This window comes from Schistocerca serialis, chromosome 3 (assembly GCF_023864345.2).
Source record: "Schistocerca serialis cubense isolate TAMUIC-IGC-003099 chromosome 3, iqSchSeri2.2, whole genome shotgun sequence".
NCBI lineage: Eukaryota > Metazoa > Arthropoda > Insecta > Orthoptera > Acrididae > Schistocerca > Schistocerca serialis.
The window spans coordinates 767,951,429-768,095,607 of record NC_064640.1 but is presented as its reverse complement, the minus strand read 5'-3'; the positions used below and the strand labels follow the sequence as shown (position 1 = coordinate 768,095,607).

Genomic DNA, 144,179 nt, shown 5'->3' with positions numbered 1-144,179 from the left:
CAGGTCAGTCAATAACCTTAAATTGGTACTCACTCAGTCTTAATGCCCATCTTGTTAATCTGGAACTTGGATCCTTTAAGCTCAATAACCATTTAAGTGTGGTAGGATCTGTAATAACTGTAAATTCTCTTCCTGTTAAGAAAAATCTGTTATGTGTTATACCAAAAACCAAAGCAAAAAGCTCCTTCTCAGTAACAGTATAATTACATTCTGCTTTGTTTAATTGTCTGGAAGCAAATGAGACTGGATGTTAATGACCATCAACTTCTTGAGACAAGATTGCTCCTATGGCAAAATTGGATGCACCTGTTGAAAGAATAAAAGATTTACTGAAATCTGGATAGGCTAACACTGGGGCTGTGGTTAGAGCAGTTTTAAGTTCTTCCATTGCCTTTTTGCACTCTGTTGACCAATTAAATGTGGCTCCTTTCTTCAGTACCTGTCATTGGATGTGCTGTATTCGCATAACCAGCTATAAATTTGACAAACCCAAGAATGAATGTAGTTCTTTCACATTCTGTGGTTCAGGAAAATTCTTTACATCTTCAATTAATTTTGGATCAGGTCAAACACCTTCATTGGTTATAACATGACCAAGATAGTTAACTTTACTTTGTGCAAAATGACATTTATCTATTGATAAAGACAGGTTTGCGCTTCTCATACACTCAAAAACAGCTTTTAGTCTCTCTGTATGCTGCTTCATGTTTTCACCAAAAAATACTGCATCATCAAGGTAAACAAGTGCTTGTCTTGGGGTGAGCCATCGTAAAACTGAATCCATCAGGCGCTGAAATGTAGTAGGAGCATTACGAAGTCCAAATGGCATACGAAGATACTTGTATACTCCTGCTGCTGTTACAAATGAAGTTTTTGCTTGATCATCTGGGTGCACTGTTAACTGGTGATAACCACTTGTTAAATCACATACTGAAAAAATTTGACATCTGCCCAAGTAATCCCAGGTTTCCACTAAATTTGGTAAGAGGTAAATGTCGGGTGTGGTCACAGCATTCAGAGATCGGTAATCAACACAAAAACAGAACTGTGGTTCCCCAGAAATTGATTTCTTCTTTACAATTACAACAGGTGAACACCACAGTGGGTCTGAAGGATCTCTTGGTTTTATAATTCTGGCTTCTACGAGGTGTATTCAAGTTCTAAGGCCTCCGATTTTTTTTCTAATTAACTACTCAACCAAAATCGATAAAACTGGCGTTACTTCTTGATGTAATCGCCCTGCAGACGTACACACTTTTCACAACGCTGACGCCATGATTCCGTGGCAGCGGCGAAGGCTTCTTTAGGAGTCTGTTTTGACCACTGGAAAATTGCTGAGGCAATAGCAGCACGGCTGGTGAATGTGCGGCCACGGAGAGTGTCTTTCATTCTTGGAAAAAGCCAAAAGTCACTAGGAGCCAGGTCAGGTGAGTAGGGAGCATGAGGAATCACTTCAAAGTCGTTATCACGAAGAAACAGTTGCGTAACGTTAGCTCGATGTGTGGGTGCGTTGTTTTGGTGAAACAGCACACGCGCAGCCCTTCCCGGACGTTTTTGTTGCAGTGCAGGAAGGAATTTGTTCTTCAAAACATTTTCGTAGGATGCACCTGTTACCGTAGTGCCCTTTGGAACACAATGGGTAAGGATTACGCCCTCGCTGTCCCAGAACATGGACACCATCATTTTTTCAGCACTGGCGGTTACCCGAAATTTTTTTGGTGGCGGTGAATCTGTGTACTTCCATTGAGCTGACTGGCGCTTTGTTTCTGGATTGAAAAATGGCATCCACATCTCACCCATTGTCACAACCAATGAAAAGAAAGTCCCATTCATTATGTCATTGCGCGTCAACATGGCTTGGCAACATGCCACACGGGCAGCCATGTGGTCGTCCGTCAGCATTCATGGCACCCACCTGGATGACACTTTTCGCATTTTCAGGTCGTCATGCAGGACTGTGTGCACAGAACCCACAGAAATGCCAACTCTGGAGGCGATCTGTTCAACAGTCATTCGGCGATCCCCCAAAACAATTCTCTCCACTTTCTCGATCATGTCGTCAGACCGGCTTTTGCGAGCCCGAGGTTGTTTCAGTTTGTTGTCACAGGATGTTCTGCCTTCATTAAACTGTCGCACCCATGAACGCACTTTCGACACATCCATAACTCCGTCATCACATGTCTCCTTCAACTGTCGATGAATTTCAATTGGTTTCACACCATGCAAATTCAGAAAATGAATGATTGCACGCTGTTCAAGTAAGGAAAACGTCGCCATTTTAAGTATTTAAAACAGTTCTCATTCTCGCTGCTGGCGGTAAAATTCCATCTGCTGTACGGTGCTGCCACCTCTGGGACGTATTGACAACGAACGCGGCCTCATTTTAAAACAATGCGCATGTTTCTATCTCTTTCCAGTCCGGAGAAAAAAAATCGGAGGCCTTAGAACTTGAATGCACCTCATAATTGTTCTTTAACCACGTCTTCTACCAATTCTCTTTGACTGTATGGTATTCGGTAAGGTTTCTGTGTGATTGCGGCCACATTGCCTGTATGAATACGATGCTGAACTAAATGAGTGACAAGTAAATTTGTACATTCTCGGAACAAATCTGCATACTCCAACAAAACAGGTGCTAAAATCTTCTGTTCATCAACTGTCAAATGTTCTATCTTCTTCCAAATCTTGCACTTCAATTCATTATTTACTTTGTCTCCTTGATGCAATTTTGCAGTACTGTTACAAAAATCTGTGTTTATAACTGCAGCATTTGTTACCTCATCTTGAATCTGTATTACGTCACTTTTAGTTATGCTCAACACTTCAGCAACTTTTGTTACTTGTGGCAAAACAACATCCTCATTGCTCATATTCATTATTGTAACTGGGACTTTGGCGACATTCCGTCTGACCATTGTAGTGACACCTACACTTCTGGCAACATAACAATACATTGTATCCAGTAACTCACTTTTCTCGGATTGCTCAATTAATAACAAAGTTCCTTCCGACTTAACTTCAACATAGATTGTCTTTCCTGCTCCCTTGGGAATTAGCTGAGGCTGATCAATTTGGACATCGACTCAGACGGTTTGAACTGATGCATCGTTTGAGTGGTCATTTCCCACAACATCAGTATTGCTGCTCCTTTGAGTACGATCTGAAGAATGATTTCCTAGGCTGATCTTTCTTTCTGCGACAAATATCTCTGCCTCGTTAGCAGACAAGAAATCAAATCCAAGTACACCGTCATAATGCATTTCGTTATTTGAAACTTCTTGCACCCTTGCTGTGTATTTATCTTTATCTTTATTTTCACCTTCATCTTGGCCTTGGCCAAGAATCAATTCTACATCAATTTCTCCATAGTTACGTAGCTTCCCTCCGTTTAACCCTCACACTTTTACATTGTGCCAATCAAACAGCTTCGCATGCTTCCTCTCCGTGCAGCCCATGAATGAATGTGTCCAAGGCTCTCTGGTTGGGTTCGAACAACTGAATGCGATTTTCATTTTCATCTTCTACTAACTCGTACGTTTGTGCTTTGATGTTTCGAATTCTGTTGGCAAACTGTTCGATAGATTCGTCTCATCGCATTCACAAACTGTGAAGCTGCTGTCTGTAAAATCTGATCACGTTTTTACATTTAAATCTCTGAACAACAATTGTTCTAAACTCATTGTAATCTTCTGTTCTCACGGAAGTAGGCTGATGAAATCTTGTGCTGCTTGCTGAATTCTTAATTTGGCAACCAATAGCTTATCGAAATCTGTCCAGGATCCTAACAGGGTGGCACCTTCAAGTTTACGAAAAAACACTTTCACATCATCTTCGGGTTTCCCGCTAAACACTGGTACTGCTGGCAAAATTCTTTGTTGTAGTTATACCTGTACTGCATGAACTATCATTTGACAAGTCTTTCAGAATGTTATGCTCACTTCTTTCTGCTTTTAACTGCCTAAACTCTTCTTGCAGTTCATTAATAACAGTTTGTAGATCGATAAGGTTACTCTGGCTTGATTGTGATATTTTGTCTAATTTAATGCCAATGAGTCATTCAAATGTAAAATAAAAGTCCATCACTGCCTTTTGTATTCTAGCCAAACTGGAGTAGACCAACCTGATGTCCCCATGTAGTCAGAAGATGTTTATGCTGCTGCTGCTTGAAGTTCACCTAGTGATGCACCTCTCCAGGACTGTAGATTTTCCATAATTATCCCCATGCTGACACCACTTCTATAAGGGGGTTGTTTGAGTTGTTGCCCTAGATGATAATTACATGAATATTTTGTCAGGATTTGTAAGTGGTGGGTGCTTGAGGTACAGCAATATGTGAACACTGAGAAGTAAGTTTAAACAGTTTTATTAACAAAGGCAGATTGTAAAACACGCATGCTACATGTACCCATCATCACTGTGTCTGGCATCCTAACACCGGCTAATTATGGTCATATCAAAAGGCTCCACAGAGAAATAAGAAAAGAGACATATTCACGCCCGGGGCTGTGCTAGTTAATACAGCACACTGCAGACAGCGGCCAGTGGCATACCCTCTGCCTCACACTGCGCCTGGATACACATGTACTGACCAAGCAAATTGTCAGCATTCCAGACAGGTCGGCTGGCGAGCACATGTTACATACCGTACAGCTGCATGCAATCTGTAGACCCTTTCACTATATAATACTCTCCAACATTGTCACTCAAAACTTATACAATGAATGGCAAATAAATCATATGAAAATTAGAATTAATTATGGCAGACAAGGTGAAGAATAGGGAGGAAGTGGTAGCATTTGAGGACGTGACTGGCTTATCGCAAGGTGACAGCTGTGATGGTCCGCGTGTTTGCCCCATGCTCTGCTTATAGTAAGTGTTCACTGGTAGCATAACATGCAATTTAAACGACTCCCAAAATTTGTATCAACTGGAAACTCACTGCATGGTAAAGTGAATCATGTCTAATGGTTTTGATCTGACCTCGGGGTGACAGCATAAAACAGACCATTTAACATCACCTACAACAACACACACACAGGAACTCTTGCCTGTACACAAATCAACTTACAGGGTTAAAATAAATCAATTCTACTAGTTACAGGGTATGGAGATATAGGATCAGATACACGCGTCTACTGCGTGATTAGACACTTGCTTGGATAACTAACCGAAACACAGATTTTTCTCAATGGTAGTACCTCAGAAAGTAGTTGATAGGCCACTGCAATCAAGGGAGGAGCAATACCTTAAAAAATGGCTGGAAAAGCATGTGTAATATACAGGATTATATTAGTTCTTGTGGTCCTGCCGGAAGGCATAGCTAAGCTACCCTTCCCTGACAGAAGAAAGACAGAATAGAAACGTTGACCTGGCAGTAGGGTAAGAGAAAAAGGGAAGGGCAAAAATAGTATCTGCATTGAATAATACGACAGTAGGGTGTACCATCCACAGGGACATCCACAGCAAAATCAGTCACCTACCGCCGGCCTAGCAGGAGAGTAAGGAACTGAGTCAACGAAGTTTGGCCTCTACTAAACTGGGTTTACTGTGGGTCAGAACAGGTCTGGTCTTAGTTAATTGGCAGTGAATTGACTATGTAGCATCTTGGGGAAGGTATATGATGTCCTTAAAAACAAAAAGTCAGTTGTGACATAATGATAGTGTAGCAAATTGCTCATGGGTGCAGGTAATTACTAATACTATATGAAGATGAGTGGTGGACTTTCGAGAAAACTTCTCGGGCAGTTCGTAAGCCATACAGTAAAATCTGTCACAAACCACATGCTAGCTGGTTTGGGAGTGGGGCATCTCATTGCCCGGGACTATGAAAGTCACGTAACCTCGACAGTAGGAAGTGTTAGTGTGGGAGGACAGTGTCAAATATGTGTGAATGTATGTTTGTGTTGTTGGTTGGGAAACAGCTCTGCTTAACTCCTATGCCGTGCCGGGATGCCGGGGAAAAGTAGAGGGATAAGTGAATATCCTAAGAGTAGGCAGAGTGCAGGACAAATGCTGCTAGAGGAGCAGGAGGCTGCACGCGGTGACAACAGAAAAATTCCAACTTTAGTAGTTGTATTGGAATATAAAAGGCTTCCTTCCCCTTTCCTCTGGGGAGAGGCAATGACGCACAGATGAAATAGATAGGTATGCAATTGGTTTACGAAACCGAAAATTGAAAGAATAAACCTATCAGCTGGGCTCTCTGCAGGCACTAACCACAACATGTAAGGCACACAGCCCTGGAGGAGGGAGGCAGAAAGTAATGGTTGAGGTGAGAGCGAGCAACTCAAAGCAAAGGTAGGAACCCGGTGCAGTGCATGGGCAAGGAAGACATAGGGAGATTACATCTCAGGAGGGTAATTACTAAAAAATGTCTAAGATCCCTGAAGTAACAGGGTGAGTTATAAAAAGGGGGGCACTAACTACTGCAATAATAGTCAATAATCTACTGTAGTGTACAACATATTTTCAACAAGATACCATGGTACCGCACTTGGGCAGTGACGTCACATCATGGGCACTAATCATTAACAAACAACTGCTTATTTCAGTGGGAGCTTCCATCATGGAACATAACGGGTGTGTTTGTTTGAATACAAAAACAGGTGTCTCTCACTTCCTAAATGCACAGTGGGGCACTGTACCCAAATGGTAGGAGTGTCGATTGTCGTGCTCACTCGTAACAACTTCACTTCCTCAATCAATTACTTTCTAAGAAGTAGGGTGAATGATAACAAAACCTAAATTTGTCTGGGTGAACTCTTAAATGTGCAACATGCATATGGGATCCTAACTGCTATTCTTTATTTACTTGAGTGAAACTTAATCGCATCTCTCCTACCAAATAATCTATCTCACTTACCGCTCTACAGTGAGAGGGTAGCGTACTTCTTCTCAACTTCAGGGGTGCATTCAACTCATCTCTACTGTGTATTTTATATAACTTCGCTCACTTCTAAACATACCAGTCTGGCTCTGGGCACGAACCCGGCACATTATAGGATTCCAGAATCTGTAACTCAGAAAGTCGTGTATCACGACTGCAGGGGGAGTCTTATATAATAGGAATATTGGTGTAGTGCAGTATATCTAAAATCCAGGGCTGTGGTGGGCCTTTACAGACTGGGGTAGGCAATATAAGGTACAAGTAAATATTATACAAGACAAATGGCATAAACTATTAAAATACACGCAAGCAAAAACAGATGGGATACAGCAAGGCCATTTCTGTGCAGCAAAATGATGATGAAATGTTTAAACCTAACATAAAACCATAAGGGAAGAAAAAAAAAAGAAAAATACAAGTTATTGGTACCAATTATTAACCAGCTATCAACTGACAACGCATAATGGGTTGGACATATCTCAGCACAGTTAAGCATACAAAAGGCATATAATACAGAGTGGTTAAACAATTTATCAGACTCTGTACTGGGGAAAACAAGTAGTGTTATGAAGCTGGCTGGAGGCAGAAACAGACAGAGGTGACAGAAGCAGGTTTCAAGTTAGTGCTGAGATTGCTGCAGTGCACGTGTGTGGTGCTTAGATAGCGGAACAGCTGTGAGGCACGTGTAACGCTGAGCTAGCGAGGAGCAGCACATTCTGAGTGAGCGATGCCTTGGGGCATTGTAACTAACCAGTTGCAAAACATAGTCAATAAAAATTAGTAAGGTTATAGTGGATTTAGTGATTGTTTCGAATAGTATTGACCAATGAAACAATAAAGATGGGTTGAATAAGCTGTGATGAGCACATAATGGTGAAGCCATCTATGAATTGGAAGAAGAGTAGGTAGTTGGTTGTGAAGGTACTCGAGACTAGATGGAGGGTGGGAGGGTGGTACTATTATTTGGGGGAGGTTCAGAACTGCAAAGCACCATCAAACTAAATGTCAATGCACTGGAAGACACCTCTTTAACGGTGTGCTTTGTTATTGTGGTGTGTTTCCGCTTCGCAATCCATCAGCTGGAGGTTGCTCGCTTCTATACTTCCCTCGGAGGTATAGCTTGATTAGCGGACATGTTACGGGCTTAGGAATGCAAATAAATTTACGGGTTGAAGTTTCTCAGTCAGTCAGGCAGAAGGATGGAAGAAATTACATTTAAAATAGGTATTGTGTAAAAAAAGGTGGTGCCTTTCTATGTTAAGGTGCTATGCATTGATAGTGAAGATGGCTCTAGTGTGCGTATAGTAATTTAATGGTGGAAGACAGGTGTGCAGACAGCACGCAGAGAGAGGGGGGCAGGAGGGGAAGGGGGGGACTTGGGCGGCGACAGCTGGGCATGGCTAGTGGGACGGCACAGGTTGGTGGAGGGGCGGGGAGTTACCGCAGTGTCAGATGAGTGTCTCCGCCCTTGTACAAGATGGCCACCATGCATGCGGCTCCCTGGTTGACAGCACCAGCTGATTTTGACAGGCGGAGGGCACATGTTCACAATTTTGCAGTAGCAAAATTCAAACTGGAGAGTTACTCAATAAAGTAGTACTCTTATTTGGAATTAACTGTACTAGTACTGAGAACAGAGCTGCTGTCCAACCAATAGGCATGTCATAACACATAAATAACATAATCTGAATAAAATCAATAAAACACTGGTTAGAACAAGAATTAATTAAGCGAGGCCAGCATTGCAGAACAGGCTGGGCAGGTAAAATTCTGACAATCTCTTTCAGAGGGGGATGCTACGGGACATTTTGGTTATTATAGAAGGGGTAAAATGTTCGCTTGCAAAGAGAAAGAAAAAACAATAATAAGGTGGTTGCCTGAATCTTGTTACCTTTTCTTTTGATTGATCTAACTATGAATCTCTTAAGCACAAAATAGCACCTTAGTTTGTAGTCTCTGTGCCTAAGAACATATGGGTGTTTGGATCTGAGGGTACATGTAGGGCAAACTGGGGGCGGGGGAACTTTTCGTTTTCTTCGCTTCACAGGAGGAGCAGGATCTGCTGAAAGTCCAGCGTTTGTCTCACAAGGTGGTGGGAGGGGCATAGTTCCTGAATAGGGTTTTAACCTGTCAAGATGGGCAATCACCTTGCGGTCAGGTAGTTGCACAAATACATATACATCTACATCTACGTTTATACTCCGCAAGCCACCCAACGGTGTGTGGCGGAGGGCACTTTACGTGCCACTGTCATTACCTCCCTTTTCTGTTCCACTCGCGTATGGTTCGCGGGAAGAACGACTGCCGGAAAGCCTCCGTGCGCGCTCGAATCTCTCTAATTTTACATTCGTGATCTCCTCGGGAGGTATAAGTAGGGGGAAGCAATATATTCGATACCTCATCCAGAAACGCACCCTCTCGAAACCTGGACAGCAAGCTACACCGCGATGCCGAGCGCCTCTCTTGCAGAGTCTGCCACTTGAGTTTGCTAAACATCTCCGTAACGCTACCACGCTTACCAAATAACCCTGTGAACAGGGGAAGTAAGCCGAATAATTGAATATTGTCTGTCATACAGAGGGAGGGGAAGTAAGTTTCTTTACTCTTCCTTTCTTTACACTAGGTTTTTTTCAGTAAAACCAAATCACCAGGTTTATAGGAGGGGGAGGGGGGGGGGGAGGATGGCATTTTTATTGCTTCTTTCTATCTGCCTCCTGGTCGCCTTGTGGTTGTTCCCTTGTACCTTCTTCCAAATGGCCTCAAGGTAGTGGGCTAGCCCCTTAACAGCTGTGTGATCGATTCCTGGAGGTAATTTATCAATCTCAAAGGGAGATTCCATAGGGCGGCCAAACACTATCTTGTAAGGGTATGTTCAGTGGCTTTGTGGAAATGGCTACTGTACACACTTGCCACGTACGGAATGTATCTTTGCCAGTCGCTGTGGGTTGAGTTAACGTAATAGGGAAGCATTCGTTTCACAGTGCGATGAACATGTTCAATGCAGTCATTTACCTGTGTGTGAAAATGGGTGGTTCTCCATTTTTTAATTCTCAGCAATTTGCAAACTTGGATAAATAAGGTGGACATAAAGTTGGTTCCTTCGTTGGTTATAATGGCTTCAGGACTTCCGAAAGGAAGGACAAGATGATCTACAAAAGTACATGCTACAGTTTCATCTGACATGTCAGCGATGGATGCCAAAATATGCTACCAGGAAAAGTGATCAATAATAGATAGAATATATATACTTCCTTGTGTACTTACAGGAAGTGACCCGACCATGTCTAAAGTGATGAATGCCTCGGGAAGAGACTGTAAGGGAATTTTGATTCATGGGGGTGGTGCTCTTTGGGCACATGGTAGGCAATTTTTTATATACATGGCAACATCTTGCCATCTGTTGCCCCACCAATACTTCACGGAAATGCGGGTGTTTGTGGCTCTTCGTACACTATGGCAAGCTTGGATGCTGTTGTGGCACTGGGCAAGAATTCTTGATTGCAAGTCTTTTGGTATTACTATACATTTACCCAGGGGGGTCTTACGATATAGAATTCCATCCTCTGTAACAAAATCCAGATGGGAGCGATACTGGCAGCATTTTGCATCATTTTCCTGAGAGTCTTTTAGTTCATCAATTAGTACTTCGCTTGTTTGATCTACTCTCACCTTTCTGCTAAGGGTGTCAGCATTCTGATGCAATCTTCCAGCTTTGTGTTGCACTTGGTAATCATACTCACTCAATTTCAGGGCCCAGCATGTAAGATGGCTGCTAGGGTATTTTAAATTTAATAGCCACTGTAGTGTTGCATGATCTGTTACTATTGTAAATTTTCTCCCATAAAGGTAGCATCTAAAGTAGTTAGCTCCGAACATTAGTGCCAGTAATTCTTTCTCTGTTGTATTGTAGTTAATTTCCGCCTGGTTCAACTGACGGGATGCGTAACCAATTGGTCTTTCCTCACCATCAATAATTTGACTCAGAACAGCTCCTATCGCAAAGTCAGATGCATCACATGAGAGAATGAATGGTTTTTCAAAATCTGGACAGATCAACAAGGGGGAACTAGTTAGAACATCTCTGAGATGCTGCACAGCAGCTTCGCATTTGGTGGCCCATTGATAGGGTACATTTTTTTCAACAGGTGTGTAAGGGGTTTAGCTATTGTGGCATAGACCTTTAGAAAACTCCTATAATAATTGCTGAGTCCCAGAAAACTTGGCAATTCTTTTACATTCTTAGGGGAAGAGAAGGTTCTAACTGCTTCAATTAGACGGGGATCAGATTTTACTCCATCAGCATTAATAATGTGCCCAAGATACTGTACTTGACTCTCAGCAAAGGAACATTTTCCTATTTTTAAGCTTAAATTAGCAGTTCTTAGTCTACACAAAACATTTCTTAACCGGGTAACATGCTCATCTATGGTCCTGGAAAAAACAATGATATCATCTAGATAGACTAGGCACATTGTAGGTTTCAATCACCTAAGTAATAGGTTGGCAAATCTTTGGAAAGTGGCTGGCATGTTGCGCAACCCAAATGGCATTCTCAGAAATTAATATAGACTGGAGGGAGCTATAAACACTGTTTTTGGCCTTTCCTGTGGTGGAATCAGTATTTGGAGGGTAGTGAAGTATTTACAATTTCCTAACCTGTCCAGTGTTTCGTCGATACGGGGGAGAGGGTAAGTATCAGGAGTGGTTACCTTATTTACTGCCCTCATATCAACACAAAGATGGTAGGTCTTCTCTCCACTGATTGACTTCTTGGCGAGCACAACAATTGGGGACAACCAGGGTCTAGCAGAGGGCTGTATTATCCCTGCCTCTAGCTGTTGTTGGATAGTTTCCTCCACAATGGGCTGGAGGTGGTATAGTATTCTATACGGTTTCTGTGCAATGGGCCTTGCATCTCTGGTGGGAATTTCATAGTAAACAAGGTCAGTAGCCGGCAAATAACACCTTTCCTCGAATAACCAGGAGTGTTCTTCCAAGACAGAGTACAATTTGTTTTGGTCAGCCACAGGCAAATGAGCTAACTTATCTTTGAATTTGTCCCTGAGCATGGGAGCAATATGGCATATGTTATGTTCCGGGAGCTGGTGATTTTGGTTGGATTTTGGCTTCTCTTGTACAGGGTGATTTTCTTCAATCTCGTGGCCACTAGCTATACAGTTGCCAGTAGAAATCTCTACGTCCTTCGTTCCAAAATTGTCCAAACAGATGGGAACATAAAATTTCTTCCCCTGCACTTCTGCTGTTGTTAAACCACATTTAACATGGACCTGTAATCTGTCGAGGACATTGGTTTGATGGAGAGGATCCACCAGTATGGCTGTTCTTGGCAGTTCATGGGATTTGAGCCCAAGCCAGCATATGCATCCTGTGCCACTGCTGATTCTAACAGAGGTAGTTGGACGTAATGCCCACGTTTGAGTGGAAGGAACCTGTGGAAGTGGCCACATTTCACAAATTCCTTGTGATGGAATGACGTGGGAGTCACCTAAATGGTGGGTTTCCTCACCAAGATGGTCAGTTTGTGTTCTGTAGTCGACTCCACTCTGGTAGTGGTGCAGGAAATCACTCCCCAGGATAACATCAAAATCTTGACCTAATTTCCGAATTATGTCCATGTCAAAAGGGTAGTAGCTGGCTCCAATTTTCAACTTAACTTGACGCAGCAGGTACGATTATCTCGTCACTCAGACCATTAATGTGGTGACGGGGTGGTTTTAATACTTGTCTATCCCCATGCCCTATGAATAAAATGCTAGTTTGTGCTCCCATTTCAATAAGTATTCTTACCTTCTTTCCTCTAATTTTAACCTTGAAGAGGATACTCGCCGCCTCATTTATGACACCGTGGTGAACTGGATGCATAAATATTACAGGGGGCAGGGTCTGGCGGCATGACTTGCCACTCGACTGTTTCCCAGCTGTCTTTGGGGTTGGGGTGGATTGTTGCATGTACGAGGGGCCTCCGTTTCATGACTTCTGCGTACAGTTTTTACTCATGTGCCCTATGATTCCACACTGACAGCAATAAGGTGCGCGGTACTGCACAGCCGCATGGCCTGCCTTTCGGCAGTGTTGGCATGCCTGTTCGTATTTGAAAATTGGATGCAGCTGTTCATCCGGGAATGCTGAACTGGCAACAAAATGTGCTACCTCCTCCCACATCATTGCAAGTCGTGTGGCATCATGCAACGAGGCAGGTGATGCTATTTTAACCTCTCCTCCCACGTACGCGTCGATTCCACATATAAATACGTCAATTGAGCGGGCTTCCACTTGCTCGATTAATACCTCATCACGTGTGGAATCTGAACCCAGCGTATAAGTACGGCAAGCCACAGCACGGATTCAGTCAGCAAATGCTTCTACGTCCACCCCTTACTTCTGGTGGAGGGTGGATAACTTGTCCCTGTAATAGCGGGTGTCACGTCGGTCCAAATACCTTTCTTTCAACCCAGCTTCTAACGTGGTGAAAGAGGTGGTGACCCTAAGGGCATGCACTGATTCCATATAGGTATGGGTGTCACCTGACAAGTTAAGGCAGAGTACATTTAACAAGAAATCGTCTGGCCAAGTGCAAGCGTGGCCTACATCTCGGCACTTTGCAAAAAGAAGTTTATCTGTTCATTGGGTTTCCCGGAAAATGTTGGGATAAAGTTGACTGCAGGGAAACTGTTAGCCAAGGTTGCAATGTACAGTTGGGGAACTATGCTACTGGAGGTGCTTACAGCCGTCATTTGCGGTGTGGCAGGGTGTGTTTCTGGCGTACTTAAATTAGCAGGCCAGGCTTGAGCCAATGTGGCATTCCTCCATTAATTCTATCTTCTGTAATAGTAATTTGTCAATTTCTGCTTGGAGGGTAGCTACTAGGTCTGGTTTTCCCATAGGTGGGGAGTTGTCTTTGCCAGTGGTGGTACTACAGGTTTGAGGCATAGTTACAATGTTAGGGCACCTAGCGCTTGCTGGAAACTTTACAATCGGAGCACAGAAAGAAAGAAAGGGCCTATATTGGATGGGACAATGGCGTAGCTGACAGCATGGAGGCGGTGGTATAGAAAAATGAAGCGACAAAGTTGCGGTGTTGGTGTGTTGGGCGATGGCAGCTGGAAATGGCACCAAAGGTGAGGGTGGCAGTGTCAACGGCCGGGCGCCATGTCTCAGCTAGCCAGCCGGAATATGTGTCCATATCATTGCGTGGTGGGACGCTTCCTGCTGCGTAGCGTGGCCCTGGACTGCCTGGGGTGGCAGCAACGTGGCGACTGGGAGTGACGTGTGGTGAGGTGTCTGGCCACGCAGCCTGGCATTCACTGTGGCAGCTGCTTGAAAAAAAAAAAAAAAGGCCAAATGGCAGAACACTGCATGGCGATGCCACGAATGCGTGTGCTTCTTATCGCGCAGCGCATCTGGCACGTCAAGCGTGAAGTACTGCCGGCAGCTTCAGTAGTTATGGCTGGTTAAACTTCAAATGAGAAGGGCCTAATTGTGAGCCATCCCACTTCTGGCAGCAGTTGTTAATGCATCAGGATTGGCCAGGAGGGGAAAGCTGCAGGCACCCATAAAGAAAACGTATTTTTATATGCATGAAAGTTTAATGCCGTAAACGGGCAGGCCTAGAGAAACCACTGGGACTGCATGGGCTACCGCCAAAGAGGGAAGCAGAGGAGGGTGGCTGGTCAGTTTGGTAGCTGCCTGCAGAAGAGAGCAAATGGTGTGTCCACTCCCGGCAGCTGGCCACAGTTCCACCCCCCACTTGACTACCTCCAAGCCTCCCTATTGGTCGGTCAGATTGTAAGACGCGCAGTTCGGTAGCGTTACCTTGTCAGCAACATGTGAGTTTAGCTGCTGATGGTTCAACACGTGAGTTTCAGGGTGGTTTATCTGGTTTTGCGCAACGTGACTGAGATGCTGCAACCTACCACCAGGCAGAAGACACTGATGAACATCAAGTGAAAAATAAAAATCAAAATTTTATACTAGTAAACCCATTCACTAACGGCCCCCACTGTACATTAATTTACAGTAACTCAGTAGTGACTCAGTCACATACTTCAATATCAAAGTGTCTCAGATCATAAATTATGTTAATATTTACTGTCATTTCTGCAGAATATGCCATGATGTCTTTAAATTATAGTAATTCAACTACACCCCAGTCACACACTGTAATGTCAAAGAGTCTTACCTCAAAAATTATAGTAATATTTACCACCATTTTTTAAGTAAGATTACTCTGCTGCAGATGATCCTGTAATTACAGCATGCACATCTAGAATTATGATCCATCTGTAATGACTGAGCTGCTGACATGCCTTAACATTACAAAACACATGTAATTGAAATAATAATACAAAGGAGATGGGACAACTTGATTCTTCTGGATTGACAATCCCTCTCTAATGACTGAGCTGCTGACATTCCTTAAAATTACAAAACACATGTAATTGAAATAATAATACAAGGGAGACTGGGCAACTTGATTCTTATTGGTCTAGAGAGAAAGATAGACCTGGATGGGTTGAAAATTATTGTTAATAACCCAGAAATTAACTTTTTATATCAGTGTTGTTATTATTTATAAAAAACACACCCTGTTCCCAATCAAACCTGATCATCTGGCTATTATGGACACACCTTGAATGATAAGGCTCATATAATTGCTCCAGTAATAAAAGTGGTAGGGGGGAAAGCTTAATGCCTATTGGCTTAGAGATGAATAGGGTCAGAGGGGATCATTTTGAATCATTAAGTGGGTGAGAAGCAGCACAGTGGATATAGGTGACCTTCATTTCGCCACCATTTTTTACTTGCACAAATGCCCAAGAGCCATGGGCAGGGTATCAGGTTACATCCTGACCTTGAATGTACCACATGCAGTTACCCAAATCACAGGGATTCCCTACGGAAAAGAAGAGGAGGGGGGGGGGGGGGTAGGTTCCCTGCGACTTTGAAGATAACAAGGACAACTGCCTGAGAGACATTGGTGGGGTACGAGATTACGCTGTGACCTTGAATTTGGTGGCTGAAGCCACCCTACTACTGCAGATCACCTACATTCGTTCATGCCTCGTGTCTTCTCTGATGGAAGATGGCATAAATGCCATCACCAGCAGGGCAACTGTCCATGTCGCAAAGTCAGAACCATGCTGCAGTTTGGTTGAGAAGCATGATGGTGAACTCATAGTGATGTCTTAGCCATGAAATTCGCTTGAGCTGAACCCAATGGTACACATCTAGTGGAATATTGGGCACCTGCTCCATACCCACAAACCACCAGTCAATAATTTACAGGAATTTCTTGACTTGTGCACAGTGATTTGGTGCCACATACCTCAAAAAACCTACTTATGACTTATCAAATACATGCCACCAGAATCACTGCCATATTGCATTCCAAAGGTAGACCAACATGCTAATAACCAGGTAGCCATAATATTTTGCCTCATTACAGTGTATGACATTCTATAGTGACTTGTTATGCCTTAACAACTGCTTCTTCATCCACAGCCTGCAGAATGTATTGTCCACAGTCAGGTATACATGCTAATCAAGATGTACTTTGATCCACAGATTGTTTGCTATGACTTGCACCGCATCAATGAGACCATATATGGCAGGCAGGAAGGTTGGCTTGTCCTGCATCCAAAAATATGAATTGATATACTGGTTCAGTTTCTTAGACATTACCATTCATATAGCTGTACATAAAAGTGAGATTTGTATCCTCATGAAATGAATATCTAGTTATGGTTAAAATGAACAATTATCAAATAACTTGCAATTGTTGCAAATAGGAAACATTAAATTCTAACCAATTTCATATTTACTCAAATACCAAATGTAAATATATCTCCAGAGAGACAAATTGCCATTGAGTTTGCTACAAATGCAACAACAGATAGACCTGTATCAATAATATCACTCAGCTACCTAACTGAATTAATTTCAGTTATTGTTTCGAAACTTCATTTATTGGATTTTACCTTGAAATGCATCAAACACAAATCTTCATCAATAATCATAACTCAAAACAAATGAATTTTGTACATATGTTATTATGGATTTCTTTGTTCATTTTATGTGATCTGTTCATTCCCAAAAACTATAAAAGTATTTACGATACATTTCTTTTTATTTTTTACCCTTAGCACAGCTTCTCTGTGAGCAAAAATTGAAGTTTACATGACAGCACCTGAAGAAGAATGTTATTGTGAATAATTTGGTTGTCTATACCAATAGCTAGGGAAATGAAAAATAATACTCTGAGTAGATACTTACCTGTACTCAATGCAGTCACTCTTGCAAGACTTCACCCAGTACTGGTCAGTCGCAATTGCACAGCGTGGCAAAACAGATGTCAGCTGTTCTACGATATACATAAAATTTTATCTTATTCTATTCAATATGATACAGAAGTACAAACTGCTGTGGAAACAGTGGCTACAGACTTAAAATTTGCATACTAATTGTAATGTTGTCAAACCATTGCCCTGAAAGCCATTTGAATATATATATATATATATATATATATATATATATATATATATATATATATATATATATATATATATATATTTTGCAAGTTTATTAAGGAAAATATAATTTTTGGCAGTCAAACTAAAAAACTTGATTAGCTGTCATTCACATTAACCTAGATCTTAAAAATTTTGACATCATATTCGACCACTAAATTAAGGAAGCTGTTCCAGTTTTTAACTATAATATTCTGAGGTACAATGCATTTCCAATTGGCTAGTTTGGAGTCTGAAAACTACAACCAGCTCCATTAAAAAATTATTGTATCTGCATTGCCTAACAGAAAAAGTGAAGCATCCAGGAGACATGGTCGGTTGTCAGTGTAACTAAGGAGACACACACACACACACACACACACACACACACACACACACACACACACACCAATGTAACTTACTACAGTTGCAAGAGTCTGCGACAGGTAGAATGGCTATCATAGTGCATTAATATTGTTCGTGTTTAATGTTGTTACCAAGCCTAGTGAAGTATGTGAAGAGTATGAACAGTACCAGATGTTGAGAGATCACTGTGAAGAATAGAGAGATGCCACATACTCATGTGAGAAAGTGTTGTCGGCACCTGACAGTTTGAAGAGGTCCCAATATGCGTCTCCATTTGGTCAGCTGGTTGAATCATGCAATATCCAGATTTCTGGGGAATTCAGAGTGGCACTGGGCCAATTTTAGACTGCATGGTAATGTCAAGAACCTAGGCAACCATGTCTGACCACTACAAGGGAAGATAGCCCTACTGTGCACCAAGTACATCATAAACACTTCACATCTATGCCTGACATCTGCAAACAAGTAATGGATGCCCTGAAAAAGTCTATGTTATCCAGCACCATTGGTTGGAGACATGCATCAGCCAGACTAACCAATTAATGTCCCATGCATAGGCCACTGTTGACTCTACAACATAAACAGCAGTGTTTGGAGTGGCACTGGGAATCATGAAATACTGATGAATGGTGTCACATTGTGTTTAGCTATGAATCACAGTTCTGAACTATATTGGATGACCTTTGTCAATGAGTATGGCAATGAACTGGAAAGAGGTGCCATTCCTCCATTGTTTTTCAGAGGCACAGCGGTGTTATTCCTGGCATCATGGTATGGGGAACCATTGGGTGGGCCTTCATGTCATGGCTGGTAGTGACTGAGGGAACTCTGATGACACAATGGTACATCACTGCCAAGCTGCATTTACATGTGTTATCTCTGATATGATACTATTGTAGTACCATTTTTCAATAAGACAATACTTGCCCACACATGGCACGTGTGTCTGTGTGATCTTGAGATGGCAACATCCTCACGTGATCCCGACAGAACATGCTTGGGATGAGCTCAGATGTGAACTATGTCCCAATGCCAGCATCCAGGAGTAGTTACATCAGTTGTGTACCAGTTCGCCTCGGGATCAGTGCATCCATGCAGGCCAGGGGGGATGCGATGTTGTGCTGGTAAGTGGGCTCATACTGCCACGTTGTTTGTAAATTTGACTCAATTTTTTAATTGCTGAAATAACATCACATGCCCTCTCAATTCATGAAGTTTATTTTGTTTACTCGTCTCCTTCTGGGTGCTTCTTTTTTTGTCAGTTATGGTATATTTCCTTTATTGGTATTGGTCCTGTGTGTGCCAACTGCAAGGATACAGCATGACGGTTGAATGCTACTATCTGCTTTTTGAGCAGAACAACATTGAACTAACAGGCCAATAGTTAAAGAAATTATTGGGGACAAACTGTGGAGCTGATGTAGACTTTCAAATCTGAAACGTGATAAGATTCTTTGGAAAAAAAAAAAAGAAAAAGTGAAGGCTCACTTTCAAGGTGGAAACATTATGTGAAAAGACAGAACAATTATAGCAGAAGAGACTTTAAATCATTTACTTACTGGATGTTAAGTTCTTTAACTCTGAAGGATACCTCACTGCCATAATTTATTACAATTGGAAAGTATTTAGCACAGTACTTTCAGCAGGTGGAGCTGAAATGTCAACAGGCACGCTGTCGATTACAGGTATTACTTTCACATTTTCAGGTTACCTATTTAAGTGATCCCCAAGCCGTTGTGTGGTTGGTTGATTAAGGGAGTGGACCAAACAGCGAGGTCATCAGTCCCATCAGATTAAGGAAGGATGGGGAAGGAAGTTGGTCTTGGCCTTTCAAAGGAACCATCCCAGCATTTGCCTGGAGCGATTTAGAGAAATCCCCAAAACCTAAATCAAGATGACCGAACACAGATTTGAACCGTCATCCTCCTGAATGCAGTGTTGTGAGGGAGGATGTTAGAACTGACTTGTTAGATCTCCAGCAAATGAACAGTGAATGTCCAGTTAGCAGCACTAAACAGAAATCAATGTTACGTAAAACTGTCCCACAGTCACCAATTCACATGGACTGTTGCTATGGAAATGAAGTGATCTTAACATATTTAATTACTTTTAAAACTAGTAAGTAAATTGTATATTTCTGAAATTAGGACTGACAATAGAGAAGTTCGAGCCTAAGGTGATCATTACCAACTCCACAAACGATTACGTCATACTTCGGTAAAATGACATAACGTATGAAAGATGTTAGAAAAACTGAATGTGTTAATTGTTTATCTTCCTGCATTTAAGGCACCGTGCTTTCCAGAGTATTCCTCCCACCTCATAAATCATCATCCCTAAAGTTTATTCAGTTATTCAAATGTTTTGGGAAGGTTCAAGTAACTACCTTCAGATTTTCTTGATTCTATTATTTGAAAATGGTGGCCTTTAAACACAATTTTTGAATTGTAGTATATAAAGAAGATTGCTGGGATTATGTCAACAGAATACAGTGAGCAACACACATCTAAGCCATGTGTTATCACGTATATGCACATCAGGTGAGATGCTTGAACTGGTATATTGTCACGATGCCACATCAAAGAACTGTTTTCCTGGATTTCAGGCCTCTTTCTATACCTAACATTTTGTAGATGGGCTACACTTACATTCAGTTGTTTGTTTACTGTGTGGACATTGTGTACGAATCTATGATGCATAAAATCTTTAGAATTAAAGAAAACAGTGATCAGCACTTAGGTCTACGATCAATTAATATGTGATAAAGCTTTTTCCCAAACCACTCGGACTGCTTCTTCATTGCCACTACAGTCACAGCCCCATGTCTCATTTACCTTCACATCAAGCTACAGGAAATTTTCAGTGCCCATTTCATTTTCAAGCATTTCCACATAGATGATGTTATGCTCTTTCTGTTCATCCATTAGAAGTCTAACTTGTTGGCAACTTCAAAACTTCCTGATGCCTACGGCAAATCCCAATAACAATACCTGCATAGTCAGCACACTCCTTGAAGCAATACTTATGATCCATACCAGTCACTGACAGCAGTTTGTATTGCACAGGAGGTTCCCCAAGAAACATACCATATGTTCCCTTCAATCAGCCTCTGCCTCAGTATAGCTGCCTTCCTGGTCACTGGTCCCTTCTATATTCCTGCATAGTGTACACATGTAAAAACATTTGATAGGTGAAACTGCCACCTAGACACCCTCAGATAACCATAATAGGCAACAAATTACTCACCCTGACAAGACGTCACACGAATACTGTGGGGCATCACCATTAGCCTCAATAATAGCCCCAATTTAGCCAGATCCAGCAGAATCCACTCACTGATTATTAGATCTTATGAAGCTACCAAATGGCATTTCACGTGCTGCTCTAAACAGTCCTAATCATTTTCTATGGGATTAAGATCAGGTGATTTAGTGGGCCAGTCAAGGTATGATAAGACTGCCTGAGTGTTTCTCAAATCAGAAATATATGCTTGCAGCCCTTTGCGCATGATTGTTGTGATCTGGGAAGAAGGGAACATCCAAAGCACATTCATCTTCAAGATGCAGAAAGAAGGGAAACACTTGGTCAGCGAGAGTGTTGAAGTAAACATCCTAGTTTGTGTTCACAGTAATCTAAATGACTTAGGCCAAAGTCGTGGTACAAAAAAGTCCCCAAAACATTACCTCTGGCCTGACTACATCCACCACATTGCAGATTAAGTACCTCACTAGGGGACTAATCACGCCACACTACATGCTTCCAGTTCACTAATCACTTTGATAGTTGTGGGAGCAGCACACTGAGATGTTACATTTGTCTACTTTTTAATTACATTTATGCAAAAGCTTTTCCACACATTGTAGGCCATAGAGTGTTTTTTCTTAGGCTTAAGACAAATTATCTGGTTCATTAATTTCAACAATGACTCCTCCCTGTGCAGTTAATGTATGCTTGGACAATCAGTGTGGCATACCACATGCATGCGAGGCTGAGACAATTCCCATAAGTAGCTTGCTGTCTGCTGGTCAGTATGGGGTGCACAACATTTCTGACAAAGCATATTTTTGGGATTAGAAGGAATAGCTACACCTGTAGTTAAATGGAAATAAAGTATTCTGGCAGAAATGTTGAGTTTAATATCAATATGTCTAATATAACATTGATACTCTTCATTGCATTTAGTACATCAGGGATTCCTCCATCTGCCCATAACTTCTGTAAATCCAGATATGAAATATGCACGGTCTATGTGAGTCACAACTCTAGAATATTCTGACCAATCTTTAATGACAGTGAAGATTTTCCGACAAAGGATGTGATCTGTTAGTATTTAAACAATCTGTTCAGAGAGTCTGTGATAGGTTGGTCATTATTGATGCTTCACAGTACACCAAAACAATTGAGAATTTTTATTATTAGGACTCAAGTGGTATTAATATAGATAGAACTGGTATATGCCCCAGAGATTGTCTGCTATCATCTATTTTGCATCAATGGGCAACATCACTTTAAGAGCATATCATTCATTACAAAAGTTTGTACCGGCCTCTTTATCTGGGCAGCAGTGTCAAAATTTCACGCTTTTCAGCATACAGTGTTCCACAATCAAGCTGTGGGGCATGTGCTGGCAGACACATATCACTCAATGTTGCTTCTGAATGGTTACCAGCCATCTTTCTTCATACTACCACTTTTATGTTGGCCAGCTATAAACCATTTTATTTCATCAATTGTTTGTTTCTTTGAAATTTAATTTGCACACAGTACTCTTTTATTCTTTTTTGTGTGCCTTCTTCCTTCCTTTCTTTCTTTCTTCGATTCACATCTTGCCCGTTTTAAACTTTAGCTTTTCTTGGAAATGTTTGCGTGTTCCAAGTTTCTACTTAATTAGATCAGAATCCTGGATGTCTTCATTTACGATATCCACCTCATGAAGATCCTGTGCAATCTCAGTTACCCCCCCCCCCCCTCCCTCTCCCACCCCCTTCGCGCGCGCGCGCGGTTGTTTTTAATTCGCTTAATATCATTATATTGTGCCCACTGAGGTTATTACGCTATTGAAAGTAACAAAATATAGAACAAATGTTTTTACATGATGTATGTGGCGGGGGGGGGAGGGGGCGGGGGGGGGGGGGGGGTGAAAACAGGAGTACCAATGGGGGAAGCAGATTTGTATCACCGTCTCATCCTCAGCAGATAGCCATAGCTAGATGCGGATATGGAGGGGCATGTGGTCAGCACACCATTCTACTGGCTGTTGTCAGCTTTTGTGGCCAGAGCTGCTACTTCTAAATCAAGCAGCTCCTCAATTGGCCTTACAAGGGCTGAGAGCACCTCACTTGCCAACAGCAACAACTGGCTGTAGGCAATTATAGCTAAAGAACATTATTATTAACCTACGAAACAGTAAACAACTTTGAAGTTGCTCAGCTAGCTGTAATTATTAGGAATCATGAGTGTACTAGGACAAACAGCATCCCAGAGCATCAAATTTCTTTATGCTACAGATGATTTGTTGAAATTTTATTTATTCACAATAAAAGGCATAAAAGAAAAGTGTAAGTGATCCAAAATAAATTTATATGAGATACATCTGCATGGACATTTATCAGTTATTATTTGGAATACTTACATATGGTCAGTAGCTTCAGAAGACAATAAATGAATGTGGCTGTGTTTTTTATTTTACTTTTACTATTTTTGTAGAGATCTTTTACAAAATTCATCACATAATGAAAAATGTACAAGTGAAATATTATATAATGTGACTGTGAAAATAATCTACTGACATTTACACATACAATTTCCACTAAATATAGAGAACTGTTAACATATACAAGAAATAAAACTAATGAACAATGGATATTTTCGGGAATCAGCTGGAAAACCAGTCGTAGATCGTCAGTACGGCACACACAGATTGCATCACTCAACAGTTTTATCAATGAAACGGATTTATTAGCAATCTGCATACTACATCCCAATCATTTACAATATCGATCCGACTTCATCTTTGCTCGGCGATCAAGCAGCACTCCATGAAGGGTTCCTTCTTTTCTGGCTTTTTTTACTTCCTTATAATCACCTGGATTCAGGCGCAGTTTTTTATCTTGAAACTTCTGGAATTTTTTCCTGTGTACCAAAAGAGAGAGAAATTCAAGCATAAGCATAGCTGAACTTCTATAAATGTATATAGTTCATTAGCACATATGTTGCTACTGAGAGTTATCTTTTAATGACAAACCTAAATGTATGACAGCTAAAATGTACTTTGCTGTTTTTAATATGATTATTTACTATAATGTAAAAGTAGAATGAATTTTTAAATTTCATTCCTGCATGCCCTGGTCACCTATCCCAACATCAGCTAGTTCCTTTTCTCCACCTCCCTCTTGACCCCTTCCTGTTCTCACTACATTTCACTACCTGCTCTGCAAAAGCCTCTTATTCCTCCTCCATTATTTTCATACTCTTCCCCAGATCAGCTTCTGTAACACTCTCTCTCTCTCTCTCTCTCTCTCTCTCTCTCTCTCTCTCAAGCCTCAATGTCAGTCCCTCGTCTGTACTATTTTCCCCAATGTTCCAGTGTTTTTCATGGTGGCCTTCTCCCCTGCCCCAGCCTAAATGAGTGTCACATCTCATGAAGCAAATACATGTTCCACACAGGCACATCCTTCCCAAACCATCTCCCCTCCTGTCCCCCATTCCCCCCTCCAACCCCCACCGTCAAAATAACTATTTGGCCTAAATGGACTGCAACATTAAGAGCATTTTTGTGTGGTTTTTATAAGTAGGTCTGCAGCTCACAAAGGAAGTGCATGGCCACAAATACTCAAAACCACACATGAAAACATGGCTAGAGTATAAATTTATCATCCCAAAAACAGCAGTATGAGTCAGTCACATGTAGAACTGTGCAGTTTAATATGAGAGACATTTGAATGATCACCTGTTCAAGGATTAAGAGAGGAATTTCGGTAATAGGAAAAACAAACTACTGATATAACAGGATCAATAAAAAAAATCAATGTTGTGGCTCACTGCTATATTTTCCTTAGCTTAAAAATAATTATGCTGTTTGAACAACCAACATTTTTTACTAACCTGATAGTGTTGCACAGCTGTTCAGTCTTCAAAGTGGAATTTCAATGAAGTAGTCAACACAAAATTGCAGAGAACAATATGCACACCTGACTAAAGCAATTTCTTTGTATTCAATACCCCACTTCTGCATTCAAGCAGTTCAATTGCAAACATTACACTAATTACATTTTCAAAAATGATGTCAGTGATACATCAATGTCATAATCTGTCTTTTGTCAAGCATACTGTAACAAAGAGTTGTACTTCAGTGCAGAGAGTTGATGTGTCTTACGGTTAAATGATGACTGTGTAGCTTTATTTGTAGCTTTTGTGCTGTAGTCTTAAATCAACACCTCATCTAGCGTTTTTATTGCCTACAGAAGTATATATCAAGATGTTGGTAATATTTTGTTGTCTATGTTGGCAATATTTTGCATGCAAAATCCTTGTTCAAAAAAATGTCATCCAATAGAATATCATGTTTGTGGCTTGACCGGGAATCACACATTAATAGGCTCTTCAGATGGCAGTAGCAGACAACACCCACATTTTGTATGCAAATGGCTCATACCACTGTTTCTTGGATGAGAGATTTACATTTTGAGCACATTTTTGTGCGGTGCTGAGGTCATGAACTTCCCCTTATCAGAACGACTTCCTATTTATTCTGAGATATGTGATGACAGTCTATCCTGAATTTTCTGACTATCTTTGACAGATATGATTAATATCATTATCATGGTGACCAAAAAAGAAAATACTGCACCAGTAATGAGTTCAAGTTCTTAATGAACCACTAGTGAAACAACAGCCTCAGGAAGTTTATCAGTGTGAAGAGAATCTCCAATATATGGATCATTTTCTAATATACTGATAAAGTTTATATTGGTGTCTCAAAGCAATGGAACTATCAGAAAATACAGTTCTTTGATACTTAGCATTCTTATTAATTCTGTATAGAAATACAGCAAAATAACTGTAAAGATTCACTGAGTTTCCCCAACAAGGTTAACTGACACATGCTGAGTACTTGAAAGCAAAATGAAAGTGTTTTTATACAACTGCACAGGAAAAAATAATCAAACTACACATGCACAAATCACCACTCTTTCACATGCTCACCTAGTAGTAAGCAACCTCACAAAACTAAAATTTAACATTATTGTATTGTTTAGTTCACAATTGCAGAGTTAATTTAAAGGGTAAACTTACAGACCAGAAAATTGTTGGTAACTGCCAATTTACAAACATGATATAAGCCACCCACACTGGAAACAAACTACAAATTTCTTGCATAACAATTTAGTAAATCAGACATTACAATGACTTTTAAAACTCTTGTGAACTTAAGACTCCTGCTTATCTAAAATAAAGGATCAATTACTCAGTATCTAGTTGCCTTATTGTCATATTATTTACTGCATCTACTTCAAATGTGGTGTATCAAACATTGTACACCACAAGCATGGAACAGGTGTAGGTACCCTCAGTGGAGGGTAGATCATAAGATATTAGTAATTGTATTTCAATAAAACTCATTATTAATGAACCCATTTATAAGGAATTCCCACATTTAACAAATATTTCAACTTATCTCACTGTAACTGTCATAAGAGTGATAATGAAACTCACTTTTACTTAACAATATTTTCAGAAAAAGTTCTCTTTTAATGAATAATTATGAAACACTATGCGAATTAAAACCCATTTGTGATTAAGTTCACAACAAATCCAGGACTTCCCTTTCCTTTTGCAACAGGTTGTGTTCTACTGCTAATATAGTAAATGGGAGTAATTCACAATGGATTTCTTCAGTTGGTAGGTAGGTCTTTCTTTTTGTGGATGAGGGTGCGGGGGGGGGGGGGGGGGGGCGGGGGGCAAAAATGTTGAACTAAGTTGTAGCAAATTCACAGATAAATTGTTGATCTTTAGTTCAGACATAACAGCTGCATTATCATCATCATCAGGATATAAAGGCAAGCTGACTCATGAGCTTGACTTTGAGCTCAAAATATGTCCCAATCTTAATGGACCAAAGGTGTCAAGATAACCTTCAAAAAATGCTAACTTCTTCTTCGTGTGCGAAAACTTCTAAATATAGGATGGCAGGTCAATGACAAAAATATAAAAATGTATGGAATCAGCAATATCTCACTGAACTTGCATGTCACTGTTTGATGTCACAAATGCCTTGAAACAGCTGTTTGAGTTTGTAATTGTACAAACAATGGTTTAATTTCTAACATCAAAAGATTTTCTGCTGGTAGCGAAAATTTTTACTTAATTTTTCTTCTGGGTTACACCTTTCACCAGCACCTATTTCAGCTTGTTCATTTATATGAACATCACACAGCTTAATTACATCCATCTGAGGTGTAAAAAAACACAAGGAAAAAGAAAATCCCAAACGGTTTCTTGAGCTACATCATCTGTGATGACTTTCTACTTTCCTCAAATGACATGGAACCAATGATAATGTTTGAAAAAAAAAATTAAACATAGGCATTCAGAGTATTATGAAACCTGTTGCATAGCCATAAAATGTTCATTTTTATTGCCATCATTCTCGCAAGGAACGACATTCACCTATCCACAACAGTAATTTCATATTTTGATTTCACAGAATTAATTATGTCTAAGCCCTGGGGTGGAGGAGATTTGTTCAGTTATCATGAAAAAGACAAAATTTGTGTTCCTAAGACATGAGGCTGCCTTGAGACATGAAAGGCATCTTTCAGTAATAAAAACAATATTTCTTCCTATGCATCAATCTTGACATTTAAACTGCTAAATAATCTCATCAAAAATTTCTTCAGTCATTGATGCCTTTGGCAGTGTTTCTAGGCTTTAAAATCTCCAATTATTAATGGTATCAACTTTTCATTACAGTCATATCAACACAGAGCAGCACTGTCCATTTTCCTTACTCTGTATTTGGTTCTTTCACATACTTTGGTTTCATGTGCACTTTCATCTAGCCAATACCAGGTTATGATTGGTATGGTACTTCCCCGATTTCATGGTGAACCAACCATACCCTTATATAGGCTATTATTATGATGAAGTTGCCACTCCCAAACACATTTTACCACGGGGGTATAGGCCAACAAGGAAAAAGAATGTTCCCGGATTATTCCCAGAATTCATTGTTAAAAATATAGTTTTTCACAGGTGAAAATACAATTTCTCTGCATTAAGTGACACCATACTTTCCTTCAGAACTGTAAAACTTATCAATCCCCTGAATCATAAATGTTTTATACACAGGCACTATACAAAATATAACCCAGCAACAAAATAAAGCATTTTGGAAAGATCTTTGATGCACCGCAACATGTAAGCTGTGTTTAACAGAAGGCAGGTATGTAAAATTCTCTAAAGCTTTTCAGTTCAATTTTCGGGGAGCCAACTTTTTTGGAGTACCATCACTGCATTATCTCATGTTTGCTTCTTTATTATGGCATTAATGCCTTAAGTGCCAGAAGATGAAAACGTGCACTTTAAACTCAGCGAACAGTTAACACTAGTAATAGTGTTGAATGAAACACTTTGTTTCAAATAAACTGAGCGTCTCCGCAGAAAAGATTAATAAACTCCAAATTTCTTTAGCAAACTGACAAAAATAACTTCATTGTTCTACTAAGTGATTAATGCTTGCTTGCCAGTAACATGGAAATAAAATAAAATCAGAAAACTGAAAGTAATTAGACATTTTAATCTTCCATGATTATGTGAATGTATTTTAGTTCATTTGATAGCTTACAGCCACAAAAATCTGTTTTGTTTTCATTTGACGTGAGAGCTGTAAACAAAAGAGAACAGCAAAATCACAAAATGTAAACACAGGTCACGTGAAGATTACTCCCCACTACAGCTCTGCACATGCGCGAATCTGGGAGCTTGGACATGCCAGAAAAACTTTTCCAGGTAGCATTTAGCTGCTTGCAGCTATTGCTTATACATCTAACAGCTACACTTCAAGTAGCCAGAGGCAGGACAAGGTGCTGGTCATACATGGTTTCAGCTGTGTGCATGCACTTGAGTCCACCGGCAACTGCTACAATTGAACCTAATTTAAAAAGATGTGATCCCACGCTCATCGAAAGCAGTTTGTTGTTACGAAGTACTGAACAGCCTTAGTCCTAAAGCCTTTGACACATTTCGCTGCTGGCATATGCTTATGTGCGCACTGTGTTTTGTTGTTGTAAATGACACATTTTCTTTACAACTTAAGTCTTAAATCGGTATTTCTCTCTAGTTCATGTTTTATTGTTGCACTATTATTCTGCAGTAGAGGGCTACAGTAAAAGTCTTTGTTATGATATCAGTTGTTACCAATCAAAATTACAAAAATTTAACTGAAAACAATGAAAAATTCCCAAATTTTTCCCAGTTTTCTACTGGATGAAAAAATTCCCAGTTTTTTCCCTGGAGTTCCTGGGGCATATGCATCCTGTTTAAAGCTACTGACGGCTCAACCCCCCCACCCACGGGATGAATCTGTATACCTGTTCCAGACGCATATAGTGCAATTGCATGTTCAAACATGACAGCATTTTTCAAAGTGTTTGCACACTGTATATCAGAGGCAAGAAGTGGGAACCAGCCTTGCATTTTCCTTGGTGGATGTGGAAAACTGCATCCAGGTCGGCCAGTGCAACAGCCCCCGTTTTTAATCTACGAAGCAGATTTGGTATGGGGCCTGTGCAACTCACAGAAATGTGTGCTTTACGTGGGCAGAGTATGTTACTGAGGAGAGAAAATTGAAAAAAAGATGCCAGTATCACCAAAGTTGAAAATGTTTGCCTTATATCCTCGAATCCGATGCATCAAAATATTGTTCTTCAGTATTCTTCAGCCTCAGTTCCCTCACCTGAATTTATCACTTCTTTTTTTAAAAGGCCAAACCAGGTGTTTGATGTCTATGTCGAATCACAATTTTCAGTGCCACTTCTCACGCTTTCTCTCGCAATACATTTTTGCATATAACAATGTCCTCACTTCTCATTCCATGAGGCCATATTACGAAGAAGGTTCTAAATCTTTGAATGACGACATACAAATTTTTGTTTCATTTTCAATACAGAATGAACTTTAGCTTCAACATTTGGAAAAGCCTAATTATTTTACAATGTAGCATACAAAGAGGATCCTTTGATGGCGAGTTTAACATTATGATTGTCTTTGACACTTGGATAATTTTGAGTTTCAGTTGAACAGGAAGTTTTCTGCATTTCTGCTCATAACTACACAAAACTGTCATGGATGCAAATTCTGTATTAAAAAAAACTAAGAAGTGATGAAGGTTCCTCCTTAATATCAAAATACTTGCTCCTAATATGATAATGGAAAGTCCTGGGTGGAAAATAAACAATGAAAGATGTAAAGCTAACAAATGCATGCATGCTCTTTTTTGCTGTGTGTGTGTGTGTGTGTGTGTTTTCTGTACTAGTTAGCTACAATGGAGTACACATTGTTCTAAACATTATTAACATTTTCAGTCTTGTTTAATCAACCACTCAACTCCACCTTCCATTGAAGATTTGCTGCTGTAACACATTTTTGGTCAACTATTTGAGTGGAGCAAAAACGAGACTCCCTACACACTACATGATGAATTTTTGTCTGACTTTTCACAATTAAATGAAGAGTTGGAAATTGACTAATGGAGTACGAAATTGTCTAGCATGAGGTCTTGACTAGAAGAAGAAACAATGGTTAATTGTTTGAAAGTAGTCATGATAATTAAGAAAAAGTTAGTGATTTAAGGGAAAGTTTAACTATTAGACAAACAACTGCTGCCTGCTAGCTATGTAAATGAAGGATCAAAAAGTTCATCTTTTCAAGGCCCACCAGCTTGGTACATAAAAATTTACATTGTTGTGATACTAAACTGTCAATAAAAATAATTGTGAAACAAAAAAATTGGAAAACAAGCCTGTCAAAAGTTTTGTGAAATGATTTGTCCAAAAGTAGAATATAAAAAAGATTAAAGAAACATTTGATGCGCCTTTGAATGATGCTCAGGATCATGTACAGCATATGAGGTGCCGATTGAGAATTCGAAGCTCAACATTGGACTCAGTATCTTAGAATTACGAATGGTACCAGAGGACATTTATCTAGTGAATTATGTAGACAATGTAATCTTATTTTTTGTACATGATCTCTCAAGCAGCATTCAAATACACATCAAATGTTTCTCCAGTCTATTTTATTTTATATTTTTAGTCAAATCATTAAACAAAACATTTGACCAGTTTTTTATTTTACATTTTTATTTAGTTTATTTACTTTCTTTATCTGGCATCTGATGCATTCCAGGAAAGAATTTACACTTCCAAGTGTGTTTTTTGTTACATTTTGATGAGTTAAATATGACCCTGAAGTGTGTAAATTGCTGCATTATACAGAAAACCTTATTGCAATGCAAACATACAGTAGGTTATCATTGGAAATGTGAAATAAATTTTCCTTCACAATATCTGCAGAAGGAGAAGTGTCAATAATGACAAATTTTCACTTGCTTGTGTAACAGTGAAAGTTCCAGAATGATTTACCAGTTCACACACATCAAGCCACTCATTTAATTCATCATAATGCAACAAAAGACGAGTGAAAATGGGAGTTATCATCAAAAATGCAACTCGTGAAAAATAAATTAAATAAGAACCATTGTTCGCAACAGAAAATTTTATGATATCAAAAAACAACACCTTTTTTTAAGTCCCAAGTTCCATCAATCATGTATAAAATGTCGATAAAATAATAATAATTTGATGTATTCACACAATATAAAACAAAGGCAATATCTCAGATGTCAGATCACATGACCTATGGCAATACAGCAGTATACAAATCTGAGCATAAACTGAGACAAAACTCCCTGTATTCTGATCGTCTGGCTATCTTGACTTGGACCTATACAGTGGAATCTCATTAGTACATCCCTCATTACCACATTTTCCCACATATTACGTCAATTTTTGGAAGTCCCAGCCGAAAGGGCTTAAATGTATGTTAAACTGACTCATTTGTGTGTTCTCCCTCTCTGCTTTGTGCATTCAAATTTGGCAGTATTCGTACTGTTTGGCCATTGCAACTTTTACTGCCAAGAGTCATGAGAGTGGTGGAAGTAGGAAATTTGCAGCTGTGTGGTGCAGAAATGTGCAGGGAGACAATGCTATTCAGTTCCGGCAACTTTGCACGCCATACTGATCGACTGCTACAGTAGAAATAACCACATAGGTTGGCAGTAGCTCTGACGACTTCCGACTTAGGTGGGAGCCAAACAAGAGACAGTTAACAAATGAAGGAAAGTGGAATATTAATCAGGAAATTGACAAAAACTCTTATATGAAGCGTGTTTATAATGCATAAAAACTGAACACTCCTCATCAACATTAATTACACCACTAAGTAAACAAAGAATAATTGAAACAGTATGTTTGGAAACAGGAAACTGCAAACAAAAATGAAAGCAATATATTTGACACAAGAGTTGGGCCTCAAAGATTTCAAAGTATCCAACTGTTGGAACGAAAGTTAAGAACACACATAACTTAGGTATACATTTGTTCAAAGTGAGGCTGAAGCGTGAACATTGACACTGTTCAGTCATGGAAAAACATTCTTCCATCAATCATAGGAAAGAACAGTGTCTATGATGTTTTTAATTCAAATGAAACAGGTTTATTTTTTCACCTTCTGCATGACAAAACTCTTAAGTTCAGAGGAGAAACGTACCACAGCGGAAAATTTAATAAGAGAGGCTAACTGATTTATTATGTTCTAATGAAAGTGGAACAGAATAGATCATGCCAGGACTAATTGGAAAGGTGAAGTGTCCAAGATGCTTCAAAAATGTGCAGACATTTCCATGTCAATATGCGTGTAATGTAAATGCATGGGTAATGACAAATATATTCAAACAATTACTGTGTGCCTAGGATGCAAGGTTAGGCATTTGAAATAGGAAAATCACCCTGCTTACTGACCAATGTGCAGTGCATCCCCAAGAAATGTCATATTTACATAGTAAAAATTCAGTGTTTTTTCCTCCCCACTGTACTAGTCACCTTCAGCCACTTGAAGAAGGCATTATAAAACGCTTACTCAAAAATAAAGGAACATTCTTGTACAGAAGAGGCCAGCTTGTCTTCATTCTATGATGAAATTTGCGAGAAGTGCCAGGGATTCCATGCAGAAAAGCACAATCTCAAACTGCTTCAAGAAGATTGGCTTTCATCAGATACCCACAGAAGACATAACAGTACAAAATGAAGTAATTGCTGCTGAACAATGGCAACAAATAATAGGGCAAGAAGAAAACTCTTACTGCCTTAGCTTCGATGAATATAGTGACTGTCAGGAAGGTGATGCTGTCTTTCAAACCATAACAACTGATGAAGTCTTACAGGAACAGATGACAAAAAAACAAGAAGAAAGTGAAGACAAGGATGAACCAGAACCTATATTGATTCCTACAATGTCAAAGACTGCTGAAGCAATGGACACAGTTAAGCATTATGTTTCTGAGTTTGGAAGTCAACAAAGAAGCGATGAACATGTTAACTTAGATGGGCAGTATAATATTAAAATCAGGACAAAAGAAACAGTCAACTATTGATATGTTTTTCAAAAGTTTGTGAAGGCAGGACTACACACTATATGTTATTTTTAGCATAATTTTATTTTTTCTATTTCACATACCAGGTTCGCATTTTGGATGCAAGAGGTTATTGCTCTCACATCACATGACTCTTGCATTACAGTTGGCTGATGGTAGAAGTGTACACATAAGATGTATTGGATTTAGCCAATGTAGCCAAGTTTAATACATTTTTGCTTTTTATGTACTAACACGCAATTTTGAGATTTTCTGGGTTTGACACTCCAAATTTGATCTCAAAAAGGGCACATTTTGAACATAATGTATTGACATAGCTTGTCAGGACTTGTGATGTTATACCATATTACGCCAAAGATGGCACCCTTAATTCCACTTTTTCACTGACAAAAAAGTCGAATAATTACCAAATTAGGTATTTTTCCATAGAACGTTTCCCACTTATCAGGTTCAAAATCTGTGGTCCTTTCAGAAACATGGCAATGAGATTCCACTGTATTCCCATAATAAGTTTTACATGAAAGACAAATATTGGCAATTCCGGATGGTTTTTGCAATACATCATCTACATCCCAGAAGAAGTAAGTATATTTCATGCCCAAACTGAAGTGTGAATCAGCTACAAATATGAACACTTTACATCCTAATGATTGCACCACTAAAACTGGTAATTGTAAACACAAAACCAGTGACTATTGGAAGATAAAACAAATAAAGAAAAAAAAATCAATTTTCAATCACAGCCATCTACAAATTGTCAATTATGTACTGTTTCACTAAGTATTACAAAGTTTAGGCCTCTGGATAGAACACATTATTGTGACATTCTCTGTAGACCATGCCACACAGTAAAACTTTGTGACACACCATTTGGTAAAGCCTGAGCGGAAGCTGGAAACTTCACAGTGTGACATCTGACAGAAGTGAGTGGCATAGCTGAACAGGTTAAAAATTAAAGCAGGCATGGAAACTTTACAGTATTCCATTCAGTCATGGTAGACAAACATACTGTACAGCATCACTGTAGCTGAACTCAAAATTATTGGCAGGAACTTAAAACAGTGTCACAATAACAGTACCAAGTCAGTTAAGTTACTGCTAACCCTAATTCAAAAGAATAACTGTCAGACTTTAGGAAAATCTGGTTGTCCAAAGGTTTTGTTCAATGGCCTATGTCATATGATGTGAGGGCATATAAAAAAACTACTTCTCCTGAAAATCCAAGCAATGTGGCTGCAGAACTCCAGACAGCACAGAGCCCATAACATGTGTTAGGTGACTAACCCGCCTTTGTATGAGACTACTATACAAAACATAAGAACGAGAATCATTCAGCAACCTTCGAAGGTAAAATAATGTATCTTTCTGTATTCCCACATAATATTAAATAATCTCCCCCCCCCCATGAATCATGGACCTTGCCGTTGGTGGGGAGGCTTGCGTGCCTCAGCGATACAGATAGCCGTACCATAGGTGGCGCAACCACAACGGAGGAGTATCTGTTGAGAGGCCAGACAAACATGTGGTTCCTGAAGAGGGGCAGCAGTCTTTTCAGTAGTTGTAGGGTCAACAGTCTGGATGACTGACTGATCTGGCCTTGTAACACTAACCAAAACGACCTTGCTGTGCTGGTACTGCGAACGGCTGAAAGCAAGGGGAAACTACTGCTGCAATTTTTCCCGAGGGCATGCAGCTTTACTGTATGGTTAAATGATGATTGCATCCTCTTGGGCAAAATATTCCGGAGGTAAAATAGTCCCCCATTCCGATCTCCAGGCAGGGACTACTCAAGAGGATGTTGTCATCATGAGAAAGAAAACTGGCGTTCTATGGATCGGAGCATAGTATGTCAGATCCCTTAATTGGGTAGGTAGGTTAGAAAATTTAAAAAGGGAAATGGATACGTTAAAGTTAGATATGGTGGGAATTAGTGAAGTTCGGTGGCAGGAGGAACAAGACTTTTGGTCAGGTGAATACAGGGCTATAAATACAAAATCAAATAGGGGCAATGCAGGAGCAGGTTTAATAATGAATAAAAAAATAGGAGTGCGGGTAAGCTACAACAAACAGCATAGTGAGCACATTATTGTGGCCTAGATACACATGAAGCCCACGCCTACTACAGCAGTACAAGTTTGTATGCCAACTAGCTCTGCAGATGACGAAGAAATTGATGAAATGTATGATGAGACAAAAGAAATTATTAAGATAGTGAAGAGAGACTAGAATTTACTAGTCAAGGGTGACTGGAATTCGATTGTAGGAAAAAGGAGAGAAGGAAACGTAGTAGGTGAATATGGATTGGGAGTAAGAAATGAAACAAGCCGCCTGGTAAAATTTTGCACAGAGCATAACTTAATCATAGCTAACACTTGGTTCAAGAATCATGAAAGAAGGTTGTATACATAGAAGAAGCCTGGAGATACTAAAAGGTATCAGATAGATTATATAATGGTAAGACAGAGATTTAGGAACCAGGTTTTAAATTGTAAGACATTTCCAGGGGCAAATGTGGACCCTGACCACAATCTATTGGTTATGAACTGTAGATTAAAACTGAAGAAACTGCAAAAAGGTGGGAATTTAAGGAGATGGGACCTGGATAAACTGACTAAACCAGAGGTTGTACAGAGTTTCAGGACGAGCATAAGGTAACAATTGACAGGAATGGGGGAAAGAAATACAGTAGAAGAAGAATGGGTAGCTTTGAGGGATGAAGTAGTGAAGGCAGCAGAGGATCAAATAGGTAAAAAGGCGACGGCTAGTAGAAATCCTTGGGTAACAGAAGAAATATTGAATTTAATTGCTCACAGGAGAAAATATAAAAATGCAGTAAATGAAGCAGGCAAAAAGGAATACAAATGTCTCAAAAATGAGATCGACAGGAAGTGCAAAATGGGTAAGCAGGGATGGCTAGAGGACAAATGCAAGGATGTAGAGGCTTATCTGACTAGGGGTAAGATAGATACTGCCTACAGGAAAATTAAAGAGACCTTTGGAGAAAAGAGAACCACTTGTATGAATATCAATAGCTCAGATGGAAACCCAGTTCTGAGCGAAGAAGGGAAAGCAGAAACGTGGAAGGAGTATATAGAGGGTCTATACAAGGGCAATGTACTTGAGGACAATATTATGGAAATGGAAGAGGATGTAGATGAAGATGAAATGGGAGATGTGATACTGCGTGAAGAGTTTGATGGAACACTGAAAGACCTGAGTCGAAACAAGGCCCTGAGAGTAGGCAACATTCCATTAGAACTACTGACAGCCTTGGAAGAGCTAGTCCTGACAAAACTCTACCATCTTGTGAGCAAGATGTATGAGACAGGCGAAATACCCTCAGATTTCAAGAAGAATATAATAATGCCAAACCCAAAGAAAGCAGGTGTTGACAGATGTGGAAATTAACAAACTATCAGTTTAATAAGTCACAGCTGCAAAATACTAACACGAATTATTTACAAACGAATGGAAAAACTGGTAGAAGCTGACCTCAGGGAAGATCAGTTTGGATTCCATAGAAATATTGGAACACGTGAGGCAATACTGACCGTACGACTTACCTTAGAAGATAGATTAAGGAAAGGCAAACCTACGTTTCTAGTATTTGTAGACTTAGAGAAAGCTTTTGACAATGTTGACTGGAATACTCTCTTTCAAATTCTGAAGGTGGCAGGGGTAAAATACAGGGAGTGAAAGGCTATTTACAATTTGTACAGAAACCAGATGGCAGTTACAAGAGTCGAGGGACATGAAAGTGAAGCAGTGGTTTGGAAAGGAGTGAGACAGGGTTGTAGCCTCTCCCCGATGTTATTCAATCTGTATATTGAACAAGCAGTAAAGGAAACAAAAGAAAAACTCAGAGTAGGTATTAAAATCTATGGAGAAGAAATAAAAACTTTGAAGTTCGCCAATGACATTGTAATTCTGTCACAGACAGCAAAGGACTTGGAAGAGCAGTTGAACGGAATGGACAGTGTCTTGAAAGAAGGTTATAAGATGAACATCAACAAAGCAAAATGAGGACAATGAAATGTAATCGAATTAAGTCAGGTGATGCTGAGGGAATTAGATTAGGAAATGAGACACTTAAAGTCGTAAAGGAGTTTTGCTATTTGAGGAGCAAAATAACTGATGATATAAAATGTAGACTGGCAATGGCAAGTAAAGTGTTTCTGAAGAAGAGAAATTTGTTAACAATGAGTATAGATTTAAGTGTAAGGAAGTCGTTTCTGAAAGTATTTGTATGGAGTGTAGCCGTGTATGGAAGTGAAACATGGACGATAAATAGTTTGGACAGAAGAGAATAGAAGCTTTCGAAATGTGGTGCTACAGAAGAATGCTGAAGATTAGATGGGTAGATCACATAACTAATGAGGAGGCATTGAACAGAATTGGGGAGAAGAGGAGTTTGTGGCACAACTTGACTAGAAGAAGGGATCAGTTGGTAGGACATGTTCTGAGGCATCAAGGGATTACCAATTTAGTATTGGAGGACAGCGTGGAGGGTAAAAATCGTAGAGGGAGACCAAGAGGTGAATACACTAAGCAAATTCTGAAGGATGTAGTTTGCAGTAGGTACTGGGAGATGAAGAAGCTTGCACAGGATACAGTAGCATGGAGAGCTGCATCAAACCAGTCTCAAGACTGAAGACCACAACAACAACAATCTTAAATAATTGATAAGTGTCTAATTTTTTCCGAGATAACCATGTTTATTATAATCTGAATAATAATGAGCTCCCCTGACTGGAAAAGTGGCATATGAGATATTTCTTATAAGTTCACTTACACAAAATTGATTTCTACTTGTTTAACATTTCCTTCCTCTTCTGCAGGCAAACTTGAAGTTTTTGGAGCTTCTTGGACTGCACAAGAACGAATTTGCAAAACCTCATTAGGCCCAACAACACGATTCACAGCCATGAGCATGTCATCCTCTGATACACTCATAAAGCAACCAGAATATCCAAGAAGTGCTGTCTTTCCATCCTACAAATATAAGAATTGTATGAGCATGATTAAGTTCATGGTGCATATTAGTATCTTACACATTCATATTAACTACAAAGACCGTAAACTTATTAACAAAGCATGCAATGGCTACAGACATTAATATTATAAAAGGGGGAAAATTATCTTTTCATCACTGCTGTGACACAGATACTAAGTTTACTTAATCCAATACCATGTTCATCATGAACATTATCTGCATTTTTTTATGAGCAATTTATTATTGCAATCACATTCAGAGCTAATTAAATTTTTAGTCTTTCTTCTGTAATGTTTGGTGTTCTAGTCTGACTTACTTAGGTCCCACAATCGCAAATAAATACAGAATGTTGGTTTCATTTTTTTCTTTCTTTCACAAGACACACCCTCTTAACTGTGCCATGGAAAACTAGTGAAATTTATCTTTACTTCAACTGTCATTGTTCATTCTGTTCTAAACTGATAGTAGAATTTTGTCTTTTGTGAAACATTAAAATCAACAGTTATTATAAAAAGCTACTTCCTTCAAAGAGAAGCATTTATGAATTATTCTAATGCTAGAGATTTCATCAAACAAATTATACATCTGTTTACATTAACACTTTGACATGTAAGTTCTGACCTTACTGAATTCTCTTTTGAAAAGAGAGAGAACATTACTTACTAACAGCCTTATAGAAAAAGAGGTGAAGAAACCTAAATTTAAAGGCAATTTTTGAATTTGTATGTGATGAAATATATATTTCTCTCAGTTCTTTCAGAGTATTTGTAGGAAGTCTTTTAACAAATTGATTCTTAATAAAACACTTAATAACACTGAAAATTTGCTTGGGACTTAACAAGCAGGAACTGTCCAAAAGTAAATTGTAAGAGATGGTGAAAGTGTTGTCCCAAATTATAAAGAAATTTTATATACCGATGAGCAAAAACATTATGACCATCTGCTTAATAGCTTGTTTGTCCATCTTAGGAACAAAATACATAAATGATTCTGCATATCAGGGATCCGACAGTTCATTGGTAGGTTTGTGGAAGTATGTGGCCTTAGATGTGTACACACAGGTCATGTAATTTGCATAAATAATGGGCCGCTGATTTGCATACGCAGTGATGGTGCCTGATAGCGACATGGATAGGTTCCCCAGGATTTACATCAGGTGAATATGGTTGCCGAGACATCAATGTGAGTTCACTATAATGCTCCACAAACTACTGTGGCATGATTCTGGCTCCAAGACACAGATAATTGTACCTGCTAAAAGATGGCATCGCTGTCTTGATTATTATCACAGGTCCCATGCAAAAGCAAGAAAATGTCTCCTGCAGCATATTACTGACTCCACCAGCCTGCGTACATGGCACTCTTCACATTTCGAGGCATTTGTGGAGATGACTAGTGACCTAGTGTAGCAAAAATGTGATTCACTTGAAGAGCTGACGTTTTCACTGATAGACTGTCGAATCCCAATGGTCCCACACCCACTGCAATCTTAACTGATGATGATGATGGTTCAACATGTGAACACAGTCTGTTCAACAATATACAATGAACAGTGTGCTCCAAAACAATTGCGTGTGCATCAGCATTATACTCTTTCGGTAGAGATACCACAGATCACCATCTCTCCTACTTCACAGAGCAGACAAGCCTCCGAACCCCACATTCAGTGAAGAGTTTTGGACATCCAACCATTTAGTGCCTAGTGGTAGTTTCACTTTTCTTCTACCTCTTTCCGTAAATGCTCACAACAGTAGTATGTGAACATTCGACCAGCTTCACCGATTTTGAGAGACTCAGTCACAGGCTCTGTGTAATAATAATATGCCCTTTGTCAAAGCTGCTTATCTCAATGGGTTTCCCCATTTGCAGCCCATATCTTCGCAATGGTCATCCCCATTCATGTCCGCTCTGTTTATGTACTTTTGTTACCACGTCATGTGCCCACATTGCTACCATGTGGCATCCAATGTCATGGTGGTCAGTGGTCATAATGTTTTGACTGTTCAGTGTAAATTTTTGTTTGCGTGTCAATGTATTCTTAATCATCATCATCATCTTGGACAGTTTCCGGCCACTGGCTGGGTCTGTCAGGAACACAAGCCTCTCCATCGTGTTCTGTCTTTCTACCATTCCCCCTCTTCCACCTTCGTCCAGTTCTCTCCTCTTCTCGTCACACATTCCTTCACTCCCTTCACCCATCTATCTCTTGGTCTTCCCCTGTTTGATCAATGTATTCTTAATAATTCAGCATATTTATGTAATGAGATTTGTCCATTACGTTACACAGCACCTGAAAAATTGGTTCCCACTGCTCCATAGGTCCGCATGCAGCTGATCGTCCAGTCACTTTTCCATCTTTACAGGCAGTTAGATATTTGCCATAGCCTGATTTTAAAGCAATTTTTGTGTCATCGATTATAAGAGCAGACAGAATTTCTTCTGGAGATGGACCTTCACCTACAAATAAATTTTCTTTTAACACTAAACAGGTTTTGAATTAAGCAGTAAAAATAAGTTAACTTCATCGTAAATGTCAATCAATCAAAATAACTGTTTCAATTACTGCCTTCGTAACACAGCTGATTCCTTAAAAAGCAATGGATATGATTAAACACATGAATACTTCACAACAGTAGATGCAATAACATCACTTTGGGGAGTCAGATTGAGTATATACTTTGGGGAATCAGATTGAACATACACTCACATTTGTGAAAAATTCCAAAATTATTATAGAACAATCAGAGAATAATAAAATTTATAAAAGAATTTGCTATGAGTGATGTGAATAAACAATTCTAGTTTCACTAATATAATTACATTAACAGCTCACAAAAATGTCGGCTTTTTAGCAGTGTAAAGTGTTGTGACACTGAAGGTATGCTTTTGTAGTACTCTCTACCAGAACACTTGAATCAGAATCCATACATCACTGATACTTTATTCTGGACAGCAATATCACAAACAAAGCAAGTATGTTTAAAGCTTAATACCCAGTTGGTAGCTAGATCATCAAAGGTATTCTAGATCAGTAAAGTAATTGGAAATAACCGGCAGTAGCTTCATGTGAGGAACTATCCAGGCACTCACCCTGAGTGATTTAGGGGAGCTAAGGAAACTTCCTAACAGATCATAATAGCATGCAAAAGCGGGACTCGAAGTGGGGGCTTTACCGGTTTCATATCAGTGCACTGTCCACTTCCAACACTTCAAGTCAGCCCCGTAGCATCAACCCTTCCACAATTTGCCACCTCTACATTCTCTGTCATTATTCATGGCCATTAGGCTAATGCTGGGATTTTATTTCACTACATCATTTATTTCATAACTACTGCCATTGATACAGTAGCATTCTCTATAGTATACTTACTATATCGACTGTGTTTCTTAGTATCCAAACAAAGAGACTAAACATATATTTAGTCCTTGTCGTATCCAATGACTTCATTTAACTCTTGACTTAGGCAACTCCTCTGTAGTCTTGAACTTCATACTAATTGAATAAAAATTGTATCTGAAGGTTGTTGTAGATAATAACATAATCCATTTAAATGTAACCTTGTCCATTGTTACTACTACTATTCAAGTATCTATTGTTGAAAATTTACAGTGGATCTCTTTCATTCTACTGTCCCATTAACAATAGTAACAAGGCACTAACAAACAAAAATTACAGTGGCTTGAGTGCTCGTTTGAAAAGGAACTGCAGTGGCACTCAAGTTGCTGACTACAGAACAACAGTTGGTAGTGTTGACAGCAGCAGCAGCAGCGATAGTAGCAGTACTGAGTTCGTATAAAGTATTTAGTTTAGTCATTTTATTACTTTTGTCTATGTGGATATGAGCAGTGCAACTGTTCATTTATCAGCATTGAGTTTTGTTTTTTAATTTTCCTAAGTATTTGCATATTTTACATACATCATTTTTGTCTGATACTAGCACTGCAGGCAAAATTGGTAACAGTAAGGATATGTGGTGACTTCCACTGAAAAGGTTCAAGATGCTGCTGAGGGCTGTGGCAGCAATGGGACCTCTGGGGTGATGGCCCCTGCACCTCTCATGCCATCACATTCACACAGAAAAACGGAAGGAATATTGAGGTTTCAACATCTAATCAACAACTAGGTCATCAGAGACAGTGCCCAAGTTCATATGGGGGAATGATTGGGAAGGTAATAGGCCATATCCTTTTCAAAGGAAACATCCCAGCACTTGTCTTAAACTATTTAGGGACACCCCGGATCCTAACTCTGGACAGGCAGATGAGGACATGAACCACTGTCCTCCTTAAAGTGAATCCAATGTCTTACAACTGTGTCATCTCATTTGGTCTGAATATAGGGAGGGACTGCTTGTTACTGGGAGCCCGAAGGCAGTTGATGGGGCCCCATAAGGAAATAGTTTCTGCCAGCACCAACTAAACACAGTGGGTGAAGCCGGCTACAAGTTGTAGTTTATGTTGGCACCAATGATGGACGCAGTCGCCTGGGTTCAGAAGCCATTCTCAGCACCTTTCAGCAGCTGGATCAAGTAGTAAAAGCCGCTAACCTCACTTTTGTGGTCCAGAGGTACTGTCACTCATCAAAGGGAACAATGTGCACATAATACTTGTAATAGGACACATGTAGAAAAAAAAAAGGGCTGAAATATCAAATCCAGAATGGGACATATACTGAAATGATAGGCTGAATAACAAAAGCATTTCAGGAAAGGACTCTGTAATGTCAAAAGACAAATACAGAGCCAGAACACTAGATAATCTTGGTGATTATCTAGAATATATAAAGAAAGAAATGTAAAATAATAATCAGATGATACTATCCATCCATAAATGTTTCAGAAAAAGCTTGGAAAATACACATGCAATAAAATGACTAATAAACTTAAATGGATACGGAAGGATATAAAAATTGCTAGTGCCAAGAAGAGGAAACTCTATAATGAAGCTAAATATAATAAAAACACACATTTTATTGAGTATGTGTGTCATTATAAATCTATATTTATAAAAGTGGCAAACAAGAAGTTCATTGTACAACATAAAAGTAAAACAAAAGCAGTGTGGTCTGTTAGGTGTTAAGAGTTAGTAGTAATGAAATATCTAATATTAAAGTGTGTTTAAATGAATTCTTCATAAGATGTTGATGTAGCAAAGTATCAAGCTAAAGTAAATCCCATTGGATTCCATCACAAAGCTGAACATCTTATAGATTGAAAAAAAGTCACAACAAAGGATGTGGAAAATGGGGGGTTGATTAAAACAGTGTGTGGCACAATAGCACCTCCCCTAACTAAAATATTCAACCAGTCTTTTCAACAGGGATGCTTACCCGATGGTTTGGAGTATGCCAAAGTCAGACCTCCCTTCAAGAAAGGGTCGAGGGAAGACATGGGATACTATTACCCTATTTCTGTTCTTCCAGTCCTGTCAGAAGGGCAAGATAAAGTATCTGCAAACCAGATCAAAAACTTATTATAAGCAACCAGTTAGGATTTCTACCAGGGAAAAACAGTCTGGGTGCAATGAATAGCTTTATCGAAAACATATGAAAATCACTGGATCAGAGGAGTTAAATTGCAGGTATCCTCTGTGATCTCACAAAAGCATTTGACTCCATGAACCATGACTTGCTTATCTACAAATTAGACAAATACGAGATTAAGGACAATGCTCTAAATTGGCAAACATTATACTTACACAATAGAAAACAAGCAGTAACTGTCACCTCAGATGCAGTGAATTATTATTCTAAATGACAATCAACTTATGAAAGAAGATGATATGGTCAAATTCCTGGGACTAAACGTGGACAAGAACTTAAGCTGGAATACATATATTGACCTCCTGTCAAATAGACTAAGCAGTTTAGCATTTTCAGTGAAAATACTACCAAATTCTACTGACCTGAGTACAGGAAAAATTACTTATCGTAGTTATTTTGATTCTGTCATTAGCTATGGGATAAATTTCTGGGAAAGTTCAAGTAATGTATCTCGAATACTGAAACTGCAAAAGGAAATTTCCCAATACATGTGTATTGCACAGCAAACAGAGTCTTGTCACCCATTATTTCGGAAACTACACATCCTAGCTGTTCCTCTGTGTGTGTGTGTGTGTGTGTGTGTGTGTGTGTGTGTGTGTGTGTGTGCGCGCGTGTGTGTGTTGGGTCTTACGGGCACTGCCCACTGAGATTATCAGCGCCCTGACACACATTAAAAGAAACAAATGTGGACAACATTTGTAAAAGGGAGCATACACGCAAAGAAAGCAGGAAAAATGAAAATTGCTGTACAAGAGAACAAAACGTAAGTGAAACAAAAAAGGAGTTTCAAGGGCGACACAGGAAATTGTCACTGGCTGGCCATTTACATAAAATGTGGGCTAGCCAGTCACCCTGTGAGCAAATTGAAACCCTCTCCCTAAAATCTTGGTAAAAACATTGGACAAGTCACAGAACTTTAAAATTCTAGTCATATTTGTCTGATTATTACCTAAAAGAGATAGCAGATCCGCTGGCAAGTCAACTGCAGCTCCCTGGTCAGAAAATAAAATGCAATCCAATAAAACGTGGCGCACAGTGACCTGGACGCCACAACCACTACACATTGGATAGTCCTTTCATCGGAGCAAGAAGCCATGTGTCGTAGGACTGTGGCCTATCCGAAGACAAGTGAGAAGAACCTCGTCCCGTGTATGTGGCTGGAAGGAAGATGAGCAAACACATATTGTGGGCTTGACTAAACAGAGCTTATTGTCAGTCACTTCCAGCCACTCATCTTCCCACTGACGCAAGACTCTAGAGGCCCCCACCAGCAAGGTGAGAGCATGCAGGGGGATGGCACACTGAAATACTTGTGGATTGAGACACACCTCCTTGGCTGCAAGATCTTCCCTTTCATTCCGAGCAATGCTGATGTGCCCTGGAATCCAGCAGAAAGTCACCTCCTTCCCCTGTCGTCATAGTTGGAGGAGGGCATCCTGGATGGTGAGGACTATTTTAACTGCTGGATGCAAACGTTGCAATGAGTGAAGGGCACTGAGTGAATCGGAACAGACAAGAAATTTAGGATGGGAAGAGTGTCTCATTTGCTTCTGTGCCCACAAGATCGCAGATAATTCTGCATCAAAGAGAGTAAACACTGGAGGTAATCAGACCTTGAGGACACGATCTGGAAAAACAACAGAGCAACCAACAAAATCCCCCGTTTTGACCCATCCATAAAAACTACTACATAGTCGTGGTGCTCAGATAAAATGGCAGAAAATGTTGCATTAAAAACAGACGCAGGAGTGCAATCTCTCTTGTACCGAACCAAATCTAAAATCATTCTGGGACCCTCCAGTAACCAGGGTGGCAGGCAGTTAAAACCCTGGATTTGGGGCTGTACGGGCTCCACACCGAGTGACTTCAGCACACATAACACGCGGACCCTGAATGGCAATGTGGATCAGGGACAGTGGGGGAAAAAAGACAGTCCATGGGGCAGATGAGCAAAAAATTGGGTAGTGGATGAAGTTGGAGCTGCAAGAAACTTACACACTTGGCGCACCAGGAGGAGCTGCCGCCGGATGGTAAGTGGCAGTTCCCGTGCCTCAGCACAGAGGCTGGGTGTGGGACTGGTCCGATAAGCACCCGTGGCCAGCCGAAGCCCCGTCATGGTGGACAGCATCAATGATCTTCAAATAGGAAGACCAGCGCTGATCCATACACTGTGACCTGTAGTCCAGCCGATAACACACGAAAGCCCTATAAAACTGGAGGAGACGCGTCCTGTCCGCTCCCCAAGACCTGTGACTAAGGCACTTTTGAGATATTCAGTGCCTGCAGGGTTCTGGCTTTCAGATCTCGCAGGTGCAGCAACCACGACAATTGGGAGTCAAAAATGAGGCCCAGAAACTGCACTGAATCTCTAAAACTTAGGATGGTGTCCCTCATACGCAAGGCAGGCAAATGAAAAATACGACCAGAATGATTAAAATGAACACACACACACACACACACACCTGCAGAAAACTGGAAACTCGTCTTTGCAGCCCACTCCTCTAACTGCCGCACAATAAGTTGCAACTGACGGCTTGCTGATGCAACACTGGAAGGGGGACGGAAAACAGTAAAATCGTCTACAAATAAGGAGCACTGTACTGGACTCCATACTGTAGACGTGATACTATTGATGGCTATGGCAAAGAGCGTACCACTTAAAACACTGCCATGAGGGACACCATTCTCCTGCTCGAAACAATCTGACAGCGAGTCACCAACTCAGGTCCTAAGATAGTGCTGAGACAGGAAGGACTGAATGAAGATGGGGAGATTGTCATGAAAGCCCCATTGATGCAGTTGAGTGAGAATACAGTGTAGCCAAGCAGTACTGTATGCGTTATTGATATCGAATAATATTCCAATGCAGTGATGTCTACATAGGAAAGACTGCTGAGTAGCCACCTCGAGCAGAGTCAGGTTGTCAACAGTGGTCTGAAATCTGCAGAATCCACACTGAGTGTGGCTAAGGAGTTGCCTGGTCTATAATAGCCAGACCAGACGCCAGTTAATCATTCGCTCCAGGGTCTTTCCTACACAGCTCGTTAAAGCAATACTCCAAAAACTACTGGGGGACATGCGGTCCTTTCCCGGTTTGAGAAGAGGTATCAAAACTGCCTCTCTCCAAAAGTTGGGGAAATGACCTGCCTGCCATACAAGATTAAAACATTTAAGGAGGAGTTTTTTCAAAGCTGCTGGCAAATGTCTAAGGATGCAGTACCGGATCTAGTCATGACCAGGTACCGTGTCACGAGCCTCAGACAGGGCTGATTCCAACTCCCACATGGAGAAGGGAGAGTTGTAACTTTTGGAATCGTTGGAACCAAAGTCCAATTTGCTCCTCTGTGCAGTCGCATAGTAGCAACGAAACGCCAGATCCTGGGTGGCATTTGCAGTAGTCTGTGCAAAGGTCTCTGCCAGCATCTGAGCAATGTCTCCAGGTGCTGTTCGGAGACATCTTCATGTCAGCACTGCAGCTATTGGTGAGCGACTGCGCTTACCAGAAATCCTACTGATGGCTTCCCATACTTTCGTAGAACAAGTGGAACGGTTGATGGAGACCAGAAATGCTTGCCATGATCGTTTCTTGCTCTCTTTAATCACAAGTCGGGCATTTGCTCTCGCAGCTCGAAAGGCTATAAAGGTTGTCTGCCGCAGGGCAGCTTTTAAATCGTCGAAGAGCCGCACGCCTCTTTAGAATGGTGGAGTGGCACTCATCCATCCACGAAGGCACAGGTTGCCTCCGGAGATGAACTGAGGACTTTGGGATGTATAAGTCAGCGATAGGATGGATCATTTGTATGATATGGTCCACCCATTCCTGGATGCTGGCGCATGTTCAAACACAGCCAGCTGGCTGAACAGTGTCCAGTTAGCCCTGCTGACCAACCATGTGAGTGGCTGCTCTTCACAAATGGCTCTGTCAAATAGGTGAATGTGGAGGGGGAAGTGGTCACTGGAACGGAGGTTGTCAATGACCGCCCACTGAACAGATTATGCTAGGGCTGGAGAACAGAAAGAGAGGCCGATGGCGGAGAAGGACACAGTAGCAGTACAAAAGTGAAAGTGAGTACTTGTGTTTAGGATGCACAACTCGTGAGACGTCATGAGGCTCTCCAAAACTTGACCCCCGAGGGCAAATAGAGTTCGAGCCCCACAAAACATTGTGAGCACTGAACTCTCCCAGGAGAAGAAAAGGTCAAGGAAGTTGTTCCATGAGAGCTATAAGGGCCCCAGAGTAGATCACATATTGTGGAGGGAGATGCTGTGCACAAACAGTGACCCTCCAATACCCATAAATTTCAACACCAACTGCTTGCAGGTTGGTAGCCAGGGGGAGAGCGGAGGAGTGATGCATGTCATTGACAAACACAGCAACACCCCCCTTGGCCCTGTCCTCGGTCAGGTCATCCTTCAGGTAAAGGATACAGCCACAGAGCACGAGGGAGTCAGTGGCTTTAAAATGTGTTTCTTGTAAACACGGGCACAGAGGACGTTCCTCTCCTAGGATTTTCAGTTCCTCCACAAGTGTTCTTAACCCATTAATGTTCCACTGTAATATGGAAGCCATCCATCGTGGGGGTTGTACTTTCACCATGTCATTGTGCTGGGGCAGTAAGCACGTAACGGGTGGGGGCTCACTCAGTCTATGGGCAAGATGATTGCCCCCGTCCGACATGAAGCTCCATTAGTTCTACCGAGAAGTCAAGAGAGACATAAGAGAGAAGGACATCCACATCATCGGACTGTTTACGTCCAGACTCTGGCAGTGGTGGATGCTTGGCCTTTGATTTTTTGCCAGGGGTAGGCTTTGGGGCCAAAATATCGCAGCAGGGGTAGTGGCAGCGCTGGATGGTGAACCAGACTGCGTCTTTAAGGGAGCAGGGAGCTCTGCAATGTCAACAACAACAGACTTGTCTGATGTTTTGGGGAGTGGACTTTGCGGGAATCGCAACAGCACAAGCGCACTGGCAAATGCAGGCGCTAGTGCTGACACTAGCAACCTCCGTTTGGACATCAGTATCGTCCTTCGGAACTGGTTGTTTAAGAGCAGATGCAAAGGAGGTAGCAAATGCTAGGGGCTGCATGGCCTTATAGATGTTTTTGGCCTCTCCATATGAAATACATATAGTCGTTTTGATTTCCTGTATCTTCCTTTCTTCAAGGAAGACACGGCAGTCCCTACTCCAGACAGGGTGATCACCAGAGCAGTTGACACACTTTGGAGGAGATGCACAACCAACACCATTATGGGTGGCCTTACCACATTTTCCACATGTGGCAGCCCCCTTACAACCCGAGATGGTGTGCCCAAAGCACTGGCAGGTAAGACAGTGCATCGGGTTAGGGAAATAAGGCCGCACACTGAGATCGAGGAAACAAGCCTTAATGTGCCCAGGAAGTTTTGTGCTGCTGAAAGTCAGTATAAATGAGTCTGACTTCATGAGGTGACCATCCACCCGTTTCATAATGTTCTGGACATCAACGATTCCTTCCTGGGACCACTTGGCCTATCAGTACTTCTTGGGGAATGTCAACCAGATCCTGCAATTCACAACACCTTTGCTATAGTTTAAGGTGCTGTGCAGTTCACATTCGATTGCATACTCCCTGAGGCACTGAGCTTTCTGGATGTTCTTGACCTGTTGAGAATTGGACATTTCTATTGACAGGGTCCCATTCCGCAAGGCTTGGCAGTTTTTGATGTTCCAGTGATTCCCTCTAACCCTTCGTGAATGTAAAAAGGTGAAACTTTCTCAAAGCTCCCCTCTTTCTGTTTAATTATAAGAAACACATTCTGGCCACCAGCATGATTCTGTTACTCATACCTGAAAGAGTCTGTGTAAACCCGAAGTCTGTTTCGAAGGATCCATCTCAGACCCATGAGCAGCTAGGGAACTAGAAGTCCACCTAGACAGAGTCCCGCATGCTTGGGTAAGCCTTATGCAACTAAGGTGTGGCAGGTTCCCAATATGAAACTTCACATTCCCAATAGGTTGCCCGCTAACGACTGTTCCACCTCAACAGCCATGCATTCCATCAGCGTGCAGTACACGATGAGACTGAGGGTTTTTTATGGAGGTTTATTCCGTCCTTGCAATCTGGGCAGCCAAGCCAAGATCCCCGCTCCCTGAGACACACAACGTTCCACCGCCACACCACATGGTGGTCGCTGAAGCATGCCCAGAGCTTACAGTGACAGAGGACTGGCGGCGCTTACCAGTCCCCAGGTCAATCTTGGGGTCGCCAAACCCATACCCAGCAAATCAATGCTGAGCCCCTGAGGGCTAAGTGTTCCTTCCATATACATTTATGAAATTATAATCTTCCTACACAGCAGATAAAAATTACTTGAGGAGGATCATTTTAACCACACATATAACACAAGAAATAATTTTATGCTACCACCAGTTGAAATTATATGCACAGACTCCACAGTATATGGGGATGACAAAATATAACAAGTTAATGGGAAAAAAAACATACTTAATATCAAGACAGAAATTTTAAAAATGAGGCTACAGCAGATTCTGTGGGAGAAATATTACTACTCAATAGAGGAATTCATAGAGGACGAAATTATAATTTGAGCAAGGGATAATTAAGTGTTCAATTTTATTGTACGTATATACAATAAAATTGTATTATTTTTATGATGCTGTTTGTTAACATCAGGTATTCTTTGTTTATGGTGAAATTTTACCACAATTTTGATATGTATCCTGTACCTGAATGAAATGATTTAGATTATGTATGTTATGAGGCAAATAAACCACACTTCACAAAATCATTTTATCGAAATTGCAGGAACAACACAGGGTGCCATGTAATTGGAAGTAGGTGTAGGTAGCATCAATTGCCGAGAAGGATCACACAACCAGTAAACAAAATTATAAATCTATTTGACTGACATCAATTTCTTGCACACATGTTGTACTTACGTACAATTAAATTTCTGATAATTCAACTATTTATATATAAGAGTCAACACGGTTTCTGCAAGCATCAATCATGTGAAAGATGCTTGCTCTGTTTGTTTATGATATGTAGAAGACAGTAGAGAGCACAGCTCAGGTTGATGCAATTTTTTTTTTTTTTTTTTTTTTTTTTAAATTCCAGAAAGATTTTCATACCATTCCACACTGTAGCCTAGAAAACAGAATACATCTCAAACAATATGTGAGACTGGAGGGAAGACAAGGCATTCTCGATGGGGACGCATTGTCAGAAACAAAACTAGTATCCATCAAATCTTAAAGTAGTGTGACAGAGCTCCTGCTGTTCACAATACACACAAACGACATGGTGAATAATGTCTGTGGCCGTATCAAGCTGCTCCTAGATGATACCATTGTGTGCAGCGACGTGATAACTTAAGAGTCTTGCTACAAAATACTGACAGATTTGCAGATGATTAGAATTTGGAGCAAAGACTTGTGGCTGAATAAACAGAAATAAATAGATTCAATATAAATTGACTACACCATCAGTGTTTGCTAACAACTTTTATCTAGGAATAACTGTTTGAGGTAATCACATGAATCCAGTTGTGGGGATGGCTTAAATTTATTGGCATAACCCTAAGCAAACATAACTCACAAACAAATGAGGTCACCAGTAAAATTCTCATCTGACCAACTCTTGAGTATTGTTTGTCAATCTGCAACCCTTACAAAGTTGAATAAATGGAAAAGATAGAACAGATTCAAAGAATAGATGCATGATTTATCGTGGACCATGGGGTTGTTTATACTGCATAAGAGTGTCAGAGAAGCTCAAGAAACTACACATGGAAACATTAGAAGAAAGCCACTGTACATGACAGACAACTTAGTAGCACAATTCTGAGAGGCCACATACCACAACGAGGCAATAAATATGCTACTCCCTCAAATACACATTTCATGTAATGACCACAAAGCTAAATTTAGAGGAATTTGGGCTCATGTAGAAGCATATCAACAGTCATTCTTCCCATGTATCATTTGCAAATGGAATAAGAAAAAAAAATATAGTAGGACACTACGTATTTCCACTGTATACCATACAGTGGCTTGCAGAGTACAGATATAGATCTAGGAAACTACATTACCTTCAGGATGTGGTGCTCCTAGCATAAAGAGGCCATCATCTAATGCCTTTGCATAAGTCTGATTTCCAAATTCAAGAGCAACTGGTCCATGTACATCATAAATTGATCCAGCTTTCCACCAACCACCTGAAATTAAAATGGAAGATCAACACGACAGCTGTTTTAAATCTCAGTCAAGAAGCAGCACAAATTTTAAAATATGAACACTCACGAGGGAACATTGCCAAAAATATTTTACTGGTGTTCAAGCCATATTCAAACAATAGAACACACATTACAATATACACTGAAGAGCCAAAGAAACTGGTATAGCCATGTGTATTTAAATACAGAGATATGAATATAATAGAGGGAAACATTCCATATGGGAAAAATATATCTAAAAACAAAGATGATGTAACTTACCAAACGAAAGCGTTGGCATGTTGATAGACACACACACACACACACACACACACACACACACACACACACACACACATATATATATAGACACAAGCAGACATTTGTAAAGGCCTCACACCAGAAGTTCCTCAGTTGGTGTCATGAAGCTGAGGGCACCCCAATCCAGTCCTCCCACAAAGGAAAAATCCCTGCAGTACTAGGAATTGAACCCAAGTCCCCACCAAAACAGAGATCTTACCACATGGCTACAGAGATGTACATGGTGTTTACTTTAGCAAAATTAAACTTAGTGAATCAAGTCACTTTTGTACACAAGTTTGTGGAAATCACTTTGAGTCAAGCCTGAGCAAATGTTCAAAAATTTCACAATTCAACTGATGCAATAATTCTTGTCTTTACCAGCAGTGTTTGGACAAGCTCTGCAACCCACTCCCCCCCCCCCCCCTCACCCCCACACACACACAAAAAAAAAAAAAAAAAAAAAAAAAAAAAAAAAAAAAAAAATTTCCGAGGCCTTCATAAACTACCTCCTGACAGAGTTTTATCATTTTGAACCAACATCATTGGAGAAAATCCACATGTAATTAGTAGGCACCTTTCTGTTCAGTATACTTTAGTCTCCTGTATCATAAATGAAGTAAGGAGTAGTTGTTTCATGCTGAGTTTTACGGTTCTCACAAGAGATGTACCAAAGCTCAAACAAATAAAACTGAATAAAAATGGCTTTAAAGTATGGAAATGTGTCCATTCTACCACCCATCAGTAATTTCTTATTAAAACTCTGCATTTATGCACAAACTATGTTTGAAGGATAAAAAATCTAATGAACAGCGAAGCGCAAGCTGCTGAAAAAATAATACTGTGTAAAAGACAACTGTGGCCGACAGATTTAAAAGGGAGTAAGTGAGGCATTATTTGGCAAAAAGCTAAGCATTTGCTTGAGAGTCATATTTTCCAAAACGGAAGTTACTGTGTTGTCATACACTCTTACCTTACTCATCATCAAATTGCAAATGTGGAGTTTCAACAAACTGATTAAAACACAGTAAAATGGAAGAGGATGCACACTTGATGGGGGCAACATGTGGAGACATTACATAATCATTTACTCATTCAGGTCAGAAGGAGATATAATAAATGGTAATTACCATTAAAAACTAAAGAGAGAAAGAATAATTAAGATACACTATCGTTGCCTAAACTCTTGTAACATTAATTGTGCTTGGAGTCACAAGCAGAAGATCTTCTGTGCAATATGGAGAGCATAGTTGACAGACCAGTAAATGCTCCACAGTCACAGTTGGGGATATTTACAGAAAAGTGCCATTTGTGGAGGTTACTGCTGGATCTTCCAACTCCAGACCGAAGGCAGTCAACTGACCTCCACACGATCCACTTCTGTTAGTGCCCAGGCAGAAGGGTTTCCAACGGGGATAGCCAGGTCAAGTTGTTCTCAAGTCGTGAAATCCACAGCTGTTTCTTTGCTGTAGCTACTGTTGCTTGCAACGGTGAAGTGGGCTTGGTGAAACTACTTTTGGATCATGAGCTAGGTGCTGTTGGATATGCCCAAATAATGGATATTTTTTTCCAGATAATGGATGGTTTTTTTTCTGATAAGCCTGATTTCTTCTTCAGTATTAACTTCTCTTTGGTCTTTCAAAGCAGTGGTTGAAACATGTCCAGCGTAATAAAAAAACAAGCAATTGTTACCTTGACTGTGCTTCAAGAACTATTTTTTTTAAAATTTCCTTTTGTCTTGGAACACCCAAACAGTTGACTGCTGCTTAGTTTCTGATTCCTATAAATATATCCAAGTTCTTTCTCCTGTTAAAATGTTGTGTACAGATTTTTCATTTCCTCACTGAAGTTCCCGAATATTTTGAGCTTCACTCAAATTGCGTGTAATCCATTGAGAAAAGATTTTTTCATGGTTAAACCTTTATGCAGAATGAAATGTGCTGCAGTCTTCGATAAACGGCATGGAAAAGCTCGTGGCAATGATCTAGATAATGCAATCATTGTGGCTTTTGTACTGGACTACTGCAGCGCAGAATCACCGGAAATGGTGTCAAAATCGAATTGAACTGAATGTCACATCATTTCTGGTGAACATGCACTGCAGTAGTATAATATCGAAAGCCACAGTGCTCACATTATCCAAATCTTTGCCATGAGCTGTTCCATTCAATTTATCAAAGATTGCAGTACATTTGATTCTGCACAAACATTTAACTGGGAAAAAGGCATTTTCTCAATGGATTCCACTCAATTTGAGTGAAGCTCAAAATGCTTAGAAAACATGACATAGTAATAGCAGAAACAACTTAAACTAAACTTCATCCAAACATGCCTCGAAGGCCTGATGGTATTGACTGCTGTGTCATCCTCGGCCCACAGGTGACACTGGATGGGGACATGGAAGGGCATGTGGTCAGCACACCACTCTCCCGGCCATTGTCAGTTTTTGTGAACAGAGCTGCTACTTCTCAGTTAAGTATCTCCTTAATTGGTCTCACAAGGGTTGAGTGCACCTTGCTTGTCAACAGTGCTCAGCAGACTGAATGGTCACCCATCCATATGCTAGCGAAGCCCAGCAGCAACTTTGGTGATCTGATGGGAACCGGTATTACCACTGGGACAAGGCCGCTGGCCTAGGAGAAACAACTTGGATATATTTATGTGACTCAGAAACTAAGCAGAAATCAACTGTTCAGGTGTTTCAAGACAAAATGAAACAAAAATGTTGGTTGCTCCTGAAACATTGTCATAGAAATTACTGCTTGTTTTTGCGGTTACAGTGGGCACATTGGAACCGCTGCTTTAAAAGATCAAAGAGAAATTAATACTCAATTGTATCCAATAATCTGTTTGTCACAAGTCATACATATGCTACTTCATTCTTCTTCGTAACAGTAGCAGCTGCCACACAGAAAGTCAAACAAACAACAGATTACTTCATGAGGAACAACATTAATTTAATGTCTCATTGCCTATATTCAACTAATTTATTATCTTATGACTTCTCTTTATTCCCTTGTGTCAAACAAAATATGCATGACACAGAATTTCATTTCATCACCTCACGAAACAGTTTAATTCTTCCAAAAGCATCAGAGTGGAAAAAATGTTTCCAGAACTGCTCTGAATACATGTACAAATGCATAAACTTTAAAGACAAATATTTTTGGGAGCAATAAAATGATTTATGCAAAAAATGTTGCTTTTTCAATGTTTTTGTGAAAACTTACAAGGCAGCCCTCATATTAAAATGTCTGTGCATAACTTTGGAACATAGTGTTGGATCCTACACTATACAAAGGAAAACTTTTGTGTTTCAAATGTATAAGACACATTTGTATCCTGAGTGCATTGTAAAATATTCAACCATTAATCTCTTTTGAGCTCAGTGAATTTGCCATGCAAACATCCTACAATTCACTCGAGAGATTTAACTAAAACACACTAGAGCAATGAAAAATGACGAGGATTGGTGTTGAATGCTCCAATGACACTGAGGTCATTAGAGACAGAACACAAGCTTGGATTGTTTCAAGGACAAGGAAAGAAATCAGCCCCGCCCTTTGAAAGGAGCCATCCTAACATTTGCCTGGAAGTCACAGAAATCTAAATCTGGGTGATCAGATGCAGATTTGACCTGTCACCCTCCTGGATGTGAGTCCACTGTGCTAACCACTGTGCCACCTTGCTTGGTAAGAAAGAAACAAGTATGACGGCGGAATATATGAACCATTATCCTCTCAATTTTTAGTCCAGTATTTTGTCACTATGTTTCATCCTCAGTCATTAATGATCTCTTTAGTAATGGCCTTTTATGTATTGCACATTAAAATTCTGAAAAATGTCTGGCACTATAATTCCAGTTATGACACTGAATTGGACTTGGAATTACAGTAATGACTGATGTCCACTGTGCATAATCATATTTGGGAAAATTTTGACACTTTTAATATAAATTTCCTCCAATTGATAGACCTGAAACACACAAAAATATTAATATATACTCTTGTTGAACAACTATTAAAATTCATTTACATACCGTGCTTAACCGTGTCTTCATCATTTAGTTTCTTTGTTTCTTCATTCACTTCTGGAGTGGGCTCATGTGTCTTTTTCTTCTTGTGTGACCTTTAAGAAAATTGAATACCATTATAAATTTCAAACAAACAGTAAGCCTTCCAGTAAATAACTAAATTATGTCAATCTGTTTGTTTAACAGAAAAAACTCAAGGTTACTCCACACTATAACATTAACGTCAGTTTGATCTTAATAGTTTCAATCTGAATGGATAAAAAGTGTGCAAAGTTTGAAACTCTCAATCCCTGAGCTGTGACTCAGTTACAAAGCAACAAACATGTCTGCCTCAAGTGTTAGGCCTACATAACTTGCTAAATCTTAAGAAACATGTTTTCCCTACTGGCTGAGATGTGACTAATGGTTCAGAATTGTGACACAGACAGTTATTCAGCTTTAAGATGCCATCGTAGTCACAGAAGACATCAAGCATGAAGGGATGCAGGTGGTCCAGAATAATAATGTTCACATAATCCACAGCTCTCACAGATTTCATGAAAGATAAGATAAATGCACCCCCATAGCACTGACCTGATGTAACAAGAAATGTGATTCACCAGACCAGGAGACATGTTTCCACTTATACACATTCCAGTCTCAATGATCTAGTGTTGATAGTATTGGATCAACATGCTGTGGGACTTTATATTCAACAATGACCACAGAATGGTCTGTTCCACAACACTTTTGCCTGCACCAGCACTGTACTATTCTTGTCAAATCTGCCACAGATTGCTACCTGTCCTACTTTACATTGTTGGTAAGCCCCCAACCACCACTTCCTGTTATGAGGTGTGAAGTCCAACACCTTGCCACCTACTTGTGGTTTCACCATCCTTCAACCACTTTCCATGGATGCTCATGACAGCAGCATGTGAACAGTCAACCAGCTTTGCCACATCTGAGATATTCACAGGCACCAGGCTATAAAAATCTGCCTTTATCAAAGTAACATCTGTTAGTGGACTTCCCCATTTCCAGGGTACATTGTCACTAGCATGAGTATCCATTCCCCTCTCGTTCGCTTATATACTTGCCTTGCCACATTACATGCTCACAGTGTCACCAGGAAGCACTCAGTCTCAAAGTGGGTAGCACCCATGATCACACAATGAACGCTTTTACAACCAGTTGCCTTAGTTGCTGGTGAATCTTCCAGGTAGTATTGTTGTGGTCCATGGAACTTTATAGTTCTTGACATTTCGCCCTGAGCTGCATTGGACATCTTCAGTGATGCTCTTAGTTGAGTTTTATCTTTGCTGACCATGTGAAAACTTCTGATGTGCCCCCTTTCATGGTATTTATGTTGTTCTCCAACATCCGACTCATCATTCAGCAAGACTCAGTGGTACCAGGAGCACCTCTGAAGTTTTCCAATGCAGCTCCGGACAAAACATCAAGAAGAAGAAGAAGAAGAAGAAGAAGAAGAAGATTTCCTGGGCCATGACCATACAACCCAGAAAATTCACTAGAAATTAGTTGGTCATGATCTTTTGGCTCATCACTGTGTATCATAATGAATACATGAAATTTAAGAAATATCATGTCATATTAACATTGTGTTAAGCAATTTCTTCATTACATTCTTGTTGAATGTGAGTAATGACATCTAAAAGAAATGTGTGTCATCTGTATAGAAGATATCAATGTGGAGAAGAAGGTGACTGGTCAAAGGAAGAGTGAGAAATAGGATAAGATAAACAGATGATATGGAAGGAAGAAGACAGAAATAGAAAGGGATGAGAAATGTATGGATAGTTTACAATGGGACACGTTCCCTGTTCACGAAAAAGAGAACAATCAGGGCATGCTGACATGAAAGCTATGCTGACAATAAACATATTAAGCTTTCATCTCCTCTTGAATGCAGAATGGTTTTGGATAAAATGAAAATTACACAGTAGTTTCCTCCACAATTGTACCGCTGAAATGGAGGAGGGGACGGGGAATGATTTAATGTTTCGCAAAGGTACCGCCAAGTTGCTGGACATATACTGCAGTTACGGAACAATACGTATCTGATGTGCAAGGATAGATACTGAGGACACCGGTGACCAAGATACCAATGAAGCAAGTAGAATGTATGAAAATCACATCAGCCATCCATTCACATCCATTACTGAACATAGGAAGGACTGACACGAACAAACAGCCAAATGTTACACCCGTATCTGACACAGGCAATTATAACTAGCTAGTTGCTGGTACCATATTGGATATGTCCAGCAACTTGGAGTTTTCACTATTTGTGCTGTGCTGAACTAGGTTACAGTAATAAAGATAAGGCAGGGATAGAGTCTGGTTTCATTTCTACTTAATTTGAGATAATATTTTTTTCTAAATCCTTGGATTGTGTGTATGCAAGAGAGAGGTTTCCTTCATGTCAACAGTTAATTCTTCACAATTTACATGCTCATCCAAGATTATGCCAATATATTTTTGGTTCTTTGGTATGCCATTAAGAAGCATTGCAACAACTGTTCACAAAAATGTCTGCTGACCAATTTTGGGCATGATTTGAAGATTACCCATCACTTTTCAGGGTTTAGTATATGACCCAGGTTACAAGCCCATCACCATACTGACAAAAGCCACCATTTGTACCTGATACAGCAGCAGCAGTGTTCTTGCGGTTGGTGCTTAGATACAACTACGTGTTGTCAGATCATACAACTGATGGTCACAAGAAAGAAGCAGATTTCAATGATATACAATGAGAAAAGCAATGGACCAAGGACTGAATTCTGGGGGACTCCAGAGAGCACATTTCTATGACGACTTCAAAATAAACAGCCTTCATGAAATTCATTAGTGTTAAAATTTTCACTTCATGTCTGTCCAGGGCATGTGTGATGTCATCAGCCACTTTGAGTAATGTTGCTGCTTTGCTATCATGCTTTTGAATAATATGCTGATTGTCTAATTTAATTGAGAGGTAACAAAACTCAAATACTACAAAGTAAATTCAAGTGGAGTATGAACTTACAAGTTGTGTGGGTACTGTCTCTGTGGATTGTGCTCACTTACATATTATTAGAAGATTTTCAAATAAGCAATCCAAAACATTTTGTAATGGCACTGATTCTGCTAGGCATGATGCACCTTGGAAAGGATTTGGGGGGAGGGGGAGGGGGGTACAATGTCATAAATTCCTTTGGTTACCTGCAACAAGCAAAGCAGCCTGCCAAAACTGATCACAGATTTTGGTCTGACGTGACAATGGGAATTATTCTGTGGTGTGGAATAAATTTATTTCATATTACCTCCAGTTCTTAATCAATACTGTGCATCACGCCACTGATGGATTGTTCAGATAAAGGCAACCAAACTACAATGTTCACTGTCATTCAATCCTATGGGTATGAAAGCTGGGTCTTGAAACATTTCTAGTACACTTTCATGAGAGAGTTGATGTCATCTTCAAGTGTCTGCCAGTTGATGTTTTTCAGCATCTCCATAGTACTCTCCCGTGGGTTACACAAATATATGATTATTCATGCTGTCCTTCTCTGAAGACATTCAGTATCTTATGATAGTCTTATCTGGTATGGGTCTCATACACTTGAGCAATATTCTAGTATGTGCCACATGATATTTTGCATAAATCCTTTGTAAACTGACTGCATTTTCCCAGTATTCTACCAATGTACTGCAGTCTGACACCTGTTTTACTACGACTTTTTCTTCATACCCCACAAACTGTTACACCAACATATTTGTATAAGCTGATTATTTCAACTGCAATTCATTGATATTGCAGTCATAGGATAATATAACGTGGAATAAATTTGTTTCATGTTTCCTTCAGTTCTTATACAATGCTGTACATCATGCTACTGAGGGATGGGTAGACTGATTGTTGGGAAGAAGGTAACCAAACTACAGTGTCGACTGTCATTCAATCCTTTTGGTTATGAAAGCTGGTTTTTGAAACATTTCCTGGATTGTCTTCAGTGAGAAGGGCTTTTACGCACACAATTTTATGTTTCTGAACACAACTTTGAAATCTTATTAAGATCTGACTATGAAAGAGTGCTTAGTTACAGATAAATGTATTATCTATAAAGAGTCTGAGGTTACTGTTAATACTGTTTGCCAGGTCTAGTAAGGGTTCCAACACACTTCCCTGGGGCACCCCTGAAATCATTTCTACAATTATTGATGACAATCCATCCAAAATAACATGCTACATCCCCCTTACCAAAAAATCCTAAACCTAGTCACAAATTTCACTTTATATCCCATATGATCTAACTTTCATAAATAAGCGTTGATGGAGTCAAGTCAAATGCTTTTTTGAACTCAAGAAATACTGCATCTAGTCGACTGCTTTGATACATGGCTTTCAGGGTCTCATGTTTTCGGAATCCAAGTTGGTTAGCATGATGAGGTCATTTAGGTTGAAATACCTCATTACATTTAAGCTCAGAATACATTTTTAAGATTCTGTAACAGATGGATATCAAAGCTACTGGACAGTAGTTTTAGATAGGTGTGATCTTTACTTTCCAACTGGTGGGTGCAATAAAGCAAATGAACAGAACTGCAGTTCACATGAAGGCTGCTTTCGGAATCTATACAAATTCTTACACAGAAATGACCCAATTTTCAAAACAGTCATACATGAATAAATGTTCAGTAACTGAAAAAACTGGAATAACCTGAAGCTATAACTAATCATTGTGATGAGTGGTCCAAAGACATGGAATAAACTGTTAGTTAAGAGAGTAGTTTCAATTTTTTTTCTTCGTGACGTATAGAATATAGTATGTAACAGGCATCACATGACAACCCATGAATTTTTCTCTATAAACACATAATTAGTTGATTGTTAACTCAGCAATGCTTTACCCTTACAATTCCCCAGTTTTCATTTTGTATAATGTTTATTAGGAAGAATCGTGCAGTCTTCTTAATTAAGTCAGTTCTGGGAGAGAGAATCTATAATTTTAGGCTTCACAAAATAATCTTCAGTTTTGCTACCCACATGATCAATCAGTGACTGGATACTGTTAACACAGTGAATGACGTCTGCAAACTAAAGTGCACATTCATGGGCACGACGAAAAGCTTTGCTCCTGGTATGACATTGGCATTAATAAAATTTTGATTACTTTATCTTGATATGTTATCTTGATGCATGCTACACAATAACTAGTGTCAACATGACTTGCGGAGTAGCTCTGTCCACACAACATTTTAAATCAGTTGCACTCAGCGCATTTTCCTCCTAACTGACAGACCAGAAACTGTACCGCTGCAAAATTATTCATTTTATAATGTTTACTACCAACATAAATAGCAGATATCATAGCAAAAGAAGGATGTTTCACATGAACAATTAAGTATGAGAAATTTTTGTGAGATAGGTGCAATGCTTGTTTATTGGTGACCAAAAGAAAGTGCGAAGACAAATGACTTGTATATTTCAAAGGAAATACAAGTTGGTTTTTACTGGAGGTGAGACATATGCCCATTTGTCTCGGAAATGCAGTGAGTGGTGGCCTATGGCCACACATTAAAAAAGTTAAAATCCAATGTTTCCTGGAAAGCAAAAGTGATTTTACTGTTTTCATTGTAACAACATGTGGATACAACACACAACTTCTGAATTAACTGGGTAAACAATGTAGAACAGGCATGGAATGCAAAAGAAAGAAATCCTCTTTCACTACGGCAACACAGATCCCCACAATTCTGCTTCTGGATCTCAAGTATGAACAGCCACCTTATTCCTCAGATTTGGCTCTAACTTCCATCTATTACCAAGTCCAGGAAATTTGAAAATGTTTTGAGTCCAATTAAGAGGTTACATTGCACCTGCTTGTAGATGGATCAACAATACCGGTAACACTCTTCGGGTGGAATCCATTCACTGGGAAAATGTACTGATCTAACGAAGTATTATCTCACGAAAAAGTGCATTGTAACGTCTCTAACTTTTCACCTTGCCCTAACTGCTCCATCAAGTAACATCTCTCTAAACTAGAGGCTAGCATGTTCATATTTACTTTTTGCGTACCTTGGACAATATAGTATTTAACGACGGTATCGTCAGTAACTACAGAATATAGAATCATCAAAGATGCAGAAGATATTCAGGCACCTCACTATACACGTACTGGGCACCATTCTAATGTGAAAATCTAAAAATGCTGACAATGGAACTTAATTATATGATACACGATGCAACATTGAACTGAATTACGTTATACCGTCAAGAGTAATTAGCCCGTTGCATACTGCATGTTTATATGATTTATTCCTTTACACTTACTTCTTTCGTTTCTCCCCTTTTAACACAAGCTTGCCAGTTCTACACATTTCATAATCCGACATAGCGAATCAGAAGACGAATACCACTCGCGAACAAACTATTTTCGTTGACATGAAAATATACAGTATACACTTCAGCGCGTACGCCACAGATGTCCATTTAACCATTCAAAACAAACCAGTGATCTTACATTAAACAAATGACACAAGGAAAATTAGTCTCAAAGATTATACCAAAACATCAACAGTTTGATGCTTTTGTTGCTTCCTGAGATTTGTTTACACGAGAACACGAGTGAAGATGCGGGCAACCAGTTCTCTATTTCGACAGCATTTAGGATGGCACTTCAAAAGAAAATGGAAAATTCATGGAGCTAAAGTGATCAATAATACGCCAGCGGAAGAAGTATTAATATCTCTTGGAAAAACGGTTCACAATCCAGACGATATTCTCTACGAAAGGCGGCCGTTTCAGAAGTAAGTTATAAACTCGTTTGTTATTACACAACTTGTGGCTGAAAATTAAGACAAACCAATGTGGGGATATGCCATTTTAGAAAATAATTTCGCCCCTTGAATGGGTTCCAAAATTTTTGCAAATTGTTACTGAACCATTCTGTTAGGAATTGCAGATTTTGTAGTATCATACCGGCAACAGCATTGAGCTCGAATGAAACAAGTAGTGCCCCGCACCTATATGTGAATATTGGCTGCGGTGACATTCAGAAATGTATCATAGCCTAAAGTCTAGGGTAGGAATTGGAGATGACAGTTTGGTTGCACGTTGTCGAATCTAATAAATGTGAAGTCGAAATAACGGGCTTGGCAATAGAATGACCTGTAGCATAATGTGAGGACCATATCTGACGCACTTTCCTTTGCAAATAAATAAATGTATTAGATAAATTTGGAACAAGACTATTACATAATAGACAATTCTCAAACGAATATTTTGATTGATATTTTGTACATATATTTTACAAGCGCGCTTTTCAGGGAGTGGTCTCCTTTAATCCGAAAGTATTTACAATTTAAAGGAACTTTCCTACAACGTTTAAGCATAAATTATATTTGCTGCCCTTAAGTGTTGAGCTATGAACAATTAGTACATAGTTCCAGGTTATATCATTATCTTTGTTTATGATGATATCACACCTTGTCTTTAAAGTTTATGCCTTGTCATTAGTTCGAATACAAAACTTTGGTGTATGTTGTCATTAGCTTCTGAAGGACATTTTAGTGAAATATTGAGATTGGATCCCGCTATTTTCCTCAGTAAAGTGTGAATCATTTGTTTATGAGTTACTGTAATTATTTCCAGTGTTTTATTAATATTGTTATGGCTGATTATTGAAAATGACTGGAAGGTGAGATTAAAAATCCTATATCTGCTCTTTGACTACTACTGTCAGATAGCACAGAGGCGGCTGCTGACTTTCAGATCTCCATTTATGTACAGGTCACCTCCAAAAGTGTAACTTGCCCTCAGTTCTTGAGATGTTTCGAAGAGTTTTCCAATTTAATGCAAGGAACTAGTGTACACGCAATCTCCCCCACCCTCTTCCTCTCAATCCTCTTTTGTTGCAGTTGATCACATATGGATGATAAATATTTCATTTACTATGAGAATTAAGACTGGATTTAACCTGAGCACAACAGCTTTCCTTTAATACACAGGCTAGTGGGGATTTTTCATTTTTTCCCCCTCCTTCTGAGGCATATACTTTATATGTATTTGTTATTTTAATACACATTTTCTTTTGTATTGCTGTATGTTTGTTCATTCAGTGATCTCTGAAAACAAATAATAATTTGCAAAGCATTTGTACTGTGTATGTGCAACTGTGAAATCATTTTACGTAGTTGCACTGCCAAAACATTTGCCTTATCTTATTTGTAGTTTTGTCAAGTGAGTTAGTACAGTGGTCAGACACTAGACTCCATTTCAGAAGTACAGCAGTTTCTCTTTGCAGACTGAATAGGGCTCAAAAGCATGTTTCTTTCAATATTACCACTATGTAACAAGATTTAAAATTTAACATAGTTACCAAAAAGAAAGAAACATTGTTATAAGAATTTTTAATCCCCCATCCTTCTCTACCCCACCACCAGTGCACACATAGCAGGAAGTAAAGTATATTAATGACATAGTTACACATGCTGTAGATGGAAAACATTAATTTATACAGGATTTTCATTGTTGCTTATCTCTATTACAAATGTAATTCTTGCATTTAAGACATATATATACTTGAACTAAAACATAAAAAATATGCAGAGCAATGCTCAACTAAGGAGTAGATCCCAATTAAACAATGCTTTCTGTTTTTTCCCTGCAGGTAGAATATTTGAATTTCATTCTTATCTCCAGTTCAGAGAGTGTTTCGGTGCAACTGTTCATGGTATTCTATCCCGTGTAAGACTCTTTCATCTGTATAACTACTGCAACCCTCATCCATTTGAATATGCTTATAATAGTCAAACTTTTGTCTTCCTAGTGCTACATACTAAAAGAAGAAGTAATTCATTTCCATTTAAGGTACTTCCTTGGATCATTAAAAGATTTTATTCTTACTTTGAGGTTTGGAAGAAAAGCATTTAGTCCTACCAGTTGGTTGCTAGCCTAACAGTCACTAATACACCAGATAAAACCCACTATAAAGAGTTAGAATTAGTACTGAAATCCAGTCAAAAATGCTGATCTCCTGACGAGAATGGTATTAATATGCAAGTTTTTAAATTCAGTGACAGGACATTTAAGGAACAGTTGGTGAACTTTATGAACAGCATTTGAAGGGAAGAAACTCCACCACGGAGATGACATAAGGAACTTATCCCATTCCATGAAAAAGATAATGTCAGAGACTGCAGTAACTACAGAGGAATAAGCTAACTCAACGCTGGTTATAAAATTTATGCCAGCTTCATAAAATCAAAATTACAAACATTTTATGAACCACTGCTGGGAAAAGAACAGAATGGTTTCTGGAAAGGCATGCACAGTCAAGATGTGAACCATAAAAAGGAAAGCGTTCAATCTGGAAGTGCATCTGGAATTTATTGACTTTAAGAAAGCTTGTGATGCAGTTGATTGAAGAAAACTGGAAAAAACTTGACAGAATGCTACACCGTATCACACATCATAAAAGCAGTTCAGAACTTATACAACCAAAATGTGATGGCAATCAGAACCGGCAACAGCTATTAGAATGGAAGCCAAGGGGTCAGACAAGGATGTTGCCCTTCACCACTTAAACAGCAGTGAAGCTTGGACACATTGTAGAAACAATGAATGGAGACTAATGAGTATTTAGATGCAGTTTATGAAAACAGCTGGCTGTACACTGTGGGACAGGAAAATATCTGATGACACCATTAAAGATCTCAAAGTAAAATGAATTCTCAACACAGTACAGACCTTCTCGCAAAAACCATTTACTATAGGTGAAGGCAGACTGAATCCCTAGAAATATCCTCAAATACCAACTCAGAGGCAAGGAGATGGACTGATGTGGTAAAAGCCCATAAAAGCAGAAACGACCAGACCTGTTGTATTATTTTAGGTTTAATAAAAATGTGCTGTCCATTAAGCTATGTGAAAGAAAGAAATATATATAAAGTTCTGTTATTTTTAGCATAGTAATGTGCAGTTTCTGTCCCACATGCATCCCAAAAAAGGACCCACAAGGTTGACCTGCATCCTGTCGCAAAGCTTTCCGTGGAAGTGGCCAAGGGAAAAACTGACATAGTGGTGAAGCCTGATTCTGTGCACAGGCTGCACAAGCCTGCAGAAATGTTCAATCTCACTATTAGTTGAGGGCCTGTAGATGTGATGCCATGTCAAAGCCTTCTTATGAGACACACTCTAGAGTGATACATGCAGCAACTGAAGTAGGTGAGAATGCAACACTGGAAGGACGACCACTCAACATCTTTGCTCCTCCATGGCAAACCTCAGGACCCTCTGTGTATCATTGCATTCATCTTGCAGCAGAAGGAGCTCCCAGAGGAATGGGTTCAGCCCATCCCATTTGGACTACTGGCATGATTTCCCACAAAAAGCAGGTAGGCAGACACAACCTCCTGCACTGTCAAAGAAAAAACTCCAGCAATGTCTGCTGCAAGGTTTCATCCAGTGTGAAAGTGAGGACCTCTATTCTATAATGGATTCTGCCCACAACTGCAAATGTACATCTGCATTAGCACGCTGGGCAGTGGACCAGTAACAAATATCATTGCAATAATTACTGAGGGAGAGGGCCCGACTCTGCAGCCAGTGGGCTGTCTTATCAGGTATCTTAGAGCAAGGGCCAAATAAAGAAATCAGGGGCATGTGGCCAGTAATGAGTAGGAACTTTGCTCCATACAAAAAATGTGAAATTTTCGAATTCCAGAAATGATGGCCACTGTCTCCTTTTTCGGCTGTGAGTCATTACATTGCACTGCAGTAAGTCTTTTCAATGCATAAGCTGCTCAGTGCCATATGGGTTCCGATGAGACATATCAGCACCAGTGACTTATTGGGATGTATCAGCAACTAGGGTTAATGGTTTACCCAATGTAAATGATGCAAAATGGTGTGAAGCACAAACACTGCACCAAGCGAGGTGGCACAGTGGCTAGCACACTGGACTTGCATTCAGGAGGACTATGGTTTAATCCCGCGTCCGACCATCCTGATTTAGGTTTTCCGTGATTTCCCTAAATTGCTCCAGGCAAATTCCGGGGTGGTTCCTTTGAAAGGGCACGGCCGACTTCCTTCCCAGTCCTTCCCTAATCCGATGAGACTGATGACCTCACTGTCTGGTCTCCTGCCTCAAAACAACCCAACCCCCACAAACACTGCTTGAGGGAATGAAAAGCGCATTGACAACCCGCAGACTGCACGAATGTGGTGTCCTTTTGGCGAAGCTGGTTAAGAGGGTGGCAGATGTGTGTGGCCTGGGGAATGCACTTAACATAATGAGAAATCTTGCTCAAAAGGGACTGGAGCACCATCAGTTTCTTGGGTGCCCACACGTTGACAATGGCTTTGATGTGCTCTTCTGTAGAGATGAGGCCATCTTTGCTAAACACATTTCCCCAAAAAAGCAGCTTTGGGGAAAAAACTACACTTTTTCAGTTTGCGGTGAAGAGCATTCTCCTGAAGGTATTGGCAAACCACCTTCAGATTTCATAAATGCTCCTCTTGCATGGAGTCTGTCAACCAGATGTCATCGAAGTACCTGACACAACAGAGAATGTCCTGAATCGACTGCTCCAAACATCATTAACAACTTCCTGGCACAGACATCATTCCAAAGAACAAGTCAGTAAACTGGTGAAGCCTAAAGAGGGTATTGAACACTAACTGCCAAAGCCCAAAGTGAAGCGGTGTCCAATGGCAACTGCAGGTATGCATCTCTAAGTTGATGCATGAAAAATACTGGCCTCCAACAACTTCACCAACCACTTCGCCAACAACTCCTCTGGCTGTGAAATTGGACACGAATCCCGAAGACATTGCATGTTGACTGTTTGTTTAAAATCGCCACAAATGTGCACAGCACCATCTGGCTTCTGAATTAACCCCAAAGGGATGGCCCAGTGGCTCAACAGAATAGGTGAAATGAGGCTGAAGTCCAGCCAACACTGCAACTTGGGCTTGACTTTGTCGCACATGGGAAAGGGAATTGGGTGGGCATGACAAAATTCAGGTATTGCTGATGGAAATTTCCTGCCCAACCCAAGGCATTCTCAAACAGCTGCTCATATGACCGTAGTAAAGAGTCCAAATCGTGAAAGGGGATCAATTTAGACAGTAAATGTATTTTATCACCTATCTAGAAGCCAAAAACAGAAAAGGCATCTAACCCAAAAATATTTTGCATGAATGGTGAATTAACACTAACAATGTAAGTTGCTGTTCCACATACTTATATCATGCAGAGGCAGAAATTTGCCCCCTCAGAGTAATACATTATTTACTGTAAGACACATCTTGACATAGTGGTCATTGCAGTGCAGGGCAGTCCAAGAACTTGGACGTATCTAATTTAATGAGGGTGACAGGTCTTCCTGTAACTGCCTGAAACTCTAGTAATTGCCCATCCACTACCAGCATTAGTGGAATACTGTGGGGCATTTAGCAGAATACTCTTGGGCAATTCTTGAGGGGCATCAAAGACAGCTTCTGAATCCAAGGAAAACACCGGTGCCTCCTAGGACCATCTCACAGTTTGCCAACGGTCACAAACAGTTGCCAAATGGTCTATTTTGTAGCATATTCCACAAGTAGCATCCATATGCAGGCAATCCTGGCAAATAGGCACCAAATGACAATTGTGGCAGGACTGCCAGTTTGTCCACTAAGCAGAAACATGTGAGGAAATGGAACAACACCAGAAATTCGAAAAATGTCATGAGTGGGTGATTACGACATTTCAGCTGACTTACACCCACCGAGCACAATGTGTGCAAAGATGAGCAGTGCCATGGCATCACTCCACTCGAATTATCAGTAGTGTCAACACATGGAAGCTCAGTGGAAGGCAAGGCTGCCTGGCTCACTCCATGGAGCTCCAGTGGCTGTTTATCGTACCCATCTAACTTGTTACCAGCCAGTTATTGGACAGTGCATCTTTTGCTGCGGGCTTAAGTTCATGTGATTTCCCAATCTTAGGAACTTCAGCTGAGGGTGCTAACTAAACAGTCATGTTCCTAATCAGTGAGTCAACATAAGAGAAAGCTCATTGGAGGCACTTGAACCAACACTTGCACGAGGGACCTTGCAGGTTGGCAATCCATTACGCATATGACTGCTAGGTGCACTTGTTGTGTCATTTAAACTGTAGCCCTGCCACCAGCACATGGGTTTGGTGACCAAAATACTGTGCGAGGAACTGACAAAGTTCCTCAAAGCTAAGTTTCTCAGTCTGAGTAGAGAGCTTCAGATTCTGTACACTTTGCTGGGCAATAACAAAGTCTTAGCAACTGTATCGATGATGTGCCTTACTGACAATGCAGCAGGAACCCACACAGATAATTCTCCCACCTTTCCATGAGCTTGTTGAATCTGGCAAATAGTGTCGGGGAAGAAAGCTCCTCTGTGGTCGCCTGGGCTACCACCAACACAGTGTGAGTATGGAATAATTCTGCATTCTGTTTGAGCAGTTCCCCCATCTACTCCTGCTGCAGCTTTTGTTGCTGTTCCTGGAGGCCCAGCTGCTCCTCCCAGCATTGCAAAAAATCTAGATCCATGGTGGCCACAGTGTAACACTGAAAAAAAAAAAAAAAGAAAAAAGAACTTCCTATGTCACCACTTTTGTATCTGTATATGGCATGTCAGTGCCATAAACCACCACTGTTGGCACAAATGTAACTCTACTTGATTGTGGTGGCTCAACTCTAAAGCCGCCGAGCAGAAATCCTGGAAGAGGGAACAAAACTCAATGTGCAAGTCAGAGATGAGCACAGAGCAAAATGTAATGTGACCAATGCAAAAAAAAAATATACAGCTTAGCACACGGAACCCAGAGAGCAGTGATGAGCAAGAGCCAGGTCCAAATGTGTTGATGTCGGCTTAAAAAGTGACTGGCTAGATCTGTTGCCACCAGTAAGAAGATACATGGATCATTGGCTCTGCTCTTATCATGCTTCAAATGCGCCCACCGTGACAGGGCTTTGCATTATTCCGCTGTGATAACTGCACCAACTCATCTGCACCTAGCTTGGTGTCCACAGGCATTGATACTAAAACAGGGATCTTTGTTAAATTACTGTGATGGTGCAAACCTCCATTTGAATTATAATAGGCTTCCTCAGTTATATGGGGCTCATCCTGACCTAATTTGTATTTCCCTTACTGTTTGTGGGAGCAAAACTGTATGGGTGTAACATATGGCAGCAATACATACCCAACAAAAGAAGAGGACTTGATGTGGCTCACTGAAAGTAAAGTATCTGTTCAAAATAGACTGTCAAACAGTTACAATCTTTCTCTGATTGCCATTTTCATCAGAACAGAATCGATCTGTCAGACTAGCTTGAAGCTGGGGAGCTGTGGGACATCCATACAGTGTAACTTGCAAGTGCAGTTCATTTATTACCGAAGGAACCTTCACACCTTATCTTTGTTTCCCCATTCACGGAATAACATTTTAATAGGCCTAAATATTTGTGAGGAATGAGGCCTTTTATATTCATTCAAAGAGCTGACTTAAAATTAATGTGGTGGATGTTAATATCTTATCTTCCAAAATAGAGAACCTTGACTTCTTAAAGAGGCTCGGAGTTTTTGGGAAGTTAATAACTTCATTAAAACAAAGTGCTCAGCATACACACCTTTTCTGTTTCTTTTTCTCACTTTTGTGAACAACAGAAAACTGTGGTCCCAAAAATCAAAATTCTTTTCTCTTCAGGTATTCTTTATGAATATAAGGAGTACCCATTTTTACTAAAGATGGCATTCCATTAAGACAAACTTTTATTTCCAAATTTTAAAGTGCATATGTCGGAGCATTGTGCTATATTGTTTTGATTTATTAGAATAATTGTTTTAGCTCTTACTTCAGGATCATACTGAACAGACTGAAACTTTATTAACTACTACACTAAAGAACCTGTAATGAATCTAGAAATATCCTACAATCACTTACGTATTGCTTCCAGACTGCAGAGACAAGATTAGACTAATTACAGCATGCACAGACACATTTAATCCATCATTATTTCAGTGTTCCATACCTGAATGGAATGTGGAGAAGCCCTAATAACTGGGTACAATGGGAAGGACCCACTGTGATGCACTGCTTAGTGGTTTACAGTGTATTTTTGTTGATGTAGATAATACTGTGTGGGGAACATAGTATTGCAGATGAAAGAAGCAACACATGACCTTTCTTTTTTAAATTTACTATTACTTTTCCAACTAATACACAGTCACACAGAAATAGTAAATATTTTGATTGATCTCATATATAATTTGATGTGGTTATTAATGAGAAAGAACGTGAAAAGGTGACATCTATTTTTGATGAAATTAGGGTCTGTATCTGAAAAAAATTTTACATATAAATTTAAAGGGATTTCAATTCCATCCTGTTACTGGCATGAATTGCAGTTTGCAGTAATTGGTTACTTCAGTAACACTTATTCTTGAGTTCTTTTTGAAGAAAGAAATAAAATTTACATTCCAAACAATAAAAAAAAAAAAAAAAAATTATATGCATTTTATTTCTCAAGTGTTGTACGTATTTCAGCATTAAATTCTGTAAAGCTGTATTAACATTACTGTAATGAGGAAGAGATCTGTTAACTGTCAACAATTTTTCTGTCAACAATTTTTTGTAGGGGTGTACACCAGAAAAAGAGAACAAAAACTAGTTTTGAGAGTCTTTTGCATTCTGTTTAATAGCACAGTTCTTGGATAATAAGTCTCATCTAAAGCTTCAAAAACCTTATAATTTCTAGTTTTGCTTTTCAGTATAGCAAACAGGCTTTTTGCAGAATTAGCTGCATTGACAATTACAGCTCTGTTGCCCCTTCTTATAATCTAGTCATTTCACCTAATTTTTCACCGTTTCCAGAAAATATTGTTCTTCAGGTATCATTTCAAAAATAAGTATCAGATTTTTCAAAGTTTGGGTGTAGTAAGTCTGAAGTCACAGTGCAACCTACTCAATTTGCTGTAAGGGCTGATGACTGACTGTGACCAGCACTAGAGGGAAGTGACAGTGTGCAAAGCTTTGTATTGCACAGTGGATTGGTCTGTGAGCACAACAGTGGCTCACAGATTGGCAAAGGTGTGACATGCGGACCCCCAACTTGGCAGCAAATGCAGGCCCCACTCTGCACGACGATGAAGTATTAAATGGAAGGCTTGATTCTGGTATCCCAGTCCACCAATTTTGACAGCCCGCTAGAAGGCATGGATGTAGACACCAGTTGCTAGGCGTGGCCCTTATAATCTCCAAGTGCTGCTGTCACTGCCACAGTACTATGTGCGGGCCAAGCCGGCCTATCGGTGCTCACGGTGGTCCTATAAAGCCGGCAGTACAGGGGCTCAGATTGCAGTTGTGTTCCAACAGTGCTCATTATTGTTTATCTATTCATCATTGCTCTGGTCACTGATAGTTGCTATGTCTTGGTACCCAATTTAGTTTTGTTCTCTGGTCTTGGTATTTTGCCGTGTGGTATGTGTTGTCAGTTGTCCCTGTTGTGTGTATCTGCGTTGTATTCGCGAGTGGAACAGGGTTGGAGGGATCAGATAGAGGTACCAAAAGTACCCTCCGCCACACCATTAGGTGGCTTGTGGAGTATGATGTAGATGTAGATGATGCCGTTGGCCAGTGCGCTCTGGTCTTGCTTGATTGCAGTTACTAGAATTAGCGATGAGGTAAAACATAACCAGTGCATTCTGGATGCAAAACTTGTACAGCTCATGAACAGCTACAGCAACAGCTGCTCCTGCAGCAGCAATTGCAACAGCAGTTCCAAGAGCAGTTCCAGCAACAAACCGACTTTTTGCATCAGGAAATTCAGCTTCTGTCAGAACGATTACAGGTACAAGGTTCATGACCCGCCCAGACTGTGGTCATCTCCCAGGCAGAGTCCGGCCCACCAGCATTTCTGCTGTTTAACGACACCAAGGAGGATTGGGACACATATTGGCAGCAGCTGAAACAGTACTTTGTTGCTTTTCAGGTTTTTTATGATGCTCTCCAACGGTCGCTCTTCCTTTCTTGGGCTTCCACAGAGACATTTGTCTTACTTAGGAAGCTGGCTCCTCTCTCAAACCTGATTGCACTCACTTTCTAGGAAATGTGTTTGTTGCTGTCGAACTATTATTCACAATGGTTCCACTTGGTCGCATTGCGCCTTGAGTTTCATAAGTAGCACAAGCAGTCGGGCCAGTCTTATCACTCGTGGGTGATGGATTTGCGAGGTCTGAGTCATCGTCATGATTTCACCTGTGCCAACCCATCTTGCAAAACCTCATATGCCAATTCTTGGATTCACAATATACTGTTCAAGTGGCTCCTGATCCATAAGTTCGCACTGCAGCCCTCAAGCTAGACAATCCTTCCTTGAATGACATACTGAAAATCTTGCACTCTTTCAAAATCGTGCAGGCAGAAAATGAATGTCTTATGGCCTGCTCCCAGGTTGCAGCGGTTCAACCACTACCACGGGGACAGAATTATCGCAAGCCTTCTTCCCAACAGCAGTGTCGTGATTCGTTACTTTTGTATATGTCAGTGACCTCTGAGCAGCCAGTCCAACTCCATCAGCGCAAACAGTTGGGTCTGCCTTCTTGTCCTGACTGTTTTGTGACACACCAACATGCAGACTGCCCTAATTGCTGGGCACACTGCACCCATTGTGGAAAGGATGGACATCTCCAAACCGTCTGCTGCCAGGCATCAGGCAGTCAAACCTCACTCCTAACTTGTATCATGGGACGGTGCATGAACCTCTGGCCATCATTCCACAGGGCGATCCTTGTGCCCCCAAGTTATTTATTGATCTCACGATTGCTTATCTGGACATTCGATTCCAAGTCGACGTGGGAGCGATGGTTTCCCTGGTCAGTCTCCAGACATATGCTTATCTGGGTTTCCCGGCATTGGCCCCACCCTTTCACAAGTTGGTTGCATATGGTGTCAGCTCTATTCTCGTCAGAGATCAGTTCACCACTACAGCGAGATGAAAGATGGTTATACAGCCACCAATGCTGTATGTTGTCAACAGTCATTCAGCTGGCAACATTTTCAGCCTGGATGCTTTCTCACTGTTTGGGTTCTCCGTCTCGGATGAAGTTCAGGTCATCTTGGACACAGTCCCCTTCCAGGCACTTGGCAACCTTTGGGCCTCTTTCGTGTGTCTGCTTGAGCCTGGCCTGGAGTGTGCCACCAATTTTGAGGCACATATTTCTTTACATCCAAATGCGGTATCCCATTTCTGTTGAGCATGTCCTCTTCCAGTTTCCTATATGGATGGCTGTTAAGCTCGAACTCAATTGCCTTCATGACACAGGGTTCGTGGAACTGGTCAAAACTAGTGCGTGGGCCACATGCCAGGTCATGGTCCAGAAGCCAAATGGCTGTCTCCAGCTTTGTGGAGATTTTAAAAGACTATAAATGCCCAAGCTCTGGTGGAAACCTACCCCACATTAAGAGTACCTCCTCTCAAAGCTTGTTGGACATGAAATTAGATCTTGCTGATGCTTTGATCAGGAATTGTAACACATTGTTGTCATCAGTATACCTTTTGACTTATACAAATGCAAGTGTTTGCCTTTTGGGATCTCTTCTGCTCCAATGATCTTCCAGAGATATCTGAAACAGTTTACCATGTCCATCCCATCTTGTACCAATTACCTTGATGACTTAATTGTTACAGGTACTACACGCCAAGACAACCTACATAGCCTACACACCCTCTTTACTACATTGCGTGATGCAGGGCTCAAGTGCCATCTGTACAAATGCCAGGTTTTTCAGGAACAAGTGGGCTACCTTGGCCACTTGCTCACTGAAGAAAGTTCAAATGGCTCTGAGCACTATGGGACTTAACTTCTGAGGTCATCAGTCCCCTAGAACTTAGAACTACTTAAACCTAACTAACCTAAGGACATCACACACATCCATGCCCGAGGCAGGATTCGATCCTGCGACCGTAGCGGTCGCTCGGCTCCAGACTGTAGTGCCTAGAACTGCATGGCCACTCCAGCCGGCACTGAAGAAAGTATTCAGCCCACTGACCATAATGTTTCCACTCTCTTGACACTCTCCCGCATCCCTAAAACCTCGAAGAGTTGCAGATTATTATTGTTATTATTAGTAGTATTATTATTTTGGAGAGAGTTAATTGTTATTCTAAATTACTTCCACAGGCAGCACACATTATGTATCCCTTCAACCAGCTGCGGAAGAAAGGTATTCCGTTTCAGTGGTCAGGCCTTCACATGGTTGACATGCGTGTTACATTCTGCACCCTGCCTTACCCCCTATTACCTGTCATGCCCCCTTATTTTGGCTGCCGACACTTCTCCCTATGTCATTGGTGCTCTTCTGACACACCGTAATAATGATGATATGGAGCAACCGATCGCCTATGCATCCAATATTCTGACATTTGCCCAACACAGTTACTCCCAAATCGAGAAAGAGGCATTGTCGATCATCTTTGATGTGAATAAATTCCATGTGCACCTCTAGGACCTGGTTTAACCTCACTACAGACAATAAACCATTAGTAGCACTGTTTGGGCCACACTCTTGTCTTCTAGAGTGGATGGCCCAAAGGCTCCAGTGTTGGGCTCTTTTCCTTAGCTCCTACAATTACACCATCAAGTACAAGCCTACTGCACAACATGCAAACATGGATGCTGTCTCGCATTTACCCTCAGGACCAGGCGTGGCATTTGACCAACTGGAGATCTCCTGTTTTTCCATCGTGTGAGAACAACACACCTGGGATGGGTTCCCCATTATGCCACTCACACTGCAACAGACATGTGCCACGACCCTATCTTGCAGCATGTCATACACTATGTACTCCATGGGTGGTTCACGTATTTTTCAAAGTCAGCTGATCCTGATCCTGAGCTCTGGGCCTGGGCTCATCTCATTGTTTTTACGTCAACTCCCATGTGCTCATGCTGTGTACAGAGGTGGGTACCCACCGTGTTGTCATCCGGATTACCTTAGCCACTCATGTCTTGGAACTCCTCCACTGTGGGCACTGGGATATGTCACGGATGAAAGGCCTTACCAAGAGACATGTCTACTGGCCAGGACTGAACAAGGATATGGAGGCTATGGTCCACTGCAGTTCTGCATGTGCTCACCATCAGGCTGCTCCACCTCAGTCTTTAGCCCCCTGGCCCTGCCACCCTTGGGATCACATTCAACTTGACTTTGCTGGCCCCTTCTTTGGCTCTTTGTGGCTCATTGTCGTGGACACTTATTCAAACCACCCCTATGTGGTCAACATGGTGCCCACAGCCACAGCTGCCAAACTCAATGCTCTTCTGCCAATTCTTGCCAGTCAGGGGCTTCCCCACACCATTCTAGCTGACGATAGTCCCCAGTTCACAGCTATGGCTTTTGAACAGCTTTGCACCGCCAGTGGCACCAAACACCTGTGAAGTCTTCCACTTCACCACTCCTCCAATGGCAAAGCAGGGTGGATGATGTGCACATTTAAGCAAGAAACAATCTTGGGTATTAATAACTGCTTCAGCTGTATTTAGTCCTTTATTATTGGATCACTACCAGTTTCATGGCACTAAAAGCCACATTTTCAACTGAACATATGACTACAACATTAGAGCAGAAAAGCTCAGAACCTTTTTAGCCAACACTCGTTGTCCGTCAGAACAAAACGCTGCCAAAAAGCAGTATTTCATAGAATAAAACAGTCGGATTCCATTATAGCGGATGAGTCTGCTTCTCTGATCTGTACAGAACCGTGTGCGGGGATGTGTCCACGTGCTCTGTCTTCTCCGGTCCATACAGAACCACGTACGGGGGATATAGCTGTGTGCCCTGTCTTCTCCGATCCATACGGAACTGCGTACAGGGGACGCAGCAGCATCCCTTTTATGCAGTTCCGTATAGATCAGAGAAGCAGACCCATCCACTCTATTGGACTCTGGTTGTTTTATTCTATGACATACCGCCTTTTAGCAGTGTTTTGTTCTGATGGACAACAAATGTTGGATAAAAAGATTCTGAGCTTTTCTGCTCTAATGTTTTAGTCATATGTTCACCCAAAGATGTGGCTCTTGGTGCCACAAAACCGTAGTGATCCAATAATAAAGGACTAAATACAGCGGAAGTGGTTATTAATACCTAATATGACTACTCATAGCTGTGGTGCCCCACCTACAAGGTTGTCTGCATTAGCAAGAAATGTAGAGCACTTACAGGTCCACCTCTGTCCATGACCGCAGCCTAGCAGAACTCCTCCATGGTTGATAGCCACGTACCCTCCTCCATCTCCTGCTTCCCCAACCCAAGGAACCCCAGACCTGACATGCTGGACGGTACTTTCCAGGTCCGGCTGTTTGGGCATGTTCCTATGGCCCAAAACCCTCATGGATGCCAACTACAGTAGTGGTCACTCATGAGCGGCACCTTGTGATGGTTGATACACTGAGAGGTTTGGAGCATCAGTGCGTGAACCAGCTTCATCCACACCTCCAGCCTACACCTTCAGCAGTGGATCATTTTGAGTTGGAGTCCCCACGCTCACACATCCCTCCACCTCACAAGTACCATTTGCACTCCAGGACACCATCAGCAGCTCCTGTGGGTACGGGTGTGGAGGTTGAGACATTACCACAGCCTCTGTATGCTCTGTGGTCGACCCCCACACTGCCATTCCCCTGCACAGTGCTCAAAGTCCCAAGTTCCTTCTACCAGTTGGCTTCCTCCAGTGACAGGACACCATTTGTTCACCTTCCAAAATCTCTTCCATGGCACTTCAGGCCCTATGTGCCCATTTTGGTTTGGGGGTGGGAGGAGGGATCTGGTATCCAAGTCTGATGATTGTGACAGCCCGCAGAAGACATGGACGAAGACGACATCTGCTAGGTGGCCCTCCTATAATTCGTGAGGACTGCTATCGCCGTCGCAGTGCTATGCACGGGCTGTGCCCTCTGCACCAGCCTATCAGCGCTCACGGTGGTCCTATAAAGCCAGCAGTGCAGGAGCTTAGACTGCAGTCATGTTCCAACAGTGCTCATGATTGAAACTTCTTGGCAGATTAAAACTGTGTGCTGGACCGAGACTCAAACTCGGGACCTGTCTTTCGCAGGCAAGTGCTCTACCAACTGAGCTACCCAAGCACGACTCACACCCTGTCCTCACAGCTTTACTTCTGCCAGTGCCTCGTCTCCTACTTTCCAAACTTTACAGAAGCTCTCCTGCGAACCTTGCAGAACTAGCACTCCTGAAAGAAAGAATATTGCAGACACATGGCGTAGCCACAGCCTGGGGGATGTTTCCAGATTGAGTCTCGGTCCGTCACACAGTTTTAATCTGCCAGGAAGTTTCATATCAGCGCACACTCCACTGCAGAGTGGAAATCTCATCCAGCACTCATGATTGTTTATCTATTCATCATTGTTCTGGTCACTGATAGTTGGTAGTCTTGGTATCCAATTTGGTTTTGTTCTGTGGTCTTGATATTTTGCTGTGTGGTCTGTGTTGTCAGTCATTCCTGTTGTACTGGAATCATCGCATTGCACCGGTGATTCCTTGTTGATGCCGTTGGCCACTGCGCTCCGGTCTCTCTCGATTATGGTTACTAGATTGATATTTATTCCATGATAGTCGTATGAAGAAACAGCATAATGGTATACAAAAGTCCTAGTGGTAACCTTACAAAGAGGTTCCAGACTGAGGAATAGGGGTAACCAGTTGTCCAACATGGCATCAGTGCAAGGCAAATGGAAGATAGCCATTAGCCCATTCAGACTAAAGCTCACAGCTTAAGATTAAATGCTGAGTTTTCTTACATTTTTGATAAGGATAGAAGCTGAAGAGATGAATTAAAATTTGTCACAAGGTCGGGATTTAAACTGGGGTCTCCAGTTTGCAGAGCACATGTGCTATCCGCTACAACAGTCTAACATTGTGGCTTACTGAGCTACATAGATTACCCTAGTCCAGTGCCATCCATATCACAATTTTCAACTCATTTCTCAGCCCTTTCAGACTGAGTAACAAAGAGAGAGAGGATGAAGAATGAAAGAGTACCGAAGTGGTGGGAAAGGAACCCATGCAGAACAGGGTAGAAACATCAAGCCGAGATGGTATGGGCCTTAAAGAGATTGGAAAAGAACAGGATTTGCAAGAAGATACATGAAATAGAGATGCAAAGGAAATGTCGAAGAGAAAGACCAAGCAATAGACAGCTGAAAGGTGTGGAGGAGTGTGCTGAAAAAAGGGGGCAAGGATTGGACCAGAGTGAAAACAGAAACGTGATAGGAAAACAGGACTAGGTGGTGAGGTTTTTGTTCCAAACAGACCCAGCCTGGGGCTGGAAACTGTTCAAGATGATGAGATGGAGGTGATGATGAAATGGATGTGATCTTCCTTTCACCGACCAAGACAATTGCACTTCCGGGATCTGTGAAAGATGACTTGCTATTAAAGAATGTTACATTGAACACCAGTGATCCACTCACCTTCTACAGCCTAATAAATCAGCAGTGACTGAGCACTGTATTTCCACTGGCCATTCCATGGATTACGGTAAAGTCAAGATACTGGCAACAGCGTAATTCTACTGGGATTTAGTGGTAAAGAAAGCTGTGGAAATAAAATTAGCAGACAACCTGCTCAACTGAGACGAGGATTTATATCTTGGCAAATCATGAAAATCCTTCATTTCATGTCTGCCCTCTCAAAGGAAATATTCTAAATCATGCCCTCCATTATTACCAACAACACACATTGTAAGCACTCTGAGTTCGCTGATTCTTGGCTTGCTTTGTTTTACTTATAAATGCAGCAAGTTTAATTTATGACTGACGCTCTTGTTACCAACAGTGGTATCTCTGACAAATGTGCATGTACTCCACTGTGTGTAAATTGGTTTAAAAACTTGCAAGCAACTCACCTTGAGATTGGCTGAAAGGTTTTCAGCCAAAGTATCCAAACACAAATTAAAAATTTCATGGATGCATCCCCCAAAAAATGGACTATGATAAGTTTTCTTGTTTGTTGCTGGCATCTTTCCTTTGGCAAGACTCAAAACCAAGATAGTGATGCTCTTGTTGTCAACAGCACTGGAAGTATCCAGCAGTGGTGCAAGTTGGGGTGGGGGGCTCATCAGAATGCCCTGTTAGAAAAGACATAATGTTGTTGACCCGGCACTACAAATGTAATTTGTACTTGTTTATCTGTATCAGCATGGGAGCACATGTATCCCATTGGATACCACAACTGTATAATTTTGCAAAAACAGACATAATGTCTTATGGAATAATAGCAATCAGTGCTATTATAATGTTACTTAAAATCCGTCGTGATTGCAAATTTTTTATTATTCATATGACTGGTTTCGGTTCATTCAGAACCATCTTCAGATCTGATATTTCAGTTACAGGAGTAACCCGTCCAAATCCAGCAACTTTCACATGCTATGTCACATGTGAAAGTTGCTGGATTACAGGAGTAACCCGTCCAAATCCAGCAACTTTCACATGCTATGTCACATGTGAAAGTTGCTGGATTTGGACGGGTTACTCCTGTAACTGAAATATCAGATCTGAATATGGTTCTGAATGAACCGAAACCGGTCATATGAATAATAAAAAATTTGCAATCAAGACAGATTTTAAGTAACATTACAACTGTATAAAATGAAAATTTCAGAGCAGGATTTTATGTACTATAGAAGCAAGACTAATTACATAGGCTACACATCCAGTTGTCTGTGTGGTCTGTTCAGTCTTCCTTGAGACTTGATATTTTTTTACATTTACTGTCATAGCAAGAATTCTTTTAGGAAAGACATAATGTTGTTGACCCGGCACTACAAATGTAATTTGTACTTGTTTATCTGTATCAGCATGGGAGCACATGTATCCCATTGGATACCACAACTGTATACAGTATACCTTTCATGCATATCAGTGTTTTTATTCAAGCATAATCTTAATCACTTGTATGAAATGTGTAACTTCCAAACTGCTAGATAAGTGTATTATAACAAGGTACTTCGTGTGTAGTTTGAACTGAGAGAACCTCATTGAAATATTTTTGGGTTTCCAATAATGTAAACTTGATTTATGACACATGAAAAATACTAATTATAATGAATGGATTTTCTTTGAAATTTGACAGTGTATGGTGCATATGATTGATAATATGGTAACTGTGATAATAATTTCATCTACTTCCATGTATTTTGATGAGTGTGATTCTGCAATTTCTTTTGTTGTGTGAGATTTCAGTTAAATTGACTTCCTTAATTCAATTTCTTTTATTGTGTGAGATTTCTGTTGAATTGACTTCCTTAATTGCATGTCATGTTCTAGAGTAAATATAGTTGGTACTCAGGATTTGGAAGCTCCTCTTGATGAAAACCACCCATTGTTCAAGGAGAAACCATGTCTTGTGTTGGCAGACCACAATGTAGTTGTTGAAGGGCTTGACCAGATGAAAGTACTTACAAAGTCAGTGGAAACTGAGGATGGTCTGCCATCTATTGTGGAAAACTTAACACCAAAAGAAAATTCAGAACTGAATGATAAATTGGTCAAAAGGTAAGACAAGGTCTTTTTCTTTTTTGCTAAATATTGGTGGCCAGATAATGCTGGAACTATTAATTTCTCATTGCTTGATTAGACTTGCTTATATAAAAAGTATGTGTTCATGATTATATGTGCTGATCTGCTTCTTTAAATAATCTTCCTTTAAAATATTATTGGTTAGGTATGCATGAATTTTTAAGCAATATCTTGATCTGTCACTAGTGAGTAGTGCAGTGTTACAAAAAGATGAGATAAACATCAAGCTTCATGGCTTTTATGTCAATGTCTCAATAAGTACAGCAGTGTAGGCCTGCAAGTATTAGTACAATAATACCTGTGAGAACTGGAGCATTCAAGAAGAATGGTTCTAAAGAACCAAATTTTGTTGGAATTGTAAAACAGCAGTTAGTAAGGTTGCAGAAAGATACTGTGCATACCACCATCACTCTCTCTTACGTGATTGGGTAAGTCACAGTTAATCCAAACTCATTCAATGAGATGTCAAAGAAAGTGGAAATATGAAAGCAACTGCCAGTACACTTTGGCAACAGCAAAAGGTGCAATATCAGTATGTCAGTGAGCTCTTGCTGGACAGAATCCCAGGTCCCAGATAATGAGATTGTCGTAGCATGGCATTTTGAGTTATACAGGAAATACACACCTGTATGGGTGAGCCCAGTTGAGAGAAGAATGTCATACTCGGTGATGGTGAGCATATATCGCCATACTATGAACCAAATGATGAAATAGCTGCTATCTACTCTGCACAGTTTTTAGAACTTAGACATATGTCCACAGTTTTGGAGTACTGCAACAAATGTGTACCCGCCTGTGTTGTTTTCTTGAGACCATAGTATGGAAGAATGCTGAAGAAATTGTGGGTAGAGCAAATAACTAATAAGGAGGAACTGAATGAAACAGGAGAATAAGCAGCTTGACTAAAAAGAAGGGCTCAGGTGGCGGGAAACATCCTGGGGCATCCAGGAATCATCTGTTTGGTAATTGAGGGAAGTGTGAGGTGCAGAAATTTTAGAGGGATACCAAGACATGAGTACAATAAGCATGTTAAAATGGATGTACATTGCAGTACATTTCAAAATGGCCCTGCATCCACTGAAAGTTTTCCACCAGAGCTTCCCCCCCAAAAACCAATCCAGATTTACAAGTACGAAATGAAGAAGAAATTGTAAGACCTGTTAAAAGTCTTAAAAAATTGAAGTGTCAGGTATAGATGGAATTGTGGTGGACCTCTTAAAGCCAACTGGTCCAAAAATTATAAAAGAAATTATGTTAGTCATGCAAAATATTTGGTGAACTGAGAAAATTCCTGATTACTTAAAAGCTCCCATTACATAAAAAGGGAGAAGGAACTGTGTTAATACCTCCTCAGATGACACCGCCTTGTTGAAGGCACCTTCTGTACCGAGTGGGGAAGCTTGTGGTCCCTGCGGAAGCAGGGGGGTTATGCTGGAAGTAACATTGCTATTGGTAGGGTCACCCAAGCCGGATTGGCTCCAACTGAGGAGACAGACGAAGTGTGTTCCACAATCTTATAGTTGGAGGGGCTCAACAGACTAGGTCATCAAATCCCCCACTTGGGAAGCTAACCCTGAAGTGAAAGCCTGATCCTCCAGGTTGAAGGTTAAGTGCAAGGTACCTCATAAAAAGCCTATCAATGCGAATATTTAACAAGGAACGCCAGACTGATGTTACAAAGACAAATTGCACCAAGGAAGAAGAATATGGACATACCTGTGTGTAAATTTGGAACTTGGAACATGCATACACAGCTGCAGATAGTATCTGAGAACAGTATTGCTGAAGAGATGTTGAGGTGCTGACGTGTAAAATCGGATTTCTTGAACTCCAGGAAGTCAGCTGGAAGGATAGGAGTGAGATACATAAATAGAAATTACCCAGGGAAAGATGAAAGATGAGGCGAGTACGGAATTAAGTTTATAGCCTCCAAAGACATTTGTAGATCTGTTAGAACTTTCACTCCACATAATGAAATAATATGTACTGTGCACATGAAAGGGAAAAATGTGACTTTTGTTAATGTGTATGTCCCAACTGAAGAATCAGCTGAAGATCAGGTAAAGGAGGTCCGTGATAAAATCCTTAGATACGACTGCAAAATCGTCCTTGGTGACTATAATGCCATACTGGGCAAGGAAGAGTCTTTCTGAGGAGTGTTTGTAAAGGAAATTCTGCACAAAAAACTGATAATAACTGTATGAGGGTTGCCCAGTTTGCTGCTGCAAGCAAAGTAAAGGCAGTACCCACCTGTTTCCCAAGGAAAAATATCTACAGAGGGCCTGGAAAATATGAGGAACAAATTAAGCAAACCAAGTAGACCATTTATTGATGTCAAAGAGGTGGCCATCTTATGGAAAATGTGCACACCTTCCAAGGACTAGATCCAAATCTGACCATTTTGTAGTAGGAGCCAAAATAAGGCAGAAATTTGCTGTGGCTGCCAAAGTAAATAGTACCAGAGTAAAGAAATGGAATATAAACAACTGAAAGATAGGTCTACTATTAACAATGCTATTTTGACAAGAGGAGGACATAGAAATGAAGAGTGGTGTGACAATAAATGTGGACAGGCAGTGGAACAGAGAAAGAAAGCAAAACTGAAATGCTTACAATGAAATACAATAGCACATCAAACATTATATAATGAAAAGAGAATAGAGGCAGCAATGGTCTATGGGAGGAAGGAAAGGGAAACCATAAAGAGACAAACAGGTAAGATGGAAGAGCACTATCAAAGAAATGAAAGCTTAAAATTTAATAAGAAAATTAAAGAAGGAACTTGAGAATATATACCGAAAGTAACAGCATGTAGGGGCAAAAAGAGAAATCTGCTGACAGATAAACCATTTCCTGAATAGAAGTAGAGATTACGTCAAGGGAATTTTGAAGGGAAATGTTACCAGGAGTGAGCAGCTACTCTAGTACACTACAGATCCAGAGATAGAAGAGCCCACTATAAAGAAAGTACGGAAGATAGTACACTGTCTGAAACATTACAAAGCCTATTACAAAGCAGCAGAAACTGATGGAATAACTGCTGAACTGTTGAAAATTGGGGGAATAGAACTCCATTCTTACCCACAGACTTATTAAGTTAATATGGAATGAGGAAAGAATCCTGGGAGAGAGGACCACAGGCATAATGCTGCCAACTCATAAGAAAGGAGACGAGACTTGTTCGAATTATCAAGGAATCAATGCTGATAAATGTAACCAATAAATTTCTCTCTGTTACCTACAAGAAGTTAGCTCCATATGCAGAAGAGAGTCTGGGAGAATATCAGTGTGGCTCTCTGGCTAACTGCTCAAGCTCAACAACAGATCAGATATTTGTGTTGAGGCAAATATGTGAAAAGACATATGAGTATAATATTGAGCTACATAACATCTTTGTAGACTTCAAGCAAGCCTCTTTGATATTCTTGACAGGGCAGAAATGCTGAATGATTTGTTACTGCGTGGTAGATAATCTAAGTGTTTCACTTATTCATGGATCTTTATCTGGTTCCAAGGTTGTAGTGTGAGTGAATTGAGTAAATGGTTCAGCATCAGTAAATCAGTCAGGCTAGGGGATGCCCTCCTCACAATGCTTTTCAACCTGAAGCAGCTGCACAAAAACTTAGAATATGTGGTTATATAGGCACAAGGTCATCTCAAATATGTTCACATGCTTACATGTAACAATTAGTAGTAGAAGAAGATTTTCACAAGAGAGAACAATATTTGAGCTGAAAGAAGCCACACAACTTAGAGGCCTTGCTGTCAATGACATTAAGATTAAGTAAATGAATTTCACCAGGAAGGAAAATAATAAATTAGATAAACTATCAGCAGCAGGCTTCAGTTTTGAACATGTGTAGAACTTTGACTATCTAGGAACTAATATTAATAGGACAAATTCCATGTCAGCTGAAATAAAATTGTGAATCCTAAGCGGCAATAAATGCTTCCACATGTTTAAGAAATTATTGACCTCCAGGTTATCAAGTAGACAGCTGAAATTAAAAATATATAAGGCCATAATCAGGCGAGTTGTAACCTACGCATGTGAAACACAGACACTAACAAGTAGTGATGAGCAGCAGCTCAGAATATCTGAATGCATAGTTCTGTCCTGGATGTGGAGCAGTTCAGGTTAATAATGCTTTCTGAAGATCTAGAGCAAACACTGAGTTGGATTGCCTCATACAAAGAGCTGACATTGTAATATTAAAAAGTAGGAGAATAGCCTGCCTTGGACATGTCCTTAGGATGGATAGTGGAAGAATGAAAAAAAGGTTTTGAATGGGGGCCATGTGGAAGAATATATAAAATCTTCCAGACTCAGAGGATGGCAGAGAACAGCACTGGAGAGGGCAGAAAGGAGAAACTTGTTGAAGGAGCTGAGACCATGCAGGGTTGTAATGCCATGAGAAGAAGAGAACAGGTGTTAGTAATTGTAGAGGGATTTTCCTTCTTTCTGTCACACTTAGATTTCTAGCACAGTGTCTCGTGGACCAAACACAACAGTAATTTGAATACTGAACTGGTAAATATTAAGCAGTTTTCAGATCAAATAGACTTTCCTCCAAAGAAATTATAATTTTCGATCTAATTCTCATACTGCTGTGATTCGCCGATATTTCAAAGTGCCGCCGTGCAGTTACGCGTGTCCTCTACATGCGGCACTGTCTGCCAGCCATGCAGCAGCAGCAGCGCCACCTCGCTGTCTGCCCGCCATGCAGCAGCAGTGCCACCTAAGCAGCCAGCCAGCCAGCGGCCGCTATACTTGGACTCAGTTATGATTTGACTGTTAAAGTGTACACACGTCTTACTCTGTTTACTTGATCTGTGACTTTCATGTATTGCGTCTTGCTTGAAATATATTTGTTCAACTTGAAGTTATTACAATTGGCGACGAGGTAGTGATTTTTCTTTTCCATCGTTGACCCATGTTTTTCCACGGCTACTTTAGAGCAATTATTGCAAGGTCTCATAGAACATAAAACACTTCTCACAAATGCGATTCGTGATTTCGTCGTGGCATCAAATGCGGGTCATCTCTCGTTGTTGTCTCTACCTCCTTTTCCTCCTTACGACGAGACGGCGGAAGACTGGTCTGATAACGAAAAATGTCTTCGACAGCACTTCTTGGCATTCCATGTCACGGACAAACAACCATGTAAGTCTCTGTTCCTTTCATGGATTTTCACCTCAAATGTATCGGTTGTTGTCGCAATTGGCTCCTTTGAAGGATCCTGCGTCTTTGTCCTTTGCTGAAATGTGCTCACTTCTGTCCGTCTATTTTGAAAAGCAAACGCATTTGGTAGCCTCTCGTGTTGCCTTTTGTCGTTGTCAAAAACAACCGAATCAATCCTATCGCGCTGGGCTGCTGAACTTCACGGCCTCAGTAGAAAGTGTCAATTTGTTACTGAAGTTCATGAAGAATCCTACGCCGATTCCATGGTACGGGATGCTATTATCCGTTCGGTGCCCGCCAAAGAAGTTAGGCAACATGCCCTTCTGTAGGCAAATCCGACTCTAGATGAAGTCCTATCCATCGCTCAGTCTATTGAAATTTCTGGCGCCGCTGGAGTGCAAATAGAGGCATGGGGCAACGTTGGGGAAATACAACCTCTGTGTGATTTTGACGAAGCGTGTGGCGTGTCCCCGCCGACCGACGTGGCTGCAGTACGCTTCCAAGCACAGCCTCGGCCTAACCGTAAACAAACCTCTAAGAAACTGCAGCAAAACCCACGGCAACTTCCTTCATGTCTGCAGTGTTTTACGAAACATTCACGAGAAGATTGTCCACAACGTTGGGCCAAGTGTCAGAAATGCAAAAAAATGGGTCATGTGTCATCCGTTTGCAAATCCGACTGCATACATGATGTTCATGAACAGGATGCTGATTCTGATTCTGTGTTGTCTGTCAATTGTACTTCTTCCCTTTCAGGGAAGTTATTCCTCACTGTCCAAATACTTGGTCGAGATGTTCACATGCAGGTTCTGCTGCCACTATCATCAATTCTCAGACGTATCTTCAGTTGGGTTCTCCAATCCTGTCACCTGTAACCTGGTACTAGGCAATTACGGACTTACAATAAACAGAAGATTTCTCTCTTGGGACAATTTGATGCTGATGTATCTTACAAATCTGTCATTCGCACTGTTCCCATATTTGCGGTCGACCATAGTAACGCGGAGATCTTTTTGGTTTCGATGCCTTTCGCGTTTTTGGTTTCTCCATAGATGACTCTGTCAATATCGTCTCTGATGCTATTCCTTATGCTCAATTGGATTCCTTGTCGACGACATTTTCGTCCCTTTTTTCTCCTGGGTTAGGCCGTGCAAATGACTTTGAAGCTCATATCATGCTCAAACCCACTGCTCGGCCTAAGTTTTTTCGGGCTCAGCCCATTCCTGTGGCCCTTCGTGATCGGGTCAAACGGGAGCTGGATTGTCTCACTGCTTCAGGGGTCTTGCTTCCTGTCACTTCCAGTGAGTGGTCCTCTCCTGTCATTGTCGTTGCTAAGCCAAATGGTGATATTCATCTCTGTGGCGATTTCAAAGCCACTGTAAATGCTCAATACCTTATCGATACTTACCCTATGCCTCGACCTGAAGAATTGTTCACTAAACTTGCTGGAGGTTAGTATTTTTCTAAACTTGACCTGTCAGAAGCTTATCATCAACTTCCTCTCGACGCTGCTTCCCGGCAGTTTCTGGTCCTTAACACGCCTTTTGGCCTCTATCAATACCAACGATTGCCATTCGGGGTTGCCAGCGCCCCTGCTCTCTTTCAGCGATTCTTGGAACAATTATTGCTCACTGTCCCTGGGTGTATAAATTACCAGGACGACATTGTTGTCACTGGCTCCACCACTGACGAACATATTAAAAATCTCCGCACACTTTTTCATGTCTTACAGACTACCGGTCTTAAGTGTAATCTTCAGAAATCAAAATTTTTTCAGATGTCTATCACATACTTGGGGTTTTAACTCTCTCGGACTGGTATTCGCCCACTTGAGCAAACTGTTGCTGCGATCGATGCCCTTCCTCGCCCTACATCTGTTAAGGAACTGTAGGCCTTCTTGGGGAAAATAGCATACTATCACAAGTTTTTACCGTCTGCTGCTTGCTGTTGCATCACCTGTTGCACAAGAACGTGCCTTTTCACTGGTCCGCGTCATGCGATGTGGCTTTCCAGAAATTGAAGACTGTGCTGAAACAGGCCCCGTGCCTGGCTACTTATCGACCTGGCCAACATCTTGTTCTTGCCATGGACGCCTCTCTATACGAGGTCGGTGCACACCGTTTTTCTGACGGTTCTGAACAACCCATTGCTTATGCCTCCAAAATGCTCACGGATGCCCAACAAAAGTATTCTCAAATTGAAAAAGAAGCCTTGGCCATTATTTATGCTCTTCATAAGTTTGGTGTTTTTCTATATGGATCCAAATTTCATCTTGTTATGGATCACAAACGACTTGTTCCCTTGTTTCATCCATCAACGTCACCTCCCGACAAGGCTGCACACTGCTTCCAGCGTTGGGCTCTTTACATGTCTCGTTTCAATTATGAGATCCATTTCTGGCCGACGGCTCAACATGCAAATGCTGATGCACTGTCTCGCCTTCCCATGGGTCCTGATCTGGCATTCATTAGGGATGAACTTTTATGTTTCCACATGGATGTTGCCAAGCAGCGGATTGTGGACGGGTTCCCCATCACCGGGGACCGGCTGGCGGCTGCTATGGTTTCTGACCTCTCCTGGGTTTTACGCTGTATTCAGAAGGGTTGGCCAGATCGTCCATCTGCTAAGACTTCTGATCCGTTGCGGAACTACTACGCTTTGCGTTATCGCCTCACGGCTAGGGATGGTGTTATCCTCCTTTCCACCGAAAATGCTTCGCCGCATGTTGTGGTACCTGCATCTTTGCATGCTTCGGCCTTGCGCCTCCTTCAAAAAGGGAACTGGGGTGTCTCTCGCACTAAATCTCTGGCGCACCGTCATGTGTACTGGCCCGGCATCGACTCTGAAATCAACCACATGGTCGCTGCCTGCGGCCCTTGTGCATCACAGACCACCGCCCTGAAGTCATCATTGTCACCGTGACCTTCGCCTGAGAAGCCCTGGGAGCTGACTTCGCGGAACCTTTTTTAGGTACTTATTGGCTTCTCGTTATTGATGCCTACTCTAACTTTCCTTTCATTGTCCGTTGCACATTGCGTACCACCGCGGCAACCGCCATTGCTCTAGCTTGCATTTTCTCTTTGGAAGGCCTTCCATCTACTCTTGTTACTGATAATGGTCCACAATTTGCCTCTTCCAATTTTGCGGATTTTTGTGCCCGTCATGGCAGCATGCATGTCACAGCCCCTCCGTTCCATCCACAGTCAAACGGTAAGGCTGAACGACTGGTCCGCACATTTAAGGCTCAGATGAGGAAACTCCTGACTTCTTCTTCTGCTGATGATGCACTTCTCCAATTTCTGGCTTCTTACCGATTCACCCCCATGGGCGACCACAGCCCTGCACGCTACTTCATCTTCTGCAGCCTTCCACCTCACGGCCGTGGGTGCCTTCGCTTGGCCGGTTCACCGCCGACGACCTTGTATGGGTACGTGGATATGGCAGGCGGCCAAAATGGAGTCCTGGCCGCATCTTACAACACCATGGCCAACGCCTGTATGAAATCCAGATGGACACGGATGTTGCAGTGCGTCATTCAGACCAGCTTCAGCCTCGTGTGCCGGCAACACCTGTTCCGGATGCCGCTACACCACCTTTGGCTCTACCTAACACTCAGGATACTGGAATCTCTCATTACTCACAACACAGTCCTCTTTCCATCATATCGGTGCCAGCACAAGAACTGACGCCACCAGGAGACGTGCCCATGCAGGAACCAGATGACCATCATCTGTCGGAGCAACTCTACTCGCCTCCTTCTCCTACGGACGCAGACACATCGCCCATGTCTCCTGTTATAACAACTGGACTTGCTGCAATGGGCAGATTGGTGCACGGGGCCCCAGCAGATTTGACCCCCACGTCTCCTGTCATCTCGACCCATTATCATCGGGGACACTTCCGTCCGTACGGGAAACCACCTCCTCGAGACTTTACGGCCAGTCAAACAACACCTATGGACGTTAGCAATCTACAGGCCACCTTCATCAATACCTGTGCAAAAAATTCAAAGGGGGTAAAAGTGTTGTGATTCGCCAATCTTTCAAAGTGCTGCCACACAGTTACGCGCGTCCTCTACATGTGGCACTGTCTGCCAGCCATGCAGCAGCAGCGCCACCTAAGCGGCCAGCCAGCCAGCGGCCGCTATACTTTGACTCAGTTATGATTTGACTGTTAAAGTGTACACACGTCTTACTCTGTTTACTTGATCTGTGACTTTCATGTATTGCGTCTTCCTTGAAATATATTTGTTCAACTTCAAGTTATTACACATACCTACAGAATTTGTTTTAAGAAAGTAGTTTGTACCTTAATAGAGTTTAAAAAAGTTTGAATCGGTGAACAATAAGCCTCTCTCCCAAATTTTGAAGAAGCGAGGTCTACACGTCAAACCCCCTGCAATAATCAGAGAAATTGAAAGTGGTACCAAATCTAAAGTAAATCTCAGAAGAGAAAATTGCGAATTACTTGAAATTATAATAGGACTGGGGTGAGGCAGTGGACACTTTCCATTACTGCTTAACTGTATTGTAGGAAAACTAATCCAAGAGGGTCAAAAAATAAAGTGGTGCTTAAAATTGATCAACCAGTCAAATTAGGAAGAACTAATATTAGGATAAAATGCTTAGTTTTTTCAGATGATCTGATGATTCTTTATCAGGACAAAAACAAATAAAAAAAATGTACAGTGAATTTGGCTCCAAAGTTTCATTGGGGAGGGATGACACCCAAAATTCTAGAAAACCAAATACGAAACAATTAAGAGAGTTTCACTCTTACAGTATTTAGACAAAACGGACCAAGGGACTGGCTTAGAAAATGTTGGCTATGAAATTCATCACCACAAAGTGAAAAAATCCTTCAGATGTACAGAAGAAATTCACAACAACAAAACAACATCAACAAAATGTATCTCATATTACTCAGAACAGTGGGACTACTGGGGCTCACTCACCCATTTCCAACAGGGAGAGTTAGGTAGATAAATAGGCAGACAGACAAACAGACAGAAAGGGAATGAGAGAGATTTTAAAAACTTCCAAACAGTAGAACTAAAAACACAGAAAATTTTAGGTCCAAAAACACTGAAGAAGAGAAAATAAGGAAATGCAGAAGTATGTCAATACTTTAAGAATGAAAAAATTCTGGCTGAAGTTCAATGGGCATAGTAAAAAAATTAAACCGACCAGTTTAACTAGATCAGTTGTGGAATGCTATGAATCATCCAGTAAAGCTAAATTTGAAACAGTAAAATGGACTAAACCAGTAAATGAATACCTGAAAGCAACAGGGATAACACAACATGAAATACAACTTAGAAAAAAATCTTAGATGTAAAATTGACAACTGGGCATTTGGCCAGGAAAGAAACACAGGAAGATGGAACTGCTTGGTCTGAGAGCAACAAAAGATCGATTCTGAGAGAAGGAGAAACACTGAAGCAAAGTAGCTGGCAATCATAGTGAAGGGCCACATTTCTGCAAGAAAGGCACATAAGAAGTATCATCAGCAGTTGTTTGTATGGTGAGAAGTAGAACCAAGTAGCAAACAATGGATTTGTCCGTTGTTGCCAGATGTTTTGTCTTCCTGGTGGTGGATGCCAAGGAGTTGGTAGGTTCTAGACAGAGACCAAAATAATGAGATGCACATGTGACTTCCTTTTGCTTAACTTGAATAACAGCAAGCCCAGAGGATATTCAAATGCAAGTCCTTTGAGATAGGCCAATTCAACATCCACCATAACAACAGCAGCTGACTGACAACTCTTTGACTAGACAGGCAGAACAGAACTAACAGACAGATTAGAGTTCGGTTTGATATCCTTTTAAGTCAGCTCTGTGGTGGCACTGGCCACACGTGCTGAGGAAGATGTGTGTCAGAGATGGCCATGGATTGGCAGTGTAGCTACAAGGGTTACTCCAAACTTCTAAGCATGGACTTGTGCAGCATGGTGTCAAAAGCACCCAATACCACAAGGGCACCTAGAAATTCCAAGAAAAGAACTAGCACTTGAAACAGCAAGGAAATCGTAAGGGAATCCAATACAACACAATGTCCTGCAGACTAGCATTCACTATTGAGTCAGAAGTTGTACACCTGTGTGAAGAAGAGTGGCTGTGAGATCAACTCTCCAGCAGTAGCATGCCCTACGATTCTCATTTCGAATTAATGAAGTCACTCTGACTTGCTTCTTGCTGATCCAATAGCACTCGACTTCATACTCCAGTGGGAGGACCCCATAATTTGTGGTGCTTGTGGCATCCAAATCACCATGTGCCACATTTTAATAAAGTGTATTGTATTTTCTATCCTACTCTGTGTAGGTAGAACACTATTTATGACCACTCGCACTGGCAGTAGTGCAGGGACAAGAGCAACAAACAGGCAGTTCCTGAGGTCGATGATGATGGAGTTCATGAAGGGAATGGCTAGCCAAAACCAGACTCCAGAGAGTAGCAAGAGTAGTCATAAGCATATACAAACAATCACAGGAGCAATCCAAATCAAAACATAACGACAGGTGAGGTCAAATACTCTTCTAATCAGTGACGTATATCTAAGGCTTCAATGAATTAGTGAGACTAACTGCCAAGCGTGGGGCTGCAGTACTTACATGCATTCTCGTGTCAGTGGACAACACCGAGTGACCTGCTTGCAACTGTAGCATTGCCTCATGCAGGAGCAAGGTGTGGCCATAGTATGTAATCAGTGTAGCTCTGACGTGTCCTCCATATCAGTACTCAGGCTGGGAATCCTATGCACTGTCATATAAAAAATTATAATACTTGATCAAATAGGAAGAGTGCAGTGACGGCAACAGCCTCTGTGTTGCATGTTATGCCGTCATCACAGTCAAATTGACATAAATGCACAGTTGTATTTACTTGAAATGATTTTGACCCATGAGTCGCTGTCTACAGATCCATCATACACTGCCATAAAACAGTTCCTATGTTTCTGAAAATTATAAGTTTTTAAAGATCTTTGCAGACTTGTTGACTGCAATATAAATAAATGAATATAGGTGGAGTTGATTTTATCAGATGAGTTAGACAAAACAAGAAATTACTTCGAAATTCAATTGTTTATTTACTAAAACACCACTCTGTTGTTGTGACACTAGTTATCTCAGCAATGCTAGCAGGCAAGCAAATTCACAAAAGCTTACTCAGTGTGTCCCACACAATTTGTGAATAAGTGCTCAAACTATTAAATCTACAATATGTAACAACACACTTCCCTCTAACAATTTTATAGCTCCTCCAGGGTCTCATTTGCGGAATAATTCTAAGTCGGGATGTGAACTGGATCCATGAAATAATCAAAGTGTCCTGAAGACAGATTACCTTATTCTTTTGAGTCTTAACACCAAATCCTCCATGTTCTTTTCCCGCAGAGTCTCAACACTCCTGTTCTTCACTCACTAATTCTCTTAGCTTGCTTGCTATTCACTGCCAATATTGTCACTTTCCTATTTGATGCTCTGTCCTTATGATGTGCATTACATTCCAGTTTAGTAATACAGCTTTTGAGCCTATTGGCCGACATTAATAAAGAGAGTTTAATAATAAAAAAAAAAAGTACTTAAACACAGATAAAATAGATATCTAACACTATAGTTCCAGAATTAATTGTTTCTCATAAAACCTTTTTTTTTTTTATTTTACATGAATATTCTGTTGCTAACCTAAGACTGAAGTAATATGTACATATTCATTATTATTAAGTAAGGATATGGGAGTTTAGAAATAAAGTGATCTATTTTTATGTGCTGTGGCATGTGAATTAAATGTTTGTGAGTTTGATTTTGTGGAATTTCCACATGAGTCAGTCATGGGGAGAGCTTCATCAGTACTCCAGTGAAGAAGCATCAGTGTGTACTGGCTATCCCCCTTGGGCCATGCCATGCCCAGCTTATAACTGGTGTATGTGCTTCAGCTGCTAAGTACCTCGACCCCTCTAAATTGCATACTGGGGCACATTTGGTAAAAAAGCACACCTTTCAGCTTTCCGTACTGGAAATACCTTGGTCCTGTTGCGCAGTATTTTTAAAAGGAACTGCCACAGAGGTTTCCTAAGCTGGGCTGTGAGCTCACAGCTGAAATTCATTCCCTTAATATCTCTTCGTTCCTCACTACAAATCTTTAATGTGTTGAAACCCTCACTCAAAAATTCCCTAGTGACTGTTTGTGTGGCTTGGAATGTGTGTCGAGGCTACTGAGAACATTATTCTTCATACTAAAATTATTCTTGAAAATTTTCAGGTCCACTCAAATTGAACACAGGTGTTCATACAGTGACCTCTCAGGATGTTAGTACAATTTCATTGAAACTGAGCCGAAAGCTTCTAATCATTTATCTTATGGTTTGGTGATACTTAACAAAGTGGCTTTTAGCTGTCAGAACATAGTTTTATATGATTTTTCATTATTGTATTTAAGTTTTACATAAATTTTTAGTTTGTATGCTTTTGTGGAAATGTCAGTAGATGTTTACAACTAATTGTCTTAAGCTTCCCACTTCATTACTGACAAATCACATTTGTGGTTTTCAGGTGTATTCTGTCATCACATGTGTTTGATGCCTCTCAGGAAAAGCTGCCTCATATACGTGATCCAAATCGACCTGCTTTTAAGTTCCCGAGAGTGTATGGTATATCATACAGTCGTCGAGCGTAAGTTAACTGTCAATATTATTATTATTATTATTATTATTATTATTATTATTACTGCTACTACTACTATTACAAATCTGGGAAGCACTGGATGGTATACAACTAATGGAAGGAATAAAGGCAATCACTCATCATATGGTTGTGGCATTAGGCGTTCAAAAGGCACAGAAGCAAGATAAAAATGGTTGCTAAGGTTTTGAACCATGACACACAGAAAGAGAGGGAGAGGAGGAGGGGGGGGGGTCGTTGGGTAATCTGATTTCATCAGTGCAGGACACGGATTACAAATATAAAATTTATCACAGAAGAAGGAAAGATTAGATATAATTCTTATATGGATTATCAATAAAGTTTTGAACTAAGAAGTTTAAGTAACATGAGGACTCTTAAGCCAGAGCCATTGTAGTCTGTGGAGATATTTCCAAAGAGAATATATGCAGTGATTCAGCAGAATTGTCATTGTAATGTCAGAATCATTGCCCATGAACTAGACTCTACAGTTAGTACTGTGTTTATTCTGCTGAATGCTTATCTTGCAGAGTGCCGTAATGTTCCTCTTCAGAGTCAACCACATGCCAGCAGAATTACTAATGTGGATAAGACACGCTATGAGAAATATGTAACTTCATCCCTAGAATTGTGAAATTAAACTGGGAATGCCATCATTAACTTGAGGCCAAGCAACAGCACAAATGTGAACACAAGTGGTGTTCTTCTGTTAGCATACAGAAGACCATTGTACAAATGTCAGCAGGAGACACATTTTAAACATATGGATGCCCCTGTTTTCCACGGACACAGCCTCTATCAAAAAGACGACCTCAGTGGGTACTGGGCTAAATGCTGAGTGGCCATTTAAGCAAATGACCCATTCCACTGCAATCGAGCCATTCTACCCTACCCTACCATGACCCTGAAAGTGCACATTCATTGTAATGTTACACTGTATAACATTTATTTACCACCCAATTATGCTCTAGATAGAGAAGTTCTCTTGGGCCTCATTTAATATCTCCCATAACCATTCCTCATAGGAGATTTTAATACACATAATGTGCTCTGGGTTTCTATGTTTCTTCTCCAGAGGTCAAGTTTTTGAGAGCCTAATTGTGTCAGAAAAGCTAAATTTTCTTAATACACCAGTAAAATCCACTTCAGCACAGCAATGGGCCAGTTTGTGCCCCAGACCTCACCTCTGCACCCCCACCCTTGCATACCTCATTGGGAAGTGGTTGATGAGTTGCATTAAAGTGACAGCTTCCTTTTCTTTTCAGATAGCACAGACCTGTAGAGACACCACCACCATGGATGTTCAGCACAATAACCGAGTGAGGTGGTGTAGTACCTAGCAGACAGGACTTGTATTCAGTATGACGATGATTGAAATCTCAATTTGACCATCCAGATTTAAATTTAGTGTGATTTCCCTAAATTGCTCCAAGCGAATGCCAGGATGGTTCCTTTGTAAAGGGTAAAGCTGATTTGCTTCCCCATACTTTTGTGATCTGACCTTGTGCTCTGTCTCTAATGACCTCGCTGTCAGTTGGACAATAAAGTCTGATCTTCTTTCCTTTCCTTCAGCAGGACAAACTAAACATTGTATCACCAACTGGCTGTTTTTGAACCCCGAATTTATGTCTAGAAATGAGTGGTTCACATTACATGCATGATCCACCATGGTCTTGATGCAACTGTTACACCTGATTGCTGGCTACAGAGGCAACACATCCCGTGGTGGAACATTCTTCAGTTAGGGTGAGGCACATGGTTTTGTGACACTTCAAATGCCTACCTTGTGCTGAAAACCCTTTCAGTCGCCGGGGCAAATGTATAAAGAGAAATCATAAAGAGGTGATGGCAAGTGTTTGTAGTGTGAACAAATAATTTAATAATATCTTCGAAAGTATAAACCATAAGAATGTTATGTGGCAAACGTGCCTGGTCTTTAACAGCTGCTGTATTGTAGCAGGGGTGTTTACAGTGTATGGCAGAGTACTTTGACAGGGCGTATACGACTCGGGACAACCTGGAGACCCGGGAAAAACCCGGAAATTTTTTCATATGGGAGAGAACTGGAAAAAACCCAGGAATTTTTTAGAATTCCAGGAATTTTTCATTGTTTTAATTTTAAGTTAATTTTTGTAACTTTGAATGGTAAGAACCAATACTCTAACAAAGGATATTACTGTATGTAACTACTGCAGAGTAAAACATGAACGAGAGAAAAAATAACGAAAATGAGACTTAAGTGGCAGAGGAAATGCACCATATACAACAACAAAACACAGTGCTCATACAAGCATCTACCAACAGCAAAATGTGTCAAAGGCTTTAGGAAGACTATGCAATGCTTCATAACAACCAATTGTCTCTGATGAGTGTGATGTCACAACTGCTTACATTAGATTCGTTTGAGCAGTTGCAAGTGAACTCAAGCACATGCGCAGTTGAGTCGCGTATGGGTAATACCTTCTCCCACTTCTCGCTACAGAAGTGTGGCAGTTAGCTGTTTGAGCAGTAGCAGCAAGCAGCCAGATGCTACCCGGAAAACCTTTACAGATGCACATAAGCTGCCAGATTCACGCATGCGTAACAGGCCCAGATCTAGGGGGTGGGGGGCAAACCGGGGTATCTGCCTCAGGTGGCAATTTCAGCAGTGGGGGGGGAGGGGGGGGGGGCAGCTCATATTCTTGTGGAAAAAGATCTTGTTTCACAAAGCGCCTAGCATCCAACACATGTTGGCCTATTGATTATTCATATGATTTTGAAACACATCCCTGTTGGTTTTTCAACAAATTCTAAGTTGATTTTTGAATGCGTGCATAGTGTATGTGATGTCTGTACCAGAGGAATCCCCGTCGCATCTAGAAATAAACTTCCCTGCAGACAAAAGGGGACTGGGCTATATGAGCTGAGCGGAATAAAGCCTGCCTAATGGGTGAATGCCAATCGCTGTTTATGTGGTTGACTGGGTTTGTGAATGATCATCTTTGTTATAATTACTAGTGAAATCCGTAGATTCAGACTACCAGAGTGGAAATAAATGACTATCAGGAAAAACAGGTAAGGAAGATTACGTATTATCCTCACAGTGTATCCAAGAAAATGAAATTTTGACAGAAAATTTTTGGCCAGACTGCTACACTAGTAAGGGCCAGTTGTACAGTTCCGAGTTAGCAACCACTAAAGTTCTATTCAGGCAGTAGTGAGGAAAACGCATTGGACAAACATGTAATAATGCCTACCGGAGAATAAACACGGGATAACTAAACTGGTGATTGTAGCAGGGTTAGTGAAGTTAACTGGAGAATAAGTTTTGACACTGGCAGGAGTAGTTACAGAATTAGTGATGACAAGATTATTTGTCAATACAGGGAAGGAGAAGAAACGGGGACATCACACAAATTATGGAAGAATATGACGATTCCAAATTTGTATAAAAATTTCATACTACTACTTTTCGATTTCAGGCTTCAGAAGCTGGAGTGTGTGAATGAAATGTGAAACTATTTCCTAACATGAAACTTTCTCCTTGTGGTAGGCCTAAGAGGCATTTGATATTGGTACTTCATGAATTATATTCTGTCATGTTATAAAAATGACCGTTTGTGCCAAAACAGTCTCGTTTTTTTCGCATGTGTTACAATTTCTGCAATATTAGGCAGGCCTATTTTGTTTTACCTAGCAGACAGTGACAAAATACATGTATTCAGATCGAGGAACCACACCAGTCTTGGTTACTATTTGTATTAACAGCCTTTTTCAGTATTAGACAACGAAATTTCGTTTCTCATGTAGCAAAATGTTTGGCGAACTTTGATGAGGTAATAGATTCTTTCACAGGAAGAAAAGCACGCCTTGTAAAGCTGTAGCAAGATTAGAGAGAGAAAAATGCTAGAACTTAAGGATTGAAGAAATGTGTACTGTCTTCCTTGTCTCTTGTCTTTACTGGTTGTATGTATCTTATATTTAATTTTTTGTCACACAAAAAAGCAACTTTTATCTAATAGGCAATAAAGAGTTCAAATTTTCTGAAGAGTTCTTGTTCTCCCTGTTACAAATAATTCCATCCAGTATTAATTGCAAGGGTTTTCTTCTAAAAAAAAATAAAATAAAAATAAAAAAAAAGAAATAAAGAAAGAAATAGGGGCAGGATGTCAAACTGGAGCAGGAGAGGCACCACAGGACATTTTAAATTCCACTGTCGTGAGTATAGTTTGATGGCACCCATTACAAAATATTACACATTTGAATTCCACAGAGCGAAATGCAGTGACGAGCAATAGAAGAATGTTGTCTGAAGAGGCATGGCACTGCACTTTGGCACTCTTATGACCAAATAACATGTCTCACATTTCCTTGAACATCTATGTTTTTATGTATCAGACTCTTCAGAAAGATGTGCGCTACAAAATGAACATATTTTTGAAAAGTCGATTTTTTTTTAATTTTTTAATTTAATTTTTTTTTGTCCGTCCTACCTAAAATGCACGGGGGGGGATTGCCACTATCTAGTATTGCCCCAGTTTGGAAATATCGTAGATCCAGGGCTGGTGCACTGAGCAGTCTGAGCTGTAGTGGGGAGGTGCGTAGTCACCACGTGACCCGTGTTTATGTTTCCTCATGTCAGTTGCTCTCACATCAAATGAAAACAAAACGGATTTCTGTGGCCAGGAGCTACCAAGTGAATTAAAATACATTCACATAATTTCAGAAGGCTAAAATATGTTGTTAGTTTTAGATTTTATTTTATTTCCACCTTTCTGACAGTCAATCATTAATCACCTTGCAGAACAATGAAGTTATTTTTGTCGGTTTGCTAAAGAAATTTGGCTTTTATTAATCTTTTCCACTAAGGCAGTCAATTTATTTGAAACAGAGTGTTTAATTCCACACAATTGGCTTGTTTTAATTGTTTGCTTCAATTCTAAATGCACGTTTTCATCTTCTAGCATGTTTGCCATTATGCCATAATAAAGAACCAAACATGAAATAATACAGTACTGGTACTCCAAGAAAATTTACATCTGAATCTGGACATATGAATGTGCACTTTAAGCCGAATTATGCATTGTAGTACTGTTCACAAAATTGCAATGCTCTTGGAGTATCCTCTAATGTCTTGTTTCTTTTATGACTTTTAATGTTTTGCACGTACGAACATATGGGCTTGCTGCATCACTGTAGCTGCGCAAGTGCGGTGACACCTGTTATCTGTCGCTCTCTGGCAACTGCTGAAACTAACCTGTTTCTAATAGGTTGCAAGAAAATATTGTGAAGGGTTGTTTGAAAAGTGTTACTTTTATAGCAAATTTCCTTTTACACAAGATAAACTGTGCGAGAATGCATGATGAATTTCTTAATGGGAGAGCTTTTGACTCTTATTTAAAAATCAACTCTTTGGGGACAACCATTTCGAGCCCAGGAGATCAGACATTTATGTCATTAAAAATTTTACTGGCACATTTGTGTAATGTGTCTTAAAGAGTAACACGCTCGAAAAAGATTAACATTATATGTGGAAGCTTAGCTTCTCTTGCAGCTTATTACTCTTTGAGACTAATATTATATGTGAAAGCTTCGCTTTTCTTGTAGCAACACTATGTACATTAATTCAAACCATTAACTTTTTCTGTCTGTGTGTTCGTGCTACTTAACAGTGATGTTTCTGTTGGCTGACTACATCACCTGTTCTATGCTCTGAAAATCCACTGTGATCGACTGGCAAGATCATGTGACATGAGCTATGACCAGCTTACAAAAGCCCAAATGTGTGATGTTTGGTGGAATTCGAATTTATACTTTTGTATTACAAAAATATACATTGTACATGTTGCTGCACATTAGACATCTTTCCAGAACTTATATTTTTCCCTAAATTTCATTTCCTAAAGTGCAGGGAAATTCTTTGTATAAAACCATAACCATTCAAAGGACTGATAAGTTTTACAGTTCCAAAGAAAAGTATACTGTCACTTAATATGGAAAAAGTGTATTTTCACCCAGTAGAAAGAGTATTTTTAACTGGGAAATGTGGCAGAAAATCAGGGAATTGTTTTTTCCTTCTCCGCGTATACACCCTTTTTTATTCCATCACTGCCTCTGAAAATTAGAAACCAACTTTCCACTGCCATCAGGTGTTAATGGAAAGGAATGGTTGGAATTTCCATTCCAATAACATTGAGGAATACAGTATCTCCATTTCTGTGTGGGAATTTGATTGTACATTGTTTCAAGCCAAGGAGAGTGCATCGGGTAAGATTCAGATCTGGCACAGCATTAGTCTCACAAAGAATGTGGAGAAAATCCTCTTCCCTGAGTCACAGGAACTATTTAATCACCCCCAGCGTGCTTTCAGGTGGTATTGTTCAACCCTTGATGATCACACCCTGCTGGAGGCAGAAATACAACAATATTTTTCTATGCAGGCAACATCTCATACATATATTCTTTGATTGTGAGATGGCCTATGGCACTGTGTTGAGGCATAGCATCCTTGGCAGCTCCATACATGATTCTTTGGCGCATGCGTACTCATATTCAAATGCCCTTGCGAGGCAGTTTTTTTTTAGATATCAGGCCATTGATGCTCTGTCAAAGCAGTTTGAACAGGAAAGCTGTCCCTCCGGGATCCGTTTTAAGTGCTGGTCTGTTTTCTGTAGCAACTGATGGTATAATGTCTACAGTTAATTTTCACTTTAAATGTTCATTGTTTGTATATAATATTGTCAGATTCTGCTCCTCCTTCTACCCTATGCTTACTGCTCATCACTTGCAATTGATGATAAGACAGTTGGAGTAGTGGGAAGGTGGCACAGGTTTTAAATTTTTGTCAGAGAAATGTGTTTGTGTTAATTTTAATCATTCTCATTATCTGTGTAACCAACCATCCCTCAAAATGAGTCTAGTAAGGTGTTTGAGTCTCACTTTCAATGAGAGGTTTAAATGGCTACCACACCTGAAATTTTTGAAGACAAAAAGCCTAAAGGCATTGTACGTATTAATTTTGTTATTGCCACAGAGCATTGACAGCACACCAAACATGTTCACCTCAGTTCTACAAGGCATTTGTATGATCTTCCTCAGACTGTGAATGCACAGTTTAGACCTCAATTAGACTGTCTCATCTTAAATTCACTTATAGTGTTCGCCACGAGGGGAAAGCCTGCAAACAGGGGCATATGAGACTTGTCCAATTCCCAGCCTCTATGTTGAGTTTGACGAACTACCATTTGCTCATCCAGCGTCAGATTCGCATGGTGTGTTATGTCTACAGCCTACTCTCAATGCTGCCAGTCACTGGCATTCCATACTGTTACTTGCACTCCACTTGTTATCCAGTGGCAATGTGTCATGTATACGGTGTACTCTCTCAACACCCCCCCCTCCCCATCACTGGCCTTTCATAATGTGGCTCCCTCTAATAAAGTGAATATTCATAAATTAACTGTAACCAATGATACCATGTGAGCTTCACCATAGTAAGAACTTATTGGCACTTAATTCATACCATATTACAGTGTTGAATCGAGGGTGGAGTCGTTCATCACCATGGTTGACAAGGAGACCCTGAATTATTTTTGATTTAACAGACTACAAAAAGATTTTGTACTGTGAATGAAATCTGTAAATCCATGTTTTACAGTGTTTTATTGGAACACTGTACCTATGTTTAGCTTACACTGATGTGACTAAGCAGTGGCCTGTACTGTGTTATTTCCTGAATGTATCCTTAAGGTTTGCTTATCTAATGAATTCATGGCATTCAATGCTGCGCTGAATTATATTAAATCATGAGGGTGAGGGACCTGATGAGATGTAATCTTGCTAGCAAATTCTTAATCTGTTCTGGTGCCCTAAGTGCCCTTGAGACTGTCCAACAAATGTATATTGCAGAAAAAGAGGTCCAAATGATCCACAACTCCGTTTTCCACATACAGAGACAGGGGAAGGAGTTGTCATTTTGTTGGGTACTGTGGAATGTGCGAATTCAAGGAAATGAAGCAGCAAAGGCTGTCTGCATAGCAAATACAATTGTACAGTGTGCTGTCCCTGTACATGCAGTCACTTCACTGTTGAGACACAAGATCATGCTTCAGTGAGAGGTACAATGACTAGATTTGAGAAACAACAAGTTGTAGTCATTGAAACAAGCAATATGGCTGTGGCATTCATTTCTGCTTCAGATCGATGAGGTGATAGGGTGTAATATTAACATGCCTCTTGTAGGAAATTTCAGTGTGTTTGCAGGGTGGTTGACGCATCCTATTTTGTACCGGTGATCAGCAAGTCACTACCCTATAACATTGTTTTAGCTACTGTGCAGTTACAGTACATGTATTTTAACAATGAATCCTGTAGTGTAAAAGGACCATAGACTGAGTTGTACATGTTTTTGTGCTTTTGTGGGAAACTGAGTTAGAATGAAGCAGAATGAAACAGACTTCCTCTCCATATGTTTTAAAACACAATTTTAAATATTTTAATCACATTCGACCCAAATTAATGCAGTGAGATTGTTATGATCTTTATTTTGAGCACTTGATATGATGGCATGCTCAGAAGTAATGCACCTGAATTTTTTATGTGCAAACTGTTGAAGCTCTTAAAATGAAACAGACATTATTAACATTCAAAATCTTTATTCTTCATGTCCACGTATTTGCAGCCCTATGCCGGTAAACTGCTTCGAATTGTAGTGGATAACATGGCAGTGTGTATCGTAACTATGTTGGTATGTGAGAAATAGTGTGCTGTAATTGGCTTTTGAATTTGAAGAGTTCATCCACACATGGAGCACCCACTCCTTCAACATGACAATGCCAGAGTGCACACGAGCACTGCAATTCCTGCAACAATCCAGTGCCTTGTGTTCACTGCCATGCAGTCCTGACTTGGTGGCATCCAATTTTCAGCTGTTTCCAAAACTTAAAGAACACCTTTGAGGACTTCGCTTTGATAGTGATGAAGTAGTGCAAGCAAAGGTGAGATTGAGGCTCCGTCAGCAGTGTCAAACATTCTACAGTGACAGTGTCAAAAAACTGGTCTCTCATTGGGAAAAATTTGTTTGTCAACATGGTGATTATGTTGAGGAATAAATATGTAGACATGAAAAATAAAGATGTAGAATGTTAATAATGATTCTTTTAGAGCTTTTAGATTTTTCACATAAAGAATTTGAAAGCATTACTTTTCAACATGCCCTCATACATACAACCAACCAACTGACGAAAATTCATGCTATACAGGACAGGTCAGCCTTGCATGTACAAAATATGAAAGAAAGAACTGCTTCAACAGATACGTGCATTTAGTACATTTGTGACTATATACTCAGAGGTGGGTAACTTTCCTTGCCATTTGGTTCTCAGGTAGCACTTTTGTACTAATCATCGAAGAAGACACCTAATCAAGAATGTAAAGATGGGAATATCTGTTTTGATGTGAGCAAACATAACAAGCGAACATTCAGGCACAACCAAAGCAGTAAAAGAATAAGTCAGAAAATGGTTCATACATTGTAGTTTAATATTTAATAATAATAATAATCAAATTGAAATACTGAAAGTGATTAAAAGCTGAAAATCTCTGAAATTTAAATTAGTGAAAGGAAATTGCTTAAAATTCTTGTATAAAATGCCTATTCATTGAAGCTGATAAGCAGCTGAAATAGAATCCACATGTTCACATTGTGTGCTCAAAAAGCTTAGTTTGGCACAGCTCGCTCAGGCACCTAATTCTTACTTGTTGATAATTGACTAAAAACATAAATATTAAAAAACTAATGAAGTTTTTGTTGGAAAGTTGGTCATTTTGTACCTCACTGTCCAGAAATATTAAAATATGAATACATAGGAAAGTTCTAGTAGAATGTTGTAAATATTTAGGAGTAAAGGTGACCATTCACTGAATAGCAGAGACATTGAGTCGTCAAGAGGCACACACTAAAGAGAATGAAAACTTTGCTAGTCTTTGGAAGAAATCCTTTGAAGAGCTGGAGTGCACAAAATAAAGGAAACCTTCCAATAGTGAGTGGTCTGGCAGGTCATAACCATTCATGAAGCTTTTTTCTGCTTATGTTTGCTTATTGGTGTCAACTTTCACCCTAGACCTGGACGTCAGTAGAGAACTGTGTTTCGGTTGTGTTCACATGATGACACACATTACTTAGCCTTCATACTTAGATAAAAATATGTTTGCATTGCTGGCAATTGCTTGCCCTCATCAGTCTTACCAGCTCTAGACTGCACGTGGACCACAGTCTTTTCATATTCCCTGTTGGGCTCAATGGTACTATCGTGTTTTATTGTGTTAGGAATGGCAAAAAGAGCCCAAGCATTTAGTATTGGATATCTGGTAGGTACCATCTTAAGCAACTTACATAGTACTGAAGTTTTACACTAATATGCAATGATCAGCCAGAATGTTATGGCTACGTACCTGCTGTTGACGTAAACCCATTCAGGTGATGGCAGTGTCACCTGGTGAGGAGTGACTGCCAGTCAGACACACACACTTTGTGTGCTATCAGTGAGCGTGCTGTCCGTGTCTAGAATGGGGAAGGTATGTGATCTATCTGAGCTAGACCGAGGGTAGATTGTGATGGCCCAGAGGCTTGCATGACCATTTTGTTACCTGCACAACTTGTCGGGTGTTAGGGGAGAGCTCTGGTGAGTGTCTTCATCACATTGTGAAACCACGTCCAGACATCGTAGGGTTGGGTGGCCACCTCTCATTACAGATGTCGGACATCATAGGCTACGAACTGGTGGAACTAACATCAGACTTTAATGCTAGGTGAAATACAAGTGTGTCTGAAGATGCAGTGCACTGGACACTGCTAACAATGGGCCTCTGCAGCCGATGTATCTTGCATGTGCAAATATTACCTCCTTGATGTCGGCACCTATGACCTAAATGAGCACATGACTGTCGGCACTGGATGTTGGCGCAGTATCAGAGCGTTGCACGGTCTGATGAATTCTGATACCTTCCTCATCATACTGATTGGAGGGTGCAAATCCATTGTCTTCCAGGGAAACAGCTCCTTGACACCTGTACTGTGGGATGGATACAAGCTGGTGGCGGCTCCATAATGCTGTGGGGAACATTCACATGGGCATCCATGGGTCCAGTGGAGTTCATGCAAGGCACCATGACAGCCAAGGAGTATCATACACTGGTTTGTAGATTACTTACAGCCCTTCATGATCATCATGTTTCATGACAGCAGTGGCATTTTTCAACAAGATAATGTCCTCTTGGGTAAAATACCCCGGAGGTGAAATAGTCCCCCATTTGAATCTCCAGGTGGGGACTGTTGTGACAGTGCCACGACATTTAAGAGTGCCGCCACGTCAGTACGTGCAAACGGCAATAGAGGCGCTCTGCAACTCGGCTGAGCGCGGGAGCGCCACTTAGCTATGAACGGCGCCGGCCGCATGTCACGGCACGGCAGTCGAATGACCGATACGGAATTGGTAGCATGTAACCAGCTATTGTTTCTACGTTTGTATATTCACGCAATTTATTAGTGATTAAAGGTTATAACACTTTTTGGCGACGAGGTTGGATATTTTTGTTCCTGCGTTGTGGATTTGTGTGTTCGTGTCGGGGTAGACATGGAACAGCTTATGCAAGTGCTCATTGAACAGCAAACACAGCTGACAGCTGCTATTCAGGCGTTGTCGACGTTGCTTACTCATCGTCTGTCTTCCTCTTCTCCGCCTCCGTTCCCTCCTTACGACGAGGCCGCTGAAGACTTGGAGGATTATGAGAAGCGTTTGCGGCAACACTTCTTGGCTTTCGGCGTTGTCGATGCTCCTATGTGTAAGTCGTTATTTCTATCTTGGATTTCCTCATGGATCTATCAGCTGCTATCTCAGTTAGCCCTGCTGCGGGAACCTGCCTCTCTGTCCTTCCAAGAAATGTGTGACTTATTGTCTAACTATTACCGAAAAAACACCCATGTCGTTGCCACCCGCGTGGCGTTCTACCGGTGTCGTAAACAGCCCCATCAATCTTACCGGGCTTGGGCGGCGGAACTACACGGTCTGAGTAGGAAATGTCAGTTTGTCACAGACACTCATCATGAGTCTTATGCTGATTCAGTGGTTAGGGATACTATTCTACGGCTTGCTCCTGATAAAGAAGTTCGGCAACGTGCCTTACAACTGCCAAACCTGTCGTTGTCGGAAGTTCTAAGCATCGCTCAATCTTTTGAAGTGTCTCACGCTGCTGGTGCGCAAATAGACGCGTGGTGTGATGTAGGCGCTATACAGACCACTTTCGACATGGACAATTTGCCTGTTTCCCAGGGGACCGACGATGTGGCGGCGGTTCACTCGTGTCAACAACGTCGCGTTGGGCCGCCACGCTCGCAGCGAAAACAACAACCACAGAAGCAGGTTCGTTCCGCACTTCCTTCTTGTCCACATTGTTTCGTACAGCATGACTGGGCCGCATGTCCAAAACGTTGGGCCATGTGTAATTCATGTAGGAAAAAAGGCCACATTGCTTCTATGTGTCAGTCCCCTAAAGTTCCTGTCGACGAGAACGAGGCATCGGACATGGATGTTGACTGTGTGCTTTCTCAAACAAATAAGTTGTTTGTTACTGTTCGTGTCCTGGATAAAGACATTCGCATGCAAGTGGACACTGGCTCTGCAGTCACTCTCATTAATTCTCGCACGTATTTGGAGTTGGGCACCCCTCCCTTGTCTCCAGTTACGCGAAATCTGAGAACTCATAATAAACAGAAAATTCCTATCGTTGGCCGGCTTGATGCGTCCACTGCCTACAAGTCTGTTGTTTGGCCCCTCACGTTTTATGTGGTGGATCATTCGGGCACTGAAAACCTGTTCGGTTATGATGCTTTCCAGTTGTTCAGGTTCTCCGTTGATGATGATGTACACCTCATATCTGAGGATATTCCGTATCAACAGCTGGATGGATTGTGTTTTGAATTCTCGTCCGTGTTCTCTGCTGGTCTGGGTCGTGCCAAGGATTTTGAAGCCCACATTACTCTTAAACTTACAGCTCGCCCTAAGTTTTTCCGGGCATGCCCTATTCCAGTAGCGTTGCGTGCACCTGTCAAGGCTGAGATAGACAGGTTAACAGCTTCAGGGATTCTCCTTCCTGTGACCTCCAGCGAATGGGCATCGCCAATCGTGGTGGTTTCTAAACCAAATGGGTTGCGATTGTGTGGTGATTTTAAAGCCACTGTCAACGCTCAGAGCCTCATTGACACTTATCCTCTTCCCCATCCTGAGGAGTTATTTACCAAGCTCGCTGGGGGCCAGTTCTTTTCCAAACTTGACTTATCGGAAGCGTACCATCAGTTGCCGTTGGATGTGTCTTCCAAGGAATTTCTCGTCATCAACACTCCTTGTGGGCTGTATCAGTACCAGCGGTTACCGTTTGGCATCGCTAGCGCGCCGGCCAATTTTCAGCAGTTTTTGGAACAGCTCACGGCTTCCATTCCCGGCTGCATAAACTATCTGGATGCCATTGTTGTCACGGGGGCCTCCACTGAGGAGCACCTTTGCAATTTGCGCTCACTGTTTCGGGTTCTGCATTCAGGTGGGTTGAAGTGCAATCTGGACAATTCACAGTTCTTCCAACCCTCCATCGTGTATCTTGGTTTCCACTTGTCCCGTGAGGGTATATGTCCTCTATGTCAGCATGTTGCGGCCATTACCGCTCTACCCCGGCCGTCTACGGTAAAAGAACTTCAGGCGTTTCTAGGCATGATTGCTTATTATCACAAATTCATTCCATCCACGGTGGCAGTAGCTCATCCTCTGCATCAGCTGTTACGCAAAAACGTTCCTTTCTGTTGGTCCGACGAGTGTGAGCAGGCGTTTGTCCACCTGAAGGCTCATTTGCAGTCGGCGCCTTGTCTTGCCACATTCCGTCCGGGTCAGCACTTGGTTCTGGCGACTGACGCGTCCCAGTATGGCCTAGGGGCTGTTCTCGCCCATCGGTATGAGGATGGGTCGGAACGACCCATCGCCTATGCTTCCAAGACCCTCAACGATGCGCAACGGCGTTATTCTCAAATCGAAAAGGAGGCGCTCGCTATCATTTATGCTCTAAAAAAGTTCAGCGTTTTTTTGTATGGTTCTAAGTTTCACCTCATCACTGACCACAAGCCGCTGGTCTCTCTGTTCAGCCCATTGGCGTCGCTTCCGGATAAGGCAGCTCACTGCCTGCAACGTCGGGCCTTATACTTGTCTCGTTTTCACTATGAGATTCACTATCGCCCCACGGCCCAGCACGCCAACGCTGACGCGTTGTCGCGTTTGCCGATGGCCCCGACCCGGTTTTCGATCGAGATGAACTACTCTGTTTCCACATTGATGAGACAGAACGTCTTGCGGTCGAGGGTTTTCCACTTACAGGTTCGCAGGTCGCGTCGGCTACTGCGCGGGACCCGGTCCTGTGTCAGGTGATCGGTTTTATTCAACGGGGTTGGCCGGACAGGACCAAGGGCCGGGCATCGGATCCCCTTCACAACTACCATGCCTTGCGCCTTTGTATGTCTGTTCTGTTCATGATGGTGTTGTTCTTCTGGCCACCGATGGCGCATCTCCACGGGTCGTGGTGCAAGGCCTCTCTTCGCAAAGATGTTCTCAAACTGTTGCATGAAGGCCATTGGGGGATTTCTTGAACTACGTCCCTGGCCCGCAGGCACGTTTATTGGCCCGGTATTGATTCGGACATCACCCACATGGTCGCTGCGTGTGGTCAGTGTGCTCAACAACTGGCTGCACCCCGTACAATGCCCTCTCCGTGGCTTGACCCGGCGCAGCCATGGGAACGGGTGCACGCTGACTTTGCCGGCCCCTTCCTCGGCACTTATTGGCTGCTATTGATTGACACCTTCTTGAAGTTTCCGTTTGTTGTTTGATGTCCGTTGCCCACCGCTGCGGCGACGACGCTGGCTTTGTCCGAAATCTTTGCGCTAGAAGGTCTTCCATCCACGATCGTCGCGGACAATGGCCCTCAGTTCTCTTCGCAGGCCTTCCGTGATTTTTGTACTGGACACGGGATTCATCATGTTACAGCACCGCCCTTCCATCCACAATCGAATGGGGAGGTCGAGCGCCTTGTCCCCACTTTCAAAAGCCAGATGAAAAAATTCCTTAGTGATTTTTCCACAGATGACGCTCTGTTGCATTTTCTGAGTTCTTATCGCTTCACGCCTCTGGGTGATCGCAGCCCTGCTGAACTCTTGCATGGCCGCCAACTGCGCACTCTACTGCACCTGTTTCACCCTGTCAGGCCTTGTACTGTGTCCTCTCATGCGGGAAAATACTCGGTGGGTGCCGACGTGTGGGCACGCGGGTATGGATCTCGCCCTAAATGGATTCCAGGGGTGGTCAAGGCTCTTTGCGGCCGCCGGCTTTGTGAAATACGTATGGATGACGGCATGGTTGTTTGCCATTACGACCAGATGTGCCCACGAGTGGTGGCCATGCCTGTGCCACCGCCCCTTCCTTCGCCTCCACCAGCCCGAGAAGCCAGTCCTGTCGCTGCTGCCGATCTCCCGTGCATGTTGCTGCAGCCGACGTCACTACCGCTTCCGAGTCCGCCGGAACCGGCCCCAGTCGCGACACTGCCTTCTCCGGGACCCATCTCCCTGGAGCACACCCCCAGGTCCACGACACCTATGGATGCTGCTCCGGAGTTTTCACCCATCATCTCATCCAGAAGGCACGTTCCACGCAGGGGCTTCCGTCCTGTACATTTTCGACCGTACTCTCGTGTTTCTCCGCGGGATCATCTCGGGGCCTCCCAAGAGGCCATGGATGTCTCCGCACTGTCCGTGTCTCGCAGGAAGTGAGTGTTTTTTTTCAAGGGGGTAAAACTGTTGTGACAGTGCCACGACATTTAAGAGTGCCGCCATGTCAGTACGCGCAAACGGCGATAGAGGCGCTCCGCAACTCGGCTGAGTGCGGGAGTGCCACATAGCTACGAATGGCGCCGGCCGCATGTCACGGCACGGCAGTCGAATGACTGATACGGAATTGGTAGCATGTAACCAGCTATTGTTTCTACGTTTGTATATCCACGCAATTTATTAGTGATTAAAGGTTATAACAGGGACTACTCAGGAGAACGTCATTAACAGGAGAAAGAAAACTGGTATTGTCAGGTGATTACATGGTTATAAATACAAAATCAAATAGGGGTAATGCAGGAGTAGGTTTAATAATGAATAAAAAAAATAGGAGTGCAGGTAAGCTGCTATGAACAGCGTAGTGAACGCATTATTGTAGTCAAGATAGACTTGAAGCCCATGCATACCACAGCAGTACTAGTTTATATGTCAACTACTTCTGCAGATGATGAAGAGATTGAAGAATTGTATGATGTGATAAAAGAAAGTGTTCAGATAGTGAAGGGAGATGAAAATATAATAGTCATGGAGGACTGGAATTTGATTTTAGGAAAAGGAAGAGAAGGAAAAGTAGTAGGAGAATGTGGAATGAGGGTAAGGAATGAAAGAGGAAGCCGCCTGGTAGAATTTTGCACAGAGCATAACTTAATTATAGCCAACACTTGGCTTAAGAATGAGGAAAGAAGGTTGTATACATGGAAGAGGCCTGGAGACACTGGAAGATTTCAGATTGATTATGTAATGGTAAGACAGAGATTTAGGAACCAGGTTTTAAATTGTAAGACATTTCCAGGGGCAGATGTGGACTCTGAGCACAATTTATTGGTTATGAACTGTAGATTAAAACTGAAGAAACTGCAAAAAGGTGGAAATTTAAGGAGATGGGACCCGGATAAACTTAAAGAACCAGAGGTTGTAGAGAGTTTCAGAGAGAGCATTAGTGAATGACTGAAAAGAACAGGGAAAAGAAATAAAGTAGAAGAAGAATGGGTAGCTTTGAGAGATGAAATAGTGAAGGCAGCAGAGTATCAAATAGGTAAAAAGATGAAGGCTAGTAGAAATCCTTGGGTAACAGAAGAGATACTAAATTTAATTGATGAAGGAAGAAAATATAAGGATGCAATGAAGCTGGTGAAAAGGAATACAAACATCTCCAAAATGAGATCAACAGGAAGTGCAAAATGGCTAAGCAGGGATGGCTAGAGGACAAATGTAAGGATGTAGAGGCTTGTCTCACTAGGGGTAAGATAGATACTGCCTACAGGAAAATTAAAGAGACCTTTGGACACAAGAGAACCACCAGTATAAATATCAAGAGCTCAGATGGAAACCCAGTTCTAAACAAAGAAGGGAAAGCAGAAACGTGGAAGGAGTACATAGAGGGTCTATACAAGGGCAATGCACTTGAGGGCAATATTATGGAAATGGAAGAGTGTGTAGATGAAGATGAAATGGGAGATATGATACTGCATGAAAAATTTGATAGAGCACTGAAAGACTTAAGTCAAAACAAGACCCCAGGAGTAGACAACATTCCATTAGAACTACTGATAGCCTTGCGAGAACCACCCATGACAAAACTCTTCCATATGGTGAGCAAGATGTAAATCCCTCAGACTTTAAGTAGAATGTAATAATTCCAATCCCAAAGAAACTAGGCGTTGAGGGTGAAAATTACCAAACTATCAGTTTAATACGTCCCAGCTGCAAAATATGAACACAAATTCGTTACAGATGAATGGAAAAAGTGGTAGAAGCCGAACTTCGGGAAGATCAGTTTGGATTCCGTAGAAATAGTGGAACACGCGAGGCAATACTGACCCTACGACTTATCTTAGAAGATAGATTAAGGAAAGGCAAACCTACATTTCTAGCATTTTTAGACTTAGAGAAAGCTTTTGACAGTGTTGACTGAAATGCTTTCTTCAAAGTTCTGAAGGTGGCAGAGACCAAATACAGGAAGCAAAAGACTATTTACAATTTGTACAGATACCAAACGGCAGTTATAAGAGTCCAAGAGTATGGAAGGGAAGCAGTGGTCAGGAAGGGAGTGAGACAGGGTTGTAGCCTACCCCCAAATTATTCAATCTGTATATTGAGCAAGCAGTACAGGAGAAAAAGGAAAAATTTAGAGTAGAAATTAAAATCCATGGAGAAGAAATTAATTCTTTGAGGTTTACCGATGACATTGTAATTCTGGCAGAGACAGCAAAGGACCTGGAAGAGCAGTTAAACGGAATGGATGGTGTCTTGAAAGGATGATATAAGATGAACATCGAAAAAAGTAAAGCAAGTATCATGGAATGCATTGGAATTAAATTAGGAAATGAGACAAATAAAGTAGTAGGTGAGTTTTGCTACTTGGGGAGCAAAATAACTGATGATGGTCAAAGTAGAGAGGATATAAAATGTAGACTGGCAATGGCAAGGAAATTGTTTCTGAATAAGAGAAATCTGTTAACATCAAGTATAGATTTAAGTGTCAGGAAGTCTTTTCTGAAAGTATTTGTACAGAGTGTAACAATATAAGGAAGTGAAACATGGACGGTAAATAGTTTGGACAAGAAGAGAATAGATGCTTTCGAAATGTGGTGCTACAGAAGAATGCTGAAGATTAGATGGGTAGATCACATAACTAATGAGGAGGTACTGAATAAAATTGGGGAGAAAAGGAATTTGTGGCACAACTTGACTAGAAGAAGGGATCAGTTGGTAGGACACATTCTGAGGCATCAAGAGATGACCAATTTAGTATTGGAGAGCAGTGTGGATGGTAAAAATCATAGATGGAGACCAAGGGATGAATACACTAAGCACATTTAGAAGGATGTAGGTTGCAGTAGTTACTTGGAGGTGAAGAAGGTTGCACAGGATAGAGTAACATGGAGAGCTGCATCAAACCAGCCTCTGGACTGAGGACCACAACAACAACAACAACAACCACAACAACAACAACAACAACAGTGTGCCTTGTCACAAGGCTAGGAGAGTGATGAAGTGGTTCGAGGAACATAGTGGCGAGTTCCAGTTGATGTGCTGGCCCTCCAGCTCACCAGATCTGAACCCAATCAAACACATCTGGGATGTGATTGAACTTGGCATCAGAGCTCATCATCCTCCTCCCCCCCCCCCCCCCCTTCCATAAGTGACAGGAATTAGGCAAGTTGTGTGTGCAGATGTGGTGCCATCTCCCTCCAGCGACTTACCAAGTCCTCATTGCCTCCATGTCATGATGCATTGTCGTTGTTATCTGTGCCAAAGATGGACACACTGCCTATTGGGTTTTGGCTGGTAAGTGTATATTTATATGTAACATAGTAGTTAATACATTACTCTTTATGAGTACATTGATGGCCAGCAGCCTTTCAGTAATAGTGTTCTGGTGTGACGATGTGCGTGGCACAGTTCTGTCTACAAAGGTTGAAAAACTGTTTCACCGTGATATCAGATAGTGTGGAAATTTGGTAACAGTACATGAAGTAGTTTTATCCCCTCATCGTATACTGCTGAATTATTTGTATCCTTAATTTTTGTGTGAGATTATTCACAAAAATCCTCGGAATAAAGTTGTTATTCCCATGTAACATTCTACTTGAAATATCTTTAGTAAAAATGCTGCCCTCTGCATCGTTGATGCACCAGTGTAGAAATTTGGTACTTATTCTTGTTTAATGTGTTTGTAAAATTGTTGCTAGTTTTCTGTGTATTATAAATGTGAGTGTGCAACTAATTAGTTAGATGTAAAGTTATTTACAAATTATGCATTCTTTTCTTACGCAGGAAGCTGCTGTCATCTCGACTCTTCCAGTTGTGTGAGTCCTTGGTTCAAGGATCAGCTACACAGTCCTCAGTGATTGAAGATGGAAAGACAACTGTTTTCTTTGACAAGGAGAATGACCTCATCCAATTTGATTTGACCATTGATTTAGCTCATATCCGTGCTTCACCACTGAAACCACTGTCTGCTGCAGATGATACACTGGGAATTTCACTTCCTGATATCTACCCTTTCTCGAGTACCATTACTCTTGAGCCAAATAATTTCTATGAGATAAGGGACCATACATGTAAGTGTTACTGACTACTAATATTACAACAATGGTAATTCTGCGTTCCTACTCCTGTATGTACATGTAACACTCAGGAGCTGCTCTTGTATTAATTTTTGCAGACATAAATAAGAATTTTTTGGTTTCCTATGAGATTTTAGTCTGCTTTCTTTAAAAATATTATTGTAACTTGAGGATATACAAAGTAGACATAATGAGTTGTTGAAATATTGTATAAACACATAGAATCATAGACAAAGCCAGATGCCTGGGAATATATCTCACTGGGAACTTTTCAGAAATCATATTTCATAGTATTTTATACAGGAGTAACCTGCCAATACTAAAACATGCCATTTCTTAAGATTCATTATTTAGTCATTCCATAGAACATTTCAAAATGTTAAACACAGACAGTGACCTCAAAGTTTTGGATACTTTTGTCAGGTATAAATTATGCAGCCATGGCCACATGAATAACTAGTTGATCACTTTGCCTATCAAAATCATATGTAGCAACATGTGACATGAAATACTTCAGTAGCTTCTAAATCATATTACTTACCTAATAACATCCCCAGGAAGCATCATGCTGTTGCACCATGCCCTACTCTGGAGCATCGAACTGCCTCGTGCTAATGCAGCAAAATGATGTCATAGGGAGAGAGGTGCTGCCATCGTAATGAACACACCCTGTGAAGTAAGAAGATGTATTGAGAGTGCAAGAGCATTTATTCAGGAAGCTGACAAAGTGGAAAAAGCTAGCCAGCATCTCTGAAAGGTGAAGCTTGGCAATACTACAGTTATGGTAGGCTTTTTCAGGAACTAACTAAACAAAAAGAGCAGAACAAATGAAGTCATGACCACTGAATGGTGACATCCAGCTGCTACAACCTATTCTCTCTTCCGGGTTGGGGCTACTGCTGTTGGAGAACAACTGCCCAGCAGATTCTCATAAACACTCCCTTCCCCCCCCCCTCCCCCCACGAAAAAAGAAAAAAAATCTCACACCTTCAGTATCAAATGTTTTCAGATGCTTTCCGACATTTCAGTACACAACAATATCGTGGTATGTACGTGTTGCCAGTAACTGCCACCTCCATCATCTGATGTCTTCGAGGTAAAAATACTGCAGAGCCAGATAAAGTATCCAGCCATCTACGAAGGACTTCGTCTCCAGTAGCGACAGGCAACCGCTTGTGCTGCGGACTGTATGCAGATGAATTAGTGCTTTCACACCATTGGGTCTCCCTCCATGTGACCACCTCATGTTGGTGACCACCCCTCTAGTGGCAGTCTGTTCAAGCCTGGCTGGCGGGCGACCCCAGTCTCTGTAGATATACACCAGTTCCTGGGGGCTTCCATGGATGCCAGTCATCACCCATGATGTCAATCATGCTGGGGCTATGGGCTGAGTCCTCTCCTACCCTGTATCCCTGAGGCAGCTCAGCAGCCTGGATAGGGCTGTCATACATCAACTGCAGTGTGTGGTCTCTGCCAGCTACAGCCATTCTGCTGACTTAAGGGGATGATGCTGCTTATGCACGCCACTCCTATGCACACCTGCTGACGATGACTTGCTGAGCTCTGCAGCTCACGACATAATCCCAGTGTCAACTGCCTTTTCTCCACTGTACCTAACAAAAATAAAAGTGTAATTCAGTCCGGGATGACTTACTAGTGATCCACTGCTCACTTCCAGTCACCACCATCACTCTCGACTCGTGTACTAGCAAAGGAGATTGTGTTACTCCCTGATCTTGGCATAGCCTTTTCCTCCTCCACTGTAGAGGTCACATCCTCAGCCTCAACAATGTTAATACTGTGTAACACCACCTTTGGCCTTGAGAATAGACTTCATTCAATGAGGAAGATAGTCCACAAGTTTCTACATGTATGTCTGTGCCATATCAAGCCGAAACCACTCATAGATATTTAGATCTTGTGAAGCTCCCAAATTATGGGGCTGTTGATTGATAAATTTCACCCACAATTCTGATGTACTCTACAAGATTAAAAAGGGTGATGTAGTGGGTGACCCTCACTGAGAAGGCATGTCCACCCATCTGTGACACAGGTGGTTGTATATTGTGATTTCATGCAGTCAAAAGAGTGTTGAGAAAGGGGCTTTCAGTGGGAAAAGAAAGCATAAATTCAGGAGTGTCAAACACTGTTTATGAGCAGAGTGTATGTACGTGCATAAATGTTTTAAGTAAAGTGTTATGGGAAGGGTTCCAATTGAACAAAAAGCATAATGGATTATTTGTGTAACTAGATGAGCAACATAACTAACAACAGATTTTTTGGTGGATGATTGATCAAATAAAAAAGATAGAAATGAGCCCGTTTGGTCTTACCATATCGGCATTTGTTCCTTTTAGTGCTCAAAAGATTTCTCTGTCACTTTCTGTGCATCTGTGGTAGAACTCCACCATTTTTGCATTCCAGCATAATGCATTAAAATTGTAATTCAGTCAGTTGATTTTGCTGAAACTCATCAGACCATGAGAATACAGTTATTGTAAAAAATAAAATTGTGCAGTGATGCACCATGATTAATAGTTGCTTAGTAACGTGAAATAGTTTCTTAGTAATGTGACCAGTCTTCTTCCTTCCTTGTCACACTACATATTCAAATCTATCCTGACAAAATGTACATGTTAACATAGTTTCAAGTGATTGAGTGATGAAAGAAAATAAGCAGATCCCAAAAGTAGCTGCTTATTTATCCTACGCAAATTAACACTGTGTTCCTTTGATGATATTGTCGCAATCCACTGAAAGAAGAGAAGTCAAACTTCAGAACATAAATATAAATATGTTTCTCTCTTTGTAAATGATATCATGCTGTTCCATTTAAAAATATGTTGTGTATAGTAAGAGAGAAAACTATCCTGTCCTTTTCAAACTGCACCAGTGTTATTTGACATATGCATGGTAATGACATTATAAGCATGCCACCCTCCTCCTGCTCACCCCAGGTTCACATATCCTCAATATTGTTGAGCACATATGGTGAGCCGCCATTGAGAGAGAGGTACATGTTTGAATCTTCCTCCCAACCATCTCCCTAGTCATAAATTCCTAGGAGGTGTCTCCTATCACCATGGCTCTCTTAACACGTCCTGTATCTTTTTTACACAACCAAGCTCAAAACGAGAATAACTCTCTCATTTTTGATGAAATGTTTTCAAGAACAGTTTTCTTCTCCGGAACTCTCATAGAGCACTGTTGCTATGAAGTCCAGAATTAAAAGGTATTGTAACCCACACACTGTGTTCTTATATGTAGACAGTAGGCTATTGGTTAGGTGGCCATGTTGTCTTGTGGGATTCTTTACTGAAAGGTGGTGGTGTTATAACGTCAAGTTTAACAAATATATTTCAGAACGACACAACACATATAAGTCACAGAGTAAGTTAACAAGCAAGACATGTGTACACGTTAGCATTCGAATGAGCACTGAGTCCCAGTCTAGCGGCCGCTGGTCGGCTGGCCGCTTAGGTGGCGCAGCTGCTGCATGGCTGGCAGACAGCGCCGCACGTAGAGGACACGAGTAATTGCGCGGCAGCGCTTTGAATGATCGGTGAGTCACAACACTTTTCCCCCCTTTGAAATTGTTGCACTGGTCTTGATGGAGGTGTCCTGGAGATGGCTAACGTCCATAGGCATTGTTTGACTCGCCATAAAGTCTCGAAGAGGAGGCTTCCCGTACGGACGAAAGTGTCCCCGATGATAACAGGTCGAGATGACAGGAGACGTAGGGGTTGAATTTGCTGGGCCCCCCTGCACCAATCTGCCCGTTGTGGCAAGTCCAGTTGATATGACAGGAGACGTGGGCGATGTGTCGACGTCTGTTGGAGGAGGAGGCGAGTAGATTTGCTCTGACAGAGGATGGTTATCCGGTTCCTGCGTGGGCACATCTCCTGGTGGCGTCCGTTCTTGTGCTGGCATTGCGATGATGGTGAGAGGGCTGTGTTGTGAGTATTGAGAGATGCCAAGATCCCAAGCATCAGGTAGGGCCAAAAGTGGTGTAGCGGCATTCGGAACAGGCGTTGCCGGCACACGAGGCTGAAGCTGGTCCGAATGACGCACTGCAACACCCGTGTCCGTCTGGATATCATACAGGTGTCTGCCACGGTGTCTTAAGATGCGGCTTGGACTCCATTTTGGCCGCCTGCCATATCCCCGTACCCAGACGAGGTCGGCGGCAGCGAACCGGCCAAGAGAAGGTACCCGCGGCCGTGAGGTGGGAGGCTGCAGAAGATGAAGTAGCGTGTGGGGCTGTCGGCCATGTAAGAGCTCAGCCGGGCTGTGGTCGCCCATGGGGGTGAAACGGTAAGACGCCAGAAACTGGAGAAACGCATCATCAGCAGCAGAAGAAGTTTCTGCATCTGAGCCTTAAATGTGCGGACCAGTCGTTCAGCCTCACCGTTGGATTGTGGATGGAACGGCGGGGCCGTGACATGCATACCGCCATGACGAGCACAAAAATCCGCAAATTCGGAAGAGGCAAGTTGCGGACCATTATCAGTAACAAGAGTAGAGGGGAGGCCTTCCAAAGAAAAAATGCGGGCGAGAGCACTGGTGGTTGCCGCGGTGGTAGGCGACGTGCAACGGACAAGGAAAGGAAAGTTAGAGTAGGCATCAATTACGAGGAGCCAATAAGTACCTAAAAAGGGTCCCACAAAGTCAGCATGAATGCGCTCCCAGGGCTTCTCAGGCGAAGGCCACGGTGACAAAGATGACTTCGGGGCAGCGGCCTGTGACGCACAAGGGCCTCAGGCAGCGAGCATGTGTGCTATTTCAGAGTCGATGCCAGGCCAGTACACGTGACGGTGTGCCAGAGATTTTACAGGAATGGGCCTAGCCCGAAAAAACTGAGGCCGGGCAGTGGGTTTGAGCGTGATATAAGCTTCAAAGTCGTTTGCATGGCCTAACCTAGGAGAAAAAAGGGACGAAAATGTCGTTGACAAGGAATCCAGTTGAGCATAAGGAATAGCATCAGAGACAATATTGACAGAGTCATCTATGGAGAACCCAAAAACACAAAAGGCATCGAAACAAAAAAGATTTTCTGCATTGCTCTGGTCGACCTCAAATATGGGAACAGTGCGAACGACGGATTTTTAACATACCTCAGCATTAAACTGTCCCAAGAGAGAAATCTTCTGTTTATTGTACATCCGTAATTTCCGAGTGACAGGTGACAGGAGTTGAGAACCCAACTGAAGATACGTGGCAGCAGAACCGGTATCCACTTGCATGCGAACATCTCGACCAAGGATTTGGACAGTGAGGAATAACTTCCCTGAAAGGGAAGAAGTGCAATTGACAGACAACACAGAATCAGAATCAGCGTCATGTTCATGAACATCATGTATGCAGTCGGATTTGCAAACGGAAGACACATGGCCTTTCTTTTTGCAATTGTGACACACAGCCCAACGTTGGGGACAATCCTCGCATGAATGTTTCATAAAACACTGCGGACATGAAGGAAGTTGCCGGGGGTTTTGCTGCATTTTCTTAGCGGGTTGTTTACGGCTAGGCCGAGGCTGCGCATGGGAGCGCACTGCGGCAGGGACGTACCGCACGTGTCGTCAACAGCGCACAGAGGTTGTATGTCCCCGACATCACCCCACGCATCTATTTGCGCCCCAGTGGCGCGAGAAATTTCAAAACACTGTGCAATGGAGAGAACTTCATCTAGAGTCGGATTCGCCAACTGAAGGGCACGTTGCCGAACTTCTTTGTCGGGCGCCGACCGGATAATAACATCCCGTTCCATGGAATCGGCATAGGATTCTTTGTGATTGTCAGTAACAAATTGACACTTTCGATTGAGGCCGTGAAGTTCAGCAGCCCAAGCGCGATAGGATTGATGTGGCAGTTTTTGACAACGATAAAAGGCAACACGAGAGGCTACCACATGCGTTTGCATTTGAAAATAGACAGACAGAAGTGAGCACATTTCAGCAAAGGACAAAGATGCAGGATCCTTCAAAGGAGCCAATTGCGACAACAACTGATACATTTGAGGTGAAATCCAGCAAAGAAACAGAGGCTTACATGGTTGTTTGTCCATGACATGGAATGCCAAAAAGTGCTGTCGAAGAAGTTTTTCATAATCAGACCAGTCTTCCTCCGTCTCATCGTAAGGAGGAAAAGGAGGTACAGCCAACGACGAGAAATGCCCCGCATTTGACGCCGCGGCGAAATCGCGAATCGCCGCTGTTAGGAGCATTTGCTGTTCAAGGAGATTTTGCAATAGTTGCTCGACAGTAGCCATGGAACCCTGTGGGTCAACGGTGAAAAGGAAAAATCCACTACCTCATCGACAATTGTTATAACGTCAAGTTTAACAAATATATTTCAGAACGACAACACATATAAGTCACAGAGTAAGTTGACAAGCAAGACATGTGTACACGTTAGCATTCGAATGAGCACTGATTCCCAGTCTAGCGGCCGCTGCTCGGCTTTACGCTTAGGTGGCGCAGCTGCTGCATGGCTGGCAGACAGCGCCGCACGTAGAGGACGCCTGTAATTGCGCGGCGGCGCTTTGAATGATCGACGAGTCACAACAGGTGTGGTCTGAAGATTGATTAGCATCATCTGCTCATCAACTTGTTCTTCTTAAAATTTAATAAACTGTGGTGACTAATGATAAAATTTTGGAAAAGTTAGGGATCTACAAGTGAAGCCCATCCACCAGTGATCCTCTTGTGAAGCTGATAGGAGAGTGAATTTCTGTTGGTACCAGAGTAGAATGAAATGCTGTCTGTGCAGGCAAGCTCTGTAATTCAGTTGCTCATTGTCGGACGTGTTAGCGAGGATAAATTAGAATGTGTAGGAAATATAATCTAATTCAATAACATCCATATTGACTTTCAGGCCTATCCATTGATAGAAACAAAATACTGTAAGTGACAAATAAAGTGCCCTCTAAATAGTCATATATATTATCATGCCTATCCATTGATAGATACAAAATACTGTAAGTGGCAAATAAAATGGTGTGTATATAGTCATTTATATTATTTGTTTCACCTCTGTGATGTGTTCTTTGATTTTACTCTGTCATCTTCTTGTGGAGTGTCTTATTACATCTTTGATGTGAAGTTCCTGTGGACTTTTGACATTTTTGCTATATGCAGTGTATTTTATTTGGCACTTGCCTTCTTGTCCCTGCTGTTAATCAGTTATCACTAGGCAAGGATGCACATTTGATATAATGGTTAACTTATTCTCAAAGAGTGTTGGGTGATACTTGTGTTATGCATTTGAGGTGGACAGAAAACATAGTTTAGTATTTGCTTTTGTACACTCCAGGCATTAATCAGCTCACTGTTACTGATTGTCTTTCTTATTTTTGTTTGTTCTTTTCATTCTGGAGTATTCCATTTATGTGACATTTGTAATTTTACTAAAAATATCTGTGAATATTTCTGTGAATTTAATGTTATTAAGATGGTTTCGTTACCTCCAAAATTGTAAAATATTGCTGGCTAACTGTACTGTGAGAGTCAAAACAGAAGCACAAGTTAATAGTATATTAATTTCAAAATGTGATCTGAGTCATGGATAATAGACTTTTAAGAAATAGACATTTTACACTGTTTACCACAGTAAAAGAGCACTGGTGTGTTTTTCAGTAAAAACCAGTGTGTAAATAATGCAGTTTACCACAATTATTTGTACTTAATAGCAAATTGTTCTATTACAGTTTTCAACAAAAATAGACCTGCGCGGTATGTCAATACAGCAATTACTTATTTTGATGAAACAAAAGTATTTAATCTCTATGAGACTCCTGTTACTGAGAAGCAAATACTTGGGCGAACACTTGCAAAGGCATTTGCAGTTGCAGCAGCTCAAGCTAGACACAGATTTGGGGTAAGTTTCTACACCAGTTTAAGTCATGTTTGCAGCTACAAATTGTAGCTTTAATAATAAAATAGCTCAAGGAAACATTTTCAGTTACAAGGTTCATACAAATGAGAAAATAGTTGAGTGCCTGAGCAGGACCATTTTGTTTCATTTTAAAATATTTATTGTGTTGCTTTTTTATGTGTAATGTCTGTAGTAATGTTTCTTTATGCAAAGAAGAATCAAGCAGGAAAGTTGGAAAGTTCATAGACATGAATTTAGACTGCAAGACCAGTGACTAACTAGAAAATGAAAAATGTCAAAATATAATTATGTATTGGTAAGTTTCTCTTAAAACTAGTCTTCTGAGTGACTTAGCATTTCATTACCCTATAGCAACAAGTTTGGTTAATTGTAGAAGCAGACATCTTGACTTGGGTAGCATATGATAAAATACTTAATGATTGACACACCAGGAGTCTCAGTTTGTCACATTCAAGTTTTGTGTACACTTGAGATGAGCTCATGTTGCTGTAAGTAAAGGAGTTGTCATTGTGAACAACAACAAAGTTCCAAGAGCTTACTTTCTTGGAATATCAACCAATATATTGCTTCTTCCTAAGTATAACTTGCGAAAAGACCGTGGAGATAAAATCACAAGATCCGAACCCACACAGTCTTACCAGCAGTTGTTCTTCCTGTGAACCATTTGCAACTGGAACTGCAAAAGGGGGAAACGACATGGGTACATGAAGTACTATCCACCATACTCCATGAGGTAGCTTGCGGAGTATAGGTATAGATCTAGAACAATGTGTTCTGCCTGCAGGCAGGCTGAAGGGCAGCCTGGAGAGTTCTCCCTGTTTTCCCGAGGTTCTGATTTGAGTTCTTCTTTTTCATTTTTCTCCACATTGAACTTCTTCTGTATCCTAAAAATATTTTCTGTTGGACTTTAAGCCATCAATCTAGTGAGCTTTGTTTCTTCCCATTGCACAAATCCCTTCTATCTTGCCAATTGTTGTTTCAAGTAGCAGTCAGTTGTATACCAAAATATAGCCCATCCAATTAGATTCTATACGGAGGACATTTTCCAAAATTGATTTCATTTCTCCAACTCATTTCAATATTTACTTTGTCAGATGTGCAACTTTTTTCCCAGCCCAATATCAGTCTTACTGGTGAATGAATGCTTTTCCCAGTGCAATAAACGTCTCTTGTTACTGGATTTCCCATGTATTTGAACTGTTTAGTTTTTACCAATTTTTTTATCTTTGTTGCAAGAGATTCTCATGTCCTCTGTTTTTTCTGTATTAATTTCCATGCCAAATTCTTTCTAAGTGTCTACTATTCTATCATATCTTGTAAAGTTTTTTTGTTCACATTTTGGTTATAACCACAGTTGCATCTGCTAATTTTCATTTTAGTAATGATTCTTCCACCTTAAAATCTTCAAATTCTACTAATTCCTTTTCCACCAATTAATATCATTCTTGAAAAATCAGGAGACATGCAATAAGCTTGTCTAACTTCCCTCCAAATATTGCTACTGTTAGTGGCTGCATGCTTCGTAGTTTTACTTTTTTGATGCATATGTTAAGATGCAAATTAATCTTTGATCTTTCCAATCTACTCCAGCTAACTGTAGTATTCCTTTGAGCTGGTTCCAGTAGACCTCATCAAAAGCTATATGACAGTTAATGAAACAAACAAAACTCTACATTTAACTTTAAACACTGAATGAAATGTCTCTCAGCAATCCATTGTACCTTGCTCCTCTTCCTTTTCTAGGTCCAAACTGATCTTATTCCACGATCTCTTCTATCTCATTTTCTAAATATTTAGAAATTGGACTATAGTGTTTACTTAAGCAGTCCCATGATGAGAAAATAATTATATTTTAGCTTTTTTAATGGAAAACCAACAGTCATGAAATTTGTAGACATGATTACACGTTTCATGAAAGAAAAAAGCTAATAGGGAACTATACATATTAAAATAGACAAATGCATCATTAATTTTCATTTTCAGCTAAACAAGGAAATTAAACAATTGTGCAGTACATGTAAGAGTGATTTTACATGATTACTCTGCAATTCGATTAAATAAATTGTATAATTGTCAACTGGGGGTGGCCTTGATTAATTAATGACAGTTAAGTGTTTGCCAGAGGGCCTGGATAGAAGGTTAATTGAATTTAAGTAGTCGACCGGTGTGGCCGTGAGGTTCTAGGCGCTTCAGTCTGGAACCGCGTGACTGCTATGGTCACAGGTTCGAATCCTGCCTCGGGGATGGATGTGTGTGATGTCCTTAGGTTAGTTAGGTTTAAGTAGTTCTAAGTTCTAGGGGACTGATGACCATAGATGTTAAGTCCCATAGTGCTCAGAGCCATTTTTTTGAATTTAAGTATTCCATGTGAGCCCCTGAATGTAGCTGAAAAAGGGAGACTATTGTGCTGGCAGGTAGCCTTCATTGTCCACCACGGCAGGCTCATCTCCCGGACTAAAAGTATAAAATATTAGGCAGTTGCCCATCAACCTCTCAGTATCTCAGTGAGGTGTGTAATCAACAATTGTGGCAGCACATCTGTCAGCAAATGATGCTATACAGGCTGTTCAGAAATTCCCGTAACAAACTTCTAGGGCTTGTAGAGGCGAATGAATACATAATATTTTGAATAGGAATCCATGTCTAGAAACATCATCCAACAGTGCTACAGAGTGTCAAAGTTATAGGTGCTGGTGCCTGTAAATGAAACGAAAGAGTCGAAAGTTATAAGTGAAAACCATTCTGATACCTCTGACAATGGAATACATGTCCTGGTACTGTTGTTGCTAATATTGTAGGGTAGGCAACTACCAGTGGTGTTAATATTGACCAAACAAGGGAAAAGTCTAGTAAACATGGGCTCTAAAATTCATACCTTAAGAGCTGTGAGTGTGAATATGAACAGGTACTAATAGCTCCTCAGTATGTGTTTTAGATTCTATGTTTATGAGACTTTTTTTCCTTGTTTTGGTCCATACTACTTCCCCTGAAAGTTGCCTACCCCACAACCTTAGCAACAGCAGTACCGTATATGTATTCTACTGCCAGAGGTATCAGAATGATTTTCACATATAACTTTTGGTTTGTTTGTTTCCGGTACAGGGACCCTTACCTCAAACTGATATATTTTTCCTTCTTCATCATCTGAGGAAGTTTGCAGGTCATCACTGAATAATCCTATATATGTATACATTTACAGGTGCCGGCACCTATGACTTTGACTCTCTGTAGCATTGTTGGATGACGTTTCTGAACATATATTATGTTACTTAATCCCCTGTATAAGTCCTAGAAGTTTGTAGGAGGAATTTCCGAATATCCAGTAGAGACCTGGCACATTGGCAGTAGGCAGAAGATTCTACATTTTCTGTAAGCAGCCCGCTATAATTGTTCAGCCTCCTCTCTTCTCTCCTACATATTTTGCAACACCGGTTTTCATCAGCTTTGTGTCATTGGCAGAAGTAAAATGCTATCTTGTCACCAGTGCAAATTGTTAGTGGCATTACAAACTTCTTATTCCCTCACAGTTCATCAAATATTCTCTTCTGTCACCACAGTGTGTTAGATTTCATCTACGGGTCTGAAAAACTACCCTAAGATGTTACCGACAGCTTCTAGGTGACGTACACTCCTGGAAATGGAAAAAAGAACACATTGACACCGGTGTGTCAGACCCACCATACTTGCTCCGGACACTGCGAGAGGGCTGTACAAGCAATGATCACACACACGGCACAGCGGACACACCAGGAACCGTGGTGTTGGCCGTCGAATGGCGCTAGCTGCGCAGCATTTGTGCACCGCCACCGTCAGTGTCAGCCAGTTTGCCGTGGCATACGGAGCTCCATCGCAGTCTTTAACACTGGTAGCATGCCGCGACAGCGTGGACGTGAACCGTATGTGCAGTTGACGGACTTTGAGCGAGGGCATATAGTGGGCATGCGGGAGGCCGGGTGGACGTACCGCCGAATTGCTCAACACGTGGGGCGTGAGGTCTCCACAGTACATCGATGTTGTCGCCAGTGGTCGGCGGAAGGTGCACATGCCCGTCGACCTGGGACCGGACCGCAGCGACGCACGGATGCACACCAAGACCGTAGGATCCTACGCAGTGCCGTAGGGGACCGCACCGCCACTTCCCAGCAAATTAGGGACACTGTTGCTCCTGGGGTATCGGCAAGGACCATTCGCAACCGTCTCCATGAAGCTGGGCTATGGTCCCGCACACCGTTAGGCCGTCTTCCGCTCACGCCCCAACATCGTGCAGCCCGCCTCCAGTGGTGTCACGACAGGCGTGAATGGAGGGACGAATGGAGACGTGTCGTCTTCAGCGATGAGAGTCGCTTCTGCCTTGGTGCCAATGATGGTCGTATGCGTGTTTGGCGCCGTGCAGGTGAGCGCCACAATCAGGACTGCATACGACCGAGGCACACAGGGCCAACACCCGGCATCATGGTGTGGGGAGCGATCTCCTACACTGGCCGTACACCACTGGTGATCGTCGAGGGGACACTGAATAGTGCACGGTACATCCAAACCGTCATCGAACCCATCGTTCTACCATTCCTAGACCGGCAAGGGAACTTGCTGTTCCAACAGGACAATGCACGTCCGCATGTATCCCGTGCCACCCAACGTGCTCTAGAAGGTGTAAGTCAACTACCCTGGCCAGCAAGATCTCCGGATCTGTCCCCCATTGAGCATGTTTGGCACTGGATGAAGTGTCGTCTCACGCGGTCTGCACGTCCAGCACGAACGCTGGTCCAACTGAGGCGCCAGGTGGAAATGGCATGGCAAGCCGTTCCACAGGACTACATCCAGCATCTCTACGATCGTCTCCATGGGAGAATAGCAGCCTGCATTGCTGCGAAAGGTGGATATACACTGTACTAGTGCCGACATTGTGCATTCTCTGTTGCCTGTGTCTATGTGCCTGTGGTTCTGTCAGTGTGATCATGTGATGTATCTGACCCTAGGAATGTGTAAATAAAGTTTCCCCTTCCTGGGACAATGAATTCACGGTGTTCTTATTTCAATTTCCAGGAGTGTATATCTTAAATCTCACCTACAGGTCTAAAAAATCTTCCCTGAGGTGTTTCCATCAGCTCTTAGGTGACATATGTCTTCTCCTACAGGAAATGTGGTCTTTATTCAGTGGTTTTTCAGGCAGCAAGACAATGCAGAATGTACACACATCAAAAAAGTTTTGCATCACCCCGGTTCCCAGAACTCCTGAAGATAGACATTGACTGTGGATATTGTATCACAGACACAGTCCCTTTGACTGTTCAAGATGTCACTAAACCCACCCAAAGATGTAAACAACCATTCATGAGCAGCACCTATTAGATGCAGGTTGATCCATGTGTATAGCAGATGAAACTGTAGGTAGACCTGTAATTGGACCACACACCATTTGCTGTTGTAACATATCTTCACCTTAGAAACAGGTTAAAGAGGGCGAGGAAGGCAGCATCTAGCAAGCTGATGCAGAGGTATGGAAAAAAAGAACAGTTATGTAGTAGCTCTCATATTTTTTAAGAAGTTTTTAATTACACTGCCAGAGGAAAAAAAAATTGTACGCCCGGAAAGATGACATCACTTTTGGTCTGATGGTGGCATATGCCACCTGGGGTATAGTAGCTGTACTGATAATGGTTTCAACGTTATCTGCCAACAGATAGTGTAGTGGTATAGCTACCAGAATGGCACCTGTGTCTACCTTTTAGTAGGGGATGCTCACAGCCAGAAGGCCCAATGTGGTGCAAATATGTGAAGCAAGCAGGCAACCCTGTCACGGAGACGCACTCATGCTTCCGATAGCTAATTGAACAAGTTTGAAAGGTCTCAAATTGTGGCCTTCTGAGTGACAGGATTGTCCTTTCAGAGAGCTGTGACATAAGTTGGACGTGCTGCGTCAGTTGTCCAATAATGCTGGTATCAGTGATCATGTGCACATTCTCACACCCGTAGATGAGGTTCTGGGCATCCACACAGCACAGACATCCACCAGGATCTTCGTATTGTAAGGGCAGCAGTGTCATGTCATACAGCAACCACAGCACAGATAAGAGGGCTTATGAGCCGAGACATGTCAACACAAACTGTTGCGAACTTGTTATTCATAGTAGGACTACGTGCACACACACCTCTAGCCCACCTTCCACTCACACTACTGCAGCGATATGAATAACTCGACTGGTGCCACCAGAGGATCACTTGGAAGATGGAATGGTATGCCATGGCCTTCAGCGATGAAAGCATATTCTGCCTGCGTGCTAGTGATGGTCGTTTGTACGTATGATGGAATTTGCAAAATGGACTGTCCTATGTGTCTAGCTCCAACTATCATTCTGCATTCAAAGTCTATTAATTCCCATCATATGGGTTTGATTCCCGGCTGGGCCAGGCAGTTTCTCCACCCGAGGACTGGGTGTTTGTGTTGTCCTCATCATTTGATCATCATTCAGGAAAATGGTGAGACTGGACAGTGAAAAGATTGGGAATTTGTACTGGCACTGATAAACATGCTGTTAAGCATCTCTCAAACTAAAAATCATCAATTCTCGTCATGTGGCCATAATCACGTCGAAATCGTTTTCATATGAATCACCTAAGTACAAATGACAGCTCTGCCAATGCACTGCCCTTCTATACTTGTGTATGCCACCATTTGTACCTGTGCATATCACTACACCTTAACTTTTGTCACCTCAGTATATATCACTTTGATTTTAAATTTTTCTACCCTTTGTTGTCATCAGTTGCCTCTTCAACTTCCAATAAATTTTCATGATTCTGAATCTTTTTGTTGTCCAGATACTGAATGTAATTCTCACACATTTTTTGTATTTTTGCCCATAAGTGAGTAAGTTCAGTTTCAGTGCAAAAACTGATTATTCATCTTCCAGATCCCCTACCAAATTCTGGTGCATCATGTCATAATGTTCTTGTCTATGAAATTCTATTATGTCTTCACAAACCTTCCTTTGCCCGTTTCCCTTTTAATACATTATTAAATCTCATCTATTCATTAATGTCCCCTTTTCTCTTTCTTCTCAAGTGTTTCTAGTGTAATCTGCGGTCACCTTAGTATACTTTTAATCTTATCCATCCCATTGTTGAGCATATTCAAGAGGACATTCTTAATTATTTTCCCAAAAGGTTTTTTTGTGTGCTTTTTAGAGGAATTCAGCCTTACCTGTACTTCTATTGTATCTGCTTCCTTTCAAATTACACATGCTATTCTTGAATCTCTTTTTGGTCAGTATGTAATCAATCTTATAGCAGCTGCAGTCTCCAGAACTTTTCCATGTGTGCAATTTTATTTTTCTCAGTCGAAACAAAGTATTCATCACTACCAGATGTTCTTTTCCCTACAAAAATCTATAAGCGTCATGTCTCTTTCACTTATTCCAAGTCAAATGGTTCTACAGTTTTAGTGGCAATTTGAATTCTCCCATCATTATGCCATTTACTAACTCTTTCACTTCCTCCCTCAAGATGTCACTTGTTTATTTTTGTGCCCAATTGTGGGCATATACTGGGTGTCCCAATACTTTAGGGTCAAAATTATACAGACTGTTGAAGATCCTAAACTGATTCGGTTTAAATGACACTTTGGACTGGCTGTGTTCTGTCATTGATAGTTATTCTGGCAATACATACCCTTTTCAGCTGCACATATTTGCAACTTTCAGCATAATTGCTTTCATATCACAGTACATGCTCTCCTGTAGCTCATGTCAAGAAGCATTTGACATTACAAAAAAATGAAACTCCTGAGTCAACTAGCACCTTTATAAGTTGGCCGTCAATGATGAAGTCAGTGAGATTTCTTGACATCTTTGTGACTTTTATCCATGGATGATTTTCATCTGTGGCAGCCCCACCTCCATATAAGGTTGCCATGCTTAGTAGCCCTGAATTTGGCAGCTAGATGAGTGGCTGGTAACTCTGTACAGTGACAGGGAATGGCTATGTCCCACTGGCTGACTGTAATTGTTGAGTGTAGTAGTTGAGTGATGTGAATAGGACTGTTGTGATGGTTGATGTCCTGCAGTGTAGTAGTAATCAGAAACTCGTCTTCTTTGTCGTCAATAGTGTACAACATGTCCACTGTAGAATCACACCAGTTTCTTGTCCTGTATCCTTCAAATGGTTCTTCTGTGGGGTGGCGTAGGACTTGGTTATAAGTGCTGTTGTCCAGTGCTGGGTTACCGTTTGATGCCTGCAGTATGAGTCCAAGTTGGCCAAGTCCATTCTACCTTGGTGCATTTGACTGCTGGTAGAAATTTAGTCCCAAAGATCAATACATGTCTTCTTTGGCATTCTTTGTTTAGCTAGTGATGTATTGAGTCAACATTCATGGCTGCTATCTCTTGCTTTCTCACTCTGATAGTTCCAGTTGCCCTAAAATGCTGTATTCATTCTTTCACTACATGAAGTGTGAGTGAGGCAAGATGGTGGTGGTCTTCCACAACTGCCATAGGACCACATTTGTGAGTTGGTCATACTTTTTTTATTTGACTCTTTCTTCTTACATTTCCTGCATTCGCTGGCACCACCTGATGAATTCCTCAGTTGCTGTCGTACCCTTTACCAAAAAATCGTGGTATATGGCTGCTGTGAATCCTTTCATCAGGTATGAGATTTTGTCAGCTTCTATCATATTTGATTCACAATGTGGCATAGGTCAAAAACATTCTGTATGTAAGACTGTGTCATTTCGGCATGACACTGGGTCCTGTTCTTCAGTTGTTCTTCCAATATGTGAACTTGCTGCTGATTATCACTACATATCTTCCTCAGTTTGGCCTTGAATGCTTTTCAGGTATTGAGCTTCTCTTAGCTGTTCTTAAGCCACTGTTGGGCTGCGCATCGGTGTAAAAGTACACATTCGCCAAACACATCATGTCATCCCACCTGTTGTATTTGGTGATTTGATCGAATCCTTTTACCCATTTCATTTCATTAGGTCTTAACCAGCGTCTCTAAAAAATGCTGATGTACAGACCTTCTGAATGATGATCTGCTTGTATTCCTGATCTTGTCCATGTAGGCAATGACATTTATGATGCCTAATTGAAGCTATGGTGATATAAATGGTTTTGAACTACCCTGCATCTCTGCCAAACAATGTCACATCATAACCATACTAAAGTCCAAATTCAAAAGCAGGATCATCAATGACATATGATACTTAGCTCTAAAAGAATGTTTATTACGGACACCAACATACAGGTGGAACAAAACTGACCTCTGGGACAGAGAGTAGGGCTATTTATGTAAAGTTCAAATACCCCAGAATATATAAACATTACAAATATAGGACATTTCAATAACTTTCCAGAAATGATAAATCACTTGCTGGTGATCTGGTTTGAACTGGCAAACCACGGCACACCAGCCAGAGATGGTAATCATAACACCATACTGCATGAACCACAGCTTGCAGCAATATTCATAGCTATTACAAACTACATTACCCTGAGGTGACAAAAGTCATGGGATAGTGATGAGTACATATACAGATGATGGCAGTATCGCATACACAAGGTATAAAGGGGCAGTGCATTTGCGGGACTTTCATTTGTACTCAGGTGATTCATGTGAAAAGGTTACCAGCACGGTTAAGGCCACACGATGGCAACGCAGAATTGGTAATTGGAGCTAGATGCATGGGACATTCCATTTTGGAAATCATTAGGGAATTCGATATTCCAAAATCCACAGTCAAGAGTGCGACCTTGGCTTGCCCGCGAAAGGCAAAGGTCCCAAGTTCGATTCTCAGTTGTACACACAGTTTTAATCTGCCAGAAAGTTTCATATCAGCGCACACTCCATTGCAGTGTGAAAATCTCATTCTGAGATATCAGTTCGTGCACAAAATTGTACACTGATAACACTTTTGCAATTATGAGTGGCTATAGATGCAGCATGGCTCAATATTTATGCAGGGGACTTCCAACAATTTGTTGAGCACATGCCACATCGAGTTGCTGCACTACACAGGGCAAAAGGTGGTCTGACGCAATATTAGGAGATATCCCATGATTTTTGTCAGCTCAGTATATGTACGCGTTTGTATCTGCTAGTTGTTTTGCATTGGCAAATAGCATTTTGATGTGGTGACATGAAGGCAATAGTGTGGAGCTGTTGTTTTTTCAGTTTCAAACTCTAAACTTCTCTTTGTCCCTGGAGTCCAAGCTTCTGTAGCTGATACTGTATAGAAATCAACACTAACAGTGCACTGTTCCAATAAGTCACTGATTCCAGAGCATTTCAGATACCAAAAAGGTTACTCCCATTGACAGCAGGTATGAGAATAACTGGAGTACCCTGTCCCAGAAAGTCATCAGAAGTGTGTTTCAGTATTTTTATAATACAGTGATATAAACAGGGAAGTAATTTATACATTCACAATGCCTTCTTTGTGGTTGTAACTCAATAAGTAATAAAATAGTAGGTCTTACTGAAAGGCAATAAACTTTTGCCAGCAGAGGGAGCTACTCAGGTGCATCATCTTTTCTTTCATCCATTCACATAGGGTATAGTGCTGCGGGCCCTTTAAATATAGTGCACAATCCAGTGACACATATCTTCATTCTCCTGCAAGATGACACTCCAGTGTGGAGTATATCACATTTTATATGATTCTATTTTGTTTTCAGACAAGAGGGAAGAGGCTGATTCACCTGCAAATGTTCCCTGTATTTTAGAATGACACAAACATAGCAATTTTTTTTATTCTCTGACAAGTCTGTCTAGTTCCCTTAAATAATCAAGAGACGTCTTTAATATATTTTATCAGAGTGGCTGTTTTATGCCATTCTCTTTTGTATTTGATCAACTAGCCACACTTTCCGGAGCTTTTATTTTAGTCTTAACACTCTTCTTTTTTAGATTTAGAATAACTACAATTTTTACAGTTTGAGTGATGTAAATTTGAGTGAAAAGTAGTAGAAATTTTACTCATTTTAACCACATTTTTGTCTGACTGTTTTTAGCACCATTGTTAACAACCTTTACAATGAGTGCATTAAATCCACAGCCACACAAACTATATGTTTTAGAATTCTGTGAAAGTATTAAACTGTATTTGTTATATCTGGCCAAGATATAATGACAACCACATGATAACAGTTTCAGCATCAACCCTTTCAGTTAGAGATTAAACTTTTTTTTATCCTTGTATTATATGCAAAAAGCATAACACGTGAATCTTGTGAGTAATACTTCTTGATTGCCTCATATTCAAAATGCCTATCACCAAGAGAGAGACATGAAAGTAATCTATTGAGTTGTGTCATATACATAAGATGAGAACTGTTAACCTTCTGTTTTACTCCACACTATTCCAACTTTCTCATGAGAATATTGCAGTTCACACAGTCAGAAGTGTTAGCTAAGTCACAAAATATTCCTAAACATAATTTCTGAATAAAATAAATTACCTGTTAACTCAAATACAGCCTGTTCATTTGGCAGTTAATCTGGAGTCCAACTTAATGTCACTAAGAATTTTTATCTACCAAGGTTTTGTAAATCCTTTTGTACATGACGAAAAAATGTAAGTGTTCAAAAGAGTGAAATTTACCATCAGTCTTGTACTTTTAAGTTCTCTCACCCTTGTGACGAGGCTTGACAGCAAAGTATTGAAACACATCTCGAGAACTATCACTATAAATATTTATTGTATAAATTACTTAATATGTTACAGGTATTTTCAATTTTGGTGGTGAAATTTGATTAATTTGTTGTGGATTTCATTACATCCACAATCATGTAACGTGTTATGAACCATGAAAATTAATGTTGCAGTTAAAGTTTATAGGATTACTGTTTTATTTTCTTGTGTGGGGGTCTTGCTTTAATAGCTGTTGTGGTCAGAACCTTTTGTCCTTAGTGAGAGTAATCATTGTAATCTAGGAGTTGCATTAGAGCATCCACTATTGCCTACACATTTGTGTTGTTGCAGTCTTAATATGGTTCTCCAAAACAAAAGTAACGAAACACTATGCTATGCTTGCTTTGTCATTGCTTTATTTGTGTGTACCAAACCTGTTTCACCTCTTCATGCTTGCCATCTTTAGTGATCTGGAATACGAAGGAAATTATTTAATTATACATATTTTGATAGGAGATCTGCAGTGATTCTTGGCAGCTCATTTAAATATAACTGTTCTATTTACAACTATACAGTTTCTTCCTATTGATAAATTACATTAAAACATTTCTCTGTACATAATCTGTATTGTAGCATCCTGCACAATAGTTGAAGAACTAATTCACAGTTTACCATTAAAAAAATTGACACGCACACGCACGCGCGCGCACACACACACACACACACACACACACACACACACACACACACACAAACACCCCCCCCCCCCACACACACACACAGAGTGCCCCACTACTTCCATCCCCACCCAACTCCATCCCCCCCTCCCCCCTCTATCCCACTGTGATCTTGCTGTTATAACATCAAGTTAAACACATATATTTCAAAACGACACAACATGTGTAAGTCACAGAGAAAGTTGACCAAGCAAAACTTGTGAACACGGTAACATTCAAATTAGCACTGAGTCCAAGTCTAGCGGCCACTGGCTGGCTGGCTGGCCGCTTAGGTGGCGTGGCTGCTGCATATCTGGCAGACAGCGCCGCATGTATAGGACGCGCGTAATTGCGCGGCGGCACTTTGAATGATCGGCGAGTCACAACACTTTTCCCCCCCTTTGAAATTTTTGCACTGGTCTTGATGGATGTGGCCTGTAGATTGCTAATGTCCATAGGCGTTGTTTGACTGGCCATAAAGTCTCGAGGAGGAGGCTTCCCATACGGACGGAAGTGTCCCCGATGATAACGGGTCGAGATGACAGGAGACAGAGGGATCGAATCAGCTGGGGCCCCATGCATCAATCTGCCCGTTTTGGCAAGTCCGGTTGATATAACAGGAGACATGGGCAATGTGTCGGCGTCGGTAGGAGAAGAAGGCGAGTAGAGTTGCTCCGACAGATGATGGACATCTGGTTCCTGCATGGGCACATCTCCTGGTGGCGTCCGTTCTTGTGCTGGCACCGAGATGACAGTGAGAGGGCTGCGTTGTGAGTAATGAGAGATGCCAAGATCCAGAGTGTCAGGTAGAGCCGAAGGTGGTGTATCAGCATTCGGAACAGGAATTGCCGGCACACGAGGCCGAAGCTGGTCCGAATGACACACTGCAACACCCATGTCCATTTGCATTTCATACAGGCGTCGGCCACGGTGTCGTAAGATGTGGCCAGGAATCCATTTTGGCCGCCTGCCATATCCCCGTACCCATACAAGGTCATCGGCGGTGAACCGGCCACGCGAAGGCACCTGTGGCCGGGAGGTGGAAGGCTGCAGAAGATGAAGTAGCATGCGGGGCTGTCGTCCAGAAATTGGGGAAGCGCATCATCAGCAGCAGAAGAAGTCAGGAGTTTCCGCATCTGAGCCTTAAATGTGCGGACCAGTCGTTCAACCTCACCGTTTGATTGTGGATGGAACGGAGGGGCCATGACAGGCATAACGCCGTGATGAGCACAAAAATCCGCAAATTCGGAAGAGGCAAATTGTGGACCATTATCAATAACAAGAGTAGAGGGAAGGCCTTCCAAAGAAAAACTGCGGGCGAGAGCACTTGTGGGTGCCACAGTGGTAGGCGACGTGCAACGGACAATGAAAGGAAAGTTAAAGTAGGCATCAATTACGAGTAGCCAGTAAGTACCTAAAAAAGGTCCCGCAAAGTCAGCATAAATATGCTCCCAGGGCATCTCAGGCGAAGGCCACGGTGACAAAGATGACTTCGGGGCAGCGGCCTGTGACGCACAAGGGCCGCAGGCAGCGACCATGTGTGCTATTTCAGTCAATGCCAGGCCAGTACACATGACGGTGCACCAGAAATTTTGTGCGAGAGACACCCCAGTGCCCTTGATGAAGGAGGTGCAAGACTGAAGCATGCAAAGACGCAGGTACCACAAAGCGCGGCGAAGCGTTGTCGGTGGAAAGGAGGATGACACCATCCCTAGTCGTGAGGCGGTAGCGCAAAGCGTAGTAGTTCCGCAATGGATCAGAAATCTTAGCGGACGGACGATCTGGCCAACCCTTCTGAATACAGCGTAAAACCTGGGAGAGTGTAGGGTCAGAACCCATAGCAGCCGCCGGCTGGTCCCCAGTGATGGGGAATCCATCCACAACCCGCTGCTCAGCAACATCCAGGTAAAAACAAAAAAGTTCGTCCCTATCGAATGCCAGATCAGGACCCATGGGAAGGCGACACAGTGCATCAGCATTCGCATGTTGAGCCGTCGGCCGGAAATGGATCTCATAACTGAAACGAGACAAGTAAAGAGCCCAACGCTGGAGGCGGTATGCAGCCTTGTCAGGAAGTGATGTTGATGGATGAAACAATGAAACAAGTGGTTTGTGCTTTTGTTGGGCATCCATGAGCGTTTTGGAGGCATAAGCAATGGGTTGTTCAGAACCATCAGAAAAACGGTGCGCAAGGACTGCACTGACCCCGTACTGAGAGGCGTCCGTGGCAAGAACAAGATGTTGGCCAGGTCGATAAGTAGCCAAGCACGGGGCCTGTTTCAAGATAGTCTTCAATTTCAGGAAAGCCGCATCGCGTGACGCGGACCAGTGAAAAGGCACTTTTTTTTGCAACAGGTGATGCAACGGCTGAGCCACCGAAGCAGCAGACGGTAAAAACTTGTGATAGTAAGCTATTTTCCCCAAGAAGGCCTGCAGTTCCTTAACAGATGTAGGGCGAGGAAGGGCATCGATCGCAGCAATAATTTGCTGTAATGGACGAATACCATCGCGAGATAGTTGAAACCCCAAGTACGTGATAGATGCCTAAAAAATTTTGATTTCTCAAGATTACACTTAAGACCGGTAGTCCGTAAGACATGAAAAGGTGTGCGGAGGTTCTGAAGATGTTTTTCAGTGGTGGAGCCAGTGACAACAATGTCGTCCATGTAATTGATACACCCAGGACAGGGAGCAATAATTGTTCCAAGAATCACTGAAAGAGAGCAGGAGTGCTGGCAACCCCGAATGGCAATCGTTGGTATTGACAGAGGCCAAAAGGCGTGTTAAGGACCAGAAACTGCCGGGAAGCAGCATCGAGGGGAAGTTGTTGATAAGCTTCTGACAGGTCAATTTTAAAAAAATACTGGCCACCCGCAAGTTTAGTGAATAATTCTTTAGGTCAGGGCATAGGATAAGTGTCAATGAGGCATTGTGCATTTACAGTGGCTTTAACATCGCCACAGAGACGAATATCATCATTTGGCTTAGCAACGACAACGACAGGAGAGGACCGCTCACTGGAAGTGACAGGAAGCAAGACCCCTGAAGTAGTGAGACGATCCAGCTCCCATTTTACCCGATCACGAAGGGCCACAGCAAATGGCCGACCCTGAAAAAACTTAGGCCGAGCAGTGGGTTTGAGCGTGATATGAGCTTCAAAGTCGTTTGCACGGCCTAACCCAGGAGAAACAAGGGACGAAAATGTCGTCGACAAGGAATCCAATTGAGCATAAGGAATAGCATCAGAGACGATATTGACAGCGTCATCTATGGAGAACCCAAAAACGCAAAAGGCATCGAAACCAAAAAGATTTTCTGCGTTACTCTGGTCGACCACAAATATGGGAACAGTGCGAATGACGTATTTGTAAGATACCTCAGCACTAAATTGTCCCAAGAGAGAAGTCTTCTGTTTATTGTATGTCCGTAATTGCTGAGTGACAGGTGATAGGAGTGGAGAACCCAACGGAAGATATGTCTGAGAATTAATGATAATGGCAGCAGAACCAGTATCCACCTGCATGCGAACATTCCGACCAAGGTTTTGGACTGTGAGGAATAACTTCCCTGAAAGGGAAGAAGTGCAATTGACAGACAATATAGAAGCAGAATCAGTGTCACGGTCATGAACATCATGTATGCGGTCGGATTTGCAAACGGAAGACACATGACCCTTCTTTTTGCAATTGTGACACACGGCCCAATGTTGGGGACAATCCTCGCGTGAATGTTTCGTAAAACACTGCGGACATGGAGGAAGTTGCCGGGGGTTTTGCTGCAGTTTCTGAGAGGGCTATTTACAGTTAGGCCGAGACTGCGTGTGTAGTGTACTGCGGCCACGTCGGCAGGCGGGGACACGCTGCGCGCGTCGTCAACAGCGCACAGAGGTTGTATGTCCCCAACATCACCCCACTCCTCTATTTGCGCTCCAGTGGCGCGAGAAATTTCAAAAGACTGTGCGACGGATAGGACTTCATCTAGAATCGGATTTGCCTACTGAAGGTCATGTTGCCTCACTTCTTTGTCGGGCGCCGACCGGATAATAGCATACACTGAAGAGCTAAAGAAAGTGGTACACCTGCCTTATATCATGTAGGGCCCCCATTAGCACACGGAAGTGTTGCAAGACACTGTGGCATGGACTCGACCAATGTCTCAAGTAGTGCTGGAGGGAATTGACATCATGTCCTGCAGGGCTATCCATAAATCCATAAGAATACAAGGGTGTGGAGGTCACTTCTGAACAGCACGTTGCAAGGCGTCCCAGATATGCACAATAATGTTCATGCCTGAGGAGTTTGGTGGCCAGCGGAAGTGTTTAAACTCAGAGGAGTGTTCCTGGAGCCTCTCTGTAGCAATTCTGGACATGTGGGGTGTTGCATTATCCTGCTGTAATTACCCAGGTCTCTTGGACTGCAGAATGGACATGAAAGGATGCAGGTGATCAGACAGCATGCTTACGTACATGTCACCTGTCAGAGTCGTATCTAGACATACCATGGGTCCCATATCACTCCAATTGCATATGCCCACCAACTTGAACAGTCCTGCTGATATGCAGGGTCCATGGATTCACAAGGTTATCTCCATACCCGTACTCGTCCATTTGCTTGATACAATTTTAAAGGAGACTCATCCAACCAGGCAACATGTTTTGGTTCATCAACAGTCCAATGTCGGTGTTGACAAGCCCAGACAAGGTGTAAATCTTTGTGTCGTGCAGTCATCAAGGGTACACAAGTGGGCCTTTGGCTCCAAAAGCCCATATTGATGATGTTTCGTTGAATGGTTTGCACGCTGACACTTGGTGATGGCCCAGCACTGAAATCTGCAGCAATTTGCAGTAGGGTTGCACTTCTGTCATGTTGATTGATTCTCTTCGGTCGTTGTTGGTCCCATTCTTGCAGGATCTTTTTCTCGCCACAGCCATGTTTTTGTTTGATGTTTTATCAGATTCCTGATATTCGTGGTATGCTCGTGAAATGGTCGTATGGGAAAATCCCTACTTCATCGCTACCTCGGAGATGCTGTGTCCCATTGCTTGTGCCCTGGCTATAACACCACATTCAAACTCACTTAAATCTGCCGGTGTAGCAGCAGTAACCAATTTAACAACTGCGCCAGACACTCTGCTAACTGTATTTGCAACACATTTTGCAGACAGTACCCACATATACCATTGAATGTACCTGCAAAAATATGTGATTGTACAACACATAGTTCAGGAGATATGACTGTCATAAACATTGTGATGTGTGAAAATGAAACTGCAGGGCGAAATTCGCTAGAGATAGGTGTGCAATGCGTGTACAAATATGAATGTAGTAGGTTGAATATATGTCAAATGTATGTGACAAGCGTGTACGTGAGTAAACCTGTGGGTAAAAGGGGAGGGGGGAAGAGCAATTGGACAGAGAGGGGCAGGAGGAGATGAACAGAGAGATGGAGAAGGAGAAGATGGTCTAATAGAAGACTGGACTAAAGACATACTTGGACAATGCCGGGTACTCAGCTAGTAATTAAGTAATTTTGTTTGTATTATAGACTACTGAAGGTGTCTAGCATGAAGGGACAAAACATATTTGGTACACACATGTAAAACATTCATTTGTAAAATATGGAATTTTTCTTATGTATATGATAAAGCATAATGCAGTAGCAATTGTAGAGAAATGGCTGCAAATATCAACAGTAGAAACACGATGAGTTAACTTTGACAATCTTGTTGTTTTTAATGTTCTACTTCATTCCTTTTCTTTTACTAGGACAATGTCAAGAACCTACCAGAACCAGTCACCATACAGTGCATACAGACAGATGGAAGGTGGTTCCATTTTTTAGTGTTCCAGCTCAACACACTGAATCTGAATGGCAAAGACGGAGTAAAGAATATAATGTGGAATATTCCAAGAATCCAATTATTTAATTCATGTACTTATATCAAAGGTAAACCAACATTGGAGGGATATAATCCAGAGGTATTTAAGAGATTGTTGGGATTTTATAAACACAGTCTTCACTAGCAGAATGTTATTGTCAACTATAAATAAACAAATTGTATAGACAAATCTGAGTAAACTTTTTCTGTTATACCAACAGTAATAGTATTACACCACATTCATGTGATTACATTCAGTTTTAGAAGCAATAAATTAATTCCCTTTGGTAAACACCATTTCATAAAAAAAAAAACGGCGCAATTTGTATGATAGAAAGTAATTTGTCACCAATTATTTGATAAATAGTGTTTACAAGTGGATGGGGCAACTGTTAAGTTAATGCAAAGTTATTGAGCCGTTTTGACACATTACCTGTCTGCGTTTGTCTCGGGCTCTTTGACTGACATTTGTTTAATGATTTTTGGCATTTCACCAGTACAAGTGGCATTGACAAAGATTCACCCTCTGTTGCCAGTGGCAGCACAGCACCAGCAATAGTGGACGAATCTTCAACATTGCCGGCCACTCGTGCCTAATGAAACATCAGAAAAATTGTAAATGAATGTCAGCCAAAGATCTCAAGACAAAAGCCAACAGGCAATAAGTTTAGTTAATGTATACTGTAATTGTACTTACCATTCAGTTCCTTTTATACACACATCAAAAAAAGTTTCGCATCACCTTGGTTCTGAGAGTTCTGGAACCTGTACAGAAAATTGGAATGGAGATCAACATAAACATCATTTCTGCCCTTTTTATTGCTCATGAAAACCACACATTGCAGTTTGTACCACCATACTGTGAGACCTTCAGAGGTGGTGGTCAAGAGTGCTGTACACACCGGTACCTCTAATACCCAGTAGCATGTCTTCTTGCATTGATGCATGCCTGTATTTACCATGGCATACTATTCACAAGTTCATCAAGGTACTGTTGGTCCAGATTGTGCCACTCCTCAATGGCGATTTGGCGTATATCCGTCAGAGTGGTTGGTGGGTCATGCCGTCCATAAGCAGCCCTTTTCAATCCATCTCAGGCATGTTTGATAGGGTTCCTGTCTGAAGAACATGCTTGCCACTCTACTCGAGTGATATCGTTATCCTGAAGGAAGTCATTCACAAGATGTCCAGGATAGGGGCGCGAATTGTCGGCCATGTAGATGAATACCTTGCCAATATGCTGCTGATACAGTTGCACTATCAGTCAGAGCATGGCATTCATGTATCATACAGTCATTATGGCGCCTTCCATGACCACCAGTGGCGTACGTCGGCCACACATAATGCCATCCCAAAACAGCAAAGAACCTCCACCTTGCTGCACTCACTGGACAGTGTGGCTAAGGAGTTGAGCCTGACTGGGTTGCCTCCAAACACGTCTACGATGATTGTCTGGTTGAAGGCATATGTGACGCTCTTGGTGAAGAGAATGTGATGCCAATCCTGAGCAGTCCATTCAGCGTGTTGTTGAGCCCATCTCTACCGTGCTGCTGGTTATGAAGATGGACCTTCCCATGGACATGGGAGTGAAATTGCATCATGCAGCCTATTGTGCGGAGTTTGAGTTGTAACACGATGTCCTGTGGCTGCCCGAAAAGCATTATTCAACATGGTAGTGTTGCTGTCAGGGTTCCTCTGAGACATAATCTGTAAGCAATGTTTATCCACTGCAGTAGTAGCCTTTGGGCAGCCTGACTGGGGCATGTCATCGGCAGTTCCTGTCTCTCTATATCTCCTCCATGTCTGAACAACATGACTTTGGTTCACTCCGAGACACCTGGACACTTCCATTTTTGAGAGCCCTTCCTGTAACAATGCGGACACGGTCGAACTGCTGTTTTGACCGTCTGACATGGTTGAACTACAGACAACACGAGCCATGTACCTCCTTTGTGAAACTGATCGGTTGTCGGACCCACTCCATCTAATAGGCACTGCTCATGCATGGTTGTTTACATCTTTTGACAGATTTGGTGACATCTCTGAACAGT

The 144,179-nt window shown here is 41.4% G+C and overlaps 2 protein-coding genes across 2 annotated transcripts; one reads left to right on the top strand and one right to left on the bottom strand.

The window, feature by feature from the left end:
- Positions 1-23,450: 23,450 nt before the first annotated feature.
- On the bottom strand, positions 23,451-63,084 carry LOC126470610 (protein FRG1 homolog). Its single transcript, XM_050098564.1, has 6 exons — positions 62,893-63,084; positions 56,580-56,668; positions 52,118-52,243; positions 40,774-40,940; positions 38,283-38,482; positions 23,451-23,910 (listed from the first exon to the last, which is right to left on the bottom strand). Exons 1-6 carry the CDS (start codon positions 62,952-62,954, stop codon positions 23,763-23,765), a joined length of 792 nt encoding a protein of 263 aa, XP_049954521.1. The 5' UTR covers positions 62,955-63,084; the 3' UTR covers positions 23,451-23,762.
- Positions 63,085-63,099: 15 nt separating this feature from the next.
- LOC126470609 (39S ribosomal protein L37, mitochondrial) lies at positions 63,100-142,348 on the top strand. Its single transcript, XM_050098562.1, has 6 exons — positions 63,100-63,368; positions 81,928-82,155; positions 95,916-96,035; positions 115,720-116,006; positions 123,718-123,887; positions 142,016-142,348. The coding sequence occupies exons 1-6, from the start codon at positions 63,193-63,195 to the stop codon at positions 142,271-142,273; spliced, it is 1,239 nt and encodes a 412-aa protein (XP_049954519.1). The 5' UTR covers positions 63,100-63,192; the 3' UTR covers positions 142,274-142,348.
- Positions 142,349-144,179: the final 1,831 nt, after the last annotated feature.

What these genes read in the sequence shown, in the direction of transcription:
- LOC126470610 (XM_050098564.1), bottom strand. Translation starts at nt 62,954, where the DNA reads ATGTCGGATTATGAAATGTGTAGAACTGGCAAGCTTGTGTTAAAAGGG. An exon ending in TGAAGACACGGTTAAGCACG is followed by an intron (nt 52,244 to 56,579) that starts GTATGTAAATGA and finishes TTTTAATTTCAG; the next exon opens with GTGGTTGGTGGAAAGCTGGA. An exon ending in AGGAGCACCACATCCTGAAG is followed by an intron (nt 40,941 to 52,117) that starts GTAATGTAGTTT and finishes ATTTATTTGTAG; the next exon opens with GTGAAGGTCCATCTCCAGAA.
- LOC126470609 (XM_050098562.1), top strand. Translation starts at nt 63,193, where the DNA reads ATGCGGGCAACCAGTTCTCTATTTCGACAGCATTTAGGATGGCACTTC. An exon ending in ATATCATACAGTCGTCGAGC is followed by an intron (nt 96,036 to 115,719) that starts GTAAGTTAACTG and finishes TTTCTTACGCAG; the next exon opens with GAAGCTGCTGTCATCTCGAC. An exon ending in TGAGATAAGGGACCATACAT is followed by an intron (nt 116,007 to 123,717) that starts GTAAGTGTTACT and finishes GTTCTATTACAG; the next exon opens with TTTTCAACAAAAATAGACCT.